The 144,179-nt window shown below is 38.8% G+C and overlaps 1 protein-coding gene and 1 long non-coding RNA gene across 4 annotated transcripts; both read left to right on the forward strand.

Moving 5' to 3' along the window:
- The first annotated feature begins 1,646 nt into the window (after positions 1–1,646).
- LOC135578450 (uncharacterized) lies at positions 1,647–3,727 on the forward strand. The gene is made up of 2 exons (XR_010470061.1): positions 1,647–1,755; positions 2,881–3,727. It is a non-coding gene; the product is annotated as an uncharacterized LOC135578450 (long non-coding RNA).
- Positions 3,728–30,152: 26,425 nt separating this feature from the next.
- AHR (aryl hydrocarbon receptor) lies at positions 30,153–97,022 on the forward strand. Of its 3 annotated transcripts, none has more exons than XM_065051232.1 (11): positions 30,153–30,297; positions 40,967–41,154; positions 73,186–73,301; positions 74,915–75,004; positions 77,784–77,907; positions 82,955–83,085; positions 83,975–84,177; positions 85,872–85,981; positions 87,474–87,615; positions 88,424–89,696; positions 93,664–97,022. In XM_065051232.1, the coding sequence occupies exons 3-11, from the start codon at positions 73,269–73,271 to the stop codon at positions 93,817–93,819; spliced, it is 2,262 nt and encodes a 753-aa protein (XP_064907304.1). In that variant the 5' UTR covers positions 30,153–30,297; positions 40,967–41,154; positions 73,186–73,268; the 3' UTR covers positions 93,820–97,022. The 3 variants fall into 3 exon arrangements, with proteins under 3 accessions (XP_064907304.1, XP_064907302.1, XP_064907303.1); XM_065051230.1 differs by lacking the exon at positions 30,153–30,297 and adding an exon at positions 30,704–31,256; XM_065051231.1 differs by lacking the exons at positions 30,153–30,297; positions 40,967–41,154 and adding an exon at positions 41,170–51,711.
- Positions 97,023–144,179: the final 47,157 nt, after the last annotated feature.

Here is a 144,179-nt window from a genome sequence, read left to right on the forward strand (position 1 = left end):
TTTGATATGCTCAACTGCGCAGTTATGTTTGATGGAGGTTGACTCTGACGTAAGAAGTGGGTAGTACTTGATGCTTCCAACTAGAGAGAATCGAACCTGAGGTCCTGTATCTGGGTCCTAACCACAAGGCTGAACAGTAGCCTGAGTGAGATGCCTCTCTGGTGGTTGAAGCTGATTCATTTGTGCTGCCAAGAATGGAGGTGTCATGGCACAAAAAGGAAAGCAGATAAAACAGAACCTACTCTAGCAGGTGCAGTATCCTGCTAAGGGGCACAGCTAAAATGCCATGACCAGAATTATGAATGCATTTATATTAGATCATCATTGAATAAAATAAAAACTAATCCTGGAAGTAGGGTCTACAACCCCAACCTTTTGCTGAAGCTACAGCTGAAATAAGCATATGAATTAAACAGAATGACTTCCATCACTGTTGGCTTCTTAACAACTGTGTTATTTGAAATCTTAAACAAATACTGTAAATATATGTAAATATACATCTAAACATACATGAATATAATAGTAGTAATTTTCTAACCAGTGTCACCTGCTAAACCACTAAGTCTTCATTGGCTAAAACTGGAGACAATACAAAATGCTCAGTGCTTTACAGTGCTGTAACTACTCCAAGTTTTCTTGATAAAACACTTGCCGGAAACCTGTGGTTTGCTTATATCTCAGAACTACATTGCTAGTTATTTGTGTTATTTGATGATGTCTCATTTTGACTGTCAGATTCCAGCATCCCTTATTTCTGTGACTCATATTTACTAAAATAAATCATCATCCCCCCTCCAAAGCTGCTTGAAATCTCTTGCCTGAATCATTAAGAACTGCAGTTCCACAATATCACACGACTTCCCAAATTCTCTTTCTTTAAATACTGTGTCCTGAGGTTCCTTTCATGCCATTCCCAGAAAGTGACTCATGATTCTTTATTAATTATGAAAGATGTTAACTTAATGACTGCACTAAAAATGTGTTTTTCTCTTCTCGCCATAGCTTGAAGGCAATATCATTGCCAAGGTACTATCTCTAACACTGATCTCACACTAGTAGTGTACATGTAACCTTTTCATAATCAATTCTTTAAAGCCTAGCCAAATGGTTTTTTTTTATGTTAATGCAGACCTGATTTCATTTCAATAGACTGCATCTTTAATTGTATGAATAACTGTAGACACTTAAATATTAATTTCATTAAAAATGAGGACAAAAACTCTCTGACTGTAGGGTGGCCAGCATTTTGCTCTGTTCATGCAGAAGTTTATTGCTGATATGGCACACTGGGTTTTTTATCATTGTTGTTGTTTGCACTGTAATAATCTGAATAACACTACACCAGAAGTAACCTGCTTTTGTAAATTTGATGGATAGGGTATCCCAATGCCAGGAAGTAAATGGGAATATTCCAGTGTTAGCTTCAGCTATATTCTCCTGGTATCATCAAGGGCACGTCTGGAGAAAAATGTTCTGTTTGTATAGAGATGGTAAGTGGAGCAGTTCATATTCTTAGCTATGTTGTGCCCTCTGGCAAGCCTACCAGCAGAGTGCTGTGCTTGTTTTGTGAAAAGTAACCTCCTCCACATTCCAGCTTAAGCATATCTATTGTTTTCAGACATAAACAGATGTGTTCCTTACCTAAGGGAAGCTCTCAAAAATATGGAAGTAAAACAGAAGAAACTGATGTGAAAACACAACAGTATTTGACCTGTCTGCATGCATTTATAATCCCAACTTCAGCTCAAGGCAGAGGTCTGTTGTATTCAGTTTTATTTATGTGCTTGGTTTCTGCGCTGAAGGATATAAGAACAATAAAGGATATAAGTATTTACTTAATGTTTTTAATATTAATTAGGATTTTGTTAAATACATACACATTTATTTTGTCATTCCTAATTGTTACATGCAGGATGATTCAAATTTACTTAACAAGAACTGGGGAAAGGAGGGTAAACATAATATTCGTTCTGCCAAACCACCCTCTATTCCAGAAGCCAAAATCTCAAAATTTGTGGTAACACTAAACTCTAAATCCAGAAAAGAGCTTATTCTAATAATTGTGATAGGGTGGATTAATACTATTTGCATGTATCTCTCCTGATTGTTAACAAAAAATACGTATTTGTCAGCACTTAGATTTTTTTGCTTCCATGCTTCGTTTTTTTTTTTCTGCAACATGCTGATTTGTCTTTTCAGACCTTAAGCCAAGGTCTGTAGAATGTTCAGATGTGCTAGTCTTTAGCTGCCCGTGGGAGGTAAAATGATAACCCACAAGTGGGTCAGGGTTACAGCTCCTTCATGAAGGCAAGGCACGGTGAACTTTTGTAGCTATGGGGTGTGCACCTTCTCCCTTGAGCTCTGCATCTCTCTCCTCTTTCTTATCACCCATCTACACTGCAATTACAGCACAGACTGTATGATTAAATGAAAAATGCTAATACTAAGTAACTACTGTTAGCACTGAGAAAAGTATTGTGTATTGGAGGACAGCAGGATGAGCATTTCAGCGAAGGCAAAGAAAGGGAACTGTTGAACACAATGCAAGTGCAAAGAAAGAGGAGAAATGTTGGAGTGAGGTGCCGTATCCCCAGCATAGCACAGCTCCGGAGCCAGCTCAGGGCATACTGGGAAAGCAACAAGTCCCAGCACAGCACTGGCCTATCCAGCATCCCTCCAGCACACCATGCTGGGATGATGCTGGTGCTGCTGTCTCTCTCTGTGTTGTATTGCAGAGCAGATGCAGCTGGTCTTGGTTATAGACCTCCCTGCAAGGTTACATTCACTTGCAGAATTAGTGGCTTGGATGTAACAAACCTTATTTGAAAGGAAAGATACCCAGAAACTCAGATTTTTTAATTATTATTTTTCAATCCACAGATACCACATGGTCAGAATAGAAGCTGGTTGTGACTTCCCAGTCCTGGAATCATGAAACTGTAGTGCTACAAGAAGAAAAGAATAAGAATCTTTTAAAAAGTATGGCAAAATTGATGGAACATTCAAGAAGTGAAAATCGACTTTATTTTAAAATCTTGTAAAATCCAAAGTATTCAATTTTAAAATTTAAGTGCAAGTAGCATCTCACTTCCATAAAACTCAGTGAGACATTTAAAATATGAGACTAAATATAAACTAGAACTACCTGCAAGAAGAAGGATAATTAATGATTCAAAACCCTATTACTCAGAAGCGGGAGAATTTAGTCAGTCTCATTCATAAGTAAACAGCAAAGTCTAATTTGTTCATAGAGCAAACAAGATTTCCTGTAGAAATTCTAAAGAATTATAGTTATCATGATACATGGCTATCTTTGTTCTTTATTTGTTATTTCTGAATGTGCAACCTTGGTTTCTATGCTACTGTAGTGTGATTCATATCTTGTGGTTAAAAAGACTGGCTTTTGTTTCCAAAATTTCTGCTGTGAGAAAACGTCTGCTGAAGTGTAGATAGTTTGTGGTCTGTGGATGAAGTATGTATTCTTTATAACCTCCTCCAGTAAGAATAGACTCATCACAAGACATATGACAACACTATTCATACTGGTGCAGTCAAGTTGGCACATCACCCACTAATTGTATGATCAAACAATTTTTCTATTTAGAAAGAAATATTTCATGTTACATTTGTACATGTGATTTGCATAATTTCCAGGTTGTAGATGTACACATTACTCTTGTTGTAGGACAGACTATTTCTATCACTTAAAATGATATAATTAAAATTATCCTACTCTAAAATATAATCATTTCTATTACATGGAGTGAAGGCTCCTTAAACACCAAGAAACACTTGTTCAACTGGATTTAAGTCCCAAGAACAGAGAGTTTTTCTTATTCGCTTGCAGCTTATTCGGCTGTAATGGGAACTGTCTAACATGTTACAACATGAGTATTCATTGACAGGAGCTACCTGTTGCTGGTGGCACCTCTCAGGGTTCCAAATAGAATTTGTATGTCTGCACCAGAAATGCACGTTTCTGTGTCCCTATGCTTCTCTACACCCTGTCTCAACAGATGACAACTTCCAGAAGCAGAAGATGCCCAGCCTTTCTGTTATATGGTCCATGATGTCTACCAAGTAGCCACCTTACTCTCCTCAATACTGGATGGCTCAGGCAGCTCTCTTAGAAAATAAATGCAGCCTCTTTCTCACCAAATTGAAGCCCCACCTCATATTTCCAATCTCAAAGCAGGCCAGGCTTGCACCACTTGCAGAATGCCTAGGAGTGCACCCATGCCACCTGGAGAGAGACAGATACAGGACTTTCTTGCTCCATACATACATAAAAAAGAATTGTTTCATTTGCAACCAGTAGAATTAGTATCACAGTTCAACACTCTCTTCCTGGAGAAATGGTATTACTTTTTACACTACTGTGGTGAATGCAGATGGGTTTCCTCAAATCCCTCTGTGGCCAAAACAACTCTGTCATTGCATATCATAAGGTGGAAGGGAACTAGAAGTCCGAAAAGTTTTGGTGTGAGAATTTTCATAGAATCACGTAGGTTGGAAAAGACCTTCAAGATCATCAAATTCAACTGTAAACCTAACACTGCCAAGTTCACCATTGAACCATGTCTCTGAAAAGAATGAGTATTTTTTGAGGCAACTTGTGAGGATTTTGAAATTCAGGCTGCCTTAATAGGATCAATGTATATTTACATATCTTCAGCAACTTCAAAATGTTTGTGTTTAGTGCAAGCACAAGTAGTGAAATCATTAATATACTGTTGTCTAGCATTTTTTAGTAGTCATGTGAGGATGAATGTTAAAAAACTTGTGGGTTTTTTTGTGTGTCAAGGTATTTGATATCATCAGCTGCTCAAACAGCTTTTATTACTTTCTCAGTTAATGGTTTTGCAAGACTTTTGAATGAATCAGAAGTAGCTCCGAAATGTTTTTATTCTCTACTTCAGTCCTAATTTTGCCCAACAATTGCTATCACATAAAAAAGAGGCTACATTTCATTCCTGTTTTCAGTGCATAAACAGTGCAGTATACCATTGACAGACCTACAGATAAAACTAGCCCTCCAATGCTTTTTTTTAGCTGCCATGTCTGCAGGCAAATGTGTGTGAACAGGGAAGAATGAGTTATCTTTTCACCCACAAAATGTGCCAGCACCATGTAGGAGCTTGTACCTCTGTCTTTTGTGTAACATCTGTTTTACAGAGAGATATGAGCCTCCAGATACCACCATGGTCAAGAAGTACTGCTGGAGTGCACCTATCCTGTTAGAAACATGTTTGCAGTGGTGCTGAAGAGGGTTGTTACTCGGGCAAAGAGAAAACTAGAAACTCGTTACAGATTACCAGTGTGACTATAATACTTCTTACCAATAGATTTCCTCTTCCACACACATATACAGTCTTTGAGGATGCACATGGCTTCCTCTAAATTATTGGTATTTTATTTTAATGGCACAGATATAAATGGATCGCCCAGCTATTACACTGGAGGGCAGAAAGCATAATGAATCACTTTAAAGTTATCATTTGTTCCAATGAAACCTGAGTGTTGTGGTTTTGTTGATATGTTCAACTGCATTAGGGAAAGCACCAGGTACGCAGGCTCGTAGTAAAGGGAGTGGGAGGTTTGCTTCTCTGAAGTGGTTACAGTTTACAAAAATCTGTCAGAGTTCTCTGGTATTATATACCTTTACTGGCTGTATTTATTTAAGCTGTTAAATAGCTATTTAGTTTACTTATTTAATCAAATGGCATATAACAAGGAAGAAATGTGCTTCTTGCATAGTGAAAGTGAAAAGAAAGACAGAGAAGTGAAAATTTGTATTTAAAGACAATTATCTTTCTGCCACAAATTCTTCATTAGAAAACCAACTAACAAATGCTTAGCCATTTCCTAATCATCTCTAAATGTAAAATACCTCTCTGCAGCCTTGAACACAGACAATAACAAGATGAGTTACTTACAGGAGATTGTGGTAGTTCCTGTCAGTAACAGCAAGTACTGTATAAATCAACCCTTTCTGCAGTGTCTATGCATTTTCTAGGATTAAACAAGACAAAGGCAGATCTCTGTGAAATCCCTCTTTGTATTTAAATGGCCTCCTTCAAATTCTTCACATGATCTAGTCCGAGTGAATTCTTAGTATAGTGTGCTAGCTCCTAGCACAGATACAAATGTCACTCTTTATAAGTATTCCTCAGTAGTAACTAAGGCTGGTGTTTCATCTACTTTGTTAAGTATCCCAAGCAACTCCACTGCAATTGTCAAGAACAGAGGGATAATACTGCAACGTTTGTGAAAGATTTCACTCTAGATAATTTCATACTTAGCTGTCTCTTTTTCCTGTTTCTGCAGCCTCACTCATTTAACAGAAACTTCACAACTCCTCTTCACACCACCCCCCCAAAACCTCAGATGCATATGCTCCACATACCATATAAAATACATTTTTTCCCCAATGTCTTGTTAATGGTTTGCAAGACAGGAAAAAAAAATTCACTTCTTTCACAAGAATAGGGGAAAATAGAGCGCCTGAAAATAGCATTTTACTCATATTTAAATAAGTTTTTTAAAATGAGTGTTACACATACTGGTAACATACAGTATGCTTGTTGGCACACAAGAAAGCTCAACTTCATTTCTTAATTATTAAAATTAAACTGCAGACTGCATTCTAGATTTTAGAGAATACAGGAAATAAAATAAATATTCATATATCCTTGCTCATTGTTTAAAACACTGATGTAAAAATGTATTCCCACAGCTAGTTAGTTAATATAACAGATGTCTTATCTCCTCCTGGACTGACTTTTTCTTTGGCTGCTTCCTACTACTGAAAAGCAGAAATGTGTATTATGTTTGGTAAGCAGTGTGGTATTCAAAGACTGATGTATTCAGCTATGAGCATAAGAGACATTATTTCATCATTGGTTACAACTTTCCCCAGCGGTGTTGTGCCATGATTTTCTCTAATTATTTTTCTTCTGATTTCTTTCTTTTTCACAGCTTGAAATGGAACACACTTTCACAGTTTTCAAGAGTAGCATATATGTTTTCTTAATATTAGCCAGCACTAAAAAATGCTTTTTGTTTGAGATGCTTGAAGAAAGCAGTCATGGAGTGAAGTGGGTGTTTCCCCTGCTCTCTGACATTTTAATAGGCTGAGCTCAACTTTACAATCTTATGTGCCTGTTACCTCAATGGGATTGCTCTTGCATGGTAGTGATCAGATGCTCTTAACTGGGAGCCTCCCTCAGACTGGGAACTGACAGTCTGATCAGCAGAACTTACACTGTCCCTATATGCAACTGTGACCTCATTCAAAGCCCTTTATGGAACTTATGGCATTGGTGACATTTTGAGAACTCATGTTTCCTTGATTGTCTCTCATTTTTATAAACATGACTGCTAACAGTCTGGCTATTTTTTTTTTTTTTTGGTAGATGTGGGGGAAGTTGTGGAAGAAAATGATTCATTTAGTTGCTCTGTGTGGGTGTGTGAGCCTATGGATTTAAAACCGCAGGAATACAGAAAGATATGGTGGGAGGAGAAATTGCACAGAAGATTTTGTCAGATTCAGAAGCAACAGATGTAGTTTCTCTATGTGGCTGTATCAGTGAGAACTTGGTATTAGAATGAAAATACGATTTTTCAGTCGTGGTTGGATTTCCGTCATTTTATCTGATAAACAAACGTAATAATGTCTTGTCTGTCAAGTGGTTTAACAACTCTGTGATATAAATGTCAAGAAATGGCACAAATTTTTACTTCTGAGCTCATATGCCCAAGAATTTAATTCTGCCCAAAACGGTAAGGGTACAACCCCTGCCTAAATTAGATGGATGACTGGATCAGCAGAGTAACCCTTAAAAGCATTACTAGGCTGCTTTGGTTTGAAGTACATCCAGGCAAATGCACACCATGCAATGGCAGGGGCTGTATAAAAGGAAAAGGTGTGGGAGGGGTGTCAGCCATGCTTTTAGAGACTTTTTAGAGCCTACCTAGGATGCCAAATTGAAATACCAAGACAAAAACAAAAATGGTTTGCTGCAGTACAGCAGACCCCAGTGTCAATATGGCAGCACCAAATGCAAATCTGCCTTAAAAGACTAAAGTTTTCTTCTCACCATACATCCACTCAAGTGTAAATTTTAAATTAACAGTTATAACCACCCTGCCCTTCCTATGAACACTGGCAGCACATGGGGTTTTTTTAAACATAGCTTTAAAGAAGGAAATTGTAGATCTCTGTGGCTCTTTCTGGCTAAACTGGGAGTAATGGGAGCTCTTTCTGCTCCTTGGTTCTGTCAAGAGACAAAAGAAGAATTCCCTCAGTACTGAGGTAACCTTCTGGTCTATGAGGTCTAAACCTCTTGCTCCAGATGCCGATGAAGTCCCCAGCAGAGGGAGCTTGCCTGGGTGCTGGGGGACATAAACCAGATTTCTGGGCTGTGAAGGATTGTGGCTGCAGAAAACATCTCAAAAGCATCAGCTAAGGGTAGTTTCTCCTCTCTGTGAGGTGTAAACAGCCTCTTAACTTTCACCAGGGACCATAGTGTCTTTTGGCGCCAGCTAAATCTGACAACTGGAAAGGAGCAAAAAGCTCTGCTCTTGGAATCCTTTGACCTGTCGTTTACACTGTCTTGAGGCAAAATTCCTTATTTCTCTGCCACTAGTAAATGTTTACGTTTCAAAAGTAGCTTGGAGGCCCTTCAACCTGTACAGAAGTTATGGATTTGGAGAATGGCTGAAGAAGACTGCCTCCCCACACTTGCTTTTTTTTTTTTTTTATTTTTCTGTTTCTTGTATATGTGAAGCCACTGACTTGTAGTCTAACAAAACAGAAATACCACCTTCTCTTTTTGTCAGATAGGTGGACTTTTGAGATTAATATTAATGCCTATTCAGTACAAAAATGCAGAATAATGTTAATGTGCCAGTGTCCAGTGCCTACTGATGAATGTAGTAGACTTTTCCATGAGAAGCTGGCCAGACAAAGAAAACATGAGTGATCATTTGGTTAAAAGGCTAATGCTAAAAGCAGAGGCTAAAAGAAAGAACTAGAAGACAAGAGAGTTGAGAACTTGATCTTGCTAAAGACCAAAAGAGCCTTGCAGACTTTTTTGGTGGGCCATAGTTGCACGTGCATCACCCTGTACTGTGTGGTGGGGGAAGAAACCCAAGACCAATGAGGCCACAGGATTTACAAAAGGGAATCATGGACTTTGTCTGGTGTCCCACGTCAGAGATTTTCTAACAGAGATTCAGGAGCTCACAATGAATAGCAGGTCAGGCTCTGTACATTTTCAGTGCCTGCAATTAGGGAAAACATAAGGTCATGTTTTCAATTTACAATTTGTTCCTTGCAGTCTGGCTTTGCTGATGATACTTAAGTAATGCTTCTTAGAATAATTTACTCATCATGCTCAGATTTGGCTCAAGACTTCTTTTGTATTTGTATACATTTAGAGTCGCCCATGTTGAGAGTTTGTTAATTACAGCTTTTGAATCTGTTCTCCTTAGCATCACAGGAATCCTTATATTTAAAATAACAGCAGGAACATAATAAACAAAGAAAGGAAAATAATCAAACACAACTGCCTTTAAGCTGATCCACATCATATTATACTAGATAGCCCATCAAAATAAAAAACACTTAGAAAAGAGTGATTCTTTTAGGGCAGTGAAAACAAAATATGTTCAACTTCTTATTAGAATAATTAATCAAATTGCATCGTGTTGCTGCCTTAATACCATTAGGACTTTCAGAACATTAAGTTATTCACAGCCTTCTTTCATCTAACACTATACAAATCCCTATATTAAATCATTATTTATAGCTTCTTTAATATTGTAGACCTCAGTTCCGTGTTTCTTACGTGCACTAAAAACGGTTCATTTTAACTACTGTCAGGTTAAGATTCGTGATTCTAGCAAATTAAAAATACTTTTTTCTATGTATTATATAAATAATACTGTATTAATATCAGTTGTTGTCTTTATTGAGAAAGATATGTTTTAGCTTATCTGCACATTAAGGCTTTGAAAAATGATACTTAGTTGTGTTCAGTCACATTCCCAGCAATGCCTCTTTTGTGGTTCACCCTTTCCCCAAGAGCCTTGTATTTTAGATTTTCCTTTTTGTTATCTACTCAGAATCTTTCTCAGTCCCCAGAAGGCTTGGTTTTAAGACACTTTTTCCAGTTTGTTTCAAATCTTTGCCCACAATCATTCCATGCCATATAGAGCATCTATTCACCAGATGCCAGATGCATAAAGTGCTCTTCAGTTGGCGCCTTTCCTTAAAATTACTGACTTCTATGCCAAACTAATTTCTAATTTTTGGACTTCATAGCAGCTGATTGTGCTGTTTCCTCAGGGCAGTTGTTACTGGAAACAGTCCCAGATGTCAGTGACTACTGTCACAAAGTTTTTGGAAAAGTCTCAGTATATTCTCTTTCTCGTGTATTTTTCGTGGAACATCCCAGGGTGACCAACCAAACCTGAGTAGAAGTAAGTCATTGTGGAAGCCAGAACTTGCTGCAGAGCTGAAGCATCACTTTCATATTCTATGAGAGCTACCTTTCGACAGCTGCCTTTGCATTCTAAATAACATTCTTTTAGCATTTTTTCAGACGTTATTTAAACATACACAACTATGTAGGTATATTCCTTAGGAATTAATTTTGCTTGCCTACCCTATTAGACCTCTTGTCATTTTTTTTCTCAGAAGATGAAAACATGCATAAAGCTATATCACAGTTGCAGAGTTTCTCCATAGCTGAGGTGTCTTAAGGCTGACAGTTTGACAGCTGCCCCGAGTTTTATGACTTGTAGAGCATAAATGTATAAAGATAGGATGGCTCACTGTAAAATGCTACAGACTATTGAGTTTAGAAGACAAGCTTTATAGTTCAGGAAGAGACACCAGTAATGTTATGCCACATTTATATATATTTATTACAATACTGCCTTCAAGTAGATGACCATATGCTGTCATATAGCATTCTATTTTTATTCTGACCTCTCAAGAATTACATAGGAGGAATATTTAATGTTTCTCAGACTACTGTAAATCCTAGAATTTTTACTTTCTTGCTTTATTGTAATGAAATTTTATTATATTTTTGTTTGCAATAATGGTAGGCACAACAGAAGTATCTTTGGTAGTTTATAAAACTACATTCAAGCAGCATGTTAATACTGATTATCCATTTTCTAAGATTCATCTTCTCCCTCATTCTTCTTTAGGCCTATCAAAAGCCTCTTTTTCTAACTACCTCATACACTATAGCAGATGTTTTGCTGATCCTTTTCTCAGAGAAAGAAGACAACATAAAAGCAACTACTCCCCAGGAGCACAATCTGATCCCTTTAAGGGCTTACTTTAAGCCTCCCATCTGAAGGATTTTGTGGGAAAGCACCTGAGTGGAGTGAATAGTTCTGATTTACAAGGAGATGCTTTCTCTGGAGAAGTGATGATTACAGTGAGACACTGGGGAGCCTGTTGTCCCTCCTGCTGTTCCAGGAACAACAAAGAAGCACAAAATAAAGGCCAGAATTATGATGTAGTGAAAAGCACACACAAAAGCCCCACAGGTGATTTATATACACACCTGTGTTGGGTAAATCATTGAATAATCCCTAAAATAAGGAATCAAAGTACAGGTTGTCAAATACAAACATTATTCATTTTCCTTTCTACATTTTAATTAATTTTACAGGAGATACTCTTCCTGTACTAAATATATCTTAGAAAATTTTAGATATCTTTTTTTTTAATCTGCTACGACCTCTGTCTGGTGACTATACCATACATTAGCATAGGGTTGGATTCTCTGATCTATAATCAATCCTTCCTGTTTTGAACTACCATGATCATATAAAGCTATTCTGCTTTAGAGCCTGGCTTCCTCCATGCTAGGGAGGTAGTAACAGCTGTTCAGTCTTCCCACTGCCACTCCTGTGAGATTAATGACATACAATTGCTTTGGACACAAATGAGGAAAAATAGAATTCAGCTTCCTCTTTGTATTGTTTCTTATCAAAAGAGAGAATGCTCTTGGGTGATGGTTAAAGAAATTATGTTGTTGGTTTTACACATTCCATGACATGACAGACAAGTTAAATGACACATTAATAAAGACGTTACATCGGCTGGAGAAACTCCTGAGAGTCTTCTGAAATCCATCCCTGTTTAAGGAAGTATCAGTACAAATGTGGGTGTTCAGGTTTTTTATACTTTAATTTTTTCCCAAAGGTAAAAATGCACATCTGACCAGTATTCCTGAGTGGAGGTACTCTCCTCATTCAGAGATTTAGAAGGGTGTCCTGAAAAGCAAAAAAGTTAATATTTTAGATGCTCAAAACTGTAATAAAGGTTATGAAATACAGATAGGCCTTACTCATCAATTTTCCTTTTCTATACCAGTTTCTTCAGTGCAAGTGTTTAGGTCAGGGCCAGTAGACATACAGCGATTTTCATATCTGGATTTGAACGTCTGTAGATCCTGAGAGTGTTTGGATCTCAGTCTTCCAGCTTTTCCCATCTTTCTAAATAGGTGTTTCATATTGCTGTGCCAAGAAAGAAAAAAAAAAAAAACGAAAAGCCTTCTTGAACCACTTTAGCTATAGTAGAAATATTTTCAAAGTTAAGACTATAATGTAAAAGTGACTATAATGTAAAAGTGCATTGCTCACTTTTTATTTTGTACACACCAGCCATAGATATTTGTTAAATTTATTGTGAAATTAATGGACTGGAACATCTTTGTTATTGTTCTTACCATTTATATTGTGTTAAAGGGAAAGAGAAGTAAACCTAAACTGAGTGGACTTGTCAGCACTGCCAGTGTGTGGATTCTGTGTGAAAATAAGACAAAGAAATTCTGAGAATAAGGAAGTCTGACTAAGTCCAGGAAACACTTTACCTCATTAGTCTTTCCCCTTTATCTATCTATCTATCTATCTATCTATCTATCTATCTATCTATCTATCATCTATCATCTATCATCTTTGCTTGGTTTCCCTTGTTTTGGTAAAAACAATAGAACGAGCAAAAGCATCAGCTTGAATGAAGGAATGACTATTTATAGTCCCACTCTTTTTTCTTTTTCAACTCTGCCTTGCTAAGTAAAACAGTTGAGAGAACTGAAGTCTTACAACAATGAGCAGCATTTGTTTGACATTGCAGTCTCTTTAGATGAAATACAATAGTACTATGATGGATGCTAAAGTGAGACAGGCAAAATTTTCTCTTTGAAGAAGAGGTGGAAGCCTTCACTTCTTTTGCTTTAATCCTCAAGAGAGCTGACACCCTTACGCATGACATTATACTCACACATTCTCACTGGCCTTAGGACTAGATTCTGCTTCATGCCTTCACACATCTTCCCAGCTGCCTTATGCAAAGAGGGATCCATTTCTCTGCTGCTCTGTCTGGACCAACCTTTAAGCTCAATGTTTCCCATGTATGTTAGATTTAGTGTCAAGTTGCCATAAAGCCGGTAAAAGGAGAGATAACTAGTGTCTTGATTTGGGATGGGAAGTGGTTGAATGTGGTCACACTGTCTAGTCAACTCAAAAGGTCTGCAAAGGTCTCTTCCCTTGTGAACTGTGAGCCTCCAGAAGTTTTTCCCAAAATTAGAGGCAGTATGAGTCAAATGTATTCTTAAATGTCAGTTCAGCAAGTTGCATAACCATGAAAACCATACAAATGGGTTTCATTTTTCTGTAGAATAATTCACATACACACACAACTATACAATTACATAATGACAGAAGATTTTCAGATCTGTTCACAACTCTGGTATTTTCTATTGTATAAGACACAGAAAGCAGGGTTGTTTTGTTTGTTTGTTTGTTTTAAAAGCAAATACTGCAGAAGGTCCACTGGAATACAAAATATACCTTCATTTCTAATAATCTGAATTACTTACTATGGCTACCTAGCATAACAAAGACAGCAAATTTTTTTAATAATTTAAATAGTGCTACTGGAACTGAACTTTTATACTAGGAGATGGGACTCTTAATTTAAGGAAATTTAAGAAAATATTTCAGGAAAAGAAATCCAGATTCGAAAGATATTCTGAATGTGTCTTAAAAATAATAGTTATACTCCAAAATAAAAAGGCTAATTTAACCATACAATATTAACGCAAACATTGATCCTTATGGTTAAACTTGGTTTTTAAAAGATATTTTTATATGTAAGATATTTCTAGCTTTTAAATAAAAGGCTGGCTGATTTTTCACAGGAGATTTATCAATATACTTAGAAGTCATCTTCGGTATAAAAAAAGATAAACAGACCTACTGATACTTTGTCTTTTTGTATACTGCATAACAGCTACATAGCCTTCAGCACTACAATAAAATGCATCTATGAGCTGTCTTTCCTCTCCCATCTCCCCCTTGGAAAGTAAGGTTACTGAGAAATTTTCACAGGTGGAAAGATAGTAAGGAATGGTTTGAGGGGGTTTATTTTCAAGTAATTGATAACTTAATATAACTAAAACATTTCTGAAACAGCATCTGAGCATTTGGTGCGTGTAGAGTGCAGTACATACTGTGCTACACTATGGAGTCTTGCAACAGGACAGAAAATGCATCTATGCTTTCTAAATAGATTTTTAGTGCCTGGAAAGTTCTCTTGCACAAATAGTTCTGCATCATGCCATGTGCTGACACCTTCAAAATCTTGCTTGAAGTTGTTTATAGCTTTGTCTAAATTGTGGTATTTACACATGATGGTTTATATGATGACAAATTACTCTTCGCATGTGCAGGACTATGTACAGTCGTTAGGTTTAGCACTGCTATATAAAGCATTAAGCTTATTACGCCCAAAAGAATTAAATTATGCTGAGGCAATTTGATTAGTTGTGTCCAAAGGAAGACACAATTGTAATGAGCTGAAAGCTTGAAGTGAACATTGCTAGCTGTAATACATCGTAATTAAAGAAAAATATTTGCTTAACTATTTTCCTTAAATCTATTTTCCCTCTTGTTTAGACCATTTGCTGTTATTGTAAAAATATCATTTGACTTCCAGATGATTCAAAGCATGGATAGAGCTTTCCAACCTCTTTTCAGTGTTTATACACATGACACACAATCTTGTGTTCATGATCTGTATCAGAAATTCTGGATTTGTTGGATTTCTTTCAAAATGTTAAATTATAGGCATCTTAATTAAAATTTTCTTGGAACATCCAGGTCTGTGTATGAATTGTGATATGAAATTAAATAATGCCTACTCATTTTGTTTTGGCAAACTTAGACCAGTCATGAATAGAAGCCGGTCAATATTTTTACTTGAAGTCAATGGAAAACCTAAGTTCCTCCCGCTGGCCTGCTAAATACCAAAGAAGAGAGGACTACTGAAGCTGTGAGGCAACACACTGAGCTAATCAATAGATACTTCCAGAGGTAGGTTATTCAAAATCAGCACATTGCCTTCAGAAGCAGGTAGTGATGCACTGATGGCAGGTGATGTCTCATGTGCAGTCTTCCCAGCACAGCTATTTTCAGCAAAATATAATTTGATAAGCATTTTCATCTTGGCACAATTTAGAGCATTTATTCCTTCATAAGTTTTAATTCCTCTTAAGAGGAATGATCCTATCAACATAAAGGGGTCATAAGGATTGCTGCATGATCAGATTAACCTTTCTTCTACTTCATTGCCTCCAAGCTTTAGATCAGTTCTGCTTGATTTTGACAACAGTTTATGTGCTGTTTCCAGGCTACTCTTTCCATTTTATTGCCATGATACTATATTTATCTATTAATATCTATTATTTTATTTATTATACATTAATTGTTATTGTCCCATTCCTACCATCCCGTGATTCCATGAGGATTACATACCAGCACTGTATTTTAGGAACTTCCTATCTCTTAATTTTTGTAACTTTTTTTGTCACTTGCTAGTTGTACTATATGTATAACACGGATTCACACTGATATTAATAATAATCTGCTTCTTCACAAACTGAGGTGAGCGAACACCTGTTAATAATAGAGCTGTTTGCAGTATTTATGAGGAAATCTCAGAGCCATCAGAACTTCACCTGAAGATTAAGGCTATATGGATTTATAAACTTTAGCTCACTCCTATATAAGTTTTTTAATGCTTGCTACAGTGGTTGATAGGTTAGATGTGGATTTCATACTGGGGTTGCCCCATGAAGTTCCTTGCAACATCCCCTAAAATCCCATGCTTTCTCACTGCCACCTGATTCCTCAAGGTCCTATGGGGAGAACTGAGAAAGAAGGCTGGCTTTTTTTCTCCCTTCAAGGTGAAAATATGGAGTGAAAGCAAACAGGCACGACTTAGCGCTTTGCCTAGACAGAGTTGTGCAGTATGTTTATAGTTCAGGAACTATTTATCAGTCATTTAAATTAGTGTTGATGGTATTATCCATACACTTGCTTGTGGCATAACCCCTTAAGAACAACGATTCCTTAAAAGCAACATTTACCTGGGAACTCTTGTCCTGCTTTTCACTGTTTTCTACCCAGTAACAATAGCTCTTCAGGAGCAATTTGGCAATTGGACATCAATATATTGCTACTGGGTTTTGGTTTTCGTTTTGTTATTACCAGTATTGTGTGTTATTTTCATTTGTAATATGGTATGTTAAGGAATGTAAGGTATTCAATATTTTCTAGATTTCAGACAGGATGTTCAGTTTAATTCTGACTTTTCAAAACTCAACTTCTCAGGTTAATTCCAAACTGCTTATTAATTATTATGCAGAATATAAACCAATGCCTATTTATTTCAGCTTGATAGCTTCAAATGATACAGGTGACAAATGGAAAGTGTGCCTGAGAGTCCATTCAAAATGTGAGCCTTAATTGTGCTGGATCCATTGAATGGTACTGTATAAACTCATGGAAAAAAGCAAATTTGCATCCATTTTGAATAGAGGTGGAACCAAGCAGTTTATTTACTATGTGAATGAGATACACTTACTTCAGCAAATCCAGTGAGCGCTAATCCTGACTTTATTTAAACTGACCTAGTTGAAGATGTCCCAGCTCGTTGCAGGGGGTTTGTACCAGAAGACCTTTGAAGGTTCCTTCCAACCCAAACTATTCTATGAGGCTATGAGTCTATGACATTGGAAAAAAAATAAAGATTGCAGTGCTTTTTAAAGTGTTTACTCCAAAACTTGGAAAATCTAACCTATGCCTAAATGAAGGAATTTTCTTTTGGAAAAGAAACTTGGAGACAAGGAAGTGTTCATTTTTCCAGAAAGTCTGAATTATTGCTGTTACAGTTCAACCCCAATCACTAACTTTCTGATTCTCTCCCACTTTATTTTTCCCCTCTAGAATAAAAAATGAGTCTACATTATAAGAATACATCTTAACTTACACACCACACCTGTAATTTTCCATCATATTTACAAGTCAGTATTTTTTATATCTTCTAATTTCGGTCTCTGTATTTGTTTACTAACACAAAAAGAGTCACAGTAGGTAAAACTGCATGTAAGAACTGCCATAAGAACTATTAAAAAATGAAAGTATTTGTTTTAATTACATCTAATATCACTTTCCATCTATTTAATTCAGACACTTTGAGCATTCATTCTTGAAGAACACAGTTTAGTTTCAGTAAGAAAGCAATTAAAGAGGATATTTCTACTCCTGGATTTTTTGCTTGTTTTGCTCTTGTTGCTTATTTTCCCCATGCCTTCAAAATAACCAAAGTTGTGTGTGGTTTCATGAATGTGTCTTTGTGCAATGCACAGCTGTAGAAGAAACAAAACACATTCTGATTAAGGGCGATGGAGGTACTTTCTATGACTGGTGTGTTCAGCTTTGTATTGTTGCATGCCCGTTCAACAGCTAAGAGTCAGAAAAAATAATAAAGGAAGAGGCAAAAAACTGAAAAATAAAGGTAAAATAATGGTACTGATACAACCTCCCCATACCTCTTCAAAGCTACAAGGAAAAGTGATTGTGCATTGTATATATTGGGACAAGAGTGTTTGGGAGGAATACAACACAGATAAGTCAGTAATCCTGGGACTGAGGAAAACAAAAATCTCAATAATCATTCAAACAGGAGGAAATTTGAAAATAAATGAGAAGCTATAAAAAATGTGCCATTGATATCTAGCTGTTCAAAACTATAAGGTAATTTTTTTATTTGTTTTATTTTCAGTGCTGCCGTTTGTCACAAAGAGGATTTTTTTATTTATTACTTTTCCTAAAGGCTTTTTTCCCTTGAAAATGTAATGTAAATTACTCTGTTGCTAAAGCCCTCTGTCAGTTCAAACATGCCACGACAAATTCCCTCAAGGAAAGTCCTGCAGGTCCAAATCCCAGCTGAAATTCCTCAGTGAGACACGCTGAATGTTTGAGACTGTTACCTGATGGCTGGTTGGAGTGACTGCATTGCAGAATATCAACTTGAAAGGTACAAAAGCCTGAGGTTCTGTACATCTGGCAGTACAGGTGGCTGCTCAGCAAACCAAAGAGCACCACTGGGTTGTTTGTTGGTTTTTGTTTTTTTGTTTTGGTTTGGTTTGTGTTTTGTTTTTTTTAATTCTATCGCTCCTTAGAAAAGTATGATGAAATTGTGAAAGTACGCAGCATTGATTCACTTCTGTGAGCTTGATATTCAGTAACACTTCTTCCTGGATTGCATCTAGACTACCAGGCTAGAGCAATCTGTAATTAATCCAGCAGTTCAGCTACTCTGATGCACAGCGTGCAATCACTTTCCTTCCTACTGGTGTTTCTTCTTCCAGTGGAAACTGGAGTATAGGAAATGAGGGAAGAGGAAGAGAGAAAATTATATTAAATTGCAGCTCACCTCGTCCTGCCATAGGATGCAGCTAGCACCTGCACCCAGGCTCAGGGACTAACAGCACCTGCAGTTTGAATGAACCATTAATTTCAAGAGAAGCTCATGTTTCCACCAGCATGGTGGTCAGAGTTGATAAGGAGACCCACTTCTTCTCTTAAATTGAAGTGATTTCTGGGGATAAATTAGGCAGGATATTAGATAACCCACATGGAAGCCACAGTGTTCTAGAAATTAGTATATGGGGGGTTGTGGTGGGGTTTTTTTGTTGCTGTTTGTTTTTGTTTGTTTGTTTGTTTTCCCTATATCACCATTGCAATAGTTTCAGTTACAAGAGAAGACAGGAGTAATGTCACCGGCTTGCTGTCCTGATTATTTTCTTAAACAACAAGCTTGAAAAGGACTGATTTGTTTCCATCTGTGTGCTTCTGTACATCTGTTAAACTAAACAGATTGAAGGGATTGGGAAATACTACCAGACTAAACACTGTGATTTCTGTGCTTTTTATAGATGGAAATGACCTAGCTACTCAAAAATAATGTTTTATTTAATAAAGAAGACACAGGTGAGTTAGAATACTGTTCAAAGCTTATTATGTAAATCATGTCATTCTCATCAAGTATTTCTGAAAACACAGTATCTCTGCTGTTTGGATATTTGCAAATACATTAGCAGTGTGAAAAAGGCTCAACTAAATTATTACAATATATCAAATATTACTAATATTGACTGTTCTTACATCATATGGATACCAAGAAACTCCATTAAATGTCTAGTGTTAATTATCGTAATTCAATAGCAAAAAAAATAAATATTGTATTCTTTCTTTTCCCTTCCTCACAATACATTTTCACTTAAACTAGAATTGCTTGTTCATTTCTAGAAAATTCTGCTCTAAGTCTGCATATAGTTTAATGTTAGAAATTATTGTTTTTCTGACTGCATGTTAAGAATATATAAATCTTTGTATGGTAGTTTGATGCATTCACTTATGTGCACACACACATATACATATATATACCACGCAGCTTGCACTGTTCATGGACTGCAGTTTTAATAAACTAGGAGAGGATCACAGTAGGTTGTTCTAGCCACCACAAGCCTAAGATATCTACAGCGTCATCATCAAGTTTAACGTTGCTAATCATATCTGTGTGAAATTATGTTATGGTAGTAACTATTCAGCTGCTTATGGGTAGGCTGCACACAGATGCTGAAGGAACAAACTCAGCAAACTCAGAGCATCAATAACCATAGCAGGAATAGAATGGCGCAAGCATACCACAAATTCTTGTACTTCACGTTATTTTCAACTAATAAAAGTAGTTCAAGTGACCTGCAGTCATGATTTTAAGATAACCACATTTTCAACCATCAGGAGTGGTAACATTTTAGGCCAAAAATCCTAAACTGGCAGTTTTCCTTATTCTGCTATTTCCTATCATAGAAAATTTTGAGATGAAGGGCTAAAAACCCACTGAGCTATGTTTCTTCCATCTGTGTAGCTATAAAGGGAAGGAAAACAAGGGGAAAAAACACACACAAGGTAACTACCACATTTTGCCCTGATCAAGATTACTGCCTCATTGTGTCCATTATAAATGTAGTTGTGACTGTAGTTCAAATTTTGGCCTTAAACAATGGAGACCATTAAATGCATATTTGCTACATATTGAGAATGTTATGGGAATGACCTAAATATTTTATACAAGGGTAGCAATATATCTTGAACAAACATTATCTAGCCATAACATTCTGGAACATGGACTGCTGAAACAATTGTGGCTGGGGAGAGGTTCTTACAGGAAGACCAGTATCTCAGACTAAATTTGTTTTCAGGTCTCCATTTTTAGAAAGGCTTTCCTTTTCCAGTTTACCGCAGAAGGACTACGTAACGGGAGAAACGGAGGTTTCCCTGCTTATGCCCTCACCTGAGGGCTTCACTGAGGAAGAATTATTGTACATTCACAAGACATTCTGCAGAACAAAAAGATCACCAGAAAACCCTCTGGGAGCAAGCTGAGGATTATTCCTGTATCTTTCCCTTTCTTTACCCACTTTTTGGTCTGGCTAATTCTAGAACATGGGCATAAAAGGCAACATCTATCTAGGAAATTACAAGAGCCTAGATGTTGGCAATGACACAGATACTGCAGCTCAGACATACATACAGTATTAAATTTGTAGAATTCTTTGTATGGCTCTCTGCCACCATAACTTCTGCCTTGAAAAATGCTAAGAAAGGTATTTTCAATGTAACAACATATTGATCACTACATCCTACAGTGACTTTCCTAAATGAAATATTAGGATATTACAGTTTCCATGCTTCTGTGAACTACTAGTGGAATTCTGATTTTCTCTTTTGTCTCTTCAGTTTGTTTTTTTTTAAAAATGTCTTCTTTTTGGTCACAAGTTTCTTCTTAGCCATTGCCAGTTTTCTTTTCAATAACCACCTCTTTTAAATATTGGCTTATTGTTATTTCCAAATTTCCTTGTCTGCTGTGTTTATTCTCTTTTCTCCAGTTTTATCTCCTGTTCAATTCTAGCTGCATTTCTAGGAATGTACTGTATGAATCCCACTTTTAGAGAGTTTTACTTTAAAAGGTCTCTGACTCCAATAAAATACCACAAGACTTTTTTGTTATTAAACATTTTGAGATTGTATAGAGATGCTTAATTACTTTCAGTGGATAACAAATGCATAATTACACCAAGAACAACATGACGTTATCTTATTGCTTGTCATGCACAAGACCATTTGCCAGATTTTCTGATATGATGGAATTAGGGAACTGGATGAAACACAGACTCAATTCACTGCATATCATTATAACTATTTATATTTTCAGTAAGGACAATAGGAATGTTTACTAGAAAAAAAAAATTAAAATGTAACAGAGTTGCATTTCATTCAGTAAGACACTTCAATAACTGAAGTAACCTTTAGCTCTAACTCTTGATTCTGTCAGGGTCAAGGTAGCAATGAGATCAGGTATTATTTCTTCTGTCTTTGGAAACATGTTTAAAACAAATCATACTGGTCTTGGGCCATTAGATAGACCACAGGCCACCTTAAGCCAAGCCTGAAGGTCTGCTGAAAGGCTCAGACAGACCAAGTTGCAGCTCTTTGTTTCTTTCTCAACATGGATGAGACCACCTCACCCGATTTCTGTGCTTATTGTTTAGTTTCTTTTCAAATCCCTCTCTACTTCAAAATGTTGTCATATGTTGCTTGAAAGGATTATCATCTACTTTTGAAGGACCATCTGTCATGCTGCTCATTACTGGAGAAAGTTCACTCTTAATTTTGCAGCCTGAAAGAGCCCAGATCCAAACTCACCAAGTGCAGAGTCAGGGAATTCTTATAAGAGAAATCCTGGATGAAAAAAAATCGTGCTTGCTGGAGTCTTACTGCTTCTAGGATACCTCTTTTAGTAAGCCTTGCTCACCAAAGAAACTGCAAACTGGCTCCAGATATACACCCACAGAAATAACCCAGCAATATTTTATACCTCTGAAATGAGCTGCTTTTAATTTATGGCAGATAGATTAGATAGCAGCTCCATTGACCATTTAGGGGAAATGACAAACTTCTAAAGTTTTGTGGTATCTTGCTGATGCAATTTATTGTAGCTATAGGGATGCAGTGAGAATACTTGTGTGAAACACTGAAAAAAACTGTTCTGAACACTATAGTACTGAGATCACTGGAATTGCTAAGAGAATTGATAGTCATAGAAACTAGTTCTGTGCAGGTTTTGAAGCTGCTTTTATCTACTGTTTTCTAGAAGATTAAAGACATACACTAAAAATTAACACTTATTTTTAAAAGATTTTTTATTACAAAGAATGTCTATATATAGTCTATGTCTATATCTGTTTTGCCACTTCAATATTTTATTTGTCATGGACATTACAAAGTTACATATATAATATAGATCACAAATTATAAATAAGGCAAATTCCTTTAGAAGAAACAGAAGAACATTTTTTTTTCACCAGACAGATAGGTTTTTAATTCAGTATCATCAATAGTATTCATGTAAACAGAAAAACATTTAAAGAACATTCTGAACTGCAAAAGAACACACTAGAAACTGGTATTTTTTTTTTGTGTACATCGATAATATACAAGCATTTAAGAGACAGCTTCTGTATAGCTAAGATTGTTAAAGCTTTGCTTTTCAGACAGCATTGGAGGCTCTACATTGAAGCTGACACTACATCCCTAGTTGTGAAAACTAACAGGTAAGTCACTATAACTGAGGAGCTAAACATTTATCTTGCATGCAGGGCACATTGATTAGAAGGTTTTCAGAAGACTCATTACCAGCAAGTGTTAAATACTACAAGTAACTCTGTGGGCCAGACTGAATTCAGAGAACCGGAGATAATGGGACTATAAAGATGATATGTAGCTAGCAACAGTTGTGGCTTGCTTAGGGATGCATGTAAACACACTCTGGTTAGGACACTTAAGAGGATAAATGTGGAAAAAAAGAAAGGATAAAGCAAACAATATATCAAAAGGCTTGTAGACAGTTTTCAGTACACGCATGTTCTCCTGGAATGTTGAGAAGAAAAAGTGTTCAAGTGTTTCTCATAGCAAAGATATCTGCTCCTGTTACCGTTTATCCAGTGTTATTGTTTGCTCTATGCAATGTGGCAGTGCTCTGGATTCCTGCTGGCTTCAATTCTCCAGAGACAGTTGTTTCCCTGCTTTCCTGCCCTACCAGACTCACTGTCCTCTCCTATCTTCACTTCCTCAGGTCTCTCATCCACAGCTGCAATCAAAGAAAATTTGTTGTGGGAATGACAGAAAGTTGTAGTCACTCTGGTTGGGAAAAGATGTTGCAGGTTTAAATCATAAAACCTACAAAAATTACAGTTGCTTCTTGAGAAACAGTCTCTAAGAGTAAGTCCTACAGGTTACCTGGGAAGGCCGTCATGTCCTTGTGACAGAGGCCATAAACCATGGGCAGGGCAATTATCTGTCACATGTGACACAGGTACAGCTCACTCTGCTTTCGAGAACTCTGGACTCAATGAATGACTGCATTTTCTATCATGTCAATGAAAATAGTTTGAATGGAACTAACACATACCACATTTTTGTTCTCAAGCAGGCTATTTCCTGAGAAGGTATTAAAATAACTGTGTTTGGGTGTTCTGGTTTGTTTGTTTGTTCTTACTTATAATGAATTACACACGGTCATGGAAATCTCCCTGTTTAATTATATTGATCTTGTATTTTAGCCTTGGCCTTTGGCATTCAGACATCTGTGTATCTGTTTGCTATTTTTTCATATTCTCTGTGTATAACTACTGGATTTGATAGGAAGTCCCATTAAAAAGAAAATACTATTGCCATTAATACAATACCTGCATCTCATCTTAATCATGGCAAGGTTTTATAAGGCTAAATTAAACTAGCTATATTTATTAAAATTAGCTCATGTTTGTTGGTACAGAACTTAAACTCTGGCATGGCAACTGCATTGTCACCTCTAATTTAGATAATTTTTTTGCTCATTAGTCTTCCTTTTGTATACTATTTCTTATTAATGAGACCAGAAAGAGAATTTGCAACCTACTGGCTTAGCCATCAGACCTGTAAGCTTGTTTCAGGCCCTCTCAAACCACAGATTTTGTTAATATTATAAGTTAATCATAAGCCAATAGCAATAACGACCTGTTAATACATACAGTTTGGTAATGTTTTAAAGCAGAAGTAAAATGATCAGCTTGTTTTTTGTATTTGTTCTGTGTAGAGCAGCACAAAATGTCGTGGTACAGCAAGATCATATGTTGGTACAGCTGGATCATATGCTTCCCACATTTGCTCATTGTCATGATGATTTACTGTTGTGACCAAAACTTTCCTGCTTCTGCATACTAATAATTGTAGGCAATTTGTTTCATTTATAGCCAAAAGCATTGGAAATATACTCTAAGGTTACATGTGTACTAGTAAATTGAATGAGTGCCATGGAACTTCCTGGACATTAAAACTCAATCACTGGTAGTTTTAAATGGTTAGAACCATCCTTTACACACCTTTGGCATGTTCCCCCATCATTCCAGGGTGCAGTTCAGGGGTTATCTCAGGCCAGTGGCCATTTGCAATTTGCAGTTTGCATGCAGTCTGCTTAGTTTGGAAACTAAAAAATATAATAGTATGGATCTGATTTGTTGTGTGCCAGTGAGCTTTGGTGGCAGGGAAGGGTCCTGGGAACAGAAGGAATTTGTTGAGCCCAATAGTTTGACTGTCAGAAAAACAAACATCACATAATGTATGCAGAAACAGTATTTTTATTTAAATGGATTTGTAGTTGCAGGCTCTTTGCATATTGGTGTAACAAACATAAACTTACTGGCTCAACAAGGAGGGAGAGGAGAAGGAAGAAGTGGTGGTTGGGTGTCTAACTGATAGTGTCCTGGTTAAGTGACTCTACCAGGTCCTCCTGACTTGCCCTGGGGAAAAGATGATTCGTTACTCCTGATTACTTTATGGCTCTCAGTACTTGATTGGGAGTGGATTCTGTTGGATTAAAATAATGAGTGGCTCTTTTCATGACAAAAACATGAAGCTCACTGGGAATGATAATGTAAAGACTGTTTCAGCCATTCAATCAAATATACTTTTAACGTTTGTGGGGGGATGGCTGCTGAATGTTCTGAGCAGGCAAGGTTAATTAAGTTGCTTGGTACATCTGTATAACTCTTCAGATTTTTTTTGGTTTAGATTAAAAAAGAGAGTTCTCTTGAACTCAGAGGCAGTTTCTGTATAAACTTATCTTCTGCTCATTTCTGTACATGAGAGAAAACCTTGGTATAATTACTCTATAATGATATTGTTCCTTTATTCCTGTGCTTGCAGGTGAAACATGCTTTTCATTTCACATATCATAGGATCTGAGCAGAATCATGATTCTGCCTCACAAACAATTGTTATTAATTTCTCAAATTTTCTCAAAGTGGAAAAATCTTGAATACTGACTCTAAATGTGGTTTTTGCTTACTCAGGCTTTTTTTTTTTTTCTGGCTCCTGTTGAAACAATGAAGACTGTAGATGTCATTGGACTAGTGCAATTCAATTAATTTAAAATATTTTAAACACCATTGTTAACAAAGGCCTTTCAGCACTAATTGTTGTGTGAGAATCATAGTCTACTTGCCCAAATAATAATTATGTTTCATATTTTTCATCCTTTGTATGATGCTTCAACTTCTGGAAATGCTCCCCAGTTAAATACTCAATAAAAAATTGGTGCATTTTTAAACACTGGCATATCAGAAGCTCCTGCAAGGGTAATGGGAGTGGGGAGCCAGGTGTGGGGACATAAGAAGAAAAAAGGAGTGTGCAGGTTCTGTCCTATATTGACAAACATGCAAAAAGCATGAAAAAAAAAAAAAAAAAAGAAGTTTCTTGTCAATTTTCATTAAAACCATACATAGTTCAACTGGTACCTGCAAATGAAGCTTCTGTAAGAAAGGTCATAATAAAGCAGCATATTATTAGACCCTTTACTGAATTTCTTTTTTTTCTAGATACAATTATTTCTGCTTAAGTTTTAAAAATGTGGTGCACAATTTCCCTCCATATTCCTGGTTCCTCACAGTAAAATGATTGTGTGACCTTCCCAGTCACTAAAGAATCAGTATATACACTATTCACTGACTCTAATTCAGCTTCCCTAAATGATTAGTTCCCTGAATTGAGTACAAAGAAAATCATCTGAGTTACTGTAGATATTCTTTCTTAGCAGAACAAATGCTTTGCAGAAACTAACACCCACATCAGTGATAGTTCTGTATATCCCCCAAATCTGAGCTGCATAAGTCACAATTTTAAATCACAATCCTCTTTCCTCATCTCCAGAGAGGCAGAAAGGAGATCACAGATAACCAAACCAGATTTCTTCTGCATTATTTGCACTGGAGGCAGCTAGAACAAGTAAGTCAGCACACAGAATTAAGCTGAGGGAAGTAAAATTTTGGTCATGGACAGAAATAGTAGGATAAAGGCTAGAAATGAGTCAGAGATGACCCTAAGATAACAAGTGGTGTTTATAATTCTTATAAATTCCTCCCAAATGACAAGACATTGTTGGTCTTGTTGTGATCCTGTGAAACTCCAGCCTGCTCAGGAATTTCTCTATTTACTAAAAGTCCCCTCTTCCAAACAGCCCCACCTTGTGAAATGAGTGAGGGGCCAGGAGACAGAGCTGAGGAGGGGACTGTCCAGGGCAGGAGAAGAAGAAATGAGGCAGAATGGATATGTGGAGCAAAATAATATTGTTCATTTTGGAGTCAAGGCAGCAGATGTGACTTCTGACAAGTGAGAGCTCTGGAAGCTTTAGAGGATGATAACCACAAAGCATACTGGATAGAACAGAAGGTGTTCATTAATATGGCACCTCACACATGTCAGGGACAGGGAAAGGCACAGTTCACTATTTGCACAAACACATTTTTCTTAAAATCTCATCATTGGATGGCATCATGATTCATGACTCTAAAGGCAAAAATGCTGGATTTGAGCAAGGAGGAAAAAAAAATGATCACTAATGGTTCAAAAGTATTTATTAAGGGAAGAAGTGAACTTTAGTGTAGACCTAGTAAGTCACTTGGGTAGTAGCCTAGACATGCACAAGAAGAGACTAGTTAGAGCCGTACAATACACTAGAAAGTGATCTGCATAGGAATTAAATCCTTTTGATTGTCCACATGACATCAGCCACAGTCGTTTTTTGCAAGACCAAACATGTTGTTAAACCTGACAAAATATTACTTTGAAAAATAATAATAAAAAGAAAAGCTCAACAAAAAACTTATGCTGTAAAGGAAGCTCTAAGATTGCTGAATCATGGTTGTATAGTTTTTCCTTGTTTTACACTGAATATGAGCAAGATTTCTACTGTACCCAAATTATCAAATAAAAAAGAAAATACTGAGTCAATGGATTAGGCAAAGAGCGAGAACATCAGGAGAGGACAGATTAGCAAAAGGTGTGGATAATGTGATATAGAAATCTTGAGGTAACTGTGCTGAAGATCCGAAATCTCATATTAAATAGGTGCCTGACCCATAGGAGTGGATTTCCAATGGCAGGCAGCAGAGGCAACTGTACAGGTGTGGTTTCTGCCCAGCAACATGAGTTTTCCTTACTCTGTTTTCCAAATTAGGGAGTTGAATAGTTACCAAGTAACTCACTGGTGCCATATACATTGTCATGGCCCCAGAAGGGAGCTGGGAGATTAAGTCCATCATGGGAGGCTAAAGTCTACTTCCTTCTTCATGTAGTTGCCAGTAGATTGGGAGCTCGCAGATGAGACAGCATAGAAATGGGTGTCTCTGGCTGGATCCAAGTAGCACAAAAGCTCAAGAAAAAGTTGAGATACTGAGGTCCAGTGAAGCATAAGAGGTTGCCAAAGACTTTGTTCAATCTTAGTGAGGAAGTAAGAGACAGACTCGGAAGCAAACTAAAAATTAGAATAAAAGGAGCCTTAAACAATGCATATAAGTTTTCAGCTAAAAGATAGTGTAGGTAAAGAGAAGAATGAAAAAGAGCAGCCATTTATGTTGTGTATGGAGCGACCACAGCACACGTGTTGACAGAAAAAGAAACCAGTGAGCAGGAAGAGTCTAGGGGTGAGGAGGGTACAGAAAGGGACTGGAAAGTTTAGTCTGGAAGAAAGTGTGTGCTTGGACAGGTGGATGGGTTTGGAGTGAAGAAAATGCATTTTATCAGCCAATGGAACAATCTTCCCAGGGAAGTGGTGGATTCACCAACATTGGATACTTTTAAGCTTGTGCTGGACCATCTTGTCTAGACTTTGCTTTGCCGAGAAAGGTTGGACCAGACTATCCTTGTGGTTCCTTCAAACTTGATATCCTCTGATTCTATGATTTCTAGTTTCAACCGTGAAATCAAAAGAAGAAAGGGGGTGGAGAAGGGAAGGTAGTAAGGCATAGTGTACAGTACTGCCCACCTTTTTTCCAGGGTGCTGGCAAGATCTTGTAAGGGGAGAAGAAAGAGTGAAAGGGAAAGCGACTGAGGAGAGACAGATGCTAGAGAACAGTTGACATCCTCTGCAAAGGTGTTTGTCCAGGAGTTTAGCAGGAGTGTGACTGCAAGGCACTGCAAGGCACTGCAAGGCACCTCCTGAGGCATATGGTTCTTTTACTATATTTTCTCAAAAATTTTGTTTGCTGAAGACATATTTTTCAAAATATCATTTGATCAGCTCCTTGAATACTAGCATCGTTAAGGTTTAGGCAAATTAATTTTAACTGCATATTGTGGCTTCAGTGTACTTTGCATCTGGGATAGCCTGGCACGCAATTAAAGCCGAGCAATTAAACTGGTAAACAAGCGCGCGTTATGCTGCCTAATCCCAGCTGCGAGCGCCCGCGGAGGGGACCCGTGCGGCGGGACGCCCGGTACCGCAGACGCCGCAGCTGCCGGCTCTGGGAGAAGCTGCTGTACTGCGGTTGGCGGTGGCCGGGCTTTGCGCAATCCCGCGTTTTTACCGCACGGTGATACCTGGACCACCGCTTATCGCCTCCGTCAGCAGAGCGGGACAGCAGGGGTTGCATAACCGGGGCTCCAGCAAGCAGCGAGGGAAGGTGCGAGCTGGCGCAGCGCTGGCAGGCCGGGCAGGCGGACACCAGCACCACGGACACTGCTCAGCCTCCCGGCGGCCGGGAATGGGCGGCTGCGGGGGGACAGACCCGCGGGGGCCGGGACTGAGCCCGCAACTGCGGCGGCTCTCGGGCGGCTGGGCTCGGCCATCCCCCGGGACGCGGGTGCGTTTGAAGGGGAGAGAAGAGAGCTCTTCCCGGCTCTCGTCTCGGCCCTGACCGCGTACAACTTGTGTTTACACAGGGCGACTCCCAGGCTCCCAAACTGAGTGTTGAGACAAAATTTATTGCGGTTATTCCGGGGGAAGAGCTCTGCTGCTGAGAAGGGAAACAGAGGAAGAAAACGGGCGGGAGAAGTGGCGGCCGGTCAGAAAGGCACCGGGGCTCTTCTTGGATGGTTTTATTTGTCAGCTGTTTGGCAGCACCTCTTACTTTTTGCGAGGCTGCTCCTTTCCTTTAAAATAAGTGTTTAGCTTAAAATGTCAGTGTAATAACTCAGGGATTAAAACCCCAATGAGATATGAACCACGTCCGCGTCCAGTAAGCCCCGTCGGTCCTCTCAGTGCTCAGCGAGTGCAACCTTGCCCCGAGGAGTTCTTTACTTTCCCAGGTGTCCTGCTGTTCTTGTCCCTGGCGGTGCCTGTCCACCTCTCCCGCCGCGGGCACTCCTACCCTGGGCTCCCTCCCACCCCTGTTTTTGGCGATCGCGTATTATTTCTGGTTTCTCTGCTGGGCGATCTCCGGCCGTGACGGCTTCAGACCAGGGGGCGCAGGAAGCAGGGGAGGCGGCAGCGCTGGGGTGGAGGGGTGACAGACACAGAGGTAGTGTCATCGTGCCACTGAGGTAGTGTTATTTTTCTTTCCAAACTGAACGCTGTGACTTCTTTTTTCCCCCGGTTATTTTTTGTTACTAGGGCTACATGGGCGCTTGGAGCTGACCTTCCTTCTCACTTTGCTGCGGGAGCCCCCTGCGCACCCCTCCCCGGCCAGCCCAGGCTCGGGCTTTTCCCCTCATCCCGAGCCGCTCTGTCGCTGTCCCCCCGGGGACGCCGGGCGGCGCCCCCCCCGCTGCCGCGCCGGTCCTCCCTCTCCTCGCGTGACCTTCTCAACATGGCGGCGCGGCCGCCCCCTCCTCCCTCCGCCCCGCCGCCGCGAGGGGCCTCCTCGGCGATGGGGCGGCGGCGGCCGTCAGCCGGGCGGGGCGGGAGGCGGCCGGGGGAGCGCGGCGGCGGCGGGAGGAGCGGGCGCGGGGCTGGGCCGGGGCGGGGCGGCCCGGCGCCGCGCACACTGACAGGCGCTCGGCCAGCAGACGGCGGCCGCGCCGGGGTGCAGAGGCCGCCGCGCACCCGCCCGCCGCCGCAAAGGGAGCCGGCCGGGAGACGGCGTCGCCTCGGCGGGGAGACGCGGGGCGAGCGGCGCTGTGGAAAGCCCCGGCCGCCCCCACACCTGTGCCCTCCGGGGGCGGCGAGTGGGTGTACCCGCCGCCGATCACCTGGGATCCCCGCCCCGTAGCGCCTCCGCCTCCTGTCCTCGCCCGGCTGGGGAAGGCGCCGCTGCTGCGAGCGGACAAGGGAGCGAGCTGCGGGCGGCCTCAGGCAGCAGGGCCGGGGCCCGCGGGCGAGGCGAGGCGAGCGCTGCGGCGCCGCTTGGGGCTCGACCCCTCTCGGCAGCCGGGGTGAGGTGGGCAGTCGGGCGGCGGCCGCCGGCTGGCGGAGCCTGCGGTGCGGGGTGCTGAAGCCGCGGCAGGATGAACCCCAATGTCACCTACGCCAGTCGCAAGCGGCGGAAACCTGTGCAGAAAATGTAAGCGGCCCTGCGGGACGGGAGGGAGAGAGGCTGGCGGGGACTGCGGAAGGGGACCGGCTCCCGGCGGCTCGCCGTCCTGCGCGCACCGCGCGGCGGAGGCCCGGCGAGGGTGGCCGGGAGAGGTGGTGCCTTGAGGTGCCGGCGGGGTTTTTATTTGTGATAGCTTTTTTCCTTTTTTTTTTTTTTTTCCTTAAGAAAAAAGAAAGAGTATCGAGGCGGGGAGGGTCGTGGCGGTGGAAGGAGGGAGCGGTGCCGGCAGCGCGGCGCAGCCGGCTGACCTAGATTGGAAGGCATCTGAGGTGACGGCTCCCGAGCGGTGGCTGCGCTCACCCCACCGGAGTGGGTCCCGCCCGTGGTGGCCGCGGCGCTCCCGCTTGCGCGCAGGGCGCTCCGCGCCGCACCGCTTCTCTCCGCGCCGCGCCGCTCCGCTACGCGCCGCGCCGCTCCGCTACGCGCCGCGCCGCACCGCACCGCTTCTCTCCGCGCCGCGCCGCCCCGCACCGCGCCGCTACGCGCCGCGCCGCTACGCGCCGCGCCGCACCGCTTCTCTCCGCGCCGCGCCGCACCGGTCCGCTACGCGCCGCGCCGCACCGCTCCGCTACGCGCCGCGCCGCGCCGCACCGGTCCGCTACGCGCCGCACCGCTCCGCTACGCGCCGCGCCGCACCGCTCCGCTACGCGCCGCGCCGCTCCGCTACGCGCCGCGCCGCACCGCTCCGCTACGCACCGCGCCGCGCCGCGCCGCACCGCTTCGCTACGCGCCGCGCCGCGCCGCACCGCTCCGCTACGCGCCGCGCCGCGCCGCACCGCTCCGCTACGCGCCGCACCGCTCCGCTACGCGCCGCGCCGCACCGCTTCGCTACGCGCCGCGCCGCGCCGCACCGCTCTGCTACGCGCCGCACCGCTCTGCTACGCGCCGCGCCGCGCCGCACCGCTCCGCTACGCGCCGCACCGCTCCGCTACGCGCCGCGCCGCACCGCTCCGCTACGCGCCGCGCCGCACCGCTTCGCTACGCGCCGCGCCGCGCCGCACCGCTCCGCTACGCGCCGCACCGCTCCGCTACGCGCCGCGCCGCACCGCTTCGCTACGCGCCGCGCCGCACCGCTCCGCTACGCGCCGCACCGCTCCGCTACGCGCCGCGCCGCACCGCTTCGCTACGCGCCGCGCCGCGCCGCACCGCTCTGCTACGCGCCGCGCCGCACCGCTCTGCTACGCGCCGCGCCGCGCCGCACCGCTCCGCTACGCGCCGCACCGCTCCGCTACGCGCCGCGCCGCACCGCTTCGCTACGCGCCGCGCCGCGCCGCACCGCTCCGCTACGCGCCGCACCGCTCCGCTACGCGCCGCACCGCTCCGCTACGCGCCGCGCCGCACCGCTCCGCTACGCGCCGCGCCGCACCGCTTCGCTACGCGCCGCGCCGCGCCGCGCCGCACCGCTCCGCTACGCGCCGCACCGCTCCGCTACGCGCCGCGCCGCACCGCTCCGCTACGCGCCGCGCCGCACCGCTCCGCTACGCGCCGCGCCGCGCCGCACCGCTCCGCTACGCGCCGCGCCGCACCGCTTCGCTACGCGCCGCGCCGCACCGCTTCGCTACGCGCCGCGCCGCACCGCTCTGCTACGCGCCGCGCCGCGCCGCACCGCTCCGCTACGCGCCGCGCCGCACCGCTCCGCTACGCGCCGCTACGCGCCGCACCGCACCGCTCCGCTACGCGCCGCACCGCTCCGCTACGCGCCGCGCCGCACCGCTCCGCTACGCGCCGCGCCGCACCGCTCCGCTACGCGCCGCGCCGCGCCGCACCGCTCCGCTACGCGCCGCACCGCTCCGCTACGCGCCGCACCGCTCCGCTACGCGCCGCGCCGCACCGCTCCGCTACGCGCCGCGCCGCACCGCTTCGCTACGCGCCGCGCCGCGCCGCGCCGCACCGCTCCGCTACGCGCCGCACCGCTCCGCTACGCGCCGCGCCGCACCGCTCCGCTACGCGCCGCGCCGCGCCGCACCGCTCCGCTACGCGCCGCGCCGCACCGCTCCGCTACGCGCCGCGCCGCGCCGCACCGCTCCGCTACGCGCCGCACCGCTCCGCTACGCGCCGCACCGCTCCGCTACGCGCCGCGCCGCACCGCTCCGCTACGCGCCGCGCCGCACCGCTTCGCTACGCGCCGCGCCGCGCCGCGCCGCACCGCTCCGCTACGCGCCGCACCGCTCCGCTACGCGCCGCGCCGCACCGCTCCGCTACGCGCCGCGCCGCGCCGCACCGCTCCGCTACGCGCCGCGCCGCACCGCTCCGCTACGCGCCGCGCCGCGCCGCACCGCTCCGCTACGCGCCGCGCCGCACCGCTTCGCTACGCGCCGCACCGCTTCGCTACGCGCCGCGCCGCACCGCTCTGCTACGCGCCGCGCCGCGCCGCACCGCTCCGCTACGCGCCGCGCCGCACCGCTCCGCTACGCGCCGCTACGCGCCGCACCGCTCCGCTACGCGCCGCTCCGCGCGGCTGCTGGGCGCTCAGGTGTCTCTGCCGGGGGCCGGAGCCGGGAAAGGCTCGTCCGATTCCCACCGTTTAGGGCTATTTTTAGCCTGTCTGGGAGGGGTGAACCAGCTTTAACTCTCCGGTATTACATTAGATGTTTTTATTTGTTCAGCTCCAAACAAACCCAAGTGCTGCACGAGGGGTCAAAAGGCTTGGGGGGCGGGGGGCGTCGGAGGTGTCTGGCCGTGGGTTGGCTTTTTCTTTATTAATTTATCATTGTGAAACTTTGGGAACAGCTTAGTGCCTGGGTAATTTCACATTACGCACCTGCTGTAGGTTTGACTCCTAGGCTTAGCATGTTTTGCTGAAAGAGTGCTCTCATGAGAGTGATTTTTTTCAAGCTAGAGGAGATGCTTAACTTGCACTTTCAACTGAAAGGAAAGAATCTGTAGGTCATGAAAAGTAGCAAAGCTAAACTACTGAGTTGCAAGAAAAATAAGCTAACCACGATGCAAATCTCAAAAAATCCCCATGTATTTCTGTGGGGCATTTCTGTTAATGTAAAATAACTACCAAGACTGTAAAAGCATTAAAGGAGAGAATGACAAATATTTAATGAAATTTAATGAATGTTATGGCTTCAGATTTGTAGCAGTCAACTGTCTTGGTGGCAAGGAAATTAGCATGACTGCTTGTTTCTTTATGGTTGGCGTTGTTAGAATGAGTGCATGTATGTAGCTGGGTTTTTACCCTGCAAACTAACACAGAAAGTCTAGAAATGTGGTTTTTAAAAAATTCCCTTGCTAGAAGATAAATTCACTATGAAAATAGCAGTGTTTGCTTTTTTGACCATTCATTTCCAAACAAAAATGTTCAGGTACCAAATTAAATTCACACTGTACAATCTGTTTTTAAGAATGAAATGAGTTGGATTTTTTTGTGAAGAAACAAAAATGTGTTGGTGCTATTTGTAGACTATTAGCTGCTAAAGGCAAATCTTAAGTTCTGACTGTGAAAGGGTGAGGTGTTCTCTCCTGCTGGTAAGTTCGCTTAATGTCTGGCTTATTAAATTCTGGTTAGTCTTGGTTAGAGGATGTGAAACTTTCTCTCTCATGTTACTCTAGTATCTACGTAAGTAATCCTCCATGTATCACCTTTTTATCTAAGTTGGCTGAGCTTCTCTGATTAGTTGAACTTGAAGCTTTTTTTATTACTAATGGAAGTCATTTATTTATTGAGGGACCTTGTCTTTTTGGACCAAAGGGAGAACTAATGTTTCTTCTTAAAATAAAAATACTCATATTAAAATAGTTTGCTCACCCAGTGGAAGTGGACGCTGATTATTAACCAGCCTTGCTTGGGTTACTAGAAATTATTTTAATCTAAGATTAGTTTATCTGTCATGTAGAATGTATTTGTTTATTTTCTGCTCATACTGGTTGCACACTTTGGTTGTTTCTTCTGTTAGACCCACCCTACAGAACATTGTTACTGGGTCAGAGGGCTCCAGTCTCTCACATAAGTAATTACAGACCATACCTTTAGGCCAAAAAAAGTGAGAGAAGCAAGAAGCTTTTGTAACTGATAGGGGGAGGGAAGATGTTCTTGCTGTTCATTAATAAAGATTTTAAACTTTATAAACAATTCCAGTGTGGTGTTTTTTGTCTTGTGGTTTGACACTAAAATGATTTTGGAATTTCCTCCCCCCAATAGAATTCTATAGAATGTTTCTGTAGACAGGTCTTCTGATATTTTATTTGCTAGGTATGTAACTCTGAATGGAACATGATATTTGGTAACCTGTGGCAATAAGTAGCTGGTTTATAGACATGGAATAAGCTATTAATATAATGCCATAGTTGCCACGGAATAAAATGAAGTATAAAAAAAATACTTCTTGCTTCAGGTGCAAACCAAACAACTCATTAAAGCCATGGTAGTAAATCAAAACCAGTTTAGGAAACTCACCCCTGCAACTCCCTGTTCTTGTTATGTGCTATGTAAAAGAATGAACTTGAGAGGGAATCTCAGGTTATTGCCTGACAGTGCTGAGTGTTGAAATGTGGGTTTTTTTTTTCTTTTTTTATTTTTTGATTCAATAAGGAATTACAGTATCACAGCTGAAAAAGAAAAGCAATCATGGGGAAACTTAATAGGCAACTGTTCCTGCAGTTAATCTTGTTATCTTGTCATCTGCCAGAAAAAAAAAAAAAAAAGCCCGCTAAACCATGTGCACTCCAATTGCATGTAATATGCTACAGAAATCACTTTCTTAAAACCTTGGAGTCTTTAAATTTCCTCCCCATTGAGCGTCTGAGCGCTGCGAGTCCCCCTGGTGGCTGCACGTCCGTGGGCCGCTTCACTCCCCATCGAAAATGGGGGAGCAAAGAGTGGCCCCTGCATCTCTTCTTTTTCTTTTAAAGTTTTGAATTCCTTTTCTCTAGTGATTATTAACTGACCTGCTGAATACTGGTATTGTGGTAGGAAGGATAAAATGCAAGTTACATGGAAGTGAGGTTTACTGAAGATAGACTAATATCAGGTGAAGGGTATTCTGTGGATGTAGATCCACCTTGTAGGTTCTATGTTTTTCTGCCTACTAGCTCTGATTTGCTTTGTTTTGCTTTTTTAGGTGATTGGATAGGAATTGTTTTGCATAACTGGGTAATTGTAATAGACAAGGAACGGGGTGGTGAGGTCTAAATGTTTCATGCTATGCAGGTACAAAGAATGTAATGGCATGTTTCTTTAGCAGAGTAAATAAGAAATTATGATACGGTTTTGGTCTGTGTAGCTTAAGTGTGTTTATCATATTAAGTAATCCAGAGAAAAATGTTTGACTGCTTGATACTTAATTATAAGTAGACAGAGTAATTTCAGAAAGCAGTGCAGAGATATTTTAAAAAATGAAACTATTTACATAGTCTTTCAAGGCAAACAAACAAGAAGTGCCAGAACAAGCTTTCAGAATGGAAGTTCATCAGAAAAGAAAAATGATCATTAGAAGATTCCTTTGTGTAAAGCAGCATCTGCCACAAACAGCAGTTTGCACCTCTTGTTTGAAATCAAGACACAGTTGTTATCATACATGGAATAAAAGTACTATGTATAAAAGATAACCTTGCTTGTCTTTGGGTACCTGCATGTTACTTGTAGACTGCTACCTAAAATTCACTGTTTAAGTTTCTTGCCTTTTTTTGGTTGGTTTTTGGTTAACGTTTCTTGCAAAAGTATCTTTTTTAGAAAAAGAACCAGCAGCAAATGCAGACAGGCAAATGCAGATAACATTGTCAGCAGATAGGAAATTCTTTTTTCCTCTGCCCAAATAATTTTAACTTTTCATCTTAAACAGTATTGAAATATGTTAAAACCGAATGTGAAACTTTAATTCTTGGTTGGTATTCTGGCTCTGTCACACTGTTCTCCTTCATACACCAAAACAACCTGAGCAAACTAAATCTCTCTTTACTACTGAGAACCAAACAGTTGCCCGGCATCAGACCAGCAGTATGCTGCCGATTGAGGTTTTTAAGTAAAAACAACTTTATTCCTTCAGCAGCCTAAATCTTTGCTGGTTTTATTGCCTGCTGAAGGAGCCGCTGGAAAGGATCTCTTGCTCCTTCAAGATAGGCTGACAAGAACTTTTGATCCAAGAGGTCAATAGTCTGTGTCATGTCTGTTGCTTCTAAAGAAATCACTCTCTGAATTTTCAGTAGTTGTAAATTTGGTGTCAGAAATAAGAGTAAGTGCTTAGGAATATTGTTTTGTTGCTAGCATAAATACAGAATTTTGGAGGATGTCACCTATTGTGGTACATGCTTAGTGGTAACCGATACATTTAATGTACCTGATCTACATTGAATTAAATAATATCCATAAGGATAACATATTTTATTGCATGGACTATTAAATATGCAATTAAAAATATAGGTAGCTGAAAAGATTAAATCCATGAGCTAGGTGAAATATGTTCTTCCTTGTGTCCTTTTTTTTAAGCAATAAAACAGTTCTGATGAACTTCTATTTAGTGGTTTGGTTTTTTTTTTTACTAAATTCATTTTTATAACATGTCACTGTATCTTTAGTGTTCTTTTTGCACATTCTTTTATTTCCTGATGTCGTTTCACACTTTGGTTTTGTTAATAGGTATCATGCCTTTCAGTGCTTGGTTTTTTTTTTTGTTTTCAGAGTTTTTGTTGTCATATTATGAACAAAATTTGTGCTTTATTTTTATTTTCTCAGTTGCTTGATTTACCTTTAAAAATACAAATTCATGTGCAAATATTGAAACTTGTTTTGTCCTTTTGATCATAATTAAGACTCAGGTACTTGTCCACTTCCCTTATAATAATTCAGTGTTGTTAATGTCTGTGAAGGCACACATGGGAAGCATGTGTAATGAAAACTTCTGATGGAGTAGTCTATTGTAGCAGACCTGTAAAAATAGTAGTCAGGTAATGTTATTATGGCAAATCCTTTAGAACTGTTAAAACAAGAATTAAGAGTGCTTGCTTGTCTCACAGCTGTTGGATGATAAGGACTGTAGCTCAGTTCAGAGTCACTGTGTGTACAGAGACCTCTGGCCTTTGATTAATTCAAATTTCCTGTGAAAGGTAAAAGATCAAGAATTGAAAGATCAGCTTAAAATCGAGCCCCTCCCTTAGTATTTTTTTTTTCTTTTAAATAAAATGCAAGCATGGTTTTAATCTTGACATAGCTTGGAACTTTCCTTGAAGATAATTTTCTGCAACACAGCTAGGGCTGTCTTTAGCATCAGGGGTTTATGTAAGTGGATGGAAAATGGTTTAGCTTGCTACTTATGCCCCCGGCATTTCCGCCCTTACTCTCTTCATCACTAAAGGATCCATTCTTATGTAACAGGCTTTAGTTGGGTGACAAAGGGGAAAATTAGGGAAAATCAGTGTTTGGTTTGGAGGGAGAGAACATGGTAAGATTTTTTTTTTCTGCAAATACCACTGTCTTACTATTCAGAAATGTTGTTTGCTACATTTAGAAAATCCTTATGCTTCAAACTAGTTAGAAGTAATAAAGAGAAATCATTAGAAAGTACAGCAAAACCAGTGAGATCTAACTAACAACATGATAACTGCACAGTTGCATATTGTTTCAACTAACTTGTCAAATTGACTATAGAAGTTTTAAACGAAGCAGAGGGCAATTGAGAAAATGGAAAAGTCTAGTATTTAGTGCTGATTTAGTTGGAAAAAATGAGTATGTTTTTGAATGGTTTTCATGGGGACCTCCACTTTTCAGAAGCAGACCTGTTTGATTTGATAGTAGTGAGCTATTCACTGATCGTTATAAATTAAAATTTGGAATTTATTGTTCTGTCTCTGCATTTATGGCAATTTAAAAGATGGCAAATATTTATGAAGTAAATTGTAATGTTTGCAGACTTTTGAACTTCAAGTAAGTTGCGGTTGTATTTCAGCTGTGTTAATCGTAGGGCTTATACAGGTAAATATTCTGCCAGGATAAGAGAAGGTGAAGGAAGCTTTACTAAGTTACTTTAATATTCACTTGGGGATATGGTGACCTGCAGGACTTGTGACTGAAGCACATATCTAAACAAATAGTTTGTCATCCATTGCAGTTGATGATGAAACTATGTTTTTTTCAAGAGAGAAAATTTTCTTTATCTTAACTCCTTGGTTTTCCCCACTTTTCCAATGTTTTCAGAATAAATGCTACTAGAAGTGTATCCTAGACAATCTTTACCCTGCAGCAAGCTTAACTTTATCCATCTGGGAGTTAAGTAGTTACTGCTGGTATGTTGTATTTCTATATGTTAACAACATTTGGCATGATAGCACCTTCAAGTTTCCAGGCTCTGCATAAGGAGCTTTAGTGCCAGGAAACAGGCAACAAGACTTAAGTGCGAGTTTTTGACAAGTGGCACTTCAATAAATAATACCTGTAAAAAAGAAGGTCTTGAATTTGAACTAGCAAGAAGTGTAACTGAAACAAAGGAAAAATGAGAGTAAAAATGTCCATTCTATCACTACTTATTTGACTGGAAATACAAGATGAAATTATTTTCCAGTATAGTTTTTGTTTAGCAGTAGCAAAAATAACTATTGGCGCTTTTGTAGTTTCTCATTGTAAAATTGATCTCAGGATGAAGCGTGGGAGCAGACTAAATGAAGCATTGAAAAAATTAACTGCTGAAGTCTATGCTCAGTGTTTTTGCGAGTGATACATCTTGCGGAGTCAACATTCCTGTGAGAGCAACACAGATTGATAACTGCGGCAGATCTCAAGTAGAACTGCAATACTAGAAAAGTGAGGATGAATCACTCTAATTACAAAACTGTTTAATATAATAAAATCTGCTATGGCTTGTGCAGATAAGTTATTTGTTTTCAGTATTGGCTGGTGATGGCTAATTGTAATTCAAATTAGTAGGGGCTTAAACCTGTTCCTAGACTTCTGCGTATGTGGGAAGGTGTGAGTATCCAAGTATCAGGGATTGGACCTTAGGGTGAATGTGAATGGAAAACAGCAAGTTTATAAAGATTTTATTAAGTAGTTCATAACAGAAAGCTTTTAAAATGGTACTTTGTAAGGTACAAAGGCATGCCTTCATCATGCCATACTCCAATTGAATGCCTTCAGCTGAGAGCCAACTTAGAAGACGAGCTCAATAGTGTTTGCTACAAAGACTTCACTGACTGGTGGGGCTGTATCTCTTGGTTTCCTGGGCAGTTTTGGATGCCTTGTTGTCTAGCATGTTACTGAAACTTTTGTTGTATTCAGTTGACAGTAGCCTGTTCCAAACATTGACAAAAATTAAGAACACCTGTGAAAAATTGCAACTGAAGTGGAGAAGCATACTGTCAACTGCATTTGTACACAAATATTACTAAAAGCTGTTGAATTTTTTGTAATATGAATGTTTGGAAGAATGCAAGTGACATTTGAGTGACAGTGTGGGAAACTTTTTATAAAGAGTGCTAAATCTCAAAGGTTTCAAATGTTCATTAGTTGTTCAAGTAACCATCGTGGCTCTAACTGCTTCATTTAGCAGTGTGTGTGTTAGGGATGGGGAGATGTAAACTATTTTAGATTAATTTTTTTTACAATGGGAAACAAAAGTCACTTGGGTAAAAACATTTTGCTTGTTAAAGTTTAAAAGACAGTTTGTAACATTAGGTTTGGCAAATATTGACCTTCATTTTGGGAAGGAACTTACATTTCTCCTGTTCATTTGTTTTTTCCACAGAGTAAAGCCATCCACAGCTGAAGGAGTCAAGTCCAATCCATCCAAGAGACACAGGGATCGCTTAAATGCGGAGTTGGACCGCTTGGCGAGCCTTCTGCCCTTCCCTCAAGATGTTATCGCCAAACTGGATAAGCTGTCAGTGCTTAGGCTGAGCGTCAGTTACCTGAGAGCCAAAAGTTTTTTTGATGGTAAGGGCTGGGAATTTATTTGTTTTTAGGCTGCTTGTAAAATTCTGTTCATGCTCTATGTTGATTTCAGCTGTTAAAGTATTTAGAACTGTTAAATTTAGTTGTATTTTAATGGAACATCCAGTTGTGTGGGCATATACAATGTAACTGTATAAAGTAAGTTTTTCCCTTTCTTGAAAACCACATATAACTACTTATATTTCACTTAAATCACCAGCCTTTGAAAATTTCACATTTGAAAGTAGTATTGCCCTTAATGAGTCTTCCAGGCCTTTTGCTTAGACTTTCAAAGCTACTGGAGATTCCCCCCCCCCACCCCCTGCTCTGAAAATTGCCTTCATAAAACCATTGTTGTTCAAATCATGTAAGATGAGTTCCCATCAGCTGTATGTTTTGCTTAATGATGCATCAAAACTGATTTGACTTTGATTTAAAGTAATTGCTTGTGCCCCTTTCTGTGGTTTATTGCAAAGGTGATATAAAAAAAAAAAGAGGCAAAGTCTTTGCTGTGTTGAAGCCCTGATTAATGCAGGGCATGAGGCATTAAGATGACAGCTAAGGTTCTCCAGTTGCGTGGACAGGTTTTCACTGGCTGCAGCCCTGGCAATGGTGATATGGCAGTGCTCAGCATCGGGCCAGCAGCACGTGTTCTCTTACACCACCTCGGAGCTGGCCAAGGAGTCCTACTCTTCTCCTTCCCTACCTGAGCTGTTGTGTAGGGTGAGGTGCCATGGCTGGCTTGATGCCTTCAAAGGCAGAAATTGTCTAGCTGTTTTATTTGCTGGAATAAAGCAGGGAGCTTGTTTTACAATATTATACTAAAGGCAGAATTACATTGATCAGCTGCAGACAAGGAATGTTGCTTACAATCGAGTTGATATTAAAGTGCAAGTTTGGTTATTTTTACTGCGTTTTTTTGACATAAAAATAACCCCTGTACTCATTAATTTAAGATTTAGTGTTTCAGCCTCTTGATGGTGGCTCCATACCATGTATGAAAGGACTGAAGAAACCTAACTGCCTAAGAAAGTGTTGCATTTTCTTACAGGAATACAGAATGTTTCTTCTCATTTATTGTGTCTAGTGGCTTCAACTTAGTAATGTTCATACATTTATATCCAGTGTTTTATTGCTTGCAGAATATATGCAAGTGTCTTGATTTCTGTGCTCATTCAGGACAATTCTTAGCATGGGACCTACTCAAGGCTAGAGTTTGGTCAAATATTTCTAGCATAGTTTTTTCAAATGAAAATATTCGCTCCCATGAAATGAAAGTGTTCTCTTGGCATATCAGTTTCATCATTGTCTTTGTGACATGTTATCTCAAGTTGACTACTGTAAAACAAATGATTTGACTTGTCTGTGCTGTTTTTGTGAATCGAAAAGGAAGTTCCAGTCTCAATGATTTTTTTTTATTTTTTTTTTTTAATAAATGATGTATGGAGTAGTAATATAAAATCTTGGTTTCTTATGCAATGGACATACTTGATTTTTGTTGTGGGGTGGGTTGTGATTTATTTATTTATTCTTCACCTCACTACCCCCCTTCAGTTTGTACTCCAAGGTCCTGTAATAAAGGGGTTTAAGCCTATCATTTCTCTATAGCTAAAGCCATGATTTTTTTTTTTTCCTATAAAGACCATACAACAGCCAGAATAGCTTGTTTCTAATTTGAACATGAAGGTAGCTTTCAGCCTTTTACAGCAGTGATGAATGTGTGTTAGTGGCAGAGAAATTATATGTGCATTTTAGGCTGCAATTTAACTATCGTGGATGCAGAGTTGAAGCAAACTTAACCTATGTTTTCAACTCAGTAACATACAATTAGGATGGTATCCACATCAGCCAGACGTATGCAGCTAATGCTACTGTACTGGACCACAGCTGTAGAATACAGAGTATTTAATTGTGTTATAATGAATTAAGTAGCAGAATTTTTATTTGATTAGTAGCAAAGGACTTTCAAAACAACAAGTGAGTGCATATACTAGGTGTGTTGCAGCAGAATATCTTTCCTGTGGTCTCCATAAAGTAAAATTTAAAAGCCTGGTAAATGTTAAAAGATAAATAACTGGAGACATTTTGAACCATGCAAATATAGGCCATCTCAGCCTTTATTAGCAGCAAAAAGGCTTCTTGCTACTTCTTCACAGGCCTTTGAACTGTAGGATTACAAATCAATTTAGTAATCACTATCTATCTGAAGGTCTTTAAAGGCTAACATCAGTGACTAAAGTGAAGATAAACAAGAATAACCAGTCTATGACTGTGACAGATCCACTATTGAAAATAACTCTTTTAATGTACTTAAATAACATGGTATATTTCAGTTAAAAATTAGCTTCCAAAAGAGAAATAACTGATTTAAAGTACAGAATTAACAACAACAAAACAAACAAAAGACCCCCCCCCAGGTTAGAGTTTCGTGGTCTGTCTATACAGTGCTCCTCACATAAATGCCATTTTGAAGGAATGTTTTATGTGGTTAAATAGATGAAGAAAGCCCTATAGAATAAATCTGATAAATGCAAGAGTGAGCACTGACTGTCACCTTGAGTGCCTGGACTGAGCCAACAGGTTCACTTTATTAACGCAGCATGCTGAAGTAAAGGGAAACGCTAAATGAATAACAGGATGCAAATGGGGGGTGTGTAAATTCCTGCGGAAAGTAAAATATAAACGTGTAATCAAATGATCTTGCTTGAAAGGAAACTCAAGTTTTTGCTGTAACAATGGCTATTTTTTCAAAGAAAACACTTGCATTTTTCCAAGTTGAAATAATCTAGAGTGGATGTCTGGTTTTTGAAGGTGGGAAGTCTGGAGAAAAAAGGAACTGTTTTATGAAAGACATCTCAAGAAGTTGCATCAATTTGAATAAGCATACCTCACTTTGACGTCTACAAGGTTTAAAAGCAAAGTGTATATAAATAAAAGGCATCTCTCCAGCTCCCAGTCATTAAAATGGTACAGAATTCTCTTCAGAGCTAAAGCCAGATGAGTTTTTCCATGGTGTTGGCTAAAATGCAGTAGACTTCTTCACACTTACCATATTTCAGGTTGTAGGAAATAGGTGTACATAGGAATACAGAATATATATATATATATATTTTTTTTTTTTTCTTCCACAACATTTAACCATCTTCCTTTCCTCTGTTGGTAACTGATTGTATTTTGTTAAGCAGTTGTTGTAGTCTGTTAGCAGTAGCCATCAAATAACTTCACTAAGTGATCCTTCTGTATTTTTACCCCTTTAGACACACCAGTTCAATGATGCTCTAGCTGTCTCTGTGGTCAGGTTAGTCTCGAGTCTACACAACATTAAAAGGCTTTCTGTATTCCTATGTCAAGCAAACCAGCATGCTCCTGTGTGTATGAATTTGACCTTAACAGTTCTGTAATCAAGAAGTTTCAGTAGTGGCTTGAAATAACGTCTCTCAAGTCTGTTTCTTTATAAAAGTCAAAGTTCCTGAATGGTGACTCAAAGCTAAGAAGTGATTTAAGGTGAAGTCACTTCTCAGCTGTGCAGTGCTATCTGCCTGTACTGAAGTGGCTTAGCAGTCCTCAAACAGGTTAAATTAAATCACTGCTGAAGTATTTATTTTGTGGGTGTGAGATAATTTCTGAAGGTGGCTTAAGGCAAACTTTGTGTTTTTGAGAGACTAGAATAAATCAGACAACTGTCTTCGGACAGTAAAGAAAGACTTTATATGTTGTCCTAGTATTATTTTACTCCGTTTTGATGCTGAGTGCCCATGGATGTGTGCATTCAGCGGTGAAAAATGCAAAGTGGAATATGGGACAACAGCTCTTTGTGTGGGCGCAGGTTAGTGTGAGTTCAGCATCTGGAGCACAACTGGACGATCATATAGGCATAGCCTGTGCTCCTTGTGCCTACTAAAAAGAAAAAGCCCTTTTGCCTCTAGCTTTGGTCTTTATATGATGAATTGATAGTAATTTAAATATTTTGCTTTAAGGAAGAATTTTTATAGTGAGTCTTCTCGGGGCTTTGTTGAAGTGGTTAGATTAAATGGGATAAAAGTAGAGTTCACGTGATTTATCACTTTTTTAATGTTGAGGACATGATTTTTCTTTTTAAAGGTATAATGAGAATTAAGGAGAGGTTTGCAGAATCAAGAATGAAGTAGCTGTATCAATACATTAGAAACAAAATTTAGCATGTTGCTTATTAATTATCCTTTCATCCATTTCACTAAGAATTCCTGTGGTTTAAAGCATGTGTTTTTTTTTCCCTCTTGCTTATTGGACAGTATTCTGCAATTACAGAGGAAAGTTTCTGCTCAAAATTAGTTTAGAATTGGTTTCTTATGTTGTATGCAAGTGATTCTGGCAAGCACAGCAATAACAAAATAATTAAGAATTTTTTCCAGTGAGTTCGTATTGCCTAATTTTGCTTTGTAATATAATTAACACACATTCTTTGGCATAACATAGCTTAAATTTGCAATGCACCCATTGTCATCACATAAAATATGTTCTTTGATATAGTGTATTTTTCTTGTGATGCCTGATGTTCTATCGTACTGTGTATTGCAGAGAACAGACTGCACATGGTTCCTGCTCTGGGAAGTACTGCTTAAGATAAGATGTACAGATGGGAAAGACAAGCAAAGTGGGAGACAATGTATTTATTCTGTCACATTGAAAAGGGCTGCAACATACCTATGGTTCAGTGGACATAGGTAGCCTTTCTGCTCAGTGTTGGGTGCTGGTCTGAAAGTACAAAACTCAACCCATGAAGGCCAGGATAATACTGCAGATCTGGCCTGACTTGCTTTTATTTCAGACTGTTGCTTTATTTATCTGCCTTGCTTGTCTCATGCAGCTCTCCTCATGTATTTTTTGGAAGGGGGACTTCCCTTTCATGTCACCCTCTTTTGCTGCTGCTCTTGCTGCCGCCTCAGGAAAAGCCCAAGCCCTCCAGGGTAGAGCTGTGGAGTTGGGCTGCGCTTACTGCTTTCAGGTGTTTATGTTGCCATATAGGAGTTTACTGTTGCAAGCAGGTTCTAGTAGGCTTGGCTGGCCTTGCTTGATTCATTACTCTGTCCTGAGCCATTTTTGTATTCCCAATGTGGAAAAAAACCCCATAGTCTGAAGGAGATTGTTTGTGGCTTTTTTAGAACAACATCTGAATTTCATGGAAATAAGTTAAATGTAGCATACACCACATCTCTCTTTTTCACATTTTTGAATGAACTGTTTTGAATCTTGTCTGAGAATGGGAGGGGAAAAAAATGAAAAAGAAAAACTGAAACAAATCAACTGTCTCTTTGTAATGTCTTTCCCACTGGCCCCAATCCAAAATCATTACAAAAGATGAACCTTGGAATTGCATTTTATTTCAGTATCAAACTATCGTACTGTTCAAGTTATTTCCTGATCCATTTTCCCCTCCACCCCCAATCCCCTGAGATTCATACTGACCATTTGTGGCTGTTCTGCTACAGGCTATTTTAGCCTGTATTTTTACATTACAGAGTGTAAGTAGGGATTTAGGCTTTGAAGTGCTAAATTCTGATTCTCAAAAATGATAATTGGAGCCACGTAGCTGTGACATCATCCTAAATCTCAAAATGTGTATGTTTTCATTGTTAGATGCTCATTCTTAGCTTGCTCAGAAACATTTTACTTTTAGGAGTACTGTGTTTCTATGTACATCGTGCAGCTAGGCAGCTCTGTACCCCTATGGACTGATATAAGTGACGTTTAATATACCCCAAACTGAACATTCTAGGATTGAATATTCTGTTTCTGTCACAAAGTAAAATCTTAATATGGCAATATATTTCGAAGATAAAGAGGGGAAGCCAGGTACAAATACAAATAGTTACTGTATCCTTTATATTTTCCTGTTGCACTAGTTTTAATATTTCAGTGATTAATGTTAATCATTGCTACAATTACCTTTGCAAGGAAGAGAAATAAAGGTTATCTCTTGTCTGCCCTATATGTATCATTTTATCAAAAGTATATGGAATGTCAGTGTAGGAGCCTCTTATGTTCCCCAAAGCTGTTGTAAAATTTCTTGAAAGCCCTGTCCCACTATGCAGAGCATTTGTCTTTGCTTTATAGCCCTTGTTACTAGTGAGATTAGCTTTAAGCATACTGTTCTGGGCTTTGCTCTGCATACCTGTTGCAGTGAATAGTCTCTTGTTTGCAAAAAGAGAGCCTAAAATATAATTTATTGTATGCTAACCGTGTAAGTGTGCTGGAGTTTTACATTGTTAGGATTAGTATGAAATTCAAACCCACAACAGGCAGCAAAATAAAAAGCCTGGCTTTGGGAGGTACTGCTGGTTCTGTGACGCTGTGTGTTCCAAATCTTGTAGTCTTTGTTTGCATTTTTCTTACTATGCTGTAGTATCTAAAGATAATGAGCTTTGGGACTTTTTGTTGTACAAACAATATCAATTGTTGATCCCTCCTCCAAAGACAGTTTGACTGGAGAAATATAGTTAGAGGTATCACCAGGATCTCAACATCTGTCTTCCGTGGGCTTTGTGATTCATCCATTTGAATTTGTGCAAGCATAGTTTGCTTGACTATGACCTTAAAAATGTCCTGGTAATTTAAGACTTCAGCATGAATACACTTTAAAAATGTGTACAAATAATCTGTTAATACTGGAGTAGCTTTTAATGCTGTGTCTGCCTTTATGACTCAGCAGTTTTCCTCCTGTGTGTGCTTGTTGATGGGAGAAATACCTTGACTTTTCCTGTTTGACTTTATCTGTTTTCTGATAAGGAAATAAGACTTGCCTGTATGACTAAGCTCTGTAGATGTTTACAGTTCTAGGTTATAACACTGTTTATTTTTTCTGAGTAAACAAAAACTTTTAGCTCTGTTAAAACAGTTTCTGCTCCATACATGCTTTGGTAGAGCACTAAGTCGTTAAAGAATTATTCCTTTGTGAATCATTTTGGCAACCTGGCTAGATAGCCAGAAGTTAATTCCAGTTACCAGAGCTCAGTTGCTGTAATGGATAAATTTATAATTTCTTTTTAAGATAATCTGAAAAAAAAGTAAAATTAAAAAAAAAAATTCAGAAGTGCTCTTCGAAGTTTCACATGATGTTTAATACCTTTATCAATGATGTAGGTGAGGGGATTGAGTGCATCCTCACCAAGTTTGCAGATGACACCAAGCTGGGTGGGAGTGTTGATCTGCTGGAGGGTAGGAAGGCCATACAGAAGCATCTGGACCAGCTGGATTGATGGGCTGAGGCCAATTGTACAAGGTTCAACAAGGCCAAGTGCTGGGTCCTGCACTTGAGTCATGACAACCCCATGCAACACGTCAGACTTCAGAAAGAGTGACTGGGAAAACTACCTGGCAAAAAGGGCAAGTTCTATGAGGAGCAGTTGAGGGAACTGGAGAAAAGGAGGCTGAGGGGAGACCTTAGCGCTGTCTACAACTACCTGAAAGGAGATTGTAGCACGGAGGGTGTTGGTCTTTTCTCTGAAGTAACAGTGATAGGACAAGAGGAAATGGCCTCAAGTTGTGTCAGGGGAGGTTTAGATTGGATATTAGGAAAAATTTATTCACTGAAAGGGTTGTCAGGCATCGGAACAGGCTGCCCAGGGAAGTGGAGGTCTTTAAAAGATGTGTAGCTGTGGGGCTTGGGGACATGGTTTAGTGGTGGACTTGGCAGTGCTAGGTGAACAGTTGGACTTCATGATCGTAACAGTCTTTTCCACCCTAAATGATTCTGTGATTCTATGTATTGATGCTTCCCGGGAGAAGCCTCCCAGGTGTTCCTTTACCTCAGTGCAGTGGTGGACTGTCCACACTCCATGTTTTAACAAGGCGTTATGTTAATGATAAAACTTACCATGGTTAGAAACTTGAATGGAGTGAACTGTAAGAACCGAACAGAGTGATCTGAAACTGCCTTAAGAAAATGTAGGCTTGCTGTTTGCCAGCTGTTAACATTAAAGGGGAAACAGAAATAGGAATTAGTTGCCTTCAGTGATGCATACTAAACTCTGTTTTTAATTGAACAAAGAGATGCTCATTTTTTTCCACTGAATAAGTGCTTCTTGAAATTCAACTCATGTGCCTTTTGAATTGCTTAGTACTGCACACTTTATGCGTGGCATCATATAATATTCTAATGCACCTAAAGACAGATATATTTAGCCCCTCAAGACAAATTCTAGCTGATTACATAAAGTATGAATTTACTGGAGCAAGTCCGTGGCCTGGGTGGTCAAATATTCTAACTCCTCTATCAGGCTTCATTGTCACTTATTCAGTGGTTCAGTTCCCGTGGTACTTGGTATTAACTTATCGTTTCTACAAATTGAAAGCATAACAAATGGATGATGATTTTTAAACAATATGTAATTTCTGATTAACTTTATGCATATAAACTTTATGCATTGTTCTAATGTATGGAAAAAAATAAGTTATAAGAAAAGAAAACTCCGTTTTAGGAACCAAGGTTCAAAAAACCAAAAAATATGATATGTGGGTGCCTCTGTGCATGTATACTCAGCTTCTCATAGGTCTCATTCCACAAGGAGGTCAATCTCTTCATGTTCTCTTTTGACTTTTCATCCCTCACCTCAAAAAAAAGTAGCAAGCTTTTTTCTTATCTTTTTGTGCCTAAAGCAGTATGACATAGGTCTGATGGTAAGTTACAAGCATGCACCTCTCGCTGACTTTCTGTAGAAGCAAGTAAGAGGTACCCAGACAACAACTGAATGGGAAATGCCTCGGAAGAGAACCGGGTGTGCCGGGGTATGGTTTTGATGATTCAGCAGGTGACTGTCATCTCTGTGATAGTTCTAGAACAAGAGTTCATTGCCTCTAAGCCTTGAGATGAAACCGCAAGCAGTGTATGGTTTGGTATGTGGTTGTTAAGCTTCAAAACCCAAGTGAGAGTTGGCAAATTTGAACAACTGCATGTTTCCTGATATTTACTTTTCTGTTTTAAAGTAAATAAATAAAGCAAAAGTAAAGTTACATTCCCTATGTGTGTTTTGAAAAAAAAATAATACTGAAATCCTGAACTATTACTGAACTTCTGGCATCAGGTGACTAGGTACAACTGGCTAGCTATAAAAGCACTGTACACTAATTCCTGTTCTGCTGGGTTATAGTTATGTCATGTACAGTCATTCTTCAGGGTTGTTTTTTTCTGAACTCCAGCAAGCTTGCTGCTGATGCAGAACTGGGAGGAGTGGCTGATAAGCCAGAAGGCTGTGCTGCCATTCAGTGAGACCTGGACAGGCTGGAGAGTTGAGTGGAGGGAAACCTAATGAAGTGCAACAAGGGCAAGTGAAGGGTCCCTCACCTGGGGAGGAATAACCCCAGGCACCAGTACAGGTTGGAGGCAGACCTGCTGGAAAGCAGCACTGCAGAGAAGGACCTGGGACTCCTGGTGGATGAGTTAACCATGAGTCAGCAATGTGCCCTTGTGGTGAAGAAGGTCAGTGGTATCCTGGGGTGCATTAGGAAGGGTGTGACCAGCCAGGAGGTTATCTTCCCCTTCTGCACTGCCTTGGTGAGGCCACATCTGGAGTACTGCATCCAGTTCTGGGCTCCCCAGTTCAATAAAGACAAGGAACAATTGGAGAGAGTCCAGTGGAGAGCTACAAAGATGACAAGGGGACCTGGAGAAGAGAAGATTAAGAGGGGATGTTATCAGTCCTAAGTCTTAAGGGCAGCTGTCCAGAGGATGGGGCCATACCCTTTTCAGTGGTGCCCAACAGAAGGTTAAGGGATGATGGGCACAGACTGAAACAAAGTTCCATCTGAATATGAGAAGAAACTTCTTTGCTTCAAGGGTGCCAGAGCACTGGAACAGCCTGCACAGAGAGATTGTGGAGTCTCCTTCTCTGGAGACATTCAAAACCTGCCAGGCTGTGATTGTGTGCAGCCTGTTCTAGGTGAATGTGCTTTATCAGGGGAGTTGGACTAGATGATCTCCAGAGGTCCCTTCCAACCCCGACAATTTTGTGATTCTCTAATTTTAAGTTGAGGAGAATTACCACTGATGTATTAGAAGCTCAGAAATTCCCAAAAAGCATTTATTAATAGATACCATTGACCTTTCTCAGGCCAGGAATAATAAGCTCTTCCTGATCCTGCACTTCATGGTACTGTAAAATTCTGTATTCTTCCTGCTCCTCAAAAATGGCTGCTTGCTGTTCAGCTCCCATGTAACTCTCATTCTGTCTCCCTTTTAATTTCCTCCAGTCTGAGAGCCTGATGGAGATATTCTGAGCAAGAAGCACAGAGATGCTTGTAGGCTTTAAGGGAATGAGCTTTTATTGCCTAGTGGTTGCAACAGTTTCTGATTCTTTCCTTTTTTTTTTTTTTTTTTCAATTTCCTCATCTTCCTCTTTTCCTCCTTTGCTTTTTCCCCTCAACTCCTCAACTCAGGAGCAGTGGCCTCTGAAGCCTACACGTGAAGTAGCTTCGAAGTGTCCTGTATAGCACAACTTGGGAATATCTACATTAGGTAGTGCAAGTGTTTGTTTGCACGAAGATTTAAGTCTTCCAAATACAATGACTGAAGTCTCATTTTTGGAGGTAGGCACATGTTTACTTAGTATGGTGTTTCTGGAGTGATTTATTAGCATGCTGTGAACCAAGTTCAGCATCACTCAGTCACTTAAGAAAAAAATATACAACTTGCTTGTTGGTTTTTCCTTCTACTTAAGAAAACAGCACTGTGTTAAGTACCACTTTGTGGCAATTGAAGATATGTCCCCTATTTAAGGGAGACTACTGCATAAACACTTAACGTTTAACACTTGATAATGCTGTTACTCTTTTTTAATTTAAAAAGCAACATTAAAAAGGATAAGAACATATAAAGAAACTGTCCTTTGCAGAAGTTAAGTTGTTTTTAATCCATGTTGTGAGCAATTCAATGGTGTATAATGTTTTTCCAGATCTTTAAGAGGAGATTTTAATTTTTTTTTTTTTTTTTAATCTTTTAATGGTCTTAAGAGAAACACCAATCTGCTTCAACAAACAGTTCAGGGCTTGCTGAGATGCATTTTGGCAATGGGTAAAAAGAAGGTATCCTATGAAAGTTGAGGGAAATTTCATACATAATCTGATTAAATTTCAAGTTCTTGCGTTATGTGAATGTTTTAAAACTGGTTTTTACACCTTTATCTTATATACGTTAGGTAAATCTTGTAAAATATAATGTATTTAAATTGCTTTTAAAACCAGGACGTGTCTTTCTCCAGTGTCATAACTTAAGCCATGTTTAAGCATGTCATAGCTCTACATGGGTCTGATATTATAGAGAAAATTCAATTACCTTGCAACTTACATTCCACAAAGCATTTTGCTCTAAGCATGCAGCAGACATTTTTGATATAAACCAGCAGGGTTGATTAACATCATCTGCTGTGTAATGAACTTGGAGGACTAGAATATTATGCAAGGTATTGAAAATGGAATTAGTAATACAGATGTGAAAAAAACCTAATAACTTCTGGCCATGATTTTTCTTTAGTTGCTAATACAACTTTACTGTTTGGTAGCAGTAAGTTTTATAGATGGTAGAAATTTTATAGATGGTAGCAGCTGTGACTTCAAGAGCAGGATTCAGCCAACAGTTTGTAGATTTGTTGGTATGGGAGGAGAAAATAGGCAGTAAGAGCTCATGTATTAAACTGTTGATGTTTATGCTAGCTATCCATTGTAATGAGTCTAGCACTAGAATGTTGTGGTATTTTCAGACCTGTAACATTTCTGGTACCTCAAAAATCTGTCAATAAATTTTTGAGGATAAGCCTCTGACATTATACGATTTGTATATTTGAGCTGAATTAGATAAAATTCAGCAGAACACTATCAACACACTTTCCAACTGCATTTGTATATTCTGAAAATGTTTTTAAACCAACACTTAAATTTCAGAATCCAAGAGCAAAATAGGCATTTGCTTCTATCAAACCATACCAGAAGAAAAGGTTATTATGCAGTTTCAGTTCATTATAAGTTATGGTGTTTCTGTTGCTGTTGGAATGTTTTTGCATTTGTGATGCAGAAAGAAACACTGAGAAAATGATTTTTTTAAAAATGTAGCTAATTGCTGGGACTTCTGAGTACTATGTTGTGCAAGGTGGTTTCCTGCTCAGACATAACTTCTGCTTGCTTAATTGAAAGTGGTCACAGTAGTGGGAAACAGGCTTAAAAAGACTCCCTGATCTTGTTTTGCTGTACAGGCCAAATAAAGGTTAACTGTTGTAAACAGTTAAAGACCTTGATTGTAAAGAAAAAAAACGCAACAATATTTGTGAGAGTGGGCCTTTGTGTGCAAGCAGATCAGCCTTCACCAAATGGATTTGAGCTGCCTGCTCATAGAATGTGATTTAGGGTATGCTCAAAATCAAAAGTTGGGGCAAAATTTCCAGAAGTGTTGAATGCATTTAATGGATCAGTTATTGAATTTCTTACCTCTTCAGCAAATGCTTTTCTAGTAAAATGTATACTTAAAAAAATTGGAGCCAAGACTGGATAAAAGCAGAAGACACTTCTACAAAATCATTAGGATGGCTGGCTAAAGAATTAAATAAAACAGACACCTGGTAAAAGAGAGAAAGCTATAAAATCTGTGTATACAAATGAGAAGATTAAAAGCATAGTTAGACTAATAAAGAACAACATTTTACACTAAGCAATAAGGAAGGCTGGAAAAACACAGAATGGTGGAATATTGTAATAATTATTATAAACTGTATAGGAAAAGATAATTCAAGCAAAAAGTTGGATTACTAATAATATAACAGATGTAGTGAGCCTTACACTGCCCTCTCTAACTTAAGAAAGTATTGGGAGATACTAATGAAAGAAGTGGACGTGCCTGAGCAGGCAAATGTTAAAAATTAATATGACATCAGGCTCTACCTGCTATGTGTGCAAGAACACTGGATGAATATTATAAGCTTTTTTCTTGCAGGATTTGTCTCTGTCTGAACTGGACCTTAACAGGAATGTGACAAAAAACTTGCTCAAAATGGGGAAGCATGGCTGTGTGTGAGGAACCTTAGCAAGTGTTTCTGTTCCACACTTCCTAACTTCAAATTACTTTGCTGTCATTTTGTGTCACCTGCAACATCTGTTGCAGTTTGTTTGTCTGGTGCAAAGGAGATGTGTTTCTGGTCCTACCATTTACTTACGTTTCTGTTCATCAGTTCAAGTAGCTGTGCTGAGGAGCAGCTTGCGTTGTGAAATGCATCTCACCTCTGGAACAGCATGGCTCAAACGAGTTGCTACCTCTATATACAAAGACATGTTTTTGGGAGGGCTATTCCGTTTTACATATAGTTTTGATTCTGGCATTTAGTGGAGAGAGACTCTATCTGAAGTGCAGGAGTGGGGAGGGGTGATCCAACGACTTTTTGTGCTTTCCTCTGACTGAGATCTCATACCTGACTGTGAGTGACTAATGTGGTGATACGCAGCTAAGACGCTCCCTCATTTTTAGCCCTTCACCTTATTTTCCCAGGTTAAGCTCTTAATTGTCCTAGGAAGGAATATAGCCACGTTCATTTTTGCCTGTTCTCCTCCAGGAAGCCAATATGTAAGTTACTTTATAATCTCTTGGAGAAGACTTGTCTGATTAAGAGCCATAAATGGACATGAACAAGGAGGGAAGACGTTATCACAGAATCACAGAATGTCAGGGATTGGAAGGGACCTCGAAAGATCATCTAGTCCAATCCCCCTGCAGGAGCAGGAACACCTAGATGAGGTTACACAGGAAGGCGTCCAGGCAGGTCTTCAATGTCTCCAGAGTAGGAGACTCCACAACCTTCCTGGGCAGCCTGTTCCGATGTTCTGTCACCCTCACTGAGAAGGGGGGCAGATTCAAATAATGTTATTAAATGGCTGTAACTTTTGAGAAGACACTTCAGATTCAAACCTATGTCAGGAAAAATGGCCTTTGCAGAGCCTTTCAGTGCTGTTTGAAGTAATGTGCTGCTTGAAACTTTGTGGGATCTTATCTGTGTGAAATTGGATGGGAAAATATCTGTCTCCCTTCTCACTTGGGTAGTGGCCCCCAAGCCTACAGTTGCTCTCTTTTGTGAAGTGGTTTGCATTCCTTTCAGGATGAAAATAAAACACAGGAATTTACTCTGTATATAAATATTTCCATACTTAATGTATCATCCAAGTATTCTGAAGATTCTTTGGCTGCATAAGCCAAGCCCATACCCACAGCCATATTAGAGCCATATTAAATTAAATGGAAGGTACAAGAGGCTTCTGGAGGAATTGCCTTTATTTTTTTCTTTTAGTAAGGTACAGCACAGCTATATTTCAGAGACTTTCAGATTTTCTGACTCCAGGTATTCACGTTGACACTGTCTGTACAGCTACATAATGCTTACAGGCATCTTCCTGGGGCTTCATGATCTTTCCCTGGAGGGAATTCCTGCCTTTATATAGGCATTTACTGACTTTACACCTTTTCTGATGGAAGAACATGGTAGGTGCTATTAGGACCCTTTTTAGCATCAAGAATTTGAACTCCACATTCAAGGGACTTTTAAAATACAAATCATACCAGTAAATGCTCATAGGCATGTTTCTGAGGATTAAATCTCCCTTAGCTAGAAACTTAATGCTTGACAGAGGGTGTAGCTCATTTGGCAGCATCTCTGAGAAATGTAAGGAATCAGTTCTGTATTTTAATATCTTTATATTTTTGTGTGTGATTTCGCCATTACAAACAGTAGGAACCAAAGCACTAAAAATAATCCCTAAATGCTACATTTTGTCAAAAATCAACCTAGGAAATAATCAACTGTTATTATGGGTTATTTACTAAATATAGATAGATATAAAGGCCACAAACAGTACTCTTTTCCTCTCAAGATATTGATAATAGCCTTAACAGATTTACATTTGTGTAATTTCTAGTAACTCGAAAATTAATCTCAACCTGGTAAATTGTTAGCAAATGCAGTAAGTTCGTACATAACATTGCTACAGCTTCATCTTTTCCAGGTGCTTCTCTGAAAATAAATGTTGCTGTCTTATTTCTGAATGTGATAATGGACTGCATGTTTCTCAGATTGAATTTAAAGATGAATTGTCACCCCACTTAGAGGCTCTGTATAGGGAAGTTTCATACATAAGACAAAATGAGCCAAGACATGCAAATAATAAATAATTTTATAAAAGCTGATTATTTTTGTATTTTTATGTCATGCAACAGTGAAAGTTGTGATGAGCTGTGATACCCAAATTTGTTTTTTAGTTTTCTAAGCAGGATTAACCGTTTATAGTGGAATCTTTCGCTGTCTTGCTTGCAGAGTAAGTGGCTTCCAGGGAACAGTTTGCATGTCAAGTATTTTGTCACTTGAATTTATTCTGCAAAGCTGGCAGCTATATATTTATGTATAGTCAGTGTAATACTGCTAAATGTTTTGAATGAAATAGTAGATTTTTTTGGCACTAGGATCTAAGAATGGAAATGCCATTTGGTACGTAAAAGTAGAAAGTTGTAAATTACTACAGTACTAACTAGACTAAACACCCATAGTTCCTTTCTTAAGAAATACTTAACTGAGCTCCATATAGTTTATTTATAATTCACCCTTAAATTATGCTAGTCATGTTTGAGGAAGGCTGTATTGGTTGTTTTCACAACCTTCTATGCATGAAGAGCAGGAAAACAAATCTGATACTATAGGCACTGTTTTTTTAATAACTTCTTTTGTTGCTAAAGCTAGAAGTAGGCTAGGGGAGTTCATAGCAATATGATAACTTTTTGCCTGCCCTAGAAAGCCAGGCTGTCCTGAATAAGGAATGCCTGGCAATTTCATGTCTGTCTTCTATGAGACTGACCAAGATTGGTTCCATCTTGGGGGTTCTGGAGATGCTTTGTGCAAGACAGACCACATCTATCCCACCTGCTGCTTTAGCTTTATACAAATTGCTCATGCATTAGTATAGCCATCACCAGTAGTATGCCTTTTTAATTCCCTTTTGCACATGAACTTTTGTGTATAAACATACCTATGAAACCAGTCAGAAGTTACGCTCTTAGCAGAGTGTTTTGGTTTTTCTTCTGAGTAGCTGATACATGTATGTGCCACGAAGGTGGAGACAATAAAGTCTCATTTCCCTTTTCCTAAATTGGTAAAATAACATAAATTACTAACAGCCTAGTTGTTTTAATTGAGTATGTTTGGGTTGGAGAGAGTTAAAAGAGCTGTTTATTGAATATTAACATTTGTAGCGGAAAGATAGTGGTGGTTGTCTTCAGTCCTCTTTGATAAATGTAATGTTAGATTCAGTGACATTTAATATTTGGCTATCACATTTGCAACTATTATTAAATGCATGCAAAGGAGGCTTACAAAATTGGGAAGCTGCAGCTGATGTTACTAAATATGTTCTGTTAAACTATATTGAGGCTTCTGGCTTCCATTAGCAGTTGAGCTCTGTAGCAATGGCTGAAGCGGGGTGGCTGTGAGCAGTCTGCTACTCACCATCTCGAGGAAGTGCTGTTGGTTTTGTTTTACATGAGCACCATACGCTGTGAACTGTCATAGCTTAAAGGCAAATATGTCCCCTGCTAAAGTTACCCAAGTTGTAGAGCTGGTAATGGCCACTTTCAGGTGGGAAAGCAAGCTGGGGGCTGTTTGACTGTTCTACCTTCACAAATCAAACCTTTCCATTCTTCGAGCCCTCACATTTGTTTCTATGTTATTACTTGTGTTTTTCTGTAAGAATGAGAATCATTTAACTTAATACTGATTTGGAATGCAGATATCTGAAACTGAATTGCAGAATTAATAAACTATATGCAAAATTTGTTTGTATGTAAGTGCTATCTAACTCTTCTAGTAAGTTTTCCTCTCTGGAGAAGCAGATATTCTTCTATTTCCTTTTGTAAACTTATGTGGTGTATTAAATCTCAAAGTAAAATTAATCAAGTTATGATTGGTAGTTTTATTACAGAAATGGTGACGTGTGACACAGTAAGGAGATGCGCATGTAGGTTTTGGCAAAAATTCTCATGTTGCTGTTCCTTCTCTTACATTCGAGTGTCAGGGCAATAGTACAAAGCTGTGCTTGTAATCAATTGGAACTTGTTTCTACAAAACACTTATAGCAACAGTATATTTGAAAAAAAAATAAAAATCAGAGTATGGTGTAGTTTACAACTGCTGATTAAAACAGACTTGATGAGTTTGGAATTGTTCCGCACAAAGGCCTGGGTTGTGGGAAAGAGGGGGGTTCCTACCAATAAGTTACTGTCTGAATCCTGAGGAGAACTCAGTGTTGTCTCATCGTCTGTCCTTTATGTGTTTCCCCTGCTAACATATTAAAACTAATCATAGTTACTCTATTTTATCAAAGCTAATCTTTAATTAGGTGAATTAATTTTAGAACTCAAGCAAATGTCTTAATTATACCTATGGGAGCAAAACCTAGTTTCTATTAAAAGATTAAACGGAGATGGTGAATAGTTGCGACTGTGCTGGTTTGTTTTCTGTGTAAATATATCTTGTCATTAATGACAAAGGAATATACTTGTAAATGTTACTAATTCAAAGGCTTAGCAATGCAGATGGAGTCATATCAGTAAAATTGTTAATAGAGTACTTCAAAACATTTTTGCACAACTTTCTCTCATATTCTAAGTTAAGCTAAGTGCATGTATTTCTGGAATTATATTTCTGGATATTTTTTTTTTTTGTTAACTTAGTGAACCGAAATAGTTAACATAAATCTCTTTACATAAGAATTAGTTGTGCAAAGATGACTTGACGCACATTTTTGGAAGGAACTATGCAACAACCAGAAGTGCTTTTGCTTTTCTTCCTGACTAAATCCCAAATATTCTAAGCATATGGAACAATTTAGTAGAAAATACATAATTATCAAACAGATCTGTCTTTGCCACCTTGAACATTATTTCTTGTGGCAGGGTAAGTGAAACCTCATGTTTAGATTTTTATTTCATTTGATCTTTTGCTATATTGGCAGAAGATTACAAAAAGTATATGACAGATGGCACCATTAAAATATGAGTTGATTTGTGCTTACTCTAATATGAATCTGAATATACTCGATAAAGGCATGGCACAAACTTCTAACTGAAATTTTGAAGCAAAGAAACCAAGTACATTTATCTTGGTAAGATCCTGAACAATCTATGTAACTGTAAAAACAAGTTTAATATCATGCAGGTGTTCGCAAGCAAATGTATGCATGTTTTTATGTTCATTATAAATAAAGCTGCCATCAAATGTTGGCTCTATGTTTCTGTTTTTCTTTTCTATGTGGCGGCCAAAATCAGTGAATGCCAATTCTCCATTACAGTGTCCACTCTGTGGGCAGATATCCTTACTGATGTTGTAGTGTTACCTAAACTTTTTACATTGTGTTAAATGTGCTGTCAAGATTAATTCAGTATGCTCCCTGTTAAATTACTTCTGATTTCTCTTAATTAACCTACTCGATCTGAAGTCCTTTCAAAACCTAGTTTTCTGGACTAGGTTGTGCATCTACCATGAAGCAGCCATCCCACAGAAGAGCTGAATGGCCATTTTAGTGGGGAGTGGATCAGGAACTGATATCTTGTTCTCTGTGGTCAGTGCCCCAGCTGGGAAACTGCTTTCTGATTTTAACTTCTAGGTTTGGGGAACTTTTAAATTCTTTTCTATGTGATAGAAACTTTTCAAGGGGAAGAGTAGGTGTTATCTGTACTCTAGCTTTATAACTGACTTCTTCTGCAGTGAAAGGAATGGATGGGAACCACCTGGGTTTATCATATCCTGATGCTATAAAAATGGGTATCAAGCCATTCTTTCCCATCCCAAGGGAAGTACGTTGGCTATACATGATGGTGCTTACAGTGAAACTCAGGAAACTGAAGTAGCCATCTGTTACTTAGATTGTAAAGTTTCTAAATAGCATATTTGGTATAGAAATCCAAATTTCAGGTATCAGGTTATTTATATGCATCTGATCCTCTGGAGTTGTACAGTACTCTGACCTATAGTCACATCAACCTCTATTACAATTGTTCATGTTAAAACAGTATTTCCTATTGTGTAACTGTTTTCAGGAGTCTGGGAGCCAGACAATAACCATTTTCAAACTGCCTACTAAAATGTTAACATGTTTTCTCACTTCAGTAGTTACAGTTAATAAATACCAACCAAAAGTAGTTTTATAACTTGTAGTTGTTTTTGTTTCAGCTTTTCTGGGGGGACTTCAATACAGTGATGGGAGAGGATTGCTCATCAAGTTGGACTAGTCTTTTGTTTCTTCCTTCTGAAGATTTTGGTGGAGTCTTCTGAAGCAGTCTTGGAGACAGTACTAGATGGGCTTTTCCCATACCATATGGTTACTCCATTTATCAAAATCAGTTTAAAACAACTGAGATTCTCTAGAACATCTGAAAAGGAGAGATGTTGTTCAGTTTGTAAAATCAAGTTAGGGTCTTAGGGATATAATTGGAATGGGCACAGAGAAGGCCTGGAGGGTGTATATTACAGCAGATGACTCTGTGTTTGTCATGTTTAGTGTGGCAAAAATGAAGGCTAGGAGTTAGGATTGCTGTCTATGAATGTACCAGACAGGGTAACACTGGGTAGGGAGAAGAGCTGCTGAAGTCAATGGGCAGTGTTGTCACAGTAACGCATAGGAATGGACATGAAAAACTGCGCATGGGAGATTTGAAAGTTTCTAATAGCAAAATAACCCCTATTAGAATCTCATACAAAAAGAGGAGAGGCTAAGTGTTGTTAAGATGCAGCTTGATATTTACTGTGGAGACATGGTTGCTAGGAGGTCCTTCGTGGTATGGAATTCATACAGCAGTTACTGGCTGACAATTCTGCTTTGTCTCCTTTAAGACATTGCACCTTCCACCTTATCTTTCTAATGGCATTTCAGTGGCAGTGAAGGTTGGATATGCTTCAAAAAGCATTTTGAGAGAAAATGGTAATTACTTAAGCACAGACTTTGAGTGTCGAAGTTTCTTTAGAAATAAAAATATATGGAATTTCCAAACAAGAAAGGGATGCGTGTGAAATGAAAAGTCAGTGAAATTGTGTGTTCTTTCTGTGCATCTAACCAAGTCTCGTATTTTCTGTAAAACTGTGGAACAAAGTTATGTGGAAATGCATGCAAATCCTTTTTATTATACATTGTGGCATAGAACTCTCAGCTCTGGAGATAAAAATATGGTAACTATACATCATAAGGTACCCTATCAGGTCCATGGCCAGACAGTGTCACAACTCAAGAGGTCCCTTTGTGAGATTCTCACAAGAACTTGTATTTCTAAATAGTTTGAAAACAAAAAAACACCCCACAATAAAAACAAAGCAACAAACAAATCCTCAAAACACTCCATCCTCTCCCCTCCCCAACCAAAAAAGCCCAAACCCTCAGCATGTCCACACAAGTCACATAGTTCTTATAAAGAGTGAAACTACAAGAAGCTGAAGTCTTGTATTAGAAGTCTGAGATACACTTGCTCATCTTTTGTTTTGGTGTGGTTGCCCTCCAGGGCAATCTGCTCAAGGCAGGAGCTTGCTTTGTTTATGTGTATCAGCGAGCGAATTAAGTGGTGATGCTTAATGAATACTGTTTGACTATTTATCTTGATTTCTGAGGTATTTTATTAACAGTAATTTCCATCTTGATTCATGAGGCAATTTATTGGTAATAATTTGTTGTTACAACGTTAAGTATTGTTTACATTTGGAATGGAAATATTGAAAATACTGAGAGAATTTCAGTAGTTTTTGTTTACTGAAAAACTTATGCTATGAAAGGGATGTGTCATTTCTGTGTTTAGAATTGTTGGGAGTAAAGCCTTAACTAGACTGATTATTTAAATTATATGTAAAATTCTAGATTAAATTTTGACTCCTGAAAACATAAAATGTGTTTAAATATTTTTAAGGCAAAAAGCTGCTATGAGAACTCATGGATGGACAGGCCTTCTGTGAAAATGGGGAGGAGCAGGTGACAGGAGCTCTTCAGAGTTTAGCCTGTTTGCTGCAGTTCCCCTTCTTCACAGCCTTCCCCACCTCTTTCTTCTTTCCTTCTCCATAGGATTGTAATGAATAAAATAGTTTTCCACTGTGTCATGGTCTAACCCCTAACCACCTAAGGTATCTAATACTTCTACTTTCTGATGCTTGATGAAAAATACAGGCTTCTGTCCAGTGCGAGCTCCTGACCACAATGTGGAATGAGTCCAGTCTGATCTTTTTCCTCCTTTTTCTACACTGACATTTCTACTTTATTGTATTTAGGCTACAACAATTTGTAGATCTTTAATTCATGAACTATGCTGATTCAGTGTAACAAACCAAAATTGTCAGGAAAGATGATATTGAAATACCATGCAAAGCTTCAAACTATGTGTTATCTAATATGATTTTCATACGAAGCACTGAAATATCTCCTGGTTACAGTATCTGACCTTTTAAAACCTTTACTGGATTTATCCTTCCCATGCTGCTGGAGTTAAAGGTTCCTATTCTGGTTTCACAGTTAAGGAAATGAAGCGTTTGGTGCCTCTGATTTCCACCACATCACACAGGAAGACCGTGTCAGAACCACAAAACCATCCATCCTCTCAACTTTTATGCATATTTTTGATAATTTCCTGCTTGTCTTCAGCCTCTTTCTTCCCACCCCCACACTCTGTCCTAGTATATGCTGTAGTGTAGTTTATAATCCTATATTCATTTTAAAAATATTAGTGTCTGTTACCATGTGAAAAATACACCTAAGCCACAGGTGCTGTACTGTTTATTGCCTTTCTTATTTTTGCATATGTAGTTCCGCTGTCTTAAAATACTGCCATGAGTGAAGCCCTGGAGAAAGACAACTGTCAGTTTTGGAGACTGTTGTAGTTAAACCATCACTCTTTCAGGATATTTAACTCTGATGGTTATGACATTTTTCCAAAGTAACAGTGGAAACCCAGTGTCTTCTCCAAATTCTGGCTCAGGAAGTTTAGCCCATCACAAATAAACTCATTAGGCAAGATCTAATTCCTGTCCTGGTTACCTGCCATTACCTATTCAGCTTTCCGTAGGAGGGTGGGGTTAAGGTTCATTTCTTCTAAGAGGCTTTCTGCTGGTACAAAAATAATTCCAGGGAGAGCTGGAGCTTTTTCATAGAGGCTTGCCCATATTTCAGGTGCTAGAAAGAGTAAGGGTTTATGGTTTTGTTCATCCTGTTTAGTATTTACCCATGTAGTTATGCGCTTAGCAGAACAATGGATTGTCAGCAGGACAAACTATTAAAGTACATCTCCTAGTTTTATTATTGAAATTGCAGTTCAGTAAACCCATAACTTCACATGCAGTAAAACAATAAGTTAATTACTGACTTGTTGGTTCACCTTTGTGTAACTTTAGGACACTTTAAAAAGTTCCTGATATGCATTTGTGTGAATTTTTGCAGATATATCATTTAATAAAAATATTTAAATGACAAAAATGACAAATTTAAATAAAAATCTCCTTCTATGGAAGATACATACTCAAATGCATACTGGATTAAAGTATATCATGTCACAACCAGACTGAAAAAAGGGAAATGAAAATATGTTACAATATTCCAGGCTAAACTGGTTTATCAACAAAAGGTGTACAGAAGAGTTTTAAAACATTTTGAAAGGTTTTTCTGATTTTGTTTGTTGGTGGTGTGGATAAATTTTACCAGGCAGCAATATTAGATGTTTGTTTGTTTGTTTTTAACAGTAGAACAGTAAGCTCATTTATTCTCTTGTAAATAACCTTGTGATCCAGGTATGTAATTTCTGGAAAATTCATGGCTCCCTTTGAGCCTTGGACAGTGAAATTTGATTGGAGTTTAGACAGGAGAAAGAAAAGGTGATACTCCTGCCAAGTTTTTGTCCACCTTATGATTTATAGCTCTGAACATTGGAAATGTATCCTTGCCATAGAGCTGGAAACCAAGTAGAGCTGGTCTGAGCTCACAGATGTGTCAGTTTTGAAAGGGCAAGCAACAGACTTCCTTATGCCAAAAATAGCTTTTGTGCTAAATTATTTAAGCTTAGTATTTGATCATAGATAAATGGAAAATAATATTTTGCACTTTTGACCTTTTTTGTATAGTAGGGGAAACCCAGGGTCATTTTAAAATTAGATGGGTTTTGTCAGGTGAGTCTGAAATATCACACATTTAAAAACTGTGGTACTTGGCACTGAGAAAAATGTTGTGTACTGTTTTTATTCTTCATGTGTGTTGGTTATATATTGATTGTAACTAAGAGAATGTTTTAGTCTCCTGCAACAGTTCGAGTAATGTGTACTGCTTCTGCGCTTTTCTGTTGTTGAGTGTAAAATATGTATGAAGACATGTCTGAAGTGTAAGTACAGCGGGCCCTTGGGAGGGTCTGGAGCTGTACCTTGAGTAATTTCAGTCCAATGCTGACAAAATATTTACTGGTTTATTTTTGTTTTGTAAGTCTGTTTTCATCCATGGTCTGTGAAACATTCAAAGATGGTTCTTAACGTTAGAAGTTCTCTAGCTTTATTATACCAAAAGAACAAATAGTTCTCTGTAGTCTAGCAAATGAACATGGCTTTATTTTAGTAGTTGCTTTGGTGGCAGACCCTACATGTTCCAGATAGGCTTCTGTTAAGACATTTTGTGTTCAGACACTTTTAATCCTCAGAATCATCCACTTTTAGAGATGAAAATTTCCTTTTTCATTTTTCTCTCTAGCCCAAGCACTGGAGGGCAAATCCTATGTTTCTTCCTATTATAAAGAAAGTATCTTGTTGCCTCAAACATTGTCACAGCTGGGCAATCTTGTGCTCTCTCTGCTTAAAATAACAAAATCCAGTTATTCAGCTTCCATGACCAGCTTTGTAAATTGTTTTCTGCATATAGTACTCTGGACTGTATCAGAATAGTGATATATTTTTTACATTGGTGTTTTTGTACTAATGGAAAATGCATGTTGTTATGCATCCATCCATCCATTCAAAGTTTACAAGCTGTGTTGTGAATTGCAATATGGCTTACAAGGAAGACTGCCCTTAAAGTGTTTCCTCTTCAGATGTGTAAGAAGTAAAAATGCTGATGCATATCACAACCTTCATATTTAATTGTTAGTAGGTGGCAGAAAAATTGGAGGCCAGGATACTGTCATTAGAAAATGAAAATGCATAACTCTTGAATATTAAAAACCAAGTATGTGTAAAAAAGCTGATAATGTGGAAACAGCGCATGAGAGCAAGAGCCAGCTGACCAAATAAATGACAAAATTTTGCTGAATAAGTGGAATAATTATGAATTTGTCTGTTATAAGAAATTCTTATAAACAAAGATAAATTGTTACCCTACATTGCCTTTTCTTTCTTTTAGTACTTGTGGGTAAGTATCTTCTCAGCTGTTTATAGGATATAAATAAACAATATTAAGTTATCTTAAAAAATATTCAGAATTAATAAATGAAGGGATAGGAAATGCAAAACTTAAGTAAGCAAGATATAGTGACAACTTTCTTTTCCCCTACGTATAACATGTTTTACTTGTACATGCAGCATACATGGAAGTTTATCTTATCTCTTTGTGTAACATAACTAAAACGTTAGCGACATAAATATCGTAAGTCTCAATTTGTTTTCTCCTGTGGCTCTAAATACAGAGCAATCCTTAGATAAGTTTCATTAATGAAATGTACAGTTTCTACTATTTAGTAGAAGTGTGTCTATGTACAAAATATGCAATCAATGAATGGTTTTATTTCTAAAAAAAATTAATTGCATTTTTTCCTTTGTGTTACTTAATAACTTTCATAAACACTTTTCCCTTTGCAGTCTCAGAGATAGTGGATAAAAATTTTTCCATATAATCTTAAGTAATTGAGATAGCTACAATTGCACGTAGGTGCATGGATACCTATAGTATTTTCTCCCACTTAAAGTGGATCTTTTACCAGTGTAAACAGTTTAGTGTATGTTAATGATTTAGGCAAGAGTTTTAATATTAAACTCTGTTTTTTCAATAATGTCCTTCTTGTCTTGTTTTGGCTGGTAAATCTCATGTTGGAGGCTGGCATTTGTTGCTAAAGCGAGTAAGACCACCCCCCTCATGAGAACAGTTGTTTTTTAAAGTAATCTAGAACAGACTAGTTGAAGTTACAGTTCTACTGAAGAGGTTATGAAACAGTCTAAATTGACTCTGACTGCAAACTTTGACCTGTTTGGCTGAATTGTGGGAACTGTGCCAAAATTTGATAGAAAGCAGTTCTGGGAAGCTCTTTAAGATTAAATTCCAGGGCTGCATGACTGATGTGCTAACGATATACTTGTGATATTAGACAAGTGTTACTTCAATACGGTTTTAGGCTTGAACAGATCATTCACCTAAAAGTAGAATTTATCTCCAGCTTGTTTTAAGTAGTGTGTTGCATCTCAATATGATTTTTAAAGGCTCAGTTAAAATTTAGCATCTCGATATTCCTTTCTCTGCACCTCCCTGTGATGAGCTATCCTGGCTTCTCAAAAACTTTTTGCTTTGCTTTTTATCTGGGGAAGAAAAGGTAAGAAGGAGAAAAGGTTTTAACTGCAGAGTAGCTTGGTGTGGTTTCCATGAAGCTTTTCAGCCAGCAATCACTGCATCGGTTTGTGTTCAGCACTCTTATAACAGATGGCTGGTTTAGGTGAATTTTGAGATGGAAAGTCTATGTAATCATACATTTCTTCACTCATTTAGTAATAATAAGACACATTTGGTGTGGAAATGCTCAGGTTTCAGTTGAGAATAGTCTCTCTAGCCTCCACAGCTGAGCACCAGCAAATATGGTATATTTTCTTCGTTTATGTTAGGAAAGAGTTCTTTGTTCCCTCAACACAGAAAATACTACCCTTTTTTTTCTTCTTCTTTATATTGTTCATTCTGATGCTTTGCAAAAATGCACTTTTTTCAAATTAAGCATTTCCTAGATTTGCAGAAAATGCTAGTATTGTCAATGTCCTAATATACACTGTTAGGGATATTCATCTCTTGTTCTATGGCCAGACAACCAAATATTCCATAAGACAGTAGTCAAGTAGAGACTAAAGGCAGTTTTATTATATTTCATTTTTACTGATATTCCTTTTGAATATTCGTCCAAATATTGTAGGTATGTCACTTCTTTCATGGAAAGGAGAACTGGAATGGTTTTTGAATGCCTCTTTATATTACTTTAAGAAGTTTAATTGCCAATATTATTTTCTTAAAGTAATAGCAGACAAGTATTTGTGTGTTAAATCAGGGTTCTATGTGAATGCCCATCAGAAAGCTGGCTAAACATTTGCTGACATTCACCTTATGCTGAATTCTCTGTGTCTCCAGTTACTTTATTAACTTTGCAACATGTAGTACAGGTAGTGCCCTCTCAAGTATGTCACTAGAGAGGGTATTTTCAGTTGCTCTGTGACAACTTTGTTGTTCTCTCATGTTGTAACTTCTGGTAAACACAGTAAGGAATCACTGTTTACAGGACTTCTGCTAAAGGTCCTCTAGCTACAGGTCATTGATTTTGCAATCTGAACTGAATGAAATAATGGGGGTGGGACTTCAAAGCTGCTGGCTCTCAAGTGAGGAAGCGATGGCAAAGGTTCTTGCTGAGAACAGGAGTGACAGCCTGGAAGGAAAGGGAACACCAGTTGTTGTGGGTTGCAGTTTGGGGGAGCAAATAGAAAGTGTTTGAGTGTGAGGCCTTTTCCACTCAGGTCTAGGGCCTCTCTTGGAGGATAGCACAGAGATAAAATGAGATGGTGGATAGGATCTTTAACTTTTAAAATACAGTTTTCCTCATATTCTTTGCTATGATCTTATTGTTAGGAGTTATTATTGCATTACATAAAATCTGTAGCTTACAGGTACTGAGGGAAAGACTTGAGGGTTTTGTTTCTGACTGGATCCGCTGAGTAATCATAGTTGATGTTGAATGTGTCTTAGTTCAGGGACGTGGTTTGAAGAAAGGAAGAATCAGAGAATTTTCTCCCATTAAATGTGAAAGTGATAGGTCTAATATTGAGGCCAGCTGTTATTCCCACAACTCCAGCAACTTCAAAGCATATTCATTTTCTGCATCATAATGAAGAGAATGATTTCTGAATATCTCAACAAATAGTTAATGAAATTCATCTGTCATGTGTCGTCAGTTGATTCAGCATGCTTCTTATAACTCATGCAGTTTAGGATATATACTTTTTCAGACTGAATGTTATGCCCTGGAAAGAAGGAAGACTGCTTAATACCTGCTCTCATTAGGTATTGAAAACAATTTTCTCAATTGTGGCTTTGAATTGTGGTTTCAATTAAGTGGTATTGAAGTAAAAGATGGCCTTGGCAGTACTCAGTTGTTTGAATTCTGTTCCAGACCTGAAGAAGTAGTTTTGTGTCAAACATGTTTTGTTTCTCAGATATATTGTTAGTCTAATAAAGTACACTGCATCTCTGTGCAAATGTCTCATCACCTGACTGTAACAGCTGGAAGTCGAGATAAGGAGCTGGTAAACTCTGATGTTACCATTGTTATTTAATTTGTCTTTTTAAATGTAATGTAAAACTGATTATCTTCTACATTTCCTGGTTTGGGTGCTAAAGCATTTCACAACTGTAAAACAAATGTACCAGAAAATACAATGTTGTTCTGTGTTTAGACAGCCTATTAAAGATCACTATCTAGTTTTGTTGTCTTTGGCATTTAGCTTTTACTTCAAATCAGGAAAGTCTGGGAAATGGAAATGATGCTTGTTGCTGAACACAGGATTAAGTGACAATCATTAACCTACTTAGAAAGTATGTGCTTACAATTTAGCCCTCTTGCTAAAATAGTGTAGCAGATTATTATTATTATTATTGGTATAAACAATTGTGCTTTATTTTTTATTGTGTTAACATTATGGAAAATTCTGAGAAGTGCTTTGATTGTATCTTTCATGCCTTTTAGAGTAAATATAGAGTTTTTTTTCTATTTACGGTTGTATTCATGTTTCAATTTCTCGTGGCTGAAAATTAAGAGGGGATAGGTTGAAACATGTACTTAATTCAGAGATTCAAAAACTGTAAAGCAATGGACTATTGGGATTATTTGATCTGACTACATACATAACACAGACTATGAGATGTAGCAGAATACATGGCTGATTTTAAACTAGGTGAAGATGGTGGGGGTCCTGGAGCACAAGCCTTATGAGGAGCAGCTGAGGGAACTGGGGCTGTTCAGCCTGGAGAAAAGGAGACTGAGGGGAGACCTTATTGCTCTTGACAACTACCTAAAAGGAGGCTGTTGTATGGAGGGTGTTGGTCTCTTCTGCCAAGTAGCAAGTGATAGGACAAAAGGAAATGGCCTCAAGTTGTGCTGGGAAGGTTTAGACTGGATATTAGGAAAAATCTCTTCATCGAAGTGGTTGTTGGGCATTGAAACAGGCTGCCCAGGAAGGTGTTGAGTCATCATCCCTGGAGTTGTTTAAAAGATGTGTAGATGCGGTGCTTAGGTGCCTGTTTTAGAGATGGATTTGGCAATGCTAGGTTAATGGTTGGACTCTATGATCGTAAAGGTCTTTTCAACCAGAATGGTTCTGTCTTTTTATGTTGACTGTAATATTACCTTTGGATGAGTTACCCTTATGAGCTTTAGTTCTCTTTATCATCATCTGTTACTATATCTCTAGCTGGTATTTCTGAAGCCATGGCATTGTGCACTGTGACTAAGTCTCTTCAGAATTACTGCTTTACAAGAAGGCCCTCCCATACTGGAAGGCAGCATTCTCTGGGATCTGATACCTTTCAATTTGACTGTGCTGAACCGCACGTTGCAAGCTTGCATCCAGCTAGCTGGGGTTGCTCAGTGTCAAGGACCCGTGTTGTTCTCTGTTTCTTACTTTCATTGTGTTTGTGTCAACCTAAAATCTTACTAGCGATTTTTATCAATGTTTGCTTGAAGAGTATTGATAAAGAAGTTTATTCACACAGGGTTGGTAATTACCATCTCTTAATTATATTAGCATTGTCAACTTTACAAGTTGCATTTATAATTTTTTAAATAGAAGTTTATACCTAGTTTGAATACTTATTTTTATTTTTTAGTCCTGCCTTCTTTTAAATATTTACTATTCAAAGTTCTTTTTCATCAGTTTTGTTTTTTCCCCAGTAGGGAATTCAACAAGGTGTTTTTAAAATCTTGACCTAAATTTATTGAGTCTCGTTCATCTAAACAATCCAATACTTCTGCTTAGCTCTGTTGTACTGAAAAGACCTTCATTGTGAAATTTGAATATTTCACTTGTTATTCTCAGAAGTATGAAATAGAAATATTTGGTCATCTTTCCTGTAGTTTTTCCACATTATAATTTTTATTTTTTTTCACTTCCACCTAAGAAGAAACCCATTTTGCTGTTGTGTTTATGTGCTTCTAACTGATTTGACTTTTGATTTTTGTGAAATTGTCTTTTTTCTAGTACCAGCTAAACAGAATCTAGTTTTTATTTAATGCGTGGAATTTAGATTTTATGAAGTCAAGGGAAGACCACACCTACCTAAGCAACACCCTGCACTTCAGATTTGATGTCACTTTATTAACTGAAAAGAGGGATGATAAAAAAATTTCTGCAGATGGAACAGTTAACCTTTCTCCGACTTAGTCTTTAAAAGTGTGTGGGTGTTTTAGAGCTGTCACTTAGTGATGCATCTCCAGAGTCTCAGAATGTGAAGTCTCCTGTAGCGTAACCTCTTTGCCTTGCCTGTGGGTGGTGAGGGAGAAAGTCCAGGGGCTGGCTGGCTTGTAGAAGGCCTCGAGTTTATCTGTCAGAACAAAGTAAATCTATTTTTCGTGTTTGTGGTGTGTTGTGGTTCCCCACACACACCCCTCCGGAGTTGTACACCCCCAGTAATTTCCACTGTTATCTTCCATTTTTTTTTACCCCAGATTGTCTGCACTTTTCTGTCTGTCTCAGGTTACAACAACTTGATTTCATCCGTGTTCTGATTTCTGCAAAAAGAGTAGGTTCTAATTCAGCAAAACATGTAACTTCACTCGTATCTATATGCACGCTTTGAAAGTTAGGAGGAATATAGCCGTATCAGTGCTGTGCTTGAGCTCTTGAGATCTGTTCATTAATATGTGTAGAGCAGAACATCTTTCACTAGTCAACCACCTGTAATTCCTTCCCCTCATTTATTATTTGCACATTGTAAAAGAAAATAAATAATTAAAAAAAACCAACCAAACAAAAAAAAACCAAAACAACAACAACAACAAAACCAAACCAAACAAAAAAACCCCCACAAACAACAACAACAAACCAACCAAACAAAAAACAAATGTGACTAGGTATCTTCCATTGCAGCTTCCAAAGCTGACTATGGACTTTCTCAATAATCATACAATATAATTTAAAAGGATAATAAGTTTTCTTCTACTGATAGTGGACTTCAGGGGGTTTTAGTGAATGTTATGGTTATCCTTTTAAAATAATGCTTAGGAAAAAAAAAATATTGCTACATCTTCCACTCACTTGAATTTAAAATTACTTTGCTATTGCAACTGTGTGGAATACAACAGGACTTTCTGACTATCTGGTAGAAAGAAGAACATTAAGGTTTTAATTTCAAAGCAAACCCTCGGATAAATTCCTGACTGATTAATCAGTTTGTGTCTTTTTAGAACATGTTTTTCCTCTGCGGTGCCTTTGAGGGGTATTTTAATGAAAACTGTCTGGCTTTAAAGTTGTTAGCTGCAGTGATAACGTTAAAAAAACCTGAAAAGCCTGATTTATCTTTCAGTTAATACACTTAGTGTAAAATATCATTTAAAATAGTTGGAAAGTGAGTGAACAGGAGTTCTTCAGGACTCTTGACTAAAGTTCTGAGCAGCTGAGAAATGAAGGTTTTCAGCAGGTTGAAAAATCCTTGGGAATTTAGGGTGGATATCTCATTCTTATGAGAGAAACTTCTGTTGTTTGGATTTTACAGAAGCGCAGTTGCTTTTATAAATTTCCCTTGCTTTGCAGTTTAGAAAGTTTGGGGTTGGGTAGGGGTGTTGTTTAGCTTTATCGGAAAGGTTTAAGGTAAAATTAATAAAGTAATTTTAAGCTATTTACACATTAAAGGTGCACTCGGACTGATTTCAGATTTGGAGACTTTTTTTTTTCTTTTTAAAACTATGTGGAAAGTAGATGAATTCTGAGTTATGAACAATCTTTGAGTATCTAGTTTTACTTGACAGCATCCTATTTATAGGAAGACATGGTGCAGAGATGGGAGGGTGTACGTCTTTCAGGTACTTTGTAGCAATTTGGTCTGATTCTTCATCCCTTTTTCACTGAGTGTTTTTTTTCTTTCAATTTGATGTATTTTTGAACTGAATAATGATGATTCATTGTTATAGTATTTTATCTGAATTTGGCAAGTTTGCTTAATTTTTGAAATGGTTAATGGCAGAAAAAAGCTTTTTTTGTTTGAAATACTTTTTTCGTTTGTTTTCTTTAATGTGTAATATGCATTTAGGGTTCCTCTTTCTTTCCTTCCTTTCTCTGAAGGGCACTTCAGGTCTAGAGCAGGCTTATATCTGAAGTACCATAGTTTGATACCTGAAATGAGATGGGATAGCAGTAAGTACAAGTGTTGTCCTACCTTAAAGCAGAGTTGGAATCAGGTTAAGGAGGTAATTGAATGAAAGAAAAGTCCTTTATTAACAAGAGTGACAAACTAAAAGTGAGCCTTATAATAAAGACAAAGAGAAGGAAAAAAAAAAGCAATAAACTAAGGAGATTTGGATTGATTTCAATAATACTGATTCTGTTGTTGAAGTATTATAGTTTAGAAAGGAGATGAATGACAAATTTGCGGGGTTATCTCTAAAGGTAAGGAAAAAACCTGACACTGAAACAGAAATCTTTTGTTAGATTGACTTTATAAACATTTTTAAAATATATTTTTTTTTCTCACACAAAATAATGCATCACATAAATTTCTAGTGATCCTTTCAAAAACCACTTTTTTTTTTTTCTCTAGTTGCATTAAAATCTTCTAACTCGACAAGACCAGAAAGAAATGGCATTCAGGAAAGCTGTAGAACAACGAAATGTGGAGAAGGGATGCAGATGCTGGAAGGAGAACTCTTACTGCAGGTATGTTTTGGCTTACAGAAGGCATCTGATTTCAGCAGTAACAATCCTGTTTCAAGATGAACTGTAAATTGGAGACACTGTAAAATGTGATTGAATTCCAGATACAGGAGCTTTGTATGAAACAGAGCAGAATAACCAATTTTAATGTGTGGGCCAGAATTGGATGCAGCTTGCAGATTTTTTTGTATCAACCACTTGAGGTGAAATGCCCTGCAGAACAGGTCAGCAGAGGACACAAGCACCTGCCATTGTGGCATTCTGCTCCCTTGGAATTACTTTGAACTTCATCAAAACCAAGGATTCTGTGCAACTACACTCTTGGATAGCCTGAGCTATTTAATTTCAGATGATTATTACATGTTTTTTTAGCTCATGCTGTATTCATGTAATTAACCTTATATAAGGAATTTTTACAGGTCTCACAACTGTTTGTGAGAATAGATTAAATGTCTATGCATTCAAAAGGAGTGGTTCACACCATTTAAAGACCAGCCATTTAATCAGATATTTAATCTGATTTAATTAGACTGCGTAAAAAAACCCCAAGAAATAGTAAAACCATTTCTCTGCAAAATACGAAAAAGCAGTTATGGTGGTTACCATAGTGTGGGGGTATGGGAGTTAATGTTTGTGAAAGAATTATGCTGGTTTATAATAAAAATACATTTGTATGTTGTTACAGTAAGATGTAAGATATCCTTCACTTACTTTACATTTTCTGTGTTACAATAATTTTGCATAATAAAGAGTTTTTAAAAAATATGTTTTGAGTATGCTGGCCAAATTTGACTTTGAATGCAGCTGAGGAAATTAAGTGGCACAATATACTTAATCCAGTCCCTCGAGACATCCTTTTGTTAAATCTTGACTGATATCCATAGAAGTAAATCAGCACCTTTCAGATGAGCTGCCAAGTCACAAATGTACTGTCTGCTATCACAACAATTGCTGTGAACAGCATTGATTTGGAGTTCAGATAAATGCCCTTTGCGTGACTTTGAGTAAGGAGCCGCTTAGTCTGCTGCTTCACGAAGGGGGAAATCTCTTCAAAAACATTGTTTACTTGCAACAGTCTGCTTCTGCAGAGGTTTTCTATTTTAAGTAAGCTATAAAATATTTTCTTGGACTATGTGGGGGATCTTGATCGCTTGATTTCCTGTCCACTTGGGCCCATCTGCACTATGAATAGAACAGATTTTGGGAATGGGTTTGTGACATGACTCCCATTTGCGCTGCAGGCACATGGCTGGACTGAAGGCTTGAGCTGCATGAGCATTGTGAACTATGGTTGATCCTAGATGAAACTATAGTTGTTCGTACTGCTGTCCCTCATCTCCTACCATCAAGAGTAACTAAAAGTCATCAGTATGCTTTGTCTTCTCCCCTGAATTTTCAAAAATAACTTTTTCATTACATGCAGTTTTTTCTTTTGTGTCATGTATACTGTAGAAAGAGGCAGTGAAGAATCTTTCTTTGTTGTGCTGTTAGATAATGATATGTTTTTGCATACTTCACATTTTATTGGGAGAATAGGGTATAGGTAGACTTACAGCCACAATAATTTTCTGGAATTTTGTCTCCGAAGCTGATAGATTGGTGTATTTTCTCCCCAGGCATTAAATGGTTTTGTGTTAGTTGTTACGGCCGATGCTCTGGTTTTTTATGTCTCTTCCACTATCCAAGACTACTTGGGGTTCCAACAAGTAAGTATATATTTTTTTCTTCTATTTTTTTTCAGTGGTTTTACTTAATTTTGGAGGGCATCCGTTTGTGTATTTAGGATCTGATAGTTTGTGAAATAGAAATCTCAGTTGGGTACTTTGGGTTGGATTATTTTGAAACCATACTGCTTTTTCTGTCAGCTTATATGGATGAAATGGGTCCTCAGGCCAAGCACAACAGGAATATAATTTCCAAAGTTATGTTAGGCAAGATAGGAAATTTTCACACTTAATTAGTCTTTACTGGAACAACTGTTTGAAATTCATACTGTGGTGTTACCCAGTTTAGGATGCTGAGTGAGACATAATTCAAGGGGAAGGTAATTCTTTTAATAGAAACCTTTCAAATAAAACTAACTCCATATGCCTTGAGGTTTTAAGTATCAACTGGGTGATCTTAATATTTTTAGAATTTTAGTGTTCTCTTGCTTGTATTTACTTTATTTACTTATTTATTTCAACATGCTTGTATTTACATTATTTACTTATTTATTTCAACACCAGCATTTGCTATTTACAATTTATGGTGCAGATCATATATGGCTAACTTCCTTCGGCTTGCAAGCCAGGTAACAAAGTAGTAAAGACCAAGGCCCAGTGAGCACATGTTGCCCTTCCTTAGAGAACTCCTGGGATTAGTTAATGTTAAGATGATAGAAGCTGAGTTATTGTTATCAGTTTGTATATTTGTGTACTGGATTATGGTAGATTCAGTTGCTGTCTAAAACCAGGGAGAAACTCTGTTTGGTCTGCAATTTTAGCTAACTGATAAGAGATCGGGGAATGTTTGCACAAAATAAAATGTTCCAAACAAAACATAATTATTTCTGGGGTCACAGATTCTTTCAGTGTTGGGAAGAAAAAAGATTGTAAAACAAATTTAGCATAAAATTTATATAGTAATACCAATAAATCAAGTGCATGGTAGCGACTTAAAGTCTTAAAAGTTCCAAAAATTAGCATTTCTACAATTTATTTTGGAAAATACTGTTTCTTTTATGAAATTCACCAAAATAAATTCTGAGCTAGGCTTCTGCTCTTGCCAGCTCCAAATTACTCTAGTTCTATATTTTATTTCAAATATTTTCTGTTTCTATAATGACTGAGTTTTGAATCCATGCAGAAACCACACAATTTAACTCCTCTCCATTGACTGGGGCTTTTCTTGAATATCTTTGGTGGGCTTTTTGCCCTTAATTTCTTTCAACCACTGATCCTGGCTGTTGTAGCTTTGCCATTTAGATCACATTCCTAGCCATGCAATTGGTGGTGTTATGAGAGAATCATCACAGAATCATTTAGGTTGGAAGAGACCCTCAAGATCATAGAGTCCCGCTGTAGCTTAAATGTAGCACTAAACCATGTCCCTAAGAGCCTCATTTATACATCTTTTAAACATCTCCAGGGATGGTGACTCAACCACTTCCCTGGGCAGCCTGTTTCAGTGCTTCGCAACCCTTTTGTGAAGGAATATTTCCTAATATTAAATCTAAACCTTCCCTGGCACAATTTGAGGCCATTTCCCCTTGTCCTATCGTTTGCTACTTGGGAGAAGAAACCAACACCGTCCATGCTACAACCTCCTTTCAGATAGCTGTCTCCCCTCAGTCTCCTTTTCTCCAGGCTAAACAGCCCCAGTTCCCTCAGCTGCTCCTCATCAGACTTGTGCTCCAGACCATTCACCAGCTTCATTGGCCTTCTCTGAACTCTGTCCAGTACCTCAATGTCTTTCTTATAGTGAGGTGCCCAAAACTGAACACAGGAATCAAGGTGGGGCCTCACCAGCCCCAGGGGGCACAATCGCTTCCCTGGTCCTGCTGGCCATACTATCATTGATGCACACTAGGATGCTGTTTGCTACCTGGGGACACTGCTGGCTCATGTCTAGTCAGCTGTTGACAAACACTCCCAGGTCCTTTTCCGACAGGCAGCTTTCCAGTCACTCTTGCCCAAGCCTGTAGCGCTGCCTGGGGTTGTTTTGACCCAAGTGCAGGACCTGTCACTTGGCCTTGTTGAACCTCCTACAATTGGCTTCAACCAGTCCAGATCCTTCTGTAGAGCTGTCCTTCCCTCCAGCAGATCAACACTCCCACTAGACTTGATGTTGTCTGCAAACCTACTGAGGGTGCACTTGATCCCCTCGTCTAGATCATTGATAAAGAGATTGAACAGAACTGGGCCCTGGGGAAAACCGTTCATGACCAGCCGCCAACTGAATTTCTCTTCATTCGCTACAACTTCTCATCCTTTGTCACAACATCCACCAGAGGGTGGAGATTCTCCTTAGCCCTCCGTTTGTCACTGATATATTTGTAGAAACATTTTTTTGTTCCCTTTTACAACAGTAGCCAGGCTCACCTCTAGACCTAGAATGGGTCAGGCCCAAGCACCAGCTGGCTAGTACTTGATTTACCAGTATGTAAAATTAAATTATTTAAACAAAGCCTAAGCATAACAGTTTAAAGTTGGCTTATATAAAAACAGGTAAAGAAATACTTGACATAATGTTATTTATTTTTCTAAGGTAATTTTTTTAATTATTTTTTTCTCATGTTTGCAGTCATGGGTGTTTCTGAGTTCTGCTCTGTGTTACTAAAAATTGTTTAATGAAGTTTTCCCACATGCATGCAAATGTATGTTTTTATCCTCGAGCAAAATGGATTTTGCTATGTCCGTAGCAGTGTTGTCAGCCAGATAACTTACTTTATCATATAAGTTTCTTATTCTCTTTCTTTCCTGCTTTTTTCCTTTTTGTATGTAGTCTGATATTATACACCAGAGTGTGTTTGAATTGATTCACACAGAAGACAGACCTGAGTTCCAACGACAGCTACACTGGGCATTAAATCCTGCCCAGTCTGCAGATTCTGGACCAAGCATACAGGGTAAGAATGCAGCCAATTTATGTGTTTGCCCGTCTGATTAGTTAAGGGTTTTTTTTAATCTGTGTATGTAAAAAAGGTTAGATTATTTTGCATGACAAAAAGGAAGGAATAATATTTCTTAAACTACTTTGAATGTATGGATATGTTTGGCTAACAGTGGGAATTACTTTTTTTTCACTTTAAATAAGCACTGATATTCATATCACAGCACTATTAAAATACTAATTTTGCTTTAATTTGTGAGATTTTAATTTGTAGTCTTGCATGTCTGATAACTAGTCCTGTGGCAAGTAGCAAAGCAGGTAATCCTGCATGTTTGTTTTGTGAACATGGCAGTGAGAAGTGGGCAGTTGCTTTTGGGGACATAAGAAACAAGGAAGTTTTGTTTTTCTGTGTTTGCCCTCAGTTATACAGCTTGTCTTTAATCAGTGTTTGAGTGAGAAGGTGATTTCTCTGCTGAAGTAATGATCGCTTTTACATCTGCTGCTCCTGGTTACAGATCATGACACCAAATTTATTAGCTTAGGAAGGCCAGCAGATAATTGGGTATGGCAGCTTCTTTAAGCTCTTCAGGCTGGTAGATCCACTCCATGATTAAGAATGTGTTAGTTACAGTGTTAATATATGGAATATTGCATTCCTGGTTGTAGAAAATGTTATGGCTGTTGGGCATCATTATGTCTTCCACATCTGTTACTGTTGTATTAAGGCTTCCACATAGACCAGTACTTCTCTTGGGAATAGAAGAGGAATAAAAGATTAAATAGATGACCCTTTAAGACCAAATGGTGTGCTTGTTAGAGCATCAGATTGTCACATGTTATTGACTGATATTGAAGTGACCTGCTGTATTGAGAAACACACTGCTTACTTATTGGAAGAGAGATGTGATGGTACAGATAGTTATGTGTAATATGGGAAGTGAATACTTGCCTGATAATAATGACAAACCTGTTGAGACAACTGTAGTGCTCCGTTTTGCACAACAGTAATTTAAATATGTAGGTGAAGCTCTATGTTACTCTAAGTTACTTGATTCTAGATATTTTTTTAATCCAGAAAAAGTCCATATTATTTTTAATTATCATTCCTAAAGCAATTTGGTTTAAAACTCAAATTGTAACTACTCTGACATTTATACAGTCCTAAAATTACATTCAGCCCTTTGAAGGCAACTGTGAGGCTGGTGTAGCACCCAGTGAAAATTAGTTTGACACCTCTGATCCACACAATCCAGTTGAAAACATGCTACAGAACTAGTTAATATTACAATTTGATATAGCAAACAGCTGCTGTCACCCAGAAAGTGGGTTATGTGGTGGCTTAGTGGTGGCATTCCATAGCGCTTAAGCAAGTGCACCTGAATTTACAAAAGGTTGTGTTTGAAAAGTAGGATGCCAGGTTGACTTGCCATCAGGTTTGACTGAATAATGGAAGTGCTTGGGGTTTTTTGTACCTTGTGTTCCTAGCTTACTAGAAACTGCTAATTATTTTGGGGCCTCAAGTAGTATAAAATGTTTGGATGTTGAGGCTTTTTAAACTGAATTCAGCTTTATAACAAAGGATAACGATATGATCATAAGGATTCTCCACATTTTTGCTAATTTAATCCATTTCATTTTTAATACATTTGGCTACGTTATGTAGATATTTATAGATATATTATAATTGTTCTCAGGCTTAAGCACAGATTGCAACCTGATCTGGGAACTAATTCTGCCTCTGCCTGGACTAGTTGTTTCTAACTCAATACTCTTGTATGCCTCTGGACCAGTGGTCTCCTCAGCTGTTTACTGTGCATCCCCAACACTCCTCCCAACCCTGTCATGTTCCCAGAGAAGTCTGCAAAATTCTGATTTTTTCAGTCTGTTTTGCACCCTCAACTTTGGGTTGTCTTTTAAAGTTTGCTTGTTATGCAGCCATATATGGTCTTGAGCTTAAAGAGGAAAAAATGCACTTAATGCACAGCATGTTCTGCACATTACTGCGTGATGTCGATGAGCTGCAGTGTGAACTTCATCAGGGATTTGGGTTATACCCCCTGTGGTGTTAACTGGTGATTTTGCTCCAGGGATTGCAGATGCTCTGTAAGACTCTGCCTTCTCACAGTGAGTCACTTCTCCAAGATCATGGTGCTAAAACCTGTCTGCCTGGGAAAGCACAACAGTATTCTTTTCCCAAATGTAGAAGGCTTGGGCTTGAAGCCTATTCCCTCTTGTTTTGAGTTCTGTTCTGCCCCTCTCATGAGCTACAGACTCTGTTGCTTCTTCTACCACAACCTTGTTCACTCTTGAGAACTGCTCTTTTTACTAGGGAAGTTGTCAGACACTTGAGAGAGCCCAGGTAAGATACCTGCATTCAGATTACAGCTCTGTATTTACCAAAGGAATAACACTGAGCTGCTCCTGTCACAGAAATGTTGAAGGATGTACCTGCCAGTGACAAGGATACCAGCAGAAAGTCTTGCACTGCTTAGTGCAGGGGTCTCAGACTCATTTTCACTGGGGGCCACATAAGCCTCGTGGTTGCTTTCAAAGGGCCGAATGTAATTTTAGGCCTGTATAAATGTAACTACTACTTTTAGACAGGCCTAAAATTACATTCGGCCCTTTGAAGGCAACCACGAGGCTGATGTGGCCTCCTGATGAAAATGAGTTTGACACCCCTGGCTCAGTGGATACTAGAGCTACACTCCGTAGACACTCCTCAGCCAGAGTATGTATCTGAATTGGAGGACTTAATCAGAGCCCTTCATGGAGCCTGCTACTGATGATTAAAGTCTTTCCCTAAATCCCATCCAAGAAGGTTGCCCAAAATCTCATTTATTTCCATGGAAGAATTGGCCTTTGAGACACCCTAAACTACTCAGCGCTCTCAGTACACTCCTGCCTGGCCAACAGCTCTTCCAGTCAGCTCTTCTAACAGTAGCCGACTGTTGATACCAAGTTTCTTTCAGCCTCACTAGCTGGCACCTTTCCCAGTAGTAGTTGGTCTTGCAGGACTGAAGATTCGGCAATAGAAGAGGCACATAAATATTGTGATTGCTTGGAGAGAAAAAAAAACCCAGTGTTTTAGTGGCTTCCTTGGTGCTCATGCTTGTGAAACCTGAATATTGATATATGCAGTGTATTAACCATTTTGAGGAGCCATCGAGTAATTTGTCTGCAGGGATTCTCAAGGATGTCAGAGTTGGCATTTTTGAAAGATGGGTTGGGATTTGTAAGATGTTTCTTTGATGCTCTTTCTTCATAGTCATTGCTTCTTCAGAGAACGTCTAATCTGTTTCAGCACCTCTTGGAGAAGCACTGCCTCAAAAGTGCTGAAAATTCTCATCAGCAACTATGCAATTAAAAACCAATAATCTGCAGCAGTAGGAAGTAAGGGAGTAAATTTGCTTTTGTCTGAGAACCATCCACATGGCAAGTGTGGGAATTTGCTATTTTCTAATATCAGTGTTAGGTGGTAGCTATCTTGGACTACAAGCGTCTGAGTTTCTGTACCTGTGAGATCAGCTTGTAATGATGAGTTTGGCCAATACACGGTTCTGCAGAGGGCTGTAATTTCAGATTATCCCTTTTATTACATACTATCAGCTAGGGCCCTTTTTCTCTATACCTTGAAGTTTGTTCAGCAAAATTTAACCTTGCGTAGTAGTTCTTTTAACAAAAAACTGAAAAGCTGGATAATTCAGCATTCTTGTTGCATTTGTATGGCCTTAGGTTGCAAGGTCTCTTAGTGAGCCATCAGCAATCTTATTTGATTCCAGTTCAGTCCCTTGAATTAACAGAGCTGGTTTTTGGTCATGATTTGTTTTCCTTTGGGTTTGATTCGCCATTGTACAAACCACCTAGCCTATCTGTAAGTTTTTCCAGCTGTCCAAGAGACAGAATTGTGTTCCAGAGAATATAATGTGGTATGTGATTAAGTGACATGCTCTCCCTGACTTCATCTCCAAGCCTGGAAGGTCAATATGGTTTCTTTCTTAAAAACTGTATTCTTCTTTTGTCCATACATGGCAATCGGTTCTCTTGGAGTATATGGACTGTTTTTTAAATTACAGAGTATTTAGCACTCCAAAATAGCATTTTTAACTGTTTTTCTTAATTTTTTGCATGTATGAATTCCTAGGGAATGACCAGTTTGTGGGTTTTTATATGTATTACAAACAAGATCACTTTGCTAAGTTTGTTGTGAGTAGACATGCTCTGGTATGTCTGTATATGTAGCCTCATGCAGAACATATGTATTCTATCAGAAGTTTATTGATTTGTCTTCTGTTTTTACTTTATATTCCAAATGTTTAAGTCTATTAAGTGTATTTTCTAAATGCCACTTAGCAGCAAATGCTTGTCCTGAAGTGGCAGAAGAGTATCATGTTGTTCTCTTAGTTGTCAGCCATGTCTTTGAGTCTTTTTAAAATTTTAAATAAGTGCTTTGTGTTCCTTTGAAGAGGTAACTATAGTGTATTCTTGATCAGCACAGGGATGTTTTTGCTATTGAGTAGCACTTTTTTGTATCTGTTAGAGAAAGTGCTCACGTTGTGGTGGTTCTCTAAAGATGCTTAATTTTATTTATTGCTACCAACACCTTTCACCTGGCTGTCCAGAAAGTAAAAATTTCACAGTTTGAGACCATCAACTGATCTTCTGTATATTCAGCTCCTATAGTTACTGTGCCTGGGTGCCTACTTCACTTTTGCAGATCCTGCCATTGCTGAAATGTGGATGTGCTCTCTGCTGAGAGCTCTGGTCTCTGCAACTGATTCAAAATTTAGGTTGGTGACAAACATAATTAATGAATTTAGAAAAATAAAAAAGCATGTAGTTTTCAAGTGCCAGAGCCTGTAAGACAAAATTCTGTGAGAAGAACTGATACTTAACCTCACATTGTAATCGGTATAGGTTCTGAGGATGTTTCCACTTTACATGGATCTAGCTCAGGTCATGACCTAATGCTTTGTTTGTGAGACGGAAGGTGATTTGTTATAGATAGCCTTTAAATAGGTGTTCTTCTAAAAATAATCCTTATAAATAATCTTTTCCTGTAGGAGATAATGGCTTTTCACAGCCAGATACCTATTATAACCCAGAGCAACTTCCTCCAGAGAATTCTTCCTTTATGGAAAGGAATTTCATCTGCAGGTTGCGATGCCTCCTGGATAATTCCTCTGGGTTCCTGGTGAGTATGGAGTTATGTGAAAACTTCCACACATGCTTGCAAGCTGGAAATCTGTGTTATACATACAGCAATTCACTTTATTTGTCAAGTGTCTGTAGATACTTGAGCTGCTTGAACCAGCACGTTTCAGTTAGTGATGCTAAATGACAAGTAAAGATTGTATTGCTGAGTTCCCCTTCAACATGGTGTTACATCCAGGTGCAAGTTCCCTCATTTTGCCTGGCTCAGTTTCCTCTCTGAAATATGAATAAGTATCTGCTTTTGCAAAGTACTGTGTGATCTGTAGATAAAAAAGCTATACGAATATTATTTTCTGTTGGATATCTTGAAATGCACTAAGTTATAACAACTAACAGAACTATGGTTTTCCCTTACTTAGGAAAGTCTGTGTCTTGTTCTTTTTAATAAACATTTTTTTTGTCAACACTGTAATTTTAAAAGAAATAATGTGAGTGTATCGCTCTCTAGGTGACTTCTTGCAAATAGAATTGTTTATAGGAGATTTCGCAGTTGTGCACACTTACATATTTTATACAAATGAATGACAGAAATGCAAGAGAAAGAATGTTATCTTACTTGTATGTAGAATACCATGTTCATTGGAATACTAGAAGATCCAGTTGGCATTTGCTATTATATGTTTGGGGTTTTTTTGACAAAACAACTTTCCAGTTCTTTTTCTCATGAGTTTATTAGTAGAACTCTAAGTGTCGTGCTCGGGGGTACAACAACAGTATTCTGTACTTATTAGCTAACTTCTGTGTATGCCATGGTACAAAACTTGAGTCTGATGGGTCTTAAAGTTTAAAAAATGTTTTACATCCTCACAGAAGTATCTGACTCTTAAATACTTCCAACATAAACCGGTTACTTTTTTCTTCTTCCTAAGGCTATGAATTTTCAAGGACGATTAAAGTTTCTCCATGGACAAAACAAGAAAGGGAAGGATGGTACTACTTTGTCTCCTCAGCTCGCTCTGTTTGCCGTAGCAACTCCCTTGCAGCCACCATCTATCCTTGAGATACGAACCAAAAACTTCATCTTCAGAACTAAACACAAACTGGATTTCACACCAACTGGCTGTGATGCAAAGTATGTGTAAATTCTTTCACGTAATGCTCATTTACTGTTGAGATAGGTTTCAAGTATGACTTCGAAAAATAAAGCTGGTTACTGTTTCAATCAATACTGGTGATCGTGTAGAAATTGTTACGATTTTTCTCTTCAGCCCTGCTAGTAAGGAAAGAGAAATGGAATTGTCATAATTATCAATGTATTTATTATTAATACTTCCTTGACAGAGCATATTGCTTTCTGACTCTCAATCATTAAAAACAAAACCAACCAAACAAAAACCGCCAGAATCACACAAAACAGAAGTTCCAGAAGACAGAATACTAATGAATTAGGGAAGAAGAAAAGTTTAGTGTTTAAATCTGCTTGGAGTTTGGTTTCTGAACTGATAGAACAAGTTTTTCATTTTGTTCTACATGATTATTTTCTCCTTCAGTTCAAGTATATATAAAGTATAAGCAAAATGTTATTTACTTCAAAATAAACAAATGAGGTCCTTTTTTATAGTAGAACTTTTACCCATTTCCAAACTATTATTTTTCCTGTATAAACTTGAAACACTATTGCTTTCCTATATTGACATAACTATGCATCAACATGGCAAGAAGCCCATAAAAATGCTTCTTTATTAAATTAAAAGCTTTGGGCTTACTTGTTTCCTTCTCTACTCCATCCTATTTTTGACTGATAGTGCTTAAAGCTTTCAGACTAATTTTCAGTAGAATCTTTCATGGATTTCCATGTCTGCTTAGAGAATAATGTAGAGTCAAATTACTTAGTTCTCTACCTACTGATAAATCGAAATATTTTGCTATGAACTGATGGACGTAAAAGTTAACAGAATATTAATGCAGGCTTTTTTTCCTCACTGTGATTTTTTTTTTCATTGTGCTTCACTTGAAGACTTCAGGTTTTGTCACATTTTACACTTTTGCGTATATTGTTCCCCATCTCTACTTTTTCCTCCTCCCTCCACCCCTCATCTTTGGATCTCCATTTCTTTGGTCCAAATCTTTTTTCAGTCTCTTTTTTGACTGCTTCATTCTGTCATGTATCTCATAGTGCTTACACAAATGCGTTAAGTTCTTAATCTACCTGACCTCTAGTAAAGTGCTCTAATGTTAGCTTCCACGGTCGAAATTGACTCTATTGCCTGTACTCCTCTGAGGTGTTTCTAAGAAAGCTTAAATGTAAACACAGGCGTCCCAAATGACTCAACAGCAAAAGTGATGTAGTTCTGAGATATGCCCTGCTTTCAAGTTTAAGCTACTAAAAATACTATTTTGGGGAAGAAGTTCTAGATAACTAAAGTTAAGCCCCTGCTGAATTTTACTTGTGAGCTTCTATAGATAAATGCGGTGAAACAGGGCTAAGGAAACAGCGTCTTTCATTGCAACAGACGGGAGCTGCCTGCTATAAGTGGATATGTTCAAAAGTATGGAATTCAGAGTCCAGCTGAACTGTAGACATACTCTTGTTTTAAACATCTAATAATTTTGTGAACCTGTTCCTAGTCACTGAAGGCAACTTGGGGGACTAGTAAAAACTTTGATTTATTAACTGTGTGTCAGGCTATCGCATACAATTGATATTGCAACAAAATATAGTTAGCATTGACGTCTGAAATGTTCTAGCCATAATTAACTTGCTTGGCATTTGTTCTGTGAGTTGATTCATCAGCAGTGTTGCAATTCTTTGTTTTTACCTTCCAGAGGAAAGATTGTCCTGGGATACACTGAAGCAGAGCTGTGTATGAGAGGAACAGGATACCAGTTCATTCATGCAGCTGATATGCTTTATTGTGCTGAAAATCATGTCCGAAGTAAGCTTTTTTCCCTGAGAAAGGCTGTAAAATCAAAGCATGGATTATAAGAATACTGAAAAAAAATACTGTGAAGTACTCATTTTTTATTTTTAAATAAAAAAGGTGGCCATTAACAAAAAGAACACCATTTCATGGGATCTTTCCATCCGTAGAGGAACTTATGCTGGATGAAGAAAATTTAATATTCCTGTCTAGACCTTTTTAGGTTATATATTCCTATTTCTGTCAAATCTTACTCTTCTCATTTCTTTCTCTACTCAACCCAACTTCTGCTATTTAAACAACTTCCTTTGGGTAAACGGACTATTTCAAAGACAGGAAATTAAATAAAGCAATTTCTTTTGATATCAGTGTAAGATATTTAACAGAAATTAAGCTCTGATTTAGTGTGTTAGTATCCTACATGTTTCTGGTTTTAATTCTTGGCAGCTTGATTTGGTTTAAGTAACAACTTAAGGAGAGAAGCATAACACTTAAAGCTATGGAAATAAGTATCAGCTATCTGATATGTAACTACTTAATGGACGATTTTAATTTTTTTGTTAGCTGTAGTGTTTGGAAGTTAGAAGAACACCTTCATGATATTCTGGCACTTATTTTCTGCTGACTGCTTTTGAAAAACTGTTTTTTCCTTTGTCCCCTTATGTACAGTCAAATAACCCCACCGTGGTAGGTTAGTTCTCAACCTATATTAAAGAAATATTCTGTTTCAGGTATAGCTCAATCACTGTTGCCTATCAGTGGTTTTGTTTGTTTGGTAAGGAATAAAAGAAAATACTTCTAGAATAGAATGGGTGAAATTTGGTTTGGAACTTAGTCTTAAAACTGGTTTTGTCCCATTTCTGATGTCAAGATAAAAAACCAAGTCTTTTAGCAAAAGATTTTTTTTGTTAGGTTTCTTAAGCTTTCCAAATATATATATATTTTTTTTTAATTTAATCTATCTGTCTAGTAATGCAGTGTTTTCAGTAATGTACAATGAAAATGCATTTTGTTTAACAAGCATTGCTAGTGAAGTGATAGTGGGGGTGAAAACTAGTTGATTTTGAAGTACTTCTGCATTAGCCAGTCAAACTGTGAAAGAATTGGATTCAGAGCTAATGTGCTTTCTAATTTTTTAAGTAACAGTCGCTTTTCAGATGTAAAAGAGACTTAGGCTTTTGTCATTTACATGTTCTAGTATTTATTAATTTCCATTGTTGCAGAAATAATGGTTGAAGATCCATATAGAATGTTGCAAATCTGTAGTGGATATCTTACAATTGCTTGGAGCTTTGGCTTTTATTTTGCCAGTAAATTAAAGCAGACATCTTAAACTGATTGATCATCCTGTTTCACTAGGAATACATTAGTGCCACACAGAAATGAGTGGCTGAGGATGTGAGATTTATAAAATTGCTTTACAAATGGGATTATTTTCATGACATGCAAGATTTTTCCTATTTTTACTCACTGGACAGTAAATGGTATGCTTACTCTTTTACTCTAGTGATGAAGACAGGTGAGAGTGGAATGACTGTATTTAGGCTTCTAACCAAAGAAAATCGATGGGCCTGGTTACAGGCAAATGCACGTCTTGTCTACAAAAATGGAAGACCAGATTACATCATTGCCACGCAAAGACCTCTTACGTAAGTCATCGTTGCATAAAGCAGTATACTTCAAAAACCAAAAACCTTTGACCTTGTCTATAGTCAGAAAGGAATTCTTTAAATAAGCCCCCTTTAAATCCTGAACTCCTAAAAGAAAACCTCTTTCAATTTGCTAACAAACATTGAAAAGAATTTTGATATTTCAGTACTTGCGTGGCATAGTCCTTTATGTGTAAAACTGTCGACATTTTGATTTCCTATAAAATAAAGAGCAGTGGTATAAGCACCAAGTTATTCCACCCAACCTCTTTTTAATTCATTATTCATGTTAGCAAAAAATAAGAAATCCAACTGCAGTTGTGCAGAAGAAACAACAGATAACATAAAGAAATTAAGTCCTTTATTGTGCTGAACCAAATGCTACATAATATGGAATTCAGCATTATTATACAGATTAAGTAATTTCTGCTAAAGAGTCTGTAAAATGGAGAAAAAGAGGTACTTCATTATTGAAGTATTCATTTATTTGCTGTGGCAAGAAAAACATAATGCATGGAATAAAGCCCACTTATTTTCATTTTAGCTCTTAATGCACAGAAAATGGTGTATGCTATCTAGATTTAATTACAAATATAATATGTAAGGTGGTATTACGGTCATAAGCTCCTTACTTCATAATCTGCCTCTTGGTTTGACTCAGCCAAGTTGAGCTGGAATAGCTAGGAATTTGAAAAATGCCTACAAATGGAATAGTTGGGGTTTTTTTCATATTAAGTCCAGGGAAACAAAATATTGCAGAAACTGTTTCATCCTTTAGTATTATGCTATGTATCTGGTTTATTTTCAGAGATGAAGAAGGGGCAGAACATCTACGGAAGCGTAACATGAAGTTGCCTTTCATGTTTGCCACTGGCGAGGCTGTGTTGTATGAGGTGTCTTTCCCTGTGTCGAGCCTTATGGATCCCTCTCAGATGAAGAATAAAAGCACGATGGGAAAAGGAACCAAAGCAACGCTACACAATGACTCTGTGGATCCAAACTCCCTCCTAGGTGCCATGTTAAGGCAAGACGAGTCTGTATACCTCTGCCCACCAGCATCACAGAAACTTTCCTTTGAGCGGAATTTCTTTGCAGACAGCAGGGATGAACTGGGTGGTGGTGGTAGCAGCAGCTGGACAGGTAATCTCCTGCCTGCTGGAAATCACAACGTTCTCAAGCAGGAGCTGGTGCAGTGTTCTCAGGACAGTACTATTCCGCTTCCTGAAGACAGTGCAGCACTCTTTCAGGATAACAAAACCAGTGATTTGTACAGCATCATGAAAAATCTGGGCATTGACTTTGAAGATCTAAAGTGTATTCAACAGGATGAGGAGTTTTTTAAAGCTGAATTGTCTGGTATGGATGATATTGGGGACATTGATATAACTGATGAAATCCTGACTTATGTTCAGGATTCCTTAAATAAATCTGACTTCTTATACTCAGGCTGTAACCAGCAGCAGCCCCTGGTCCAGAATGAAGGTTGCTTGGTACAGCAAGAGTTGGATCCACATCAACTTCATCAGCACCAGAAACACCTGGTGGAACAGCAACAGCAGCAGCAACAGCAGCAGCAGCTCTGTCAAAAGATGAAACACATGCAAGTCAATGGGATGTTCACAAACTGGAGCTCTGGCACCAGCATGCCTCTTAGCTGCTCGCAGCAGCAGCCCCAGCAATACGTATTCCCTGGCGTGCATGGCACTACCTCAGAGTTCTCCTACAAATCAGAAGTAAACACTTCCCCTTATGCATGTAGGCAAGAGTTTCTTCCTTACAAGCAACCCACAGCAACGGTGTCCCAGCTTTCTAATTTTGCTCAAATGGATTTCCCTGTAGCAAGTTTTGACAGATCAACCTACTCTGCTCCTTCCAACTTGGAGGATTTTTTCAGTTGTTTGCACCAAGTCCCTGAAAATCATGACTGTGAGATGAACTCCGAGTCGGTTATGTTAACTCCTCAAACATGCTATGCGGGCGCTGTTTCTATGTATCAGTGCATGCAAGAAGCACAGCCCAGCTGCGTGGATCAAATGCAGTATGATCCTATGATAGCAAGTCAACAAACCTTGTTGAACAAGGTAAGGTAAACAGCATTGTTGTATTGTTGCATTTTAAACCATGTTTTTATTGTTTTGGACGGCTACGCACTGAGTTTGGAACTGATGGGTTAGCAGTGTATGAATGTCCTTGTTTTCTTTGTTCATTAGAGTAAAGAGAGTTGCATTTGGTTGAGTTTTTATGTAAACGGATCCACTCCCTCATAGCTCTCTTTGGTAGTAATAAAGCAAGAATGAGTGACAGTGACTGAAACTAGTCTGCTGTACCTACCAGTAGTTTTCCCAGTAAGAGCAAAGGAAAAGGATATCGGTCAGGAGCTTGGAATTTGCTTATATACCTTTTTTAGAGGTGTAGAGTGATTTCAGTAGTATTGTCTAGCATGCTCATTTTCATGGAACATGTTGTAAGGATCCAGAAAAATATCCTCTCTTTAAAATGTTAGTGTCCTCTGACTGCTCAGATTCGTCAATGATTTTAGGATTACTTAAAGTGTCAGATTATAATATCACATAAATAGCATGAAATCTTATGAACTATTGCATTTTTACACATGATGATACTTTCAGAAGCATTTTTATATATTACCATAAGAGAAAGACAGCTTGCTCTTCAAGCTGGTGTCTAAATTGTCTGCTGAAGACAAAAGAGCAGGAAAAAAAATTATTAATAGTAGATAAGGTGAACCTTTTTCACATTGTTTTAAGGAGAATGCACAATAAAAACCGTAGAAGAGAGGAGCCTGGCTGTAGCACAGACTACAGTTTTAAGCACAGTTCTTCATAGGTAAAATTAACTTAGAAATAAAACAGTTCAAGTACTACAGCAGTTCCTGATTCTGAATAACCTCTGTTGAAATAGTTTAAGTTGTAACATTTATTTCTGCTAATGCTGCTCGAGTACAGAGCAGCAGTTCTTTTTATTTTTCTTTTACCTCAATGCTCTAAAGTACTGATCCTACAAATGCTTATGCACATGCATAAGCATTTACAGAATTAAAGTATTAATTGGCATTTAAACTACACAAGACAGAGGTGAGGAATGCAAGTAGAACATACCCTATTTTTCAGTATGCTTAATACAAGTACAAAACATAACATTTTAAAAACTATTTCACTAATGGAAAAAATATAATTGCAGAATTACAGAACTTTAGCTAAAATATATATAGCCCAGTTCAGCAAGATAAATAGCTTCTCCCTGAGTGCCCATGGGCTGAAGTAGCACAAGTGACTTTGGCGAACTGCAGTGTGCAAGTTTCCACAGTTCTTGGCTGCGTGTTGCCTGGCTATGGTCAGTGTTATGGGTCCTTCGTAGTACTTCATAACAGGCTTGCAAAACAGTTCTTGGGTCATCCAAGTTCGTCCCTATAGCAGTATAAAATTGTTCTTCTCACAAAACCTGTGCTGGTGTGGTACATCAGTTTTGAAAAGCTAGCACATAAGCAATTCCCTTTCTTTTTACTTATTGGTTTCAAATAAATTTATTTTGTAGATTTTGTTGTTATGCTGCCTTAGTGATTTTTGTTACGCCCCTTTTCTGTTATTTTCTTGGTCACTTCTTATCTACTTGTGAAATTCTAATGACTAAGACAGCATCTCTGAATGCAATGAATTAATAAGTCTATTGCTTGATATTCACTAGAACACTGTGCTGCAATAAAAATATTGCCTTTAGCTTGTTTGTCATAAGAAATGAACAAAGGCCACTTTGTGAAAAGTCATCCTTAAGTCATCGAGAGGCAAATTCAGCCCGTCTTGCCATGGTGTACTGATGCCCTGTAGATCTGGACTGCATTTGATTAAGCGGAAGCTTGGTCTGGAATCGATGTTACCCTTATGCATGTTGGCTCCTGCTTACCTCTGGAGAGATCTGTTGAACACTTGTCCAAATTAGCTTAAAAGAGGAGCACGCTTCTTGATGAGATAAGGAAGGATAATTCCCCCAACGCCTTTTGTAAAAGAGTGATCGTAGATAGCCAGTAGCTATTTCCAAGTCCTTGTGGATCCAAAACGATGTACGCCAGCTGGGTGCAGTGGGGGTGGGAAGAGACTGCTTGTTTGTTAGCCAAATAGCATTGACTTTTGCAGCCCATATTGCTATCTAGTGTTCACGTGAAACAAACCAACATCTCTTCTGTCAGACTGCACTCAGTTTTGACGTCTAGTCACGTCTACCGATTAACGTTTTCATAGATCGACAGCAAAGTGAGGCTCTATAAAACAAAGTTGTTATGTTGAGAAATGTTTTTATGTAGAAACTTTTTTTTTTTACCTAGAAATGTCATTGCTCCAGAGAAAGATAACCCAATATTTATATATGCTCATATTACAGAGATTATATTTGGCCTTGTATCAGAGGAAATAAGAACTTTAAAATATGTAAACCCATTGGAACTAGTAAGTCAGCAATGTATCTGCTGCACTTGAAGTAATCTTGTAAAATATCACCTGTACCAAAGCCATGATGGCAAATAATAGGCATTTCCTTATTATAAATAGGGAGAATGTATCACTGCTTATGACAATAAACTCAAGGTTGGATTTTATTGCTAATTGCTAACTTCAGTAAGGATGTAACTAATTAGATAGGATACTACTGTCTGAGCCTATGTTCATGCAGCCAAACCAAAGCAGGGCAGTCTGTGGCTGGATTTAGCACAAGGACATCCCTGTCTGGGGCTGGAGGCTGGAGAGAGGGCAGATGTTGCTACAAAAGCCATGATTGCTATCCTTTCCCCAGCCTTCTAACTCCCGTTGATTTTTGTGTGAACAGACATGGGGATTAGAAAGCCAGAAGGGTCTGTTGTGGTCATCTGCCTTGATCTTCTGTCTAACTTGTAATTGCAGTAGGACCATAACCAATGCAGTCTGAAAACACTTTCAGTGATGGAGAAGAGCAGAAAGGCCTCAAGTAATTTGATTGCTTGTTTAAAGTGAATAGGGAGAGACCTTGCTACTTACTAGATTGTGTGTTGGGAACTTTCTTAGAAATTTTAATGAGCTTGCTCTTCTTGTTCAGGGAGAATACTGAAATTATCTGCTTCTGTCAGAAGTAATCCTAGCTTATGTTGTTGTAGCTGTCTTTGAAAGTATGGCAACTTTGATTAAAAGCGTGACCCACATGGCTGTAGTCTTGTTAAAAACTTAGCAGAACCATGCACGATGAGTCAAGTTTCAATGTTTGCATAGAAGGAAAAAAAAAGTTTCCAAAACCCAGTGTATTTTGATAGATGAATGAATGTATAATACATATTTTCTAGGACAAACTTTGAATGGCTGAGTATTTATGACATAAACTACTCCCAAAGAGATGATGGAAATGTTTAAAACTTTTTTATTTTCTTTGCATGACCGAATGGAGTATTTTGTAGATAAAGTGACTTTTCCATAGCATGACAGGAAGCATTACATCAGATGGTTAAAATAATCCTATGAACAGTTATGTTGAGACTGATGAAAGCCATTCATTGCTCTTACTTGGCATTGTCAATATGAAGACTGTTAAAAAAGCCCACCCTGTGACAGCTTGGCCTGTGGACTGATTGCAGGATTCTTCAGCTTACGAGTAGAACTGCATGTGCATTCCTGGAAGAGCTGTAAATTCTGGATCGCATTGCAGACATGAAAATATGTAAATAGGTTGCTTTTAAAACGCAACATCTGGATGTGTAAATCAGGAGTGCTCAGTCAGACTGTGCTTTCTACAAATGGAAACTATATTATGCCTCAGATAATAGCAATGTTTCTTTACTTAACCAGAAGTAGCACTCCCACTGGCTTCAACATGGGGAAGTTTCAACGTTGATTCAGACCCTGCTTTAATGCAAATTAACTTCTCATCATTCATCATTTAAAAAAAAGTTTTAAAGCTATTCATTATATTTAAAGACAATTTCTTCCAATCTGTGTCTTTAGGAGGATTTTTCTTTAACTTATAAATAAATTGTTTTCACATACTAACCATTTATATTATCTTTTTGCCTCCCAGTTCCAAAATGGTTTCAATGGAGGAAACGTAAATGAAGCATATCCCTCTCAGTTAGATGTGATCAGTAATGCACAGACTGCTACACATCTTCAGCCTCTTCATCATCCGACAGAACCCAGATCCTTCTCAGATTTGGCATCTAGTGGATTTATGTGATTCAGATCTAGAGCTCCATCTGTGATTTTGTCTGGGCGTCAGGCTGCTCTGAGGAAAAGCTTGCTAAGACTGTCTTTGAGCATTGGACTTTTAACAGCTAAATTACATTTTGAGAATATGAGGTTGGTTGCACTATATACTGGTGGATATGTAATCCAAGACCTGGCTTTTTGAGTGACAGGTGGAACTAAAACTTCTGACTAAACTTGTGTGTGTGCTGTTTTCCATCAGATTGACTCTGTCATTGCAGTATGGATTACATATGTACTACAGACTATGTCATGCTATACAACATAAGATAAGGCAAATGGTTTTGTTATTTAGAAAATAATTGGGCACTTTACAAATAGCATCAATGGCACAAGGAAGATGATTTCACACGTGGATTATTTCCAGGCTTTATTTTTTAAAAATCTAGTAAAAAGCTCTGAATTCGTGAGAATCAAAAGCACTTAATTTTAATGCATACTAAGCTCTTTAATCACTTATTTTATATTTAAATTCTTTTGTTTTAAGTCTCCATTTCTAGCACTTTAATAGAAAGCTTAATACAAGGATATGATATGCAACTTCAGGTTTTCTATGAAACAGATCCCTTGCATTCCTCCTTTTCTTGTCAACCTTAAGTGCCTCACAATTTAGCTACCTTGTTTCTGATGGGAGCTTATTTTAGCAAAACTCACTATATAAATGTCATCCATATTATGCGAACTTTTATGTAACATCTACAGTGCTACTGGCTGTATCTTTTTTGTTCCCCTGAAGATAATTTGTTTAAAGTATGACTTAATTCTTTATCTGTGGATTTGTTACACTATTATCAGGAGTTATTAATGTTCTGAATCTAGTTCAGTTTTAGAGTTTTGGTTTATTCTATGCTGGTTTTCTGCTTTCTTCAGCTAAAACAGGGTATATTAAAAAAGCAGATTTTGCTGAGGGAAAGGAGCAGATCCTCAGGATTTGTTTTTGATTATTAATGTTAAAAAACCTGTGCCTTATCTTGTGTTAAAATGGTCATAATGTTCTTTAGAAATAATACAAGGCTGCTCTATGCAAGTACTTTCATTGAGATGAATATTGAAAAGGATTACATTTTTAAATAAGGGGGAAAGAAGTCTCAATAGCAGTTGGTATTAGCATTTACTTTGACTGCAGTTTTCAGTGTTCATAGTGGGGAAAGGGTCAGTTGTGGTTTAAAGTTTATCCCTAGCAAATTGCACTGCAAAGTACAGAGAGGTTATTCTTTTTATGTGTGTTGATCCATTTGAAAAGCCTTGTGCAAAATATGAAATTGGGGAAAGAAAACAGTCATTAGAGGAATTCTTGTAATAGGTTTTATTTTTAGGAAAAGGAAACTAAACAAAAACAAAGAAACAAACAAAAAACCACCACATCCACAAAAACATTCTGCAGCTTGGTTTTGTTTTTATCTGAGAGGATTGTTAGAATTGCAGACACCAATGTTTGGTGCAAAATAATAATCTACATGAAAAATACAGAAATGTGTATATGTTCAAAATATTTCATACTCTTGTGTGTTGTATAGTTCATATATAATAAAATGTCTTTGTAAAATATTTTAAACAAGTTAATTTTGAAGTGTTACATCATTATATGTTCAGAACAATTTTATTACATTTGTTATATATAATATAAAATGGCAATTTAGCCAGTTTGTTTAAAACAGGCAAAAGTAAATTGGCTTCCTCCAGATGGTTGTTAATATTGTTTAATACAAGGACAATCACTTAAAACTGAAATCCTTTCATTGCTGAAACATCCTTTCTTTCAAGAAGATACTATTTTCTTCTATTCTGTGTGATACGATATGCTAGGCCAAACTTTTAATTCAGTTAAAGCTTTTCAGATTAATAACTTCGACAGTTCTTTTAAGTGAAATCACCAGATGTGAAAGGGACATTAAGGAATAAATTACAATTCAGGAAAAGCCCATAAAGACATTGTGGGTTGTATTAAAATGTTGCTTTTTTTTTTTTTTTTGTTAACGTTTCAGATTTTGTTTTCACCACAAGACATCAGTAACAGGTTTAATTAGTTTCATTTGAATTAATTTGTGATTCTGTCTTTTAATTGAAGTCTTGTTTTGAGCCAATATCTGAAACGTCTTCCATATCCAGCTACTGTGTATCATATTTGCATTTGAACTTGAAAAACAGAAAAATGCTGTAAAACTAGAAGGTTCAAAGGGATAATGTATGTTTTACATCTTACAATCCAGTATATATACTGTTTATGAATTTAGTTAAACCAAATACGTGTTGTCCTATCACTAAGTGCCAAGGATGCAGTGCTACGGTTGTACTGCCCTACTTACTGTAAACAAGTTAGTTGTTTATATGCATATCAGCGTATTTTGTGCATTATCTTACGTGTACAACATTGACTGTATTAGTGCATTCTTGATCTGCACCAAACTGTACCTACAGTGCACAGATGTTTCTAAATTGGATCGCTATTAGCCTTTCAGGTCTGTTATAAGTAAGATTATAATCCAGTATTAGTCAGTATTACTATCCATTTTTGTACAAGTTTTCTTAGCTTGTTTTTCTTTCCAGTTCTTATCTCTCCTTTGCTATGCCTGTACATACCATGCAATACACCTCTTGTGTTCAGGTATGGTTTTGTAGCGCTCTTGCTCATCTCCAGTAAAGTTTGTAAGACATAATATATGGTAATAAAATAATCACTTGAATGTAGCTAAAATGTATATTCTTTTGCTGCAAAAATGTTTGATTTCAGCAGTATACAAAAAGATACGTTATCATATAGTTATTAATATCTTTTGAGAGCTCGTCATCTGATAGTTTACAAAACTATTGTTATTTACGTCACTGTGGACTTTGCACTTCTCTAAATATTAGATGCAAATACAATGTATATAATGTAGATCGGTGAAAAATTGTGTGTGTTTGTCTGTGGAATTAGTATTTTATACTGGCATGAAACCGTGTTTATTTATAAACCTTGTAAATAGTAAGCCCCAATTAGCAGTTGGAAGGCTTCTGTATTCATTGCTTAGTGACAGTAAATTGACAGTTCAACAATACTGAGGCAGGAATAGATTTCTGCATAGATGCTGCTAAAAATAAGCATTTTCTGTTTTGAGATTTGTAGCTGGCCATTGGTAACCTATTTACTGTTTGTTGCTATTTCATAAATAGTGATTTTAAGTTAAAAAACCAGTTCTTTTAGTTTATTTCTAATTACTGATTCCTGTGTGCTGTATTGGTTTTGCATGATAATCTTTTAAAATCAGTTGTACTGCTACATCAAATGTTTCACTGTAATCCCCTGTGCAGTTTACCAAACTTAAAATAGTTCTTTGGTTTAATGACATTGATGGACAAGAAATTAATTGGTTTCAACTACGCTATTGTCTTGTAATGTATTAAGACACATGTCTTATCCAGACTCAGCACTAGGTCATGAACTCCTTATGTATAATAGATCCTCTTGTTTACTTTTCTTGCATAGCAGAAAAAGACAAGCTAAGGTACGAGAGTAATTCAACAAGGCTGCAGATCTATTAAGTAACATCTAGAAATATTCAGGCAATAATACAAGCAACATAGTGCATCCTGTTTATAGTCTGTTGCATTTGTTAAAAAAATACCTTCAAGCCATGTATCGACCTGTACCCAGAAAAGTAAGACCTCACTGTCCAGTTTTGTTTGAAGGAGGGAAATACTTTCTTTTAGACTAAGCCATTTTCTTTGATTTATGGAATTCCACTTCTAATTCAACATGACAGTTAACAACCATGGTGGTACCTAACACTGTCAGAAGGAGGCTTTCCCAAATAGCTCTTTTGGAGATGCATTTTGCTAGTGAGGAACCACATTTCCCACTCATGCACTTAAACGGAGAACTGTTTTATTTTCAGGTGATTTTGTTCACCTGAGAACTGGTTTATTAAGTTAGATTAAAGTTACTATTGAGAATAAGAGCCTGATTCCACTTTGAACATTTTTATTCTGTCCATTTATTAAGTTGAAAAATTAGCTTCTTCCATTCCCCCTCTACCTCTGCATCCTTCCCTGCCAGCTGACACTTCCAGTGCTAAATAAGTCAACACTAGACCCAAACAGCTTTAGACATCTAGAATACAAGCTGACATCTAAAACTAGGAATTAAATTCCACCCATTATATGCTCTCCATGATCTGAACTTTTAATGATTGCTAGCATGGGCCACTGTTCACTTTTCCCACTTTCATTTCTGTTACCTCCAGTGAACAATATTCTTTGTTTACCGGGGGATCTGACCCAGGTGTCCAGAAAAACATCCATTATTCCTCTCAAGCAAGTGCTGATGCATTGATTTTTGTGGTGAGCCTACATTTTATAAATCCTCTTACCTCTTGAAGCTGATCTTCCTGACAAAAAGGACCGTAACAGTAAGGCCTCAGCAGCTAAGTGCATAATTTTAAAAGATTCAACCAAAGATGTGAAATTGAAGATGTGTTCAGTCCATGGGATAATGAGGCTTCTTCTTTAAAACCCAACCTTTCTAGTCAAGGTCCAGCAGGTGATGTTATTAGCATTAGACAAAGCTATATACAGTTTTGTTTCCAGAGTAGCCAGGCTTTGGGAAAGGGAGAGGTTCCTCAACACTGAAGTTACAGTGGTTTTAAAATTTATGCTGAAGCCAACAGGCTCTTCTCTTCTCTTGAATCCAGCCTGGCTGCAAATAATAGTATAAGCAGTATTCCGAAATTAATCACTTCATCAGATTCTAATCCTTCATACTGCATAATAATATTCAATGTAACAATTCCTCCTCTATTTACAGAATGACGAGGGAAAAGAGAAAAAATTTTGATCAAATTTTCTGCATTTTACTGGATATGAAGATGTTCCTCAACATGGAATAGTGGGCATCTGTTGGTAGGTGGTATGAGCCAGAGGAGCTTTACTCCTTCCTAATAAAAATAAGAGCTGAATTATAAACTATTGAGTTAGTTTTGAGAGAGAACTGCAGAAAGAGAAAGGATGGTCTCATCCTTAATATACTTAGAAGATGTCTGAGGCTATTTATATTCTTTTATAGTTTCTGAATCATCATCCATAGTTTTTTAAAGAGCAAAATTCAAATCTTCAGAGTCTCTACTCAACTACCAAGCATCTTCATTCTCCCATAACCACTCAGATCCTGGAAATGCTGAGCTACTTGGCTACCAAGCCCTCAAAGTTGCACACCAGGTGTTTTCTGCATTGCATGTAAGTGGTTACAGAACAAATTTGTCCAACAGAAAGCAGACTGAAAGTCTTCTGTCCAAATGAACTAATGGGCAAGAAAACACACAAGTTAGTTCCATGTTCTGCCTTCTTTGGAGTTGGGATGTGAATGAAATCAAGTGTCTCAAGCAGTTCACTGGATATCCTGAAATGAAACAAACTTGGAACAGACTTGCAGACTTGGAACAAACAGTTTGTGAATAACAGAGTGAGACTGCAAGGGATGTATCCTTTAGTCTAAGAGCTAGGACACACACTTAAGACAACTGGACTCTTCAGTAGGAGGTACTGGGTGCACAGGGTAGTCTGTGGCCCACCAATTAGGGAACTTACACTGCTCTTCAGCAGCATCTGTTTCATTCTCCTGAGGGGAGAAGAGTCATCAGTTCTGGATGGAGGTTTGAAGGTGAAAATCCAAAATCAAACCTGACCTGACCTTCCTACTTGATTTTACATTTGCAGTAGATGGAGGATCTCCAAAATATGCTACAGATGGTCTTATCAGAGAGGTTATTCCCTTTGATGTTAGCTGTCCATGCTACCATATATGTTTTTTAAAGCACATGTTCTCCAAGTTCTCATAATCATTACAATCATCAGCTTCTCTGAGACCTATCTTTACAAAAGCTGCAAATTGTAAGTTATAAATGGAACTGTAGTGAAGAGGAGAATTACTTTCTACCAGTAGAGTTTTAAATACAACTCTAAGAGCTGGTCAGGGCTTCACAGTAGTGCCAATCATTATAAAAAATAGAACAGGCTTTTGCTTGCAGAAGTCCCTAAAATTACTGCACAAAGTGGTGTAGCATTTGTGAGCCCATGGTGGGTGGTGGTAGCGTTGCTGTGTAACATGCACATGCATGCACGCAGAGCAGCCTGTGATCATGAAAGCACATGATCGTGTGCCAAATGATGGTTTAATTACACTGGCATCTAATCAAACCTTGAAAAGGTAATAAAAGCCTGTGACACCTCATTCAATATAAAGAAGAATCTGCGCTAAACTTCAGACCTAGTCTTACAATGAGCACAGAAACTTCTGTGTATTTAGCTTTATGGCCTAAGTCTATTTTCAGTCTGTCAATAGGACTTAATAAAATAAATAAAAGGAAATTCTCAGGCAAAGAAAAGTTCTGCTAACTTTATACTGCAATTTTAATATTGCTAGGTAAAAAAACAATTACAGGAACTTCAGAACAAGAATATTATTGTTAATTAGCAGAATTTTGGAAATGATCAGTTAGAAGATTGTAGATAAACCTCATTATCGTGCTTCTAAAGTCATGCTTTTTGCCTCATATATAGCTGTGTGAAGTCACATTCATCAAGTTGGTTTCATTCCCTCCTTGTTTTGCAAACATCTAAAATGAGTATTTAAAATGTTTCTTGCTATAAGATGAGAATGAGACAGGTATTTCTGATTCAGCTGTGACTTCAAACTTCTGGAAGTTCAAAGGGCTTTGAAGTCAGCAGGACAGTTGCTCTCTAATGATACAAGTTGGACAAAAGTGAAATATGTGGCAAAAAGATTCAAATCTGAGTGAATGAGCTACTGGAACATTTTTCAGTGCTTTTACTCACTTTTAAAAGTAGGGTATTTGTATATTATTGGGCACACTTCCATACCTACTCTCAGGAGTCATGTAAACCTTGTATAGAATCTGCTCCAATAGATACTGACAGAATAAGGCCAATTTAAGCTTCTCATTTAGATGCTATCAATGTTGTTTGTAGCCTCTGCTGCTTTCCACCAAGAACAGCTGGGTATCTTCTGCAGAAAGGGCCAAAGTATAGTATGAATGTCTGTTCAGATCACTTGGGCAGGTTGCTCCCACACAGCAAAGGCAGACAAGAAGTTCAGATAGCCTGTGGCAGTCTACATAGCAAGAATGGTCACTCCATGACTGGAGAAGTTGCTTGTTTCTTCAGGGAACCAAGTAGCCGGACTCCTGCTGCAGTGCTGAAGAGCAGCTGAGCTTGCTATAAGGACGTGCAGAGGAAAAATTGCTGCCAAAGCTGTTCACCTCTTCATAAGTACTGCAGGGAGAGCTGTATTGCTGTGTGCTGCTCACACTGCAGGGCCCAGAGCTAACTGTGAGCTCTCAGACCAAACTTGTCTGAGACAATTGTGGAGATATGGGTGACTCCCTTGTTTGCAATAGCCTCATGGTTCTAGTACAACCCTTCTGCCAGGGCTTGACTGGCAGCAGGAAGGACTGCATTCAAATGTTGAGCATCGCAACAAACGTACCAGTCAAGCTCCCACCCAGGAACTTGGAACAACTAATCTGAATTACTTGATGCTCAAAATGAGCTGACTCCCCTGCTTGTAAACACAGATGGCTTAACAGTTGTTATTTGGTGGGGGAGGGAAGAAAACTCCTACAAGTTGGGTAAACAAGATGATTTATGACATCTAATGCCTAAAGCAAATACCAAACTATTTTAGAGTTTGTTCTCTGATGTGGCAACTGCTGGGTCAAGACTTGTCCACTTTGCAGTATCACTTAAGTAGCAGCCCTCAGTTGATAAAACCTGTTGGGTAACACAACCCAGTTTGAAAGTCTGCTAAGTTGCTTGTGTTACCCACTCTTAGTAGCTTTGCCACACTTCTTTGCTACTGTTCTTTGCAAATTATCTCTGTTCTCCATGCCTCACCCTGCCACCACTTGTCACCACCATTGCTTCTCTGCCCCCTGTGTGCTGAGAACAGGGACCTCGCCCCAGTGTCAGACTCAAAGCGATAGTTCAGTGCTCTCGTTGCTGGTCGCTTCTGACTCATGCCTATCCGCAAAGCAGTGTTTCTCAACTTTTTGGCCTGTCAGTCTTTGTGCAGCCCTGAGTCAGTTCTTCTGCCTGGGAGGAACACAGCTGCTGCCAGCAGCGAGAAGTAGGTAGCAATTCCGTGGCTAAGATAAACATACCCAGCCAGGTATTACAGCCCACTCATGTTCCCTCATCACTCCCCATGTTAAAGGAAGAGAAGTTCTACATACTTCTTCCACCCATTACCTCTTTGAAGCCTTTTATAACTTTCTGGTTGTAACCCAAAATTTGAGAAACACAACTTTAAAAATAGCATGCAACAAATGGTGAAGGACCTCCTTCCATCCCTCAACAGCCAGTATTTGACCTTTCATTCACCATACTATATTTTAGTAGTATAATTTCAGCTACAATTACCTACACTCAGCTTCTTAAATCATGCATTAAATGCTTTTTCAGAGCCACATTAACAACTAGCTGCTCAGCTTGCTGGAATTAGAAACCAGATATGTTGTTTTATTTACACTATAAAATCAGACTGTGGGTTTGGTGTAGATTGTTATAATAAAGAGAAAAGGTCTCTTTGGTGTTATTTAATTTACGACACACGGTAAAATATCCAGGCACATTTTGCCTAGTAGCAGAAGGAGAAAAAATAGTAACTCTTGGCTGGAGATTAAAAGTCTCACACACCATGAAGGTATTTTGAGATCCTGCACATTTGGGAGCAAATCAGCTACTTATCTGCTTTAGGGATCATGCTCATTTGTAACCACAGTGCAGGCTCTGTGGCTTTCAAGGTTTTTTTTGTTAGTCTACCTAAATAAAATCATTCATATCAGATGAATGTCAGTACAGTGCTGTTAAGATCACATTAAAGAGATCTTTAGGGTAGCATTTTTAGCCTTGCATCCTGTTCTGATTTTTCATGTCTCAAAGCTTGCTTTTTAGGCATAGTAGAAACTAAAAATAGTCAAGCGCTGTGAATTGCAGCTATATTGTGCTCATTATCCTGCTCATGTAAAGTCTTGTCATCATTCTGCTGGAGCTTTCTGGGGAGCTGCATAAACAAGTTGTGATCTGTGACTTTCTGTAGTTTGTGATCAGATTGTTTAATCTCTGCTTATCAGTCAGGAGCCTCCAAAATTGCTATTTCACAGCGAAGCCTTTAGTAGAAGTGCGTCACCTGATTAACTTTAATCAGCTGCATCAGTAAACAGAAGTATTACTAGTGGATCACAGAATGATGCAAAGACTTCTTACATCATCTCTTTCCTCTTGCTGACAGAACAAGATTTCTTGTTATATAAAAGCTTTGTTTGCCTGACTAGGGGAACTGTGTTGAATCCTGTTCACTCAAGAGGGCGGTCAGACTGTACACACTCTCCCTGGGAGAAAGATTTCCATTCATTCATCTGACCTTTTCCTGCTCTTCATTTCTTTCTATGAGTCTCTTTATGTAGTTATCTCAAGATATTGCCACCCAGACAGACAAACAACAAAATATTTCTTGACTGTTACCGTTAATCATTTTGTAGTTGAACACTATGTATTCAGGGACTGGTATTTCCACACAACATGCAATAAAACAATTGGTGTGAAGAAACAAGTTAAAAGAAATAGACCGATCCAGTAAAAGTCACAGGTGAGCAGCTACTATTTTTTCTTCAAAACAAAGCAAGTTCTTCAATAAAAATCCTCAATCTTTTCTCTGGTAACACAAGCCCATCTCTATTACTGTGTTTACAAAATCCTTTCCTTTTAGCAAGCTGGAGTCTTTTTGGGTTTTTGTTTTTTTGCTTTTTTTTTCTGAAACTGAATAGAGTCCATTATGCTGGTGCTGGACAAAGATACATTAGTTGAATTAATTGTTCTTTGTATCAGAGACATACATACATGGGAAAATCTCTTGCCTCCTTCTTTATATGAGGAAATTCCTTATGCACGCCAGATTTAAATTGGTTTGGTTTTGCTGAACATTATGTTGCAAACTCATGTCAAATGTCCTACCCAATGTCTCTTTCTCCATCGCTAAGAATTATTTGTTTTCTTCATACTTTGAAAGAGGTGACAGTCTGCATTTCCCAAACAATAAAGACCAAAACAAAAGGAAGGACTGTTCTGACAGAAGAGGATGCAGCAGGAAGCTGTTAGATAAAATTGTGAAAGAAAGATAGACCAAAATATTAAGGAAGGTTGGGGGAATAACAGAGATCCAGTGATGGTCCCTTGGGGGTTAGTTAAAAGTGCCATTGTGTAGGGCAGTCAGACCTACACTGAGCTAGCCTATACTCTGGGAACAATCTATATGACTTAATGGATTTCTTCCATCTTTTATTCATGACTCTGCCTAGTCCATGACTAGGGCCTTTCATTCTATGGGAAAAACATATGTGCACAGCTGAAGAGTGGATGCTTGCCTGCGTGTTTTTAAACTTGCCTGCCAAATTGCTTTTTGGTTTTGGTTTCATGTATTTTTGAAAATCATACAAAACCTTTGGAAGTGACTCCATCCAGAAAAATTGGAAAGGGAAGGTGTTTGCTCCCTAGCTGACAGACTCTTTGTGTCATATCTCCACGTGCAGTGGGTGTTCACAGCTGTCATCAAGATGTTCTCATAGCAACTGAACGTACCTCTTCCTTTGCTCATGGTATTGTTTTATCTCATGGAACTTGACAAACTGCAGTATAAGTTACCTGAGATTCTTTAAAAAATTGCATGTAAATCCTACTTTTGTTGCTGCTAAATATTTCTGCAATGTTTTGTGGAATCCTTTTGGCCCATGGGAAAAACAAACCAACATACAGTATAGATTTACCCACTGAATTTCTGTCTTCCCCTCCATTCCTGCCTGTGTCCTTACCCTGACTGTTCTTCCTCACCTGGAGGCCCAGTCACAGTGGATTTAGTTCAGTCCACATAGTAAGAAAACTAGCTTGTTTAAAGCTGACAGTTGAGTTTAAAAGTGGCCTACCATACTTAGTAACTATATGCCTCAGGAAAGAGATCACTTCTGCCTATCCAAGCAGAAAAACACAGACCATATTTGTGAAAATAACTGTATTTTCTTCATACACCTAAACCAGCTCTGGCTGTCTCTGATGCTGCATTTTGCTGCTGGGTCTCCTAATTTTTCTCTTAAACTGGCAGTAATGGTTACTGCCTCTGAAGCTGGAGACAATTGTCATTCATATAAAACACAGAAAAGCTCTTACGTTCATTTTAAAAATGAATATGGATCAAGCTTGGAAAACACTGACTGTTAAGGATTTTTTAACCTTACTTTTCTGATCTGTGCTACAACCCTTTTGGCACCAAAGCAGAGAAGACAGAAAATATGACATTAGAATGGAATCAGGGCTCTTTCCACATTTCACTCCTGCCACTACTTGACCCATTAGGCAGATATTTTTTGTAAATGATGAAATACTATTTGAAGAGGTTGCAGTACGAGAAAGAATTTTGTACTTTATCTTCTGAAAACCTTTGGAAGATTAGCTTTTCTACAGGAGGAGAAACCAGCTTTTGTGGTTTTCCATTTTTCCTATATTTTTTTTTTTCCTCAGCCACTCAGCCTCTCCTCAGTATCTGTGTAGTTTCGGATAATGGAATCCCTGCCCTTCACTGAGAAATTGAAACCTTTGCTGTATTAGCAATCTGACACAGTCTTACTGGTATGCATCTTTTCCTTCCCGCTCAGCGATAATGTCATAATCCATTTTACTCTTAACTCTGAGGAATGAAGAGTGACTATTTTAAATACTTCCCTGTTGCAAAGGGAAAGGATCTGTTACCAGATGTAATGCTAGGTGTAGCTTTCTTCTGTATTTTACAGATTACCAAAAACATGACTAAGGTATAAGATCAAGATCAGCCATTTAATTATTCAGGGGATTCATAGTTATTGGTTATGCAAATAAATCTTGAAATTCTGAACTCATAAATTCAATTTCCTACCTACATCAATGACTGACACACTGGAAGATATCCAGGGACCTAAACACAGGCATCTAATGCCATTTTAGCTATAGGCTATCCTAAGCATCTACATATGCAATCCCACATTCTTTCAGAGCAACAGCTGGTAGACCAGAACAGATTGGTGCCTACGCCAGACGTATGAATCACTGCCACACTGGGGCATCCTCACATTGTTGAGGAACACCTAGGAGGAAAAATAATTAATAATTACATCCCTTTTACATTTTGACATGATCAACATGTGAATTTGTTTAGCATATCAATAACAGTTTGAATTACCTACCATCTCACAGACCTGGAAATTAGGAGGGCAAAACTGAATTTATTAATATATTATTTTTCTAATCCATCACCAGGTCATAGTCCTTTTGTGCTCATAGATGGTTAACACTGTAATTTAAAAAGTTAATTATATCACCAAAGCATCTGGAATGCAGAAGCAACTTACATTTTTGTGTGCAAAAGCCTGCCAATCTTATCTCACTAAAGAAAATTCAGTGCTTCTGTCTGAATGTGACTGCATGATAGCACATCAATTCTGGCCTCTGGTGTCTGGACTTCAACATAAAATTATCCAACACACTCAGCTAGGCTTCATTCTGCTTATTAGTGTTCTGTGAGCAAAAGACCTCTGGAATAATTTGCTGGTGGCGTCTTGCCTGTTCCCCTCGCTGTGACAGGGAATAAGAAATTTGACCACAAAGCTTTTACAGGGACACAGTGCAGGCTGTTTGCCAGTACCACTGGGCGTTGCAGCGATCAGTCCAGGCTGCTGTAGGCAGACACGAAAGCCAGATACAGTGAGCACAGCTCTTCAGCTCTGCTGGAACTGCTGGCACTCAGCTCAGTTTTCTCTGCTAATTCTTCTTCCTCCAGGTCTCTGGCCTGGTGAAGGAGGAAGAACATTTCTGGAGAGATATATTTGAAGCAGAGACTTTTAAAGCTGATTGTGATCCCTCAAGCATGTGCTTTGCATGTATCTGGGTAGCATCAGCTAGCTGGAACAGTGCTAGATATTTTTCATAGATGATGCATCCAATTCTCCAATAGAAGCTCTGCCACAACTGCTCCCCTCTTATCTCCTGTTTCTCATTCTGAAGAGTCTTTCTGCTTGCAGATGAGGTAATGGGCTAAAGACAAGCTTGCTGATCAGGCCAAAAATTCTGTGGACAGTTCTGCACTGTTTTACAAACTGGCTGATCTGACTCAAAGACTCAGAGAACCATGTAGAAAGGCTCTCCTGGGACATATGCACAATATAAGCCCTCATATTAGCTGTTGTGAATGATTAAATCATTCAGACTATCTATCCAAGAGAAGATTTTACTCTAAATAAAATTAAAAGATGAGCAGAGAGGTTCCAGAAGGTGGACCAAGAATTTGCATGTCCCCCATGAAGTGAATGAGGCTGAGAAGTCCTACCCCTCACCAACATCTGGACTTACATCTCTCTATATATGTAGGCAGATCTATAAATACACACACAAACACAGAGACCAAATTCCCACTGAAATCAGCTTGCTGGAATAGATGTAGTAAAAGTCACTAAGAAAAAAAGTTGTATTTTATAGAGTCCTGATTTTTAGAAAACTTCCTGTCACTTCTTCCAATAAACCTGGCCCTTTTAAAGAATTCCTCCTGGCCAAATGTGGGTATGCGCAATAAAAGAAGTATTTTATTTTTAAAATACACGCAATTTACCTGATGCTTTAAACTGCCTTTGAAAAATTTTGCTTGAAAGAAGTTCATAATAATTATTCCACACCCATCAATAATACCTTGACTTTCTCTGAAAAGCAGTGGTTTAGCATTATTCTTTGGATGTATGCCAGATGCAGAAGCATTCATTAAGGTTTTACTGTTTTGTTTTGTTTTAAACATAGTCTGATTTACCTGAAATACCAACATGATTTTTGCCAGAAAAGTCATTTACTTAGGGTTTTTTTGTACAATAATTATCCCTTGGGGTCCTACACGCAGAACGATGGTCCTTTGAAGACATGCAGCCACTGACCACATGGCCAGACTCTCAGCATCGTGGATGTGTTCTGACATTTGGGTCCCAACAGATGCCAGATAGATTCAGGTCTTCAGACTCCTCCTTTGTATTTAGTGTAATGATAGCAGAATATTTTGCTTTCATTCCCTCAACTCACCATAGCAGCCTTTCCTCATCACAGGTATTAGTTTTGCAAAAGCCCCCTGTCCTATTTAAATCTATGTTTATTATGATTTATTATTTTTTTTTTGTTCTTCCGTCTGCTGAGTGCCACTGACTTATGTGGAGGAAGAAAATGAAATATAGAATGTCACACTAGGCAAAGTGTAGCATAGTTTCGAGTAGTTTCACAGTCTTCTTCTAGGTACCAAAAAGGGAACTGGAAATTTATGGTCGCTTCCTCTGCCTACTGCAGGGCAAGAAGTGTGAATTGGCCACAAAATGAAAAAATGAAGGACTAGGGTGGAACATCTCCTGCATCAACCTCATTTTCAGTCACAGGCTACAAATAAGTTGTAAAGTAGCAAAAGTATGTGTAGACTAGTTTGGAGTTCTGATCCCTATAGTTCCTGCTTTTTATCTCTTTGCAAATATGCCAAAGTAAGATTCAGAGAAATGCAGCTCATTCTATTGTATCACAAGTACTCTGGTCCTCCTGACAAAGGAGGCTCTGACAGAACCAGGCTCAGCCAGAGGCAGTCAGTCATGGGCCAGCACATATAATGTCAGGGCACAGAGAGCAGCAGCAGGACTTCCAAAACCAGGTGTAAATAGAGTTGCCAGGCACCTGAGATGGTGGTTATGAAGACTTGCACAGCAGGACTGGGTCAGGAGTGCTGTGGTACTTGAGCAAGAGGAGATTTTGAGCAGTTGTGGTGAGAGGGACTGGGAAATAAGGAAAGAAAAAAAAAAAGCCCTATCTGTTTTCAGGTTTGCTGGTGTCATCTCATTGCTGCTACACCTGTCTTCTTTTTTCTCTTGCAGAGAAGTAAGCATAGAGCAGCTCTGGCAAATCATTGCTGAAGTCAGAACCACTCAAGTTTATATCTAAAATTTCTGGTTTTCAAGTCTGTATAAGCAGACGTTGTTGATGCCACCTCATGAAATCCAGCAAGAGAAGGGGCAGGTATTACCAACCTAAAAATGGCCCCTGAACTGAGCACTGAACAACCCCACACAACTGCTAGATGTGGATCTTTCTGGTGAGAGCAGGGGGAATGAGCAGGCTCCCACAGAAATGGTTGCTTGTTTTACTGCCATTGCAGGAGAAGGTTTCATTCCAAAGCAAGCCGTTGACCTCTCCCCATAATGATGATTAAATCTTGATGGAAATGAGGAACCTGCAGTCCTGGTTGCTCTCCTGTGAAGCACTGAGTCATTTAAGCACAGGAGATTAAACTATGATAAAATGTAACTACTCTCTAGTTCCCCACTGAAATATGAGGCCCTTTATTTTAATTAAGGTTGAGTAAAAAAAAAAAAAAAAAAGTTTTCATATTCCTTGTATGCTGACCTCAGCATCTGAGACCATTTTCCTGAGCATTCGAAACTTCTTTTGATTTACAGATTCAGGAATGAATCAGTATGACCTGTGACAACTAGTCTGCATGGTCATAACATAGTGCTGTCTTGACTCATACAATTGAAAAGATGCAACAGAAACAACAGCAGAGTGAAAGGGTGAGGAGTCAGCACCAGTTGAAGATGCCTAATTTAGAAACCTATAAGTGATCTTGGTGTCAGTACTGCAATTGTCATAATCAGCAAAGGTCTTGACCTACAGTCAGTGAAGTCTGGAGGGTGATTGAGATATTACAGTCTGGTCTAGTGTAAACAGAATGGCTTTCCAATACCACTTGAGGAGGACTTCTGGATTACCACAGTTTGTCCTTCAGTGTTAAAGAGATCTGGTCATATCATCTCACACACAGAGTTATCAAGCACCATCGAATTTGTCTGATGGCTAGGGAAAATTTTCTAATTACTGGCCCAACCATGATCAGTCAATGTGTATTTATCATCCAGACCACACAGTGACAGGACAACAAGACTTCAAGGCTTTTCCTTCACGTCATGCAACTCTCTGGTCACTTAGGTCCAGCTCAGTACTGTTTTGACTACTAGGATAGTTTCAGGCTTTAATCTGCATGAGTTCAGGCTTTTTTCTGGATGAGTTGCCTGCTGTAATATCAACATTGCCTTGCACTGCATGGGGCAAACACACATTCTTCATCAAAGTAGTGGAAAATTGCGCAGTTGACTGTATTTACTTTCACTGCCTTACCTCATCCTTTGAGATTTCTTTATGCTGGCCAGTGACCATAATAACCACATATGTCACTCTATGCTGTAGATCATGTTTGCCCAGTGATGCAACTTTTCTAGCATTGTGCCTATCATCACATCTAGTCTGTCTTTTCTGAAAGTTCTAGATAATTAGATTTGCTTCTGTATCAAGATGCGTTATCTACTTTTTTTTTTTTTTTTTTTTTTGCAAAACACTTGCAAGCACTGTGCTTTTGGTTTTTTATTTTGCTCTGGAAGTTCCAGAAATGAACCCAACATCCACATTTTATGTATCCAGCTGTTTGCAAAGCCTAGTAAATATTTTGTGCCTTAATCTACTCTCGAAAATCTAAAATTCTGCTACATTTTTACTTAATGTTCTAAGTAATAACTTTATTGTAAAAAACAAAAAACAAAAACCAAACACAACAACAACAACAAAATAATAATTAAAAACAACGACAACAAAAACAACCAAAAAACCAACAAACGAACAAAAAGACCACACACACACCAAAAAAACCCAAACCAAACCAAACCAAAAATCCAAACATGCAGGACATGGCTTGCAACTTTCATGTTGCAGAAGATAAATATCTCTTCTGAATATAATACAATATCTCTAAAATAGGAACAAATTTAAAGTTCTGAATCAATTTATTTGGTGACTGCCAAAGATAGCCAGCTGTCAAGAGGGAGAATAACATAAATGTAAGATGACTGAGACAGTTCTGAAACATGCTCTAAAAAGGCATTTTTAGAGTTATTCTATTTCATTTTCTTTAAGTTTTCATACCTTGAAACATTACACTAGTTGTTATATTCTTAAAGAAGTTATTTGAAGAATGGTTCACAGTCCATCTTTTGTTATTCTGTACAGAGATGCGATGAAATCAATGTACTCTGCACTGCAGGCATAATATAAAGCAGATGGTTTTTCCTCAAGCAATGAGTACATTAAAATCCAAACTATAATACAATGTATATAGTGCTTCTAGATTAAAGCTCTTGCATGCCAGATTTGTAGCTTTGATTCTCTCTGATTTTAGTGCTTAGTAGGATTTATTCCAGTGATTCTGCCCTTGGGCCAAAATGAATCAGCTTTTATCTAGGATGATCATATATTGGCTAAGCCCTGTAGCTTTTCTTTTAATAAACATGTAACTTTAACCTACCATTACATGTACATAAAACATTACAAATCAAGCTTGCACACAACACTATAGCCAAAATAGAATCCATTAAAGTTCAAAATGCTAATTTGCAGAATGAACGCTTCTAATGTGTGTCCTTTTAATTTCTCTGATTACCTTCTAGTCAGCTTTGTTATAATCTATTCATTCTTGCTCAAGCTTAAGCTTGTTTTGGGCACTATAGAAACACATCTTCAGGCTCCTGTCCTGAGAGTGAAAAGTCTTCATAGAGTTGCAGTTTTTCACTGGAAAGTAATGTCATGTGTGCAAAGTGAATCTGATTTTCTCATCTTTGTTGGTAGCGCAAGTAGCAACTTTCAAAAAATGTTTATATATCCATTTGGCCTACTTTCTTAAAACTCTTCATTTTTCAAGACTTTTAGGGCATTGCTTATACTCTAAAAAATTAGATTTCCTGAATCTGGAGTTATTATTACTGTTATTATTCTTTTTCCAACTCTCCAAAAATATCTTACATACTTTGAAAATAACCAAGCAGATTCTCTTGCCTGACATACTCTTTTCCTTCTGTTCATGAGCAGAAGCAAAAATCTGTCTCTAAGGCTCCTGCAAGAAATGTATCAGTTACAGAGTTCACTTCATTTGCTTACCTTGTTTTGATCCTCAGTGCACAGGATGTGACAGGGACATAAAAGCAAGAGCGCAAGTTGCCAGTCTGCTCTAGAACATTTTGATTTTCTCAGCACATGGAAGATTCCTGTAGGATCGTATTCAGACTGTAATTGGAGGGCAGAGGGTCATAAGCAATCCTTGCCACCAGTGGGGTTTTCAGTGGTTCTTCGAAAGCATCCTGAGATCTCAGGGAATATGGGCTGGTTTTGACTGGGAAGATATTTACAAAATCTGAACCTAGAAGTGAATAAATGAGTATCAGACATTGAGTCCATTCTGCCATCCAAAAATTTAACTGATTAGTTCCATGACAATTAGAAAATAATGCTCTCTTACCCCAAGTTCTTTTACGTGTTTGTCTAGACTACTCAAAGAGGCAGGAGGAGCCTGACCTGAGGTATCTCTGCAACATTAGCGATATGCTCCAGTTTTACAAACTTAGCTCATAACTCAGTTATTGCCTGACTGGTCTCACAGAGAAGCTCTCAGTAGGAGGAACAACATCTTGAAAGGGCTGAGTGATTCAACGAAAGGTTAAAAAAATTGTTTCAGACAGCCAGTCTACCATGTTGAAGGCTATATTTTGCGCTACATTATGCGCATGGGGATGTGCGGTGCCACCAGCCACTCCTCTCTTTCTCACCATTTCTGTAGGTCTGCTTAGATTCTGTACAGGGTGTCACTTCTACAACTAGAACATCAGCTCCTCAACATGACTGCCTCAAGCATTGTACAATGTGGTAAGATAGAAATACTATCATTCATACAAATAACTCAGAGGGGGTTTCCCTTCTGCCTTTTTCTCCTACATGCGAGGCAGAAACATATCTATCATTTCCCATAAGTCCTGCAGATCTGAGGTTTGTATTGACTCAGAGTAAAATCATTTACACTAAAAAAGAAAGAAGGCAAAGCTTTCCTTCTAAATTTAATGCAAACTTTTTCCTGACTGGTTCAAATTCAGAAAGAAGTATTATAATGTTCTCACTAAGTATTAACGTAACTCAGTTATTGAAGGCCAACCAACCGAAATAGTGCAGAATGTGAAGATAAAGCAAAGAGTCTTCCTACACTCTCTTGTTTCATGTTAAGATCATTCAGCACGTGACTAACAGTAGTTTTCTCGCAGCTTCTAAAGATGTTCAACAGTTCTGTAGCAGGTCTCAACAGGTCAAATAAAAAATAATTATTATGAGAAACGATTTGTCCATTTTACGTGTTACTTTAGCATGGGTGACATTCATGTCTGTCCTTCAGATGTTCCCAGAGCAAGCTTTCCCAAACTTGTCCTCCAGGGGAATATTTCTAAGGATGAGAAGTAAATGCACAGTCCCAAATGCTAAACTCCCTCTCAGTGTGCTGAGACAGCCTGCAAAGCTCATGATGACAGTGAGAGATTTACTGCTCTGTGGAACTGAAACTGCTTCTTTTCACATACAAAACAGACTTCAGAAGATCGTTATCGAGGACAATATAAACTTTTGGTTACTACTGACCTGCCTTCTTCGAGCCAGCTATAGAAAAGATGAAAGACACTGTCTTGTAGCACTTGTCTACTGAAACCTTCCTGTCTTTTTTAGCTGTGGCTTGAAATATGATCATTTTTAATCTTTCTATTGTTAGAACTTGTTCACCCTGCCACAATTAGTGCAATGAGAATGCATCTGCACAGCAAATTATTTGATCATTATTTCATTTTAAATGAGGATATCAAATTACTGCAGTGCTGAAACTCCTCTTTTTTTTTTTTTTTTTTAACTGAAGAACTCATTGTTCTTCATGAGGTTAACTACAGCTCTCCCCTATTTTGCCAACATTTTATTTTCTGGTTGGAACAATTTTGTTTGTTTTGTTTTGTTGGGTTTTGGGGTTTTTTTGGTGACTTGTGGGAATTCTATTAACCTATATTGAGCATTTGGTTTCAAAATAGTAATAACAAATAGGATGAATGACTGACATCTGTCTGAAGTAACAAATCCCATGTCTAATGCTATTTTAGCCAGAAAAGTATTATCTTACTAATATATGGAATTCCCTTCTTCGCAGAAGGAAAATTGTCCTTTTTTTTAGAGTCTCAGATGCAATAAAATGCATTCCAACGATGTACTCCAATTGTGTTTGGGTTTTTTTTGTGCCACTTACAGTTTTTTTCTGAACAATTCGGAAACATGATTTTTGGATAAAATTATCTGTTTAGTATAAGCCTATACTAGAAATGATAGAAAATAAATGTTTTTTTTCTACTTTTGACAATTTCAACAGCTGTTTAAATCAGTTCGATCTGCTTTCCCACAACGAGATCATTTTTAAGAAGAAAAAAAATCACAACAGAGATAAATGTGAAGAACAGCTCTCAATATGACAAGAAAAAGAAGTAATGGAAAACATGCTTGTTACAGAGGTTACACTCAATAATGATTGCACTTACAGGCAATGGTCCTTCTCTCACTTGTATTGACATAAATCAATGGTAACAGCTGTGTAATCAAGGATATTATTGAGACGAATAAATTTCAAGTTATATTAGCCAAGGTTATGTTATGTATATATACATCTATGAATATATTTATATGGTCTTCATTGTCATTTTACTGGAAAATATTCACAGAGGTAATTTTCATTTTATCCCACCAAGCAGGGAATGTAATAATTCTGTGGAGAAATAATGGTTTCGTTTGGAAATATGCTGCGGTTTAGTGCTGAGTTCATATACTTTTTGATTAAATTTGCTTTTCATTGTTTTACTGTGTAGTTAAACATGTATTCAAACTATGGTACAGCTTAGTTATGGTGGCTTCTATATTCAGGAAAAACAAGAATAAATAAAACTCAAAATAAAATAAAACCATATCCCAAGTATGAATGCTTTGAACCTTTGCAACAACAGAGGAAGTGAAATGTGAATTCTTTCCTGTAAAAACAGTTGGAGAAAACATGAAATCTGGGAACTGGCTGGGTTCTGCACACTGTTTGTTTACCAGAGCAAACATGTAATTGCACCAGGTTAAGCAATACACTGTTGCACATTACCTGCAGTCCCTTCACAGACTTTCAGGCAAGAACCACTTGATAAATAAAAGAAAAAAACAAATTTTAAAAAAATTGCAGTTGCCACATAAAAACAACCCTTTCCTCAGCTTGCTCCACAACTCTGGGAAAGGGCAGCAGTTAACCAGGAATGGGAGATCACAGAGGGATCTTGATTGCAACCTTAGAGAAAATTGGGAGATATTTGGGCAATAATTTGAAGCAGATCAGCCACAGGTGTGGTGTGTGGCTTGAGCTAGGAAAGGCCCTGGGAAGAGAGATGGGGAGGAAAGGGAGATTTGGACAAGGTTCTGCTGGGGAGGACTGGGACCCCCCACGGTGGGACCAGGCCTGCAAGTCAGAAGAGGTTTAGGGGTTAGATAAAGGAATGGAGTCAGCAACAGGTAAAATAAAGGAATATAAGGCAATGGAGAGGTGAAGACCATTTTGGAAAGGGAAGCGATGATTCTGTGCAACAGTTAATGCACTCTGAGTCAGATGCAACCAAACCCTGGAGCCAAGCTAGGGGTCTTGAGCAGAATTTGGGTGGTGAATGCAAAGCTGAAACACCAAATACCACCGCACAGTTTCCACATAAGCCTGCAGGCACCTAAACACCAGAGGGGCTTTCCTCTTTCGCTGCAATGTTTCCCCAGTGGTGGGGTTCACATCTCAAGCATGTTCCCAGAACAGTCCCATTTCTGACAGGGCTGAGCAGCTGAGAGCTGGGGAACCAGGCATTCCTCTCCTAAATCCCTCAAGGAGCGTGATCAGAGAGGCATTTGCAAAGCATGCTGAACACCCTCATGGCTTCCACTTTCCTTTAAAACACTACCATGAGCAGAGGGACCCCTTTGCAAGACTCACGGGGTTAAAGTGCTTACCTGGGTTGCAGAAGAGCAGCACCTTTATTTCCCCAGGGCTATCTCTGGGATCTGGGAATCAAGCCTAGACCTACACTTATCTTTCCTAGTCAGAATGGCAGGCTGTGGTCCCTGGAAGAGGTGTTGGAAATAAGTTTGCACCCCACTCATAGGAGTATGTGGGCCCCATACCAGACTAGCATCTGGTATAAATCTGGGGGAATCTCATGACTGCACCATGACGAAGACAGGGAGGAGAACATTCTTGTAAAAGAGGGGCTGAACCAGCCTGAAAGTGCAGCTGCAAGGTCAGCATCTCTCCAGGCTACTGGCCATGCTGCGTCCCATCACCAAGTATCTGCTGGCGCTCATGCACTGCCAGGGAGCCCCAATGCAGATGCTGGGGTGCTGGAAGCTATATTAACATAAAAAAGGAGACCCATAGTAAGTGTCAAAGCACAGCTGTGTTGGTAAGAGCAGACTTGGCAGCGAAGGCGAAGGTGCGATTGTAATCCCTACCTGCTATTGTGTTCCACACAAGCAAATTCCTATTGCTATTTATTTTTGCAGTAAAAGCGCCAAATAAACCTGACTGGCATTTTACACGATGATGATTTATAGCTTCACCCTCTAAGACTCATTTCCTTTTTTATCTCTTCTTTATTTGTTTTACTCCCCTCAGAGGCATACCATAGATGAGAACACCCTAATATTTATTACACCCACATATCTTTATCATACGTCAGTGCATGGCTACAGTAACATAAGACAATAACAAAGGAATAGTGTTATAACAACCAGTGTGTGTACAGTCATTGTGATAGCTGCTTGATTATGTTAAGTACATGCTTTACTTAACCACATATTGAATTCTGTCTGCATTCCCTATGTGTCGTAGTCTTTAAAACCTGTATCCTCACTCAAAATGTCAATACCTCCAGCTCTGAATTTCTGGCCATGTCTCTGCTGCAGTTGGACCAGGCTTTCTTTATGGCCGGTCTCTTCACCACGCACTGTGTGCTTGCAGACATGACCCCAGACATACCTGCAGCACATAATCCGGGGTGCCTGCCCATGCATGTTTGGGAGTAAGCGCGCTGCCAGGCACTGCCAGGCAAACTGCCTGCGAGACAGGTCTGTGGCGGGAGGAGACTGGCACCTGGGCACTGCTCAGCCTCTGCTCATTCTCATGACTATCTTAGAGATAGTATTTTTCCACTAGAAAAATATTTCCTCACTTCCTCACAACTCACACATAGGACTATGCAGAATGGGAGCCCATTCTCTTTGACAAGTGTTTTAATAAGTTAGCAATTTATTTCCTTGTACTTTCACCAGTCTGTTTTCTGAGATAAAAGTGAACAAAGACCTTTTTTATCCCTTTTAAAAGCTGTCAGTTATTTATTGCTCAAGCTACTGTTCCGCTGATAGTGATAAACAAGCTGGAAGAAGATAAAATGAAAAAAAAACACTGAGATGGGCTTAAATGACAGCTCACCATTGTATTTGTAAAGGGGAGAACACAGGAATCTGTGAAACTTTCCTCAAGCTAAATTAATGTATCCCAAGTTAGGGATTATCACTGGGACTATGCTGGGAAATTAAGAGGGCTGGGTCATGAAGACCTGACAGTGTTCACACCTCCGCTATAACCTTTGGATTGAAACACCCTATTTTCCTCCTAGTAATCCCTGGACTCTTACCACACTTGATTTCATTTTGAGCAAAATAGGCAGAGTCTCCCTATCACCACCCAGCACACTGAGTGCAAGATAAGTCTTGATTTAAAGACATGAGAGCTAATTAGAACACAATTGTAAGTAAACTGTAAGCTGAAAGTAGCGGTGAGAACAATGTATATGATCCGTCAGCACCCCATTGGTAACCCCAGGCCACTTTCCAGGTCTCCAGGAAGAGCAGCAGTTGTCACCAGGAATGGGAGTTCACAGAGGGATCTTGATTGCAACCTTAGAGAAAATTGGGAGATATTTGGGCAATAATTTGAAGCAGATCAGCCACAGGTGTGGTGTGTGGCTTGAGCTAGGAAAGGCCCTGGGGAGAGAGATGGGGAGGAAAGGGAGATTTGGACAAGGTACAACTCTGTGGACTGTGGTACAACTCTGACGACCTCAGTGTCCATATAGGTAAAGCTACTCAAAAGCCTTCCCAACTCCAAGTAAATGCTAAGGTCCAGCTCTATCCTGACACCATCCCTCATCATATCTCTGTGTATTCTGTGTCCTGAAAAAGTAATCTAGCCCATGCACCATGGACGTTGTGATCCTTCATTACTATAAAATCTTGTTTTGTTGTTGTTGCAGTCCCATCAGAATCATTCCCCACCACACAGCCCTCACATCATTTCCCCATGAATTCCTTTGCTTGATTCACCTCTCCACATTTACTGCTTTTGTATATGTCTTTGCAACAAAGACCATACACACTAACAAAAGATTGTGAAATTTCGTTATTATTCATTGAGTAAATCTCAGAAAAGATATCCTTTTATAGATAGGAAACCCTCTTTAAGGAAAGAGGAATACAGATTTAGCTAGTAAGTATGGAATAAAAAACTGTAATAATAATAATAATAATAATAATAATAATAACGCATAAAAAACAACAGCTCCTGGGGCAGTGTAATGCATTCTTATAAAGTTTACTATGGTATAATACATAACTCTCCTGTTATCATAGGAGTGAGTCAAATTAAACCAGCCGAGAGTCTATCTACACTTTTTAAGGGGCTTTAAAAAGGTACTTAAGAGTTTAACTACATGAGATGTCTGTTATGCATTGACAAAACAAAAATACAGTGAAAGTGTATGCCCGTGAGAAACACTGTACACACTCTGCAGACGGCTTCCAAACCACAATATCTTAGCAGCTTTCATTTTCCAAAACAAAAAGCAATAAACTATATAATGCACTGTTACACTGCCAAAATAGTTTTAACCATTATGGTTAGATAAGCGCAAACATTTCCAAAATGAATAAAGTTTGGGGCTTTTGTGTGTGTGTGTGTGTATATGCTTTATAACAACCATATTCATTTTTATCTTATCCACAGGGTAGAAGAATTGCTAACACTATAGTACACCACAATTAGGGTTTACGGCCAAAATCTTAGTCTATTGTATTGCAACTAAACTAGTTCTGTTTCGGCTGTTAGGTTTTGTTTTGTGGGTTTTTTTCATCTCAAGAAAAATAACAGGCTAGCCAGCTGCTCATTTGAGGCATGTCAATGATTTATTACTTGTTTTTAAAGTAAATGGAAAGAGAGTGGTGTCAATTCAATTTGAAACATAATCTGAAGTGAGACTGTGTATGTTAAGCATTTTCATTTTTGCCAGGCATGATCTAAAAATGTGTCTAAAACATTAGTGGTGCCTATTAGTTCTTTCAATCAGTAACACAGAACAGACCAGTTTGTAAGATGCTGCTGCTAGCAATCCCCATAGAGAAAAAATACACTGTGATGGTTGGTACAGCAACCTGAGCTGAGGCAACATAAAGTAACCAGAATCAACTCGATAGTGACATTTATTCCCAGTTCTACATTTGCACCTTGGACATAACAACACTGATGTGTCAGAGGATTTCTGACCATCTCCTGTGACTGAGTGGAGATGGGCACTCAGCTTGCCCTCATCTGGTGGATGTTATATTAATAATTTCTTTGTGACCTGGAGCAGAACACCAAGTTAATGCTCTGTAATTGTCAGCTACAGCTGAAAAAGTTCCCTTTTTATGTGGGAGTGTGGGCTGAATAACCCCATAAGGTTGCATATAACATCCTATTACACCTCATTAATAAAATTAATGCAATAAGCAATGCATTACACAGCTTGTCCACCTCAAAAATTATTGGTTTACTATACAGCAGTAGGAAGACTCATCTCACACTCTTGCCTCCCATCCCCAAACTTACTCTCCCACTGAAGACATTTTCCCTCTTTACTTTAGATCACCATGTTTGATTGAAATGTTGCCTGACCTTGAACTTCAGGCAATTGCTCTTCTTGGGTACCCAGGGTGTACTTTTAATCTTGTTCATCCATGAGCACTGCTAGCCATCACCAAGTCCAGCTGCTGATACCTAATTGACTTTACAGCAGCAGCAGAGTTGGAGGAGAATGGTGGTTTAGAGCTGTGATTCACAAAGTAGCCTGCAGAACTCTGTTGCAGAGAGTAACATGCAAGATAGAAACACCACAGCTTCATTTTTAAAAACTGGCTAAAATTAGCACCGAGGAACACCTGTTTTTTTTTTTTTCCTCTATACCCAAAATATAGGATTGCACAGTGCCATGCTTTTAACTGAAAGTTTGAGGATTCAACAAGGGCATGTCAAATGAAAAAGGAAAATTGAAAGTCTTTCTATTTTACTCCCCCTCATGTCTAAACTACTATTTTTCTCTTTCTGATGTTTTGTTGAGGCACTTCTTGGTGGATGGGAACATCAGTAACATGTTCTGAGGTTTGAGACAATTACACCGTTACTAGGGTGACAGAAGCTGACATGTGCACCCACTGACCATTACCTTGAGTTTGCATCTTCTCAGCTGTCCCTGTTTTGCTCATATCCGTGATCTCTGAAGACAGCATGTTGTGAAACAAGGAGCTTTTCCCCGGTGCAGGTTAATGCTTCATACTGCCACTCTGGCATTTTTTTTAAAGGTTTGCAGCTGGACATCCCGGAAGGACAGTGCTTCTTATGGGTCATACACTTCTCATGTTCCTGACCACAGCAGAGGTCTCTGGTCAAAACTTAAGTAATAGCATGACATTTTTGGAAGGACGTAACTCTGTAACAAGAAATCTTCTAGCCATAACATATAGAAGCTTCAGGAGATTTAAATGTCTATATTCCACCTCAAGCTGGGTCTTTAATTCCCCTAAGTTCTTCAAAAAGCCTAGGCTTTGTTCATTCAACAATCATCTTCATCTCTGTCCTACAAAAATTTGCAACTAACAAAGGCCCTTAATTCTGGAATTAGCTCTCACTAATGCTAATGAAGACGCTAGGGAACCCCATCAAATTTAAATCTTAACCATGTGCCAAATTCACAAGTGATCTTTTACTGTTTATCAGAAGATTGCTTCTGGAGTAATTTCTTAGAAATTGAATCCAGCTATTAGCAGTAGGCATTAATTTCCCATGAAAATGATCTGAGCTTGTAAGCAAAAATCTTGGTTTTTAAGAACAAGCTAAACATGGTTCCAATAAATTTTATGTTCTTTTAAATTGCTTGATCTCAGACTTGGTATTTCAAGTCCTATAAATAACTACATACTTAAAGCTCTTTCTTCCACTATTAAAACATGGTAAAATTCAAAGTACACTAATTTGTTTTTATTTATTTAATTCTTCTTCTGATTTCTTAAAAAAAAGAAATTGTATTTATGGGTCCAAAGAAATCAGTATACTTTGGGCACCTACATTAACGTGCTCTAAATTAGTGTGCTATGATTTTCTAGTGTAGGCAAGGAAGTGTAAATATTGACATTTTCCAGATGGACAAGTGGAGACCCAGCTTTCCATTATCTTTCAGAGGAACCCATAAGCATACACTCACAAAGCGGAGCCCAAGACAGGATTCCAAAAAGTGCTAATTGATGTAGTCTGGCAATCCAGTTCACTTCTTCCAGACCAATCCGTAAATTCTTTGCGAAAACCGCTGAAAAAATGCCCAGAACTAGTTACCTGTTGCATTTAGAATGGAGTTCTTATTGCCATGGAATAGAAATATTTATAGCCCTGTGCTCAGTCACACAGCTTTGGTGTGTGACACCTTTCACATGGTCTACCTCCTATGTGTCAAGTGCTTTATTGATGTGAAAAAGCTGCCCTTCTGTGGATGTGGCAGAGTTTCACACACTTTTGGCAGAGTAAGCAGATTTTCTTATTCTGGAACTGCTGATGTGAGAGAACTGATATGAACAGAAAGGAGGGAGAATTGCTGACATTAAAAGATGGGGAAATTTATTGTTTGTACAGGCTTCCATATGATGACACTTCAAAGACAAAGGCAAAACCAGTTAGTGTTTTGGGCAGGTTTAATATTGTCTTTTCTGTTCAGGAAGATAGTGAAGCTGATCTGCTGAAGAAGTTTTGCTCTGTGAACATGGAAGAGAATTCCAAATTTCTGAAGCACAGAACAATTAGTGATTTACCACAGATAGCTACAACTCCATAGATACTCCATCTTCTCTTTTTAGTAGTGGACAGTATACTATATACAGACAATACCAGAAAGACATAAGGATCTTGAAAACAGTATAAACAAATATAGACAGCATATTCTTGTTCCTAAATTTATCCTAAGGCTCCAGGTGACAAAGCCAGGGAAACAATTTTTTCAAGAGGATTAAAATTATTATGAATTCTCATCAAGCACCAACCTGCACCATGTTTCTATTGAAAGCAGAACAAAGTCAGAGAGAGGTCACAGTCACTGCTTATTTATTTACTTGTATGTTTTTGGTGGTAAGAGGGATGATGGGAAAAGGATTGTGAAAAAAAAAAAAGAAAAGCAGCAAAGAAGGATACACAGAAAAGAAGCTAAGGGGTAGCTAACTTGACATTAAAAGGACTAGAGGCTGGATTTAGAGAAATACTGTAAAGACACCATGGGCTAGAGGAATTTTGTCTGTTCCTGACATTTGTGGGATTTCCTGTAATGGTTCTGCATCTTGCTGTGGATTGCTGGCAGTTTTCTGCAATTAGCTGTGACTTTTTTCCTCTTCACATCTGGTACAATTTCTAATTCCCAACTCAAGAGCATCAACGATTTTAGCCTTTCTGATGTGTCAGAACTGCATTTCTGCTGCATCCCACCTAAATGACTAGGACTTCAGAGAGCCCACAGCCTCTTGTGGTGTGCAACTGGGGTGAGGAGATAAACAGATGTGCAACAGACAACAAGGAGGAGTTTGCTACATATATCAAAGTACTCAGAGGTGTCATCACTAACTCCAAATTGTTATGGCCCTTCAGTACAAAAGAGGTAGGCTTTAACAAGTAGTTGAGGCACCATTTTGCAAAGAGTTTAAGGGTGTGTTTAATTTGCAGGGCTGAAGTATTACTTGAATCAACAGAATTTGAGTGTATGTCTTGGCATATGCATTGTGTGGCATCTTGTGAATATTTTGAAAATGTTGATGGTTCTGTGCCTATAGAAAGGCTAGCATGGGAAAAACTATACTTCAACTGTACAGAGTACGGGTATCCTTGAAACTTTCTCATTTGAGATTTTCTTTCATGGACAGAGACATCAAACATAATATAATAAAGCATATGTGTAACAACGCTCTGTGCAAATATAAATGAAACATGATTTCTAATAAATACTGTACTTTTGGAAAAGGGCCTTATACTGTGTGAGAAGTGCCATGTGCCAGTTTTATATATTCCTACAAATCATCATTTCCTAGAGGCAGTCATTGGCTGAAGGTCTATAGAGATTTTTTTCCATGCTTTCGGAGATGAAATATTTTCCTTGTGGAGGCTTCTGAGCACCATAAAGGCTTTCAGAAAAGTCTCTTAAAATATATATATTCCACTCAGTGGCAAATATATCATGAAGGCTCTGTGACCAGCTGACAGTGATTCTGCTGTTGCTGAAGAAGAACAACTGGAAAACATACAGATCCCAGTTTAAGGAAGCACATTGCAGACAGACATCCCTGTGCAAAAGGAGCATAGGCCATCCATACCAGATAGGCTTGAGGTGATGAAGGCGTGCCTTAAGCAAGATTCAGGAAATCTCTGCTTCGCATTTAGAAAGTATTTTTCTATGTTGTCTTGCGACTGATTAATTTCCAGCATCCCCAACTTCTGCCCACTCCCTGGACCCAGCAGTCCCTATTCCTCAAACCCTTTCAGCCATACATGGGTTCTAACCTTAACACTGTTTATGCCCTTCTGGCATAGTCTTACTTAGCTGTGTCCCACCACGATCTTCAAGCATCTTTTGCAAAACCACAGTGCAAGAACAGGCTCAGGAGCTGTTTCTGTAGGCAGACTATGGCAGAGGAACTCGCTAGGAGGACAACTGGATCAGATAGACTAAATAATCCTGGAGCACTCAAACACGTGGGGCTCGTGCAGCCGTTTAAACTGCTTGAACTTTAGGCCAGCTTTGTGTCAGCGTTTCATTTTTCTCATAGAACAGATGCTTGTTTTATGTTGTATCTTCCATATTCTCTCAGTATCAAGCATTTCACAATTAACTCTGTCCATGACAAATAAAACCTGACAGAATTCAGTGCATGGGAGGCAGATGTAAATGAGCAGCTTTGCTTTGACCAGCTGTATCTGGCTGAACCTCAGGAGCAAGCTGTCTGTCAAACCATTATAAAAATGCTGTCTACCATTATAAAAAAAACCCTCACATCTTGTGAGCTGGTGTGTGTGTGCTGCAGAGGCGGCCTGTGCTAGAATAGCAATCATGCTAAATGAGGAAGGAGGGAGCCTGTGATGGAGCAGCTGCTGCAACTCAGCACAGCTTCATTTAGCTATTTAGCTTTTCCCCCCTCCACAGCAAATCTACCCTGCTAAAGAGGAGTTCAAACCATGAAGATATTCCCCACAGAAGAGGATTATAAAGCCCTGTGATGAGCCTGGAATGAAACTAAAAATAGCCAGGGAAACGAATGTGCTTTTCTTAGTCTGCTTTGGGAGGTTTCATGAAGGAGGTTTTGCTTCTCAAAGCAGTATGTGTAATCTCTCATGGATGGATCCCAGGTTGTCTGCTGCATAACAAATGTAGATGGCTGTTCAAAAGGAATGTGGTCCCCTTGTCTGGGGTCTTTTCTTTTGTGGTGCTGGGGCAAAGGGAGCGTGTGTGTGCATGTGAGTATGTGTGTAAGGAAAGGAGGGCTAAGCCAGTTGATCAGATTTCATTAGGTTTCTAACTGCCAGCTTTAGGCTAGTGGTTTTGGAATATTACTTGGGATCATTTCAAGTATTTTCAGCTTTGAAAAGCAAGTTGTTGTAGTTTCTAATTAAAAGAGAGGGGGAAAAAAAGGCCCTCTTGTCAGTTAATAAATAATGGTCATTGACACTTTGGTTCAAAAAGCAGGAAACTCTGGAGCTTTCCTTTCTCCCATGTCGGTTGAGGGCTCCTGGCAAGAGGGGGTGTCCCCAGCAGAGGACCACCTGCGGCTCAGGAGCAGCCAAGTTCTCAAGCTGAGATAGAGGAATTTTATACATGACCATGATGTCCACTTCCACTCCAGGCCATCTTGAGCCCAGATGCATCTTGACTTTCAAGATACAGAAGTGGAGGGTGCCAGATTTACAGTATAAAACACCTTCCTTTAGCATTACTCACTCCGTGGGATCCCTGGCTGCTTATTTTATCCCTCGTGATATTAGAAAAGAATATGGATCCTGCCAAGTTTAGTGGTTTCATGTACAGCACTGACAAATAACCTTAGATGGTAAATTCCCTGGGAGCTCTCTTACACCTTTAAAGTACCATGCACACTCCTGCTGAAGTATATATAACATAGTTTCAAGGACAAGGAGGAAGAGATGCTTAAAGTTTCTTTCAGTTCTTGCCTTATTCATGTCACTTATTCCGTCATGTTCTGAATCATGCTATCTATCCACTGATGCCAATAAGAAGGATGGATTTTCAAATATACCTAAGCACAGACTCCCTTGCTTTGTGGCAACATAGTTGGTATGGGTACATTTTTAAGGGTGCCTGTGACAATTTTATTCCCAGAAGTGTGGCAGTTATGTTGAAGCCTAGGCAACCAGCTTATGCACAGCAACTGTTACATGCCTAAAGTCATATGAGATTAATCCAGCCTCTCTCCCTAAGTTACTATGGATAATTCTTACTCTTGCTTAATAATGTCGTAATTATTTCATGTGGCTATTTTCGTATCATCAGAAAATTAGGAAACACTAACAGCTTCATATCTTCTCCAGATACATGGAGTTTATGCTCCTACATACCTGACCCTGCTAACCTGTAACTACAGATACAATTCATCTTTGGTTTAATCAAGGGAGTAGGAAGCTGATAGGACTTGTAACTGTTTTGCTAGTGCTATACACTGTCTTAGAACTCACTGTGTGTAGGTGTCTGGAAGTTTTAAGTGTAGACACCTGCAGAGATTACAGGTGAAATTAAAATCTAGCACTAAAATTAACCATGGCTAGAGACAGCTCCACATTCACTTTTTTTTTTCATGGCTCATATGAGTCTAAGCATGGCCAGGAACAGCTAATCTAGGCCTTGTACCTCAATATGAGAAAAGTGGGTTAGTAAAAATTTCTCTGGTCTTTCAGACACTTTTCTTTCTTCTGTTTCTGTGATAATGATCCAAAAAAATCTGGAAGGGTCCCTTCATAGAAGTTTTACATGACATCAGCTTTCCTGTGACCAGCTTAAAAAACAACTGTAAGAAGTATATATGGAAACAATAAAGACCCACTGTTTTTTATGGAAGTATAATTCCATCCAAATAAATTCCACCATCTATGGAAACTTTCATTAAAAACATAACTCTGAAAGACTCAGCCCTAGTAATTCAACAAAAAGAACCCTTGTTTTCTAATGTAAATGAGAGTCCTGTAATATTAGGCTTATCGCAGAAAAAAAGAACTATCCACAAACACATCAGAAAGAAGCCTGAACGTAAAGGTAATGAAGGACAGATGTTATCTCAGGGAAGATGCTGAGCTTAAGATTCTTTGCAATGGAGGCTCAATAGTAGGTGTTTTACGCATCATATGCCATTGCAAAGATACACATGTATGTTTTTGGTATATTCAGTGATATGCCTGTACTTTACAGGGAACAAGGAACTTCTTGGGAAAGAGCAAGCTCTCCTTCAGCTTCTGGCAACATGATAAACTGACCTTTCTCTTTTTTCCTCTCTCTGAACATCTTTCAGCTCCCTGTACACAACCTTCTGCCAGTCCCAGAGCACATCTGTAGCAGTTACGAGAGGGAAGAGAAAGTCTTTTTATCTGGTTGACAGGGGGTAAGAAATGATGTTTCAGGGCACTCTGTAGGCAAAGGGTGGCCTGGGGGGCATTCATTGCACACCATTGCCAGGGGAATTGTAGGCTGGCTTATGTAGAGAAATTGAGTATGACTAAAGGAATTTAGTCCTGGCTCTAAAGGGTTACAAATGTGAGTGGAAGAGGCTCTGACAACTCCTAGGGGACCTAAAAAGTAATTTTACAAGAGCTCAAACCCTCATGCATAACTGGTATCTGTCCACTGTGGTTAAACTACTCTTTCCTATATTCCACACATGGAAAGTTAAGCTCAATTTATCAGAATTATCTCAGTGTATGTGCAAAAATATAATGGCTGAATAAGTGGCTGATAGAAATCCTTGAACAGCCTACAATGAATTAAATGCCCTTTGAGAAACATACTTATTATTGAGGTAATGATAATTCAACAAAGGAGCAACAACATATATGGTAATGTTCTACCCTGGGTAAGTATACGGCTAAAAAGCAAGGAGAAATAGCTTCAGCTTTCAACACAGGAAGTGGTTATTAACGTCCATTTTTAATGAGCTGAAGAAAACACTACAGTGTTAAAGAGTAGATGGCCCAGTGTAATTTAGACCAGAATGAAACGTACTCCTGGAACTGTCAAACTGAGGATCAAAAATGGCTTACACTGATTTTAGATGACTAACTTGTTCATTTTTTCTGATGTTTTCAATTATGTTATTGAAGCAAGATTTTTCATTTTAATTGCACTGAGTAATAGAATGCCCACTCTGCTTTTGAGTGAAGAATTAGGTTTGGTCTCATCAACCTTTGTGTTTGTTGCTTTTCAGTGCGCAGACCTGCTAAGAACCTAAGAACACAGCTGCTACATATCATCTGCTGATCTTTATTTGGTTTGGTTTGGTTTGGTTTGGTTTGGTTTGGTTTGGTTTGGTTTGGATTTTTTGTTTGTTTGCTTCTGTTTTTCTTTTGTATTTATTGTTTTATACTGGTGGGGAACACTGTGAGACTCTTTAAAACATTTAGCAGGGTTTTAGATAACTAAGTTAGAGAGCATGGCTATCGTGTAAGCACTCACTGCTTACATGATAAGTACACTGGGTTTGATAGGTAATACCTTGTACCTACTGTACTCGCTTGCTCTTGCAGATTGCAGAGTAATCCAGAAAGAATTCTATAGTCACTCTACATTAACAGAAAACAGGAGAGGTTGCAATGTGTACATTCCTTCTCCGATAACACAAGCATAACAAAAAATATTAAGTAGGTGTGCCAGAGACCTGTTTATTTCCCACAATACAGTCCAGTTGTTTCAAAGCAAAGACATGAGGCATGCTACTGTGCAGAGCAGCCCTGGAGTAGTACAGCAAGTTTAGACAAATACAGATAATAGCACTATGTATTTACTACGTTTCAGGTGCACTAGCTGAAAGCTTAATGTTGACAATACCTTTCCAAGGCTGTTACAGAATAGGGTGGGAAATATATTTTGGCCTGAACAAGGTATTTAAATTTTAATAGATTTTGAGGTTTGTGTGGGGTTTGCTTTGTTTTGTTTATTTTTTTTTGCTTGTTTTTGTGTTGTGGTGGGTTTTTTTTCTTCACATTTTCTTCTATATGTTCATTCATTTAATTTGTGTGTGGTACTTTATGAAACGTTACTCTTTTTTTTTTTTGCATAAATAATCCCTCTTAGTTTTTTTATTATGTGAACAAAATTGTTGAATTTGTCTATAGAAGAGAAACACGATTTATTTAATGAGAATTAATCATGGTTAGGTTTATTCACTGATGATGTACTGTTATCAACTTTTTAAGTTCCAAGTTGGATTATCAGAAAGATTAGGTGTAAGACAATATTGAGCCTTAATTTATTAGAAAATGTTGATTTCATCTATCCCTTGAAAATAGCCTTCCTGTAATATATTTACACATCATAAAACAAACATAGAACAGAAAGAGAAATAAAAAAGCCTGTGCAATATAAGCACAGATATAATCAAATAAACAGCTCAACTGCAAAAAAATAATTCAAATAATTGCATGCCTACAATTTACTCCATCCCAAAACATCTTTATGCTTTGAAGGATGACTGACAATTGTATCCAAAGAAAGAAACATCTTCACTCATATTTGCAGTATGCATGCAAAGCAAAATATTCATGAACACAAACGGTGACTGTGCTTGCAGCTGTGCCATGAACTTCAAGTGCGCTACCTTTGCCAAGTCTTGTTTTGCTTGTGATCACCCTAAAACATGTAAGACATGCTGCCATAACTGATGGGTCAGCAGAGTATTTTGAGAATAACTTACCTGGTTCAACAAGTGTACTGCTGGCTCTCTGCTGCACGGTTATGAGCAGATTCACTGGGCAAGACATATTCCTCTCCCTTCAAATACAGGGAGTGAGTACAGTAAATACAGCAAGTAGAGCAGGATAGTAATGCCCTGGCAAAGTTTACCTGGGGTGAGCTGAAGCTTCCACCTTGGTACATGACCTAGGACAACACACTTTCTCATCGGAATGTGAAGGGATGGGAACAGGAGAGAAAAATGTAGATAACAATTTTGAGGAATGCAAACTGTTTTCTTGTTTGTCAAGTGCAAGAAGTTCTGGAAGTCTAACTTCACTCCATCTCTTAAAGTCGGGCATTCTAAAATGGAAATATTGCAAGTGTACCAATCTGATATGGGTTAGTCATAGTATTGCTAACAATCACCTCATACCTCAAATCATGGCCAAGGGTTTATACTTGCACAGAAAAAGGCTGACAGTACCCATAGCTTTTGCTTCAGGCTAAGCCTCTCAGGTTGTTTTCCATGTTTTCCATTTTTCTAAATGCAGTCTTTTTATAAGGCCCCATGATTTCATTCTTTCCACATGTTTTCTACTTGGCTTTTGCATAATCGCCTGATGTGAGGTTGTGTTCTGCCCCAGGTGCTCTCAGACTTGGTGCCTCTCTGACTGTGGGGCTCCCAGCACTTCCCCTCCCTGATTGTTCTACCCCACCAAGGAGACAGAGTCATCCTTGCTGTCCCTGCAGCCTCCAAAGAGCCACTAGAGCCATCACCCTGCCTCCTGCCTGGCCTGAGCATGTGTGGGGGAACTGAGTCACAGTTACACAAATGAGCAATCCTCAACAGCCAAATTACTGCCAGGCAACTGATAGAGTGCATTTAAATATCTGAAGCCTGAGAGGCTCAGAAAAGACAGCCAGATGCAGGTGAGACAAGTTAAGCCAGCCACCAGGAAATTCCCTGGCATTGGCAGGATTTAGCTCTTTTCTAAAAAGTGGTTCATCTGCAAAATCGAGTGGAGGCACAGAGAGTTTCTTTAACATATGCTTCACAGCAATGAAAAATTTTCAGGAGTAGATGCAAAAGTGTTGTTAAAAAAACACATGAGAGGAAGACTGTCATTATAGCTGAAATAAAAGCATCAAATCCTTATGTTCAAGTCCTCCTTACATCTGATTTAGAGCAAAGCTTTGAAATAAAATTGCTTTCCTCCCAAGAGAGCTCCCTTACACTTAGACCATAGAATAAGCTGAACAGCCTTAGTCTGAAGATTATCCACTTTACACACATAAGCAGTTGTATGAGCAGAGGTTGGGATCTAAATATAGTCATATTTGCACTCTGTCAAAGCTGAATGAATATTTAAACATTTTTTACATAGTGGGACAAGAGAGACTGAGAGGATATCAGAACTGAGCATCTCTGCCTTTGCAGTGGTTAGAGGACCTGGGTTTAAATCCCACACACAGATCAAGCAGAGGAAAGATCTGAATGTGGATATCCCCATGCTGCTTGAGCCCTTTTGACATTTACATCCCAGTGACGAAGGACAGGGGAAGACGTGGGCTTTAATTAGTGTTTTGCTTCAAAAGCATCACACAAGCTGCTAAAAGGAATCAAGAAGGGAGACATACTAACATATTTCTGCAACATGCTGGATATGAGTCATGAGTTGCATACTTACATGTTTGATGGTATTAGGATTTAGACAGAAACATGCAATAATTTAGGCCCTGAAGATTTTAAGCATCAAAGATAAGTCAAGGAGTTTGAGATGAATGGACAGAAAGGTGAGTTTAATCAATCCCTCCAAACTTGCCTAGGCTGAATTTTTAGCAGAACAAATTTTCAGTCACTTGCTCTACTGAGAGATCTACACTGAAACAAAAGTCCATTTAACCTCTGGCAAGAACTCTTGTGGTTTTCAAAGAACAGAAAAATTCCCAGCAGGTTTATAGAAAAGCTGTATCTCCTCATTTGAGTTTCTTTGGCTGCCATATGTTAAAACCACACATACACAACCTATCTTAAAAAAAACACAATATTAAGAGCCACACAATTCAGAACTTAGGAAATGGTAAACTCAAGGGCTGTCTTTGTGACCATAACATAGCTGTTTTGTGCATATGCATTAAGGTAGGATCCCATATCACCATTGCCTTGCCTGATGCTCAGCCATGGAAGGCATGTACCTAATAAGCACGTATCTAAGAATTTGTTTTTTCTGTGTATATAATGTGCGGTCACCAGCCATATTTATGGTAAACTCTTTAAACCCTAGTCAAGAGAAATTTGATTTTTTTTTCCCTTGCTTTTTCCTGTGATCCTCAGAACCATAGTACTGTATGGGACAGCATCTGTATATTTCCCAGCTCCGTGGACACTGGGAGCACCCAGCAGACTCTGGCATTGTGCCTCCAAGACTCAACTGACAGGCTGTTAGAGGACCTGAATTTCTTCTGCAGAGCTGTTTCATCACCGTCCTGCACAATTAACAAGTCAGAAGGTCTTGGAAGCTATTAAATTAGTTGGTTAGAATCCCTTTTGCCATATATGCATGGAAGGTGTTGGTCGCTAAGATATACTCTCTTGCGTGCTTCCATTGGTAGTCTTAACAACTTCATCACAGCTCAGTAATTTTCTAGTTTGTTTGTTTTTCAGGACAAAAATTTGAGACTTAGCTGGTCCAGAATCATGCCTTTTTTTAGATATTTGAGGATTCCTTCGGGATGATTTTCAACTCCAAGGTCCCTCAAAGGGAAGGGTGTCCACACCTTCACATGGATAATGATGATTTCACAGTTGGCTCTTCTGAGGGGGTTCCCAAGAGCAATGGCGACAGAGTTGCTGTACATGACCATTTCACAGCTGCCACTTATAGCACTTTCCCTCAACATCAGAAAAAGAGTTTTGTCATCATACCAAACACTCAGCAAGCAGAAGTTTAAGATCCTAGCACAGATGAATTTTATTGTCTTTTCATGCTGCTTCAGATCTGCCACACCCATTCCAGCTATTTGATTCTCGTGATCCTTAAGCACATGATAGAAGTAAAATCTACGGTTTCTTTTGTTTCTGATAAACCTTTTCATGTTTGCCCAAAGTACCAGATGCATTCTGTAAATTTTTCTCAGTACTTTCCTTGACAAATGATGAGTGGACTTCAAAAGGCAAAGAGATTTTGCATCCTTAAGCACCAATCCAAAGCAGAGATGCTCTGAAGAGCCCGCAGCTTCTTTTTGAAACATGTTTCTGCAGGTATTTGGGTTTACAAGGCTTAAGAAAAAAAAAAAAAAGTTAAATTTCATACTGCATTTCATTTAAAAACAGAAGCCTGTTGCTTCTTTAGTGTTCTTTCGAAAAGGCATGAAAAGTGTTGTTTCCTCAGGGTAGCTGAGCTGGGAGTCCTGTTTTTGATACATGGGCAAATTTATGGTGAAGGCACAGTGAATATTGCCTCACAATTTACCTTAGCCTGTGGAGTCACGGTGTGGTCTGAAGAAAGAATAGCAGTGTGGCCTAATCAGAGATGGTTTCTCATGGTATTTCTGGCTGTCTTCTGGCCTGAACCCAGGAAGCACAGAACTATGTAGAAGGTATTAGGATGGGATTTAAGGGTTTCAGCATTATTTTCTTCAGATCAAGGGTTTCACCTATAAACTTCAATTTTTCGTGTGAAAAGTCTCATGCTGGTGATTCACAGAACACAGAGTAAGTGAAGAGGCAGATTAAAATATCGTGTGAGCTGTCTTTGATGTACCAGAGCCCTCATATGCTACTGTAATTATTGCCCTTGGAATAAAAATGATTGTCAAACTCACATAGGAGAACATCAGATCCCTGCCTTTATGAGGAGAAAGTGAGATATACTTAGTATATCAACTGCCTGCTGCCTGACAGATCTCAGCTCTGCAGTGGAAGATTTGTTGGTACACATTTTAGTTTCAATTTCTTCTTAATTCCCTCTTCTGTGTCCTACCAGACAGAACAGCCTAAAGTACTGGAAACTGCAGCCAGTTGATTCCTTCATCTGACTGCAGTGGCTCTGTGGGCTGAGTCCCCTCCTCATCCCTTTGCCAAACCCTGAGGACTCGGAGGAGGTTTGCCACCCTTACAGAGACTCTTTTCTGAGAGCTGCTCTGAAGTGAAAGAACATCTACTGAGGGTCTGGGCTTACAGACCTTATTGGTTAAGGGGGGTGATTCTCTGTGTTCACCATAAATCGCTCATAAGTGCTACAAATTACTGGCAATTAAAGCTGGAGTCCTGTGTATTCTTACTTCTTGCTATTATGATCCAATGAAAAATGAAGCCATGTTTCCTTGCAAATGGACAGGGAATGCAAAACTAAGCTGGAGTTTGGGACTGCAACAGTTGTGTAACTTTTAACAAATTTGGGAAGGTGGGCTCAATGTGGAATGTTCCCCATAGTAATTCAAATTATTTCTGTAAGTGATGTGAGTGACCTTTTTGTGGCAACACTCATGTTGCTATGGCAAGGTTTGTATTAATATTAAAAGGTCCTGTCAGACTGCATGCCTCCACTGAGACATACAAACACTTGAGGGTGGGAAATCTGCCAAGATATTCTACACAGTTAGGAAAAGGAATGTATGGTTAATCATTGTTTTGTTCAGAAGGAAGCCACGAGAGAGACGTTTGTACCTTATGTATGCACCACTCTTAAACCATCAGAAGAGAGCAAGGTCCAAAACTGCACAGAGTTGTTAGCAAATATTAGAACTTTTGAAAATACAAATTATTTAACAGGAATTTTTTATAATTACAGTTGTCTAGCTTTAGTCTCAAAACAAAAAAACAAGAAAAAGCTCAGAAGTTATGTTTCTATCTCTGTTATACCTTAGAAACTTCACTGACTTCACTGGTTTTACAGAACATTTGGAAATGTGTCAAAAGCCTATGAAAGCAGAAAATAGAAAAAAACAAATATTCTAGGAGGTTCTTTGCAATGTTTGAGGATCAGATACTGCTTTCTTAGCTCTCTATGATCCCACATTTAGGAACAAATATTTTTCTTCATTACTACTTTTAATTAGAATACTTTCTATACCCTGCTTTCTTTACATTTACATGAATGTCAGCCAGTATGAGTGCTTGGTCTATGGATACACTTCATATAAGTTCTATAAGCAATAAAGGGTTAAACAAATACCAGATTCAGTTAATTGTTTTTGAGAGTCACAAAACTGATTTTGAGTTTGGCCTGGAGGCATAACTGTGGGTATTGCCCAGACCAGCGATGTGATGGATGACAAACACTTTTGTATTTACAGTGGCACAATGCCCAGCCTTTATACTGTCTGCTTCCTCCTCTTCACAGCCCATGAGGTCTTCAGTTATTTTTCAGAATTACAGTCCTCAAATGATACCAGAATGCCAGACAACAGCTGAGCCATACATATCTCCAGCATAACCTCTCATTTTAAGGGAAATGTCAGTCTCTAGATAATGAGCCCCAATAAGTTCTAATTAGCAGAAAGCCTTGTTGTATCCCTAATAACAGAATGGTCAATTGTAAATCAGTAGATGAGATCATCATTTTCAATCAGACTCTTCCGTCAAACACTAAAACTTCATAGCTAAGAAAGCAGAGACTGCTTACAAACCACTAATTCTCATTCACTTCTTAAGTAGCTTAGCGAAGTTCACATGAACGTATGAATCATTCTATTTATCTTCTTTCATCAATTTATTTTATAACTGTTCCAAAGAAAACTCTTTTATATCAGTGATTTAGAATGTAATAAGCTTTCCAGTATGTGTTCGTGCTATTATTGCTGCAAAATGAAGATTTTTTTTCTTACTGTTTTTGAGGAAGTTAATATTTGGATTGTGAATAACTATTTCAGTCCCATTAGCAATACAGTTCAGAATCCATTTGGCTAATTCAACGAATAATTCAGAAACTTTATGAACTAGTAGTTTCTGTAGACATATTTTGGGTTGGTGACACAGATGCAGGCAAAGAGGAAGAACCTATTTTTTGCTTAGGTAATAGAGTTTAGCCACTTTTAACACTAACAGTGTTCACTAACAGTGAACAGTGAGGCTTTTTTCTTTACTTTTACACTATTGAGTGAGAATGGATTTCTTTAAGAAAACATACACTTAAACTGTGTTCAGAGCACACTGGAGATTGAAACTATTTTTAAATGCATAGAAGAGATGCAATAGAGCCATGGACTGCTGTGTTTCAGCTGTGGTTTGTGGGGAGCCAAGTAGATCTGTGATAATAGTGCTGTTCCCATGCTTATCCTATCCTTGACTTTTCATATATAAAGGCCTGCTGACATCTGCTGCATTGATTTCTGTTATGCCTCACTAAGATTTGAAGAGAAATCATGAAAACAGAGATTTTAAAGTTAGTGAAAGACAACGTTAATGAAAGACAATGGAGAATGAAGTCTCCAGAAAGTTTTATGCCTAGAGAGTGTATGTCTGAATACAAAATATTTTTTACTGCAACACTATTTGTCAGAGTTTACGTCACTTATGAAATTTGTTGATAAACAATAACCTTTGGCTGCCTACAGCCTGTATGTAAGATATCTATCCTTTGCATACCTTACAAGGAGATTCAGTATGAGAGAATTGCTTCTGGCATATGGTTGGAGGGTAGTTCTGCATCAGGATTTTGCACTGATGGTTAATAACAATGCTATTCAACGAAACCCCTTAAAGTGACTTCGGATGGTCGGAAACCTCTGTTAACTGGAGTCACTGTGCATTTCTACTGCTGTAATGGTGGAGGATGTAAACTTACAAATTATTTGTTTTCAGTAAGAACAATAAAAGTAATATGCAGCAACACTTTAAACTTTCATTTTAAAACTATTTTAAAACCATATATAAAACATCTGTTACAGATATTCAAAAATGTGGGACTGTCTTCCAGATGTGAAATAATGTTTATCAAAGGATGGAACAAAAAGCAGTTATCACTGGAGTAGGTCAAGAGGGAGGTCTCTGAGTTACGGAGATCTCCCAGTATTTCACAGTAGGCAAGAGGTTACGAAACAAATGTGATCATGATAAATATAACTTTCTTTGCCTTATGAATAGGGTACTTAACAGGACACAGCACTAACTGAGATGAGTTGGGATTTGGTGGAGTACACTGTAAGTAACAAGCTGCCTTACCCATACAATCTACTTTGAGAGTACATTTAACTTGAAGAGTATCTGTCATGTTAACATAGAGATTAATTGGGGGTTTTAGGCACAGCTCCGTCTTGAGTCACACCTTCCCTGAAGGAGTTTGGAGGGATGAAAACACTTCACAGGACTCCTGAGCTTCTGGTGAGAACTTGGCGTATGCACTAGCCACAAGCCTGTCCTTTGGCCCTCATGGTGGGCAGGTCCCTTCTCAGTGGGACCATCAACACCTTCTGTGAACAGAAACCAGGAGACCCCAAGACCAAATGCAACCCCTACCAGGTATCTGTGCTATGCCACCCTTTCCCTCAAAATTTGGACTTCAAGACACACCTTTGAACTCCTTAAGTATTCTCTCCTGTAGAATTAACTTTTACCCTTTGTTTTCTAATTCACTGGTGTATGTTTCTTCTGTGCTGCTTTTATGCTCCTTCAAGTCATCTGGTGTATGCAGTTCTCTCGTACTGTGTATACAGCCATTTATTTTACTGCCATTATTGCAGGGTTTATTTCACCCAATAAATGGATATCAGACTTTTAAAATAGCCACAGCATAAGAGGCATTTAGGATTCTGAGATCATTCTGATTCAATGGTTTCCTCTTCAGAAGACAGTGCAGACCAGGGCTGTCAACCCACCCACTAAAACTCACAAACATTTCACAACCTTTGGTGGTCCCAAAACGCATGTGAAACTGTAAATATTGCATGGTTTCAATATATCTTTTTCTGTTCTTGAAATCAAGTGTGAAAGCTAGGTGAAATTATCGGGAGTGGTGAGGCAAAGGCTTCCTTCATCTAAGCTAAAGAAAGTGCTTGCGTGGAATCATGAAAGGAAAGCTTCTGACCGTGCACTGTTCAGCAGTGAACTACAATAATGAACAATGTTAGAACATTGCATTCCAGTCAAAGCCACTTTGATCTTTGCTTGCAAGCAGAGATATTCTGTGTCCAGATACATAACAATGAGTTTGTACTAGAATTCCTGTCATGCTCCTCCAGAACTTCTCCGTCCACATTACAAGCAACTAAATGAAAGGGTCAGCCCTCTTGACCTGCTCACTATTTGACAGCTTCACAACAATTCAACATCTAAATGCCTGTTTTTTTCAGTAAAGTATAATACTTTACGATAGAGAACCTAATTGGCATCAGTCAAATAGACATGAGAAAAATAGTTAAACACTGTCCTTCAGATAGAAAATGTGTGCATTTTTCCAGTTTGAGGTTTCAAGCTTTACTGCTTCCACCTGTGTTGCAACCTTGTTCTTGATTTCATGGCTTCAGCCCACTTGTAAAGCAACATGGTGTCTTTAGTCCTGCTTCACATGATCCTCCAGTAAATCCACTCCATGATTTAGCAGAGCAGGATGATCAGGTATTGTTGGTATATTGAAGCAGCAAGTAAAGCTGGTTTTAATGTCTGAACAAATCTGCTTTGGCAGAAAGCCATAAAAAAGGGAAGGAAACAAGCTCATGACCTCCAGGCAATTGCTGGCATGTCTTCGGGGAGACTGCTGGGTCATGAGTGTGAAAAAATCATCAGAATAGGTTGTGGTATTTCATCTCTGAGAAAAAATTGTATTTTGAATGTATTAAATTGTTTTACATGTAACAAGAACTCTGTTACACTTCTAAATAGAATTGTAAAAAAAAATAAAATATTGATATACAAAGCATATACAATCTATTAATGTGTGTCAGTGCTTCCCATGCAGTGATCCTGGTATCTGAATACAAGAAGTACAGGGTATTGCTTCAGATAAAAATGTATGCTACTTTTTCTTATGCAACTGTTGACCTTTTAAAGATGACTGTTGGACTGTGAAAATAAATTCTTGCAAAACAAAATCTATACACCTTTGCCTATAATTAGATAAGCCAAACTCTTATTTACTTAAAGACAAAGAAAAACAATTCCCCAAAATGCCCTCCCTCCCCAGTTCAAATGAGTCACATGATTTCTAGCAACATCCTGGTTTTATTCAGTGTTTCATCTGTGTTGACTAAGGCACCAAGAGGTCAAGTGACTTCAAGGGTAGTTTTCCCATAAAGACAGAGCCAGCAGCTGTCTAATGGAGAAAAACATAAAAGCAGAATAATAGTGGTTGATACTGGAGCAGTCAAATAATTGTGGCCTGGGAGGAGATTACATTCTCCCATTTCCCCAGAGAAGCTTAGTCTTTAGAGAAGTTGCTAGTGAGATGGCTACAAGCACTGGGTGTTTCACTCAGATGGCAGCAGTAGTTTTGCATTTCCCGCACAGATCTCTGATCTCTAGGCGACACAGTTATGTCTATAAACATTTACCTGGTCTGCACCTATCTTTCTGATGCCAGAAGAATTTTAAAATCAGTTTAAAAAAGAGGATAGGCTCATCACTTCTCATAAAATGCCCAAAACATACATAAAATGTAAAAAATCCCAAGGTGGAGCTAAAGCCTTCTATGTAGACTTATTTTCTCCTTGATTCTTAAGAGTAGTGCTGGACACAAAAAAAAAAAAAAAAAGTCAATATTTGCCAACATCTACTCCATGGCAGAGGCTGAGATAAACTGTAATCCTTTCAGGGTGAACAAAGGCATAATCTCTGTGTGTGTGGTAACATGTAGAGGTTGTTGGATGAGGCTGGTGCTTAACTGCTGGTCATAGGATGAGGGCTCCTGGCAAGTACAAAGCCAGGCCCTGGCAGTGATGTTCACACAGGCACTGCTCTGCTGTGTTCCTCTATGGCCTGCTGTGGAAACAAAGTCCAATGCTATGCAGGGCTTTTATCAACACAATCAAGCTAGCCGCAGCCTGAGTGAAAGCCTGGAGCAACACTCTCATTCGTGCATCATGATCCGAACATGCTTTTTCTCATGTCCATCAGTTGTAGGTCACACCCTGCTGTGCGGTCAAGATGTAGCCAGGAAGTCCGGCAGATCCTGAGTGGGGACAAAAGTAGCCCAGGTGGCCATTGCAATAAACCTGGCCTTGTCAACCAAAATGGCTGATGTTGTCTTGAGTTATACAGCCATTTTGAACAAACGAGGGAAGGAGGAGCTAATAATACATCTTGCAATGTGGACTGGAACTTTCATGTGAGCTGTCTCCTTCTTCATGTTGCAGATGGGCATCACATCAGGAGTTCAGCACAGCTCTCTCTGTTCCCTGGCCGACCCAGCTGCACTTTTCTCAGGTCTGTGGAAACAAAACTTCACAAACTCAATTTCACTTTCCATAGATTTCTAGAGTGATTTTTTTTTTTTTTTTTTTTTTTTTAATTTTGGCCTTCGGTGCACTCCATGCTCAGGCCTCTGTCCAGCAACAATATCCAAAACTGCAGCATGAGGTGAGCAAGAATCCAGATACCAGTGAGAGAAATTTCCCTTTGTAAAACAGAGATAGTAATGGCAATTTATTCAATGGAAATAATACTTAGAAAGTTCCCATTAATTGGGGCAATTACCAACAATATTCACAGGCATCACTCCAAGAATAACACTTTTGATCTGGACAGTTTCACTTTAAGGGGCCAGGAAGGAAAAGTAATATTAGACAGGAAAAAGTGGATCTTTGAAGCCATGCATGAGAAAGGAACTACATGATATTCCCTGGCATCTCTAGTGCCTGCTGCCTTACTGCTCTGTTCTGAGCCCATTTATATAATTAAGACAAAGAGCAACTTTCTGACAAAACAAATTAATGTGGCTGACTTGTCTACTGGAAGTATGTCTTTATACAGCTATTGCCTTAGGACCAAAGGTTTCTTGGGTCAATGGACTCCTCTACTGATGGAGTGAGCAAAGGCCGGAAAATGGAGTGCGAAACCATCTTAGGAAGCTTGTACAGAGGGATGTATCTAAGAAGAAAAGGACTTAATTTTTTAAAGGAGGCGTGATAGAGTTTCAAGACCTATAGCCAAGATGGCAATCTAGAACCTTCCTGATAAACTTGCCTCTAAATCCACTAATCATTTACTCTTTAATTTTAATGTTCTTCAGGCACTCAAAATCCAACTTTGCTATGTTTTGAAGAGTGCTTTGTCTAATTTCTCCAAATATTAATTATATAGAGAGATTTTTCTGCAGAAGATTCCTGAGAAGAATAATTTCCCAGACTGCCTTCTCTGGCAGGGCCAGACTTCACAAAAAATGGCGACTATTAGTTTAGAATGTTTCCCTAAGAAGTGGGAGGAAAGGTTAAAATTTTTCCTCAACTTGAGGAATACCAAATCTGTATCTTCTACCTCTTATAAAAAGTTTGCTCAGTAACTTCAGAACTGTTTAGGCCAGCACATTAAGGTAAACTGATGTCACGGTTAGTTTACACTCATGCTAGCCTGAAAAGTGAAGAGCATTGGGAGGAAATATTCAGTTTTCAGTCCAGTGTTCAGGGTATTTGATTCAAAGATTCCCATTCCTGAAACATAGTCCTGGAAACAAGACTATGCACATTGAATGACTTACCTTACAAAATGTATATGCAGCTATATAAAGGGATCCAAAAGAAAGGTTCAGCACTTCAATGCTTTTGCTGTTCTATCCCTGTGAAACAGCAATCCTTTCCTGACATTGTCAGAGCATAAAACAAGAGGACTGGAAAATTCCCTCACCCAGAATATTCCATATCTCTTTGTAAAGTTGATGTCCTGATATATGGTTTTGAAATATTTCACCCAAACTGAAGATATGATATCCTTCAGCTCTTAGATCCTGTTTGTAAGCTTTAGCTACAGGGTCATTTAACAGGTAGATGTCAAAGGTACCCATTCATGCTTTCAAAGAATACTTCCACTGCCATACTTTTTGGTGTCTGCGTCCTTTATTACACCAAGCATAGAATTTTTAACATTAAAGTCTACTTTCAATGCAGCTTTCCTTCTGCTATTTCCCTTACCCTCTCTAACAGACCTTTCTTGCTCTGTTAATTAGGAGTTCTGCTTAAAATAGATCTACTACCCTGAACCAGACAGATGTTTATAATGTGAGGTATTCTGAGCAAGAATTATGCAAAAACTGTGATTTTCATTACATTGTTCCTGTTTAATTCATTTTACCTCTGCTAAATTAATAAAAAAATCTGGTAAGCAATATTGGAATATTTAAATTAACATATGAAATAGTCTAAGTCAGATGCTGGAGTTAAACACTTAATATGTTTATGAACACATTTTACATTATCACACGCATACAAGCAGACAGATTGGGCACTGAGAATAAGAAGCTTTAGTAATTTCCTCTCAAATTCATTTGCTTTTTATATCCACTCTTGAACACTGCAGAGGAAGCTTCTCATTTACAGTTTAATATATATGAGACTGGCCTACAGTTACTAGGTATTTTGTAAATTGTCCAACTTGGGGAGCTGGCGTGACATAATCTATTGAGACCTTGCTGGAAGATTTTTTCTGTTTCTATTATCTTTTCTTTCTTTCTTTCTTTCTTTTTTTTTTTTTTTTTTTTTTTAATTCCAAAATCACTGATTAAGAGGTATTCAGTGAGTAAAATAGCATAATTCCACTACCATTCTTCCTTATTCTGAATATATCTGTTTCTTAGAAGTGTTGAAATTATAATGTCCTTAGTTTTAAGTGATTTGGGAAACAGTTTTCTTCAAAGAACTGGTAAGCTTCAACACTGGTGAACAGATGTGGTATTAAGAGCTCTTGTGTTACAAGACAGACAGTGGGGTCAGTCATCAGCAAAAGGGTTAAATGACACTCAAAATCAAAGTTTTATTGTTTTCTGGTCTGGTTAAGTCACCATAGATGTCTACATTTAACAGCACCATGAGACAATGAGATCTGAGTATCAGCTGATGTCTGAGCTTCAGCTTCCACATGATGTAAATATACCCCAGAAAATAATTCAGAGCATACTGCATATGAAAAGCCAGAAGTGACATGGGGTTCCAATTACAGTAAAATGAACCATATGTCTAATTAAATATATATGTTTTCTATTGATCTCCACACTAATTGCTGAAAACAGATGCACATGTTTCATCTAAACAGCAATTAGCTATGGGTAGCTATAATATGCAATTCTCCCCCATACATCTTTTTCTCACCTGCTGCTCATCTTACCCATTGTAGAAATATTTTGTGGGGGAGGCTGTAGATTTCTTTTAACTCTGAATAAACATGAGTTCTCATGCTTGTTCATATGCCACATATAATAACCTTTCCCTGGCAGAAAGGAAAAAGCAAGCATTTTAAAAAACAGTGATAAGACATTTCTCCAGTCTTAGGGGACACATCTTGAAGACTTCCTGAGGGTGGTGCTAAGCACATTATGAAAATCACCCTTGCAAGATCTGGAAAATTAGGAATAGACAGAAATGCTGCAGAAGTTTGAATGGAATTAATTTTCTTGAGTGTTTCTTGATGAGGAAGATTTCTATAAAATTGTTTCCCTAAAACTGTACAGATGTTGAAGTGACAAAAGCTTTCATGAGTTTCCAGATTTAGCAAATCATAAATAAAATTATTGTCTTAATAAACTGCCTTTTTTTTTTTTTTCAAGCAAAAGTACAAATACAGCAGCAATTTTTTTCATTATACTGACCTAAGTTATATCTCACTGGTAGATATAAAGTCAATTAAAAAGACTTGCCAGAAAGGCCTTCGTGAAGAATATGAGTAACAATTTTTTAGAGTCAAACAAACTCCAAAATCATCCTGCCCAGGTGTGTTCTTAAATACCTTTGGTTTTCCAAATGGAATTTTAAGTGATGTAAATTACATTCTGAATAGTGTAATATCTTTAGTGGTAGTTCTCCAGCTTAAAACAAGGATAACTTGCCAACATTTTTTTCCTTTAATCATGACTGTGTATTAATGATTTGTCTTATATATTTTTTTCCCATAATTTTAAAAATTATCTTTCTAGACATTATGCTGTTGAACATCCTAATTTGCTGCCTACATTTGGAAAACAAACAGCATAAATTCTGTCAATTCTTTAAAAAGTTTTCTGTTAAATTTTCAGTGAGATCTTTCTGTAAGAAAAAAAAAAAAAAAATGCTTCTTGGAAACAGTCCCCCAGGAGACAATTTTTCTTTCAGTGGACTGCAAGATATGTGCTTAACTTCTTAGTAGTGTATTAGTCTGAAAGGATTGCTCTTTATTGCTTTTACACTAGATACAGTTAGATGTGAATGGGTATTTTCACCATCTGCATTGTCTCATTTTGGGCATGGAGCTTGAGTGGGTTTCAAGAAATGAAAGAGGGACTTACCTTTTCCTCATCATCAAAGGGAGAGCGTTGAAAGCCTTCAGGAGTTGGGGAGGGGAGAAGGGGAAGAAAAATAAGTGGTACCTAAGTTAGATATCTGAAATGGTTTACCCAGTGTCACTGCTCAACAGGACATCAAACACATTCCCTGTATTTGTAAATATTCCAGATATGCAACTTAAAATTTGAAACACAGATTGAAAGCAAATTTAAGTTTTAATAATATTGTGATCAACATAAAGCAGTTTATGAAAGTCTGTAAATTTGAAGGTAACTTGCACATTTGCTGAGGAGGCTCCTGACCTTCCTGAAGAGAACAGAATGTCAAGGAATGATTCACAAAGAGTAATGGCTTCACTTGGTGATTAACCTAAATAACCAGGGATTTGGTCAGTTATACTCTTTCAAAATCCGCAAGTTGTTTTATCCAGCATAGTCTGGGGTGACCCACATTATTTTAACTCTGATTTGAGTGCACTTTTTCATGCAGTTCAGATGACAATCAGTTTGGTCTGCTTTTTGAGAAATAAAATATTCATAAAACCTCTATCATCATTACTGAAAAAAACAAAATCCCCCCTCATCCACCTCACATGGTCATTCCCCATTGATAATCAGAAACATATTAAATTTTTTGAAGAAGGAATAAATTCTACCAACAT

Source organism: Columba livia, chromosome 2, assembly GCF_036013475.1.
Source record: "Columba livia isolate bColLiv1 breed racing homer chromosome 2, bColLiv1.pat.W.v2, whole genome shotgun sequence".
In the NCBI taxonomy this organism is placed as follows: domain Eukaryota; kingdom Metazoa; phylum Chordata; class Aves; order Columbiformes; family Columbidae; genus Columba; species Columba livia.

Excerpts from the sequence above, each read along its gene's own strand:
- AHR (XM_065051230.1), top strand. The coding sequence starts at position 31,201 with ATGAACCCCAATGTCACCTACGCCAGTCGCAAGCGGCGGAAACCTGTG. Across the intron at positions 83,086-83,974 it reads ATAATTCCTCTGGGTTCCTG|GCTATGAATTTTCAAGGACG; the intron begins GTGAGTATGGAG and ends CTTCTTCCTAAG. Across the intron at positions 89,697-93,663 it reads AACAAACCTTGTTGAACAAG|TTCCAAAATGGTTTCAATGG; the intron begins GTAAGGTAAACA and ends TTTGCCTCCCAG.